Genomic DNA, 143655 nt, shown 5'->3' with positions numbered 1-143655 from the left:
AGGTGTCGGTGCCGGGCAATCCGACTTAGACGAGCTGGCTGCGGCGCCGTTGGCACGTAAGCAGCAGGAGCAGTAGCTCAACCACGGCGCGTGCCGGGGAGCCGTCAGGCACCGGATTCTACGGCCTTTATGGGACCGGGATCGACGGTGCCGACGTCGTCGGTGTCGCAGCAAGTGTCGGTGCGGGGCGATCCGACTGAGACGAGCTCTCTGGCTGCAGTGCCGTTGGCACGGAAGCAGCAGGAGCAATAGCTCAACCACGGCGCGTGCCGGGGAGCCGTCAGGCACCGGATTCTACGGCCCTTGTGGGACCGGGATCGACGGTGCCGACGTCGTCGGTGCCGCAGCAGGTGCTGGTGCCAGGCGATCCGACTAGAAGAGCTCTCTGGCTGCGGTGCCGTTGGCACGGAAGCAGCAGGAGCAGAAGCTCAACCACGGCGCGTGCCGGGGAGCCGTCAGGGACCGTATTCTACGGCCCTTGTGGGACCGGGATCGACGGTGCCGACGTCGTCGGTGCCGCAGCAGGTGTTGGTGCCAGGCGATCCGACTTAGACGAGCTCTCTGGCTGCGGTGCCGACGGCACGGAAGCAGCAGGAGCAGTAGCTCAACCACGGCGCGTGCCGGGGAGCCGTCAGGCACCGGATTCTACGGCCCTTGAGGGACCGGGATCGACGGTGCCGACGTCGTTGGTGCCTCAGCAGGTGTCGGTGCCGGGCGATCCGACTTAGACGAGCTCTCTGGCTGCGGTGCAGTCGGCACGGAAGCAGCAGGAGCAGTAAGCTCTACCACGGCGCGTGCCGGGGAGCTGTTAGGCACCGGATTCAATGGCCCTGGGGGACTGGAATCGACGGTGCCGATGTCATCGGTGCCTCTGCAGGTGTCGGTGCCGGGCCATCCGACTTAGGCGAGCTCTCTGGCTGCGATGCAGGTGGCACGGAAGCAGCAGGAGCAGGGGGCTCTACCACGGCGTGTGCCGGGGAGCCGTCAGGCACCAGCAGGAATTGTAGGCTCTCTCAACCTCGGAGGAAGGGAGCGGTGCCGAGTCGACTTCGGTGCCGGCGACGGCCGGTGCCGAAAGGCCTTGGCAGTACCGGCGGAGTCCGGTGCCGAGGAGGCGCTTCTGCCAGCCGCTTGATCATCGCTCGGCGCCCAAGGTGGAGGGGTAAGTGAAAGTCCCGCTCCTTTTTGTTCTCGGCTTAAAAGCCTTGCAAATGGGGTACTTAGCTGTCAAGTGATTCCCTGAGGCACTTCAAACAGGAGTCGTGTGGATCTCCCTTCGGCATCGGCTTCTGGCAGGCCGAGCCCATTTTAAAACCCGGTGAGCCGTGCATGGGCTCCGGCACCGGGTTCATGGAAGGGGCTACTTCCTGAACCCCGCTAACAATTATCAATCTAACTATGTTAGCAGAGAAAAAACGTATAACTATACAAATATATATATAAAGGAATTATAACTGTATAACTATATACGAGAACTACGAGTAGCTAGGGAAGTGGAGGTCAGCTAAGCCGCGCTCCACTGTTCCAACGACCGACACGGGCGGTAAGAAGGAACTGAGGAGCGGGTGGGCCGGCAGGGATATATATCAAACGCCATGATGGCGCCACTCTAGGGGGCGACCTGCCGGCCCACCGAGTTGCTAGGGTAAAAGTTTTCCGACGAATGTGCACGCGCGGCGCACACACCTAACTGGAATGGATATGAGCAATCACTCGAAGAAGAACCTTATTTACTTTACATACAACAATAATTTAGTTATATATTATAGACGTATAGAAAAAGAGACCTTCTAAAAATGTTTAAATGTATTACTGCACTGGCATGTGAAACCTTAAATCAGAGTGAATAAATTAAGACTTGGCATACCACTTCTGAAAGTATCAGAGGGGGTAGCCGTGTTAGTCTGGATCTGTAAAAACAACAAAGAGTCCTGTGGCACCTTATAGACTAACAGACGTTTTGGAGCATGAGCTTTCGTGGATGAATACCCACTTTGTCGGATGCACACTACATGCATCTGACGAAGTGGGTATTCACCCACGAAAGCTCATGCTCCAAAACGTCTGTTAGTCTATAAGGTGCCACAGGACTCTTTGTTGCTTTTACACTTCTGAAAGGTTGCTGACCCCTGCCGTAAGCCCTAATACTGCTCCAGGTAACAGAGATTCTCCCTAAGCCCAAGGGAGACTCTTTTGGAGCAGGACAACACCAGTTGTCACAATTAAGTGGCACGTGGCCCTAGCACGCAGTTGTGCAATGTCTAGATACTAGGTTATGTTATAGCAGTTGAAAAAAGCAACATGTGAGAAGTTAAACCAACCTGAGATGCCTTAGATGTCTGCCTTCTATATGAGGCGCAACTTAAAGGCCTCAGAGAGGCTTGTGAGTCTCTCCAGGCAGCAAACACATGACACACCACCTTGAAGGTGTCCCCAATGAGAGTGTTTCCTTTCCACTGCGCTGACCACACAGCCACCCACTTACTAATCTCTCAAGGTTACTTCAGGACGCTCTGAGGAACTGAGATATTCACCCAGCTGTGTAAAGACAAGTTTGCAAAAAAAACAGGCACATTAAATAACATAACCAGCTGCTACACCTGTGATTATTATGTGGCAAAACCAAAGAGCTCAGAGACCCTTTGACACTAAAAATATATCCTGCTTCCTTCTCAGACTTCCCTTTTTTAAGAGAAGCACATTACTTTCTGTGCTGTTTCCCAGACTGTCTAATTTGTCTCTCTTGACCATTCAAAAGCATCTGCTCTGGAGCCAAATGATTATTTGTCCACCTCTGGCATAAAACTAAAGACCCTGATGGCATCAGAAGAGAGACAGGTGGGTCCTTCAGGTCCTGAAGAAGAGCTCTGTGTTGCACGAAAGCTTGTCTCTCTCACCAACAGAAGTTGGTCCAATAAAAGATATTCCCTTATCTGCCTTGTCTCTCTAATATCCTGGGATCGACATGGCTACAACAACACTGCATACAATATATGAATCTTTAACACACTGTCACTTTAGAATCTAGGTGCAATATCTATGTAGAGATCATTCTGTGCCGATGGTCCACACTCTCTGCATTCCTCCATGTACATGATTTATTCCTAAGGTTGTCTCTTCCTTTAAAATGTAATCTATTGCTGCTGATTATTCCCCTCGCTCTATTTGTGACACCCCTGGATCATGCAGTTAAGAGCCTTGCCTAAGGTCACACAAGTAGTATTTAGCAGAGCATGGAAGAGAGGCTACCACTGACTCCTGGTCTTAATGCAAGAAAATCCTTTCCCGGACTGCATGTAAAACATCCATAGCAATAAAGAATGCTTGAACAGGGGAGACTGGGGAAAGGATAGCTGGCTCAGCAAATTGGTAATTGGTAGTGGGAACATTTCTGCTGCTGGATCAAATCCAGCCCAGGTCTGGAGTGACTGAAGGGTATTGCCATGTGATGGAATTTCAGTGGCCAACCCTGTAACGAAGGAGATGGAGAAGTATGTGCCCTTTGCTCACTCTTCCCACAGCAGCAGTACCCCACAGCTCCCCCACTGCACAACTGTTGCCTTCTCTCACCTCTGATTGTCCAGGCTCTCTCACTCCATTTACCAGCAAGCTCCATGCACTGGAGTATAGGAAGGATTTCCACAGGATGGACTGGAAGCAGCACCACATAAGCTGTTGTAGAAAGCTCAGTTGCCTGGTTCCACTTGGATTGTTCAGCAAGGGAGCATCACAGCAACTCTCCCCACCCCTTCTGCTGCCCCTCCTCTGCTGTCTCTGGCTAACTGGAGGGAGGTGACAGCCAGAATCTGGTATATTTGCAAACATACTACGCATAGCACCTGAAGCCCCCTCACCCCCGTGTGCCGTCCTGGGAAAATCAGGGTACTTGGCAGGTGTGTTGGCAAGGGCCACAGGATCCACAGAGTTCAGGGGAATGAAGCCTTCCTATCAGGTGGCCTGGAGCGTAGCAAAGCACCCACAAGCTCATGAACATTTATCATATAATCATAGAAATGTCCAGCTGGAAAGGACCGTGAAGTCATCTAGTCTAGCCCCCTGAGCAAAGGTAGGGCCAAGGAAACCTGATAGGGGTGTGTCCAAACTGTTCTTAAAAACCTCCACGGATGGGGATTCCATAGCCTCCCTTGGAGACCTATTCCAGAGCCTAACTGCCCTGAGAAAGTTTTTCCTAATATTTAACCGAAATCTCCCTTGCCGCAGATTAAGTCCATTGCTTCCTGGCCTACCTTCAAATGGCCTTCTCTTGGCCCTGGCTCAATTGTGGGTGGCCTTCACTCTTGATCCTCCTCTAGGGGGGCGACTGCTCTGGGCAATGTGCTGGAGCATAGTCCCCTGCCGGTTAAACAGTGGAAGAGGACAACATGTGTTCTCCCACCCCACCTGCTCCCTCTGGTTCCAGCAGCCTTGCCTGCATGAGGTGAGCTGGCAATCACAGCAGCTACTGGACAAGTGCTCCTTTCACCACAAATCTCCTGTCACATTGGATATGGATAGAACCGAGCCTCCGTGTTGGCAGCCTCAGCAGAAAAAACCTAGGACTGAATGGTCAGCGACTCCATCCCATTGCTTTGTGGTCAGTCGTAGGGCACGTGAGCAAGGCAGTGCGTGGAAAGCTTGCACTGCTGTCTCTCGTGCCATAAAGAACAAAAAATAGAGAAAGAGACCAACAGAAAATACATATCAGCAGAACTGATTCTTAAAACACATTTTTAAGTTTTGCATGCGGAGTCAGCAGCTGTGATTGCCATGTACAAATTCCCCAGAAGTTTCCGAGAAACTTCATGTTACGGAGAGGCACAGGGCATTTCCTGTAGACAAGAGCTCTCATAGAGAGAGTCACTGACACTCATTTCTATGTTCCCTGTAACAGCCTATCAACACTGACCAAATTATCCCCAACCACCTTCATGTTGCTGACTCTCCATGGATGGAAGAATGATCAGCAGCACTCCTCTCAGTTGCAAGTGCTCAGAAGTCACATTTTGGCTACACACCTTATTTTCCAGTCACACTACTTTCCTGCTCTGATGCTGGGATGCTCCCTTCAGCGGTCCTTCATCCATGCTGGGTCCCGTATGCAGGGCTGGATTAATGCAGGGGCTTTAGGGGCTGCAGTCCAGGCCCTCAAGCTAAGGGGGGCCTGCAAAAAAAAATTATGTATCTCCATAATTATGTACAATTCAGTGGTCACCAACCCGTTGATCGCGATTGACTGGTTGATCCTGGAGCCTCTGCCAGTCAGTCGCGATCTCCAGGTCACTAAGAGTCCAGCGGTGCAGCAGGGCTCATGCAGGCTGCCTGCATGCCATGGCCCACCGCTCCAGGAAGCAGCCAGTTGCTGGCACGTCTCTGTGGCCCCCAGTGTGGGGAGGTGGCTCCACGCTCTGCCCCCACCCCAGCACCATCCCTGCAGCTCCTAATGGCCAGTTCCCAGCCAATGGGAGCTGCGAGAGCAGCGCTTGCAGGCACAGGGAGCAAATAGAGACATGCTGTCCCCCTGCCCCCAGGGGCATGCAGAGATGTGCCAATAGCTGTCCGCTTCCAAGAGCGGCGCGGCGCAGGGCCACAGCATGCAGGCAGGCAGCATGTCTGAGCCCAGCTGCGCCACCGCTGTCGGCCAGGAGCCACCTGTGGTAAGCACCTCCCGGCCAGACCCTGCACCTCACACCCCCTCCTGCACCCGGTCAGAATCCCCTCCTGCACCCAAACTCCCTCTCAGAAATAAACTAATATAACAGCTGTTCTAAGGTAAGAAGTAGACTATTTGGAATTAACTAAACTATATTCTACATGCTTTAAGACTGTAATGTAACCACAGAATGGCTTTATGTTAATTAAAAGGCAAGTTTAGTACAACGTTATTAGCCTCGATGCCATAACTGTGATAATTTTGTTTTAAATTAGGAAAAAGACTCAGATTTTGTGGGGCCCCCCTGTACACAATAGCCCCAGGCCCACAGGAGAGTTAATCTGGCCCTGCCCGTACATCAGTTGTTCTTCACTCCCTGCAAGGAACTGCCTGTCAGAAAGTTGAGGATTATCAATTTGGAAGCAGTTTTCTCCAACAAAGTAACAAAGTATAGTAATAGCTTCATTGCTCTTCTGGGTTTATCATGTCTCTTTAAAACTGATGAGGGTTATAGAGAAGGACCTTGGAAAGTGAGAAGGTTTGACTCCTGTGTACAGCTAGCCAGCACAGAAAGCAGACACAGTGGACTCTCTGCTAAAATCACAACAGAGCAGTAGCTAAACTCTAGACATGGGAGAACATAAATATGGCCATACTGGCTCAGAATAAAAGTCCATCTAGATGGGAGAGAAGTCTGCTAGGAACCACAGAGAGCGCCAAGTGCCAAGCAGATGAATAAAACAGTACGAATGGACATATTGAAGATCAAACTGTGATGGTTCCCCCCGGGGTGCCACCTGAGCCCTCTGACCCACCAGCCTGGGCTCCCTCTCACAGTTCACTGCTGTGACAAGTTGCAAAGCCCTCCCAGCCTGCACCTTCACCAGCATTCACATGGGACACACCCAGCTGCAGTCACATGCAGGCTCTCTAACCACAGCCTCTCAGCCTAGGACCCCAGAGCAGTACCATCCTGCCCTGGTCAAATCTGGCCCATATATGGGTTTAACACCCAGTCTGTCTCTCCCTCAGTGTGAAGAGGGCCATGCATGCTTGTGGTAACCAAGCTGAGATTTTCCCAGACACCTTAGTCAAACGCTTACCAGTTTGGATTAAAACATAAAATACGTTTATGAACTATAAAATAATAGATTTTAAGTGATTATAAGTGATAGCAAACAGATCAAAGCAGATTACCTAGTAAATAAACAAAACCACAAACTGAGTTTAGCATACTAGATAAGATATGAATTAGCAAATTCTCATGAGTGATAAACAGGCTGGCAGATTCTTAAGGCACAAGCTGGCTTGGCTTTGCAGCTTGGCTTTCCCAGGTTTTCATACACAGGCTAGAAATCCCTTTCAGCCTGGGACCATCACTTCCCCCATTCAGTCTTTGTTCCTCAGGTGTTTTCAGGTGTGTTGTTGTAGAGAGAATGAGGTCCCCCTGTTAAGTCATTTTCCCCCTTTTAGATCTTCTTCCCACATGCTGGAAAGCTCTTTTGCTGTGACCTGGGTCAAACAGTTCCCATTGTGTAATGCTATCTCTGAGAGGTTTCTGTTGTACACAGTTCCTGGGGTAATCCTTGTGGCTTGTGTGCATTTCCTGAATAAGCCATTAACATTGTTTGGCCTTTTTATTGTTGTGCCTGAAAGGCTGCTTTTGGGTGTTTTCAACCTCACAACGTGTTTCAGTAACACACACATACCACATACAATCCAACAAGATATTAACATCTAGCAGATCAAGGCTTTTAGAATGATGCCTCACAAGGCATACTTTGTATAAAACATATCCCAATTACATGACAGTGGTGAATATTGGGGTGCCAGAATGTCACACAAAGAATCTAAAGAGGCACCAGGTAGACACTGACACCATAAGCAGTAGAGACACCTTGTTTACGTTTAGGACACAGTAGACACCCATTATTTGATCCTATTAGCTATATGTCTGTATCACAGAAGACAGTTACTTCTGCCAACATATCTGAGACCACAAATAATACAGCAGCCAGGTCATTCCTGTGCTAGTGTCCTTGGATTGAACTATCCACCATTTTGTAATCTTATGAAAAAAGAAAATCATTAACACCCACCAGAAAGCTGCTCCTGGCATTCAGGAACCAGGAGGTACCAATATTCTCAACAAATCTCTTTGTTACCCTGGAACTGCTTCAGGTGGAATGAAGTCAGCTAGCCCCTCCCATACTTAGCAAGTGTTACTTTGCATACCCTGTGCTCTCCCATCTTCACACCTGTGACATCGGAGGTCAGAAAGGGGCCAAGAAAGTGGCATTTTATTTGTAGGGGTTTTAGGGGGATAACAACTGTATAGAGGATACCGCCACTTCCAGGATCTGCACCTGCACAACGTGGAATGTTCATTTGGAGTTCCCTCCTGCCTTAGGGTAAGTTAATTTAAAAAATCGTTCTATTATTTTCCCTCCTTTTCTGAGGAAGAGGTTGGATCCTTCCCCATGCCTTTGATATGGGCTCTGCATCTGGTTTTATTCCCCTCTCTGCCCCTTTGCCTGCTGCTACCTTGGCTTATTATTTTACAATGCTCAGGAATCGAGGTAATCTCTCCCCTTTTCTTCCTACAGCAGCTGCTCTCAGATGACTTCCCATCCGCCACCTATTGAGGTGAAACACTGCTAGAGCAAGTTCATTCTCTTTGTAACTCAATTCTCCATTTACCCTTCTCTGAGCCATGCTGCTGTCAGCCAAAGGGAGCTGGAGGGTACTCAGCTACATGCAGCATCAGAGCCGTAGGGTATGTCTACACTGTGTTGAGCTGGACGGGTAAATCATAGCTCCAGTAGACAAACCCATGCTGGCACCCTTTGGCTGACAGCAGCCAGGCTCAGAGAAAGATAAATAGAACAGTTAAATAGAGCAAGGTTCCTTGGCTGCCAGAGTCAATGCTGTAGGGAGAAAAGGGGGAGAGACTGCATCAATCAGTGGGCTTTGTAAAAATAGAGCGTAGCCGCTCCCAGTATGTACCTATTGTCTTGGATGGGTATGCACTTGGCATGGCTATCCCCTCCCGCCAGTCATGCTGATGCTATTTTTAGCGTGCTAGCTGCTCTATAGAAAGTCCTGTCCACACTGAATCCCGAACCCAGCTCGCTCCAGCCTGGACTGAACACGGATGTCTAGCTCCATTCCGCCAAAATTTTGCTTCTGAACAGTTTGCTTTTTTTTGGCTGTAGCCAACACATTTGCACCACTTTGTCATGGTGGACAGGATTGTCAATTCTGTAACAACCTTACTAGCCACAATTGGGCTAGACCTGCCTGCACCAGGGCTTCCTGCACCTTCCATTTGGCCATCATCAGAGCAGGATGCTGGACTAGACAGACGGTTCAGCACGATTGTAACCATATTGTGTGTGAACCGGGGCATGTTACAACTATCCAAGGCTGCAACTGTGCAGTTTGGGTCATGATAAGTCCTAGTAGGGACAGTATCTTGTTGTAGGTTTGCTATAGGCACAACCTCAATCTTGCTCATAGCAGACCATTTCTTAACAGAGATTATCTTCCAGAAGCCTTCCCTCCCATTTGTGATCCCACTGACCACCTCCTCTCCTATTATGACTGAACAACATCCATGTGACACGTTCTGAAATTGCTCACATGGAAAAATAATACCAGGAAAGTACTTAATGGATTTTTAGCTTTTTTTAATGCTATATAGCAGCTGCAAATGAGGAGGAGGAACCAACACCATTCAATCTCCCACACACTACACACAACTGCTCCATAGACCAGAGTTTGGGACTCACTTCTCTGAACAGTTCACTCATTTTCCAGTATTTGCACAAGTTGCTAGCACTTAGGTTAGGGCAGCCTGTAGCTATACCACCTCAGGCTGTGACCTTGCCTGGTCTCACAAGCTAAACAAGACTAGGCCTGCTTGGCATTTGGATAGGAGACCTCCCAGGAAAATTCAGATGCTGCAAAAAACAGTGCTGGCACTCCAGAACTTAACCCAGTGCCCCCAGGATGGTGTGTGTGTGTGGTGTGGTGCACACAGGACACTATGGTGACACTGATGGAAATATCATTCAAGCTCTGGTCACTTGTGGTCCAGGATCCCATGGGACCTTCCACAAGAGACCAGTGCCCTAGGCAAATTCCAGCTCAGCAATTGCAGTCACATCTCCTGAAATATTGTTGCATAACTTCAGAGTGGGCTATAGAGCTTTCCCTGCTGATAGGCCTGCTCTGAGCCCTCTCCTGGGCCAGGGACTCTGTGAAAGAGTGATGTATCTTGGAGCAACATGTGCCTGCATCAGCAGTCCATTCTCAGGGATTACGTAGCCCCTTTCACATGGACATGCCCCCATGTGCATCTTGCGATGCATCAGTGTGGAATGGTAGGCCTGAAGGCAGGGGCGCAAGCCTCGGCAAGCTCAGACAGAGGTGCCTCCATGCCCACTAACCTCCTGCCTCAAGCTGTCCTCACAGTTACTTGCAGCTTGTTGTTTCAAAGAGCAGTGGTGTGAAAAAAACAGGAAGTCAGCCAGAGGAGAGAGACAGAAGAAAGATCAAGGCAACAAGCAGCAGCAGTCACAGCAGCTCCCCACTCCTTTCTCCTCCCACCCCATTACCACAGGCCCCTCTCGGTGAGACGCGCCACACCAACTCTGACGGGAAACGGGTTACGCTGCAGTGTGGCCAGAGAGCCCCAGAGAGGGGAAATCCAGCAGCCTGAAGGGAAATGCTTCTCACAAACCTAAGTAGACTCAAGGGGTTTTTGTGTTAAAATTAAAAAGGGTGAAAAACAAACAAACAGGGCTGCGGTACGGCAAGGGCTCACTGATCCTCAGTAGCGTGAGTTATTAATACAATTCCTGGCAGACCCCAGGCCAGAATTGGACTGAATGAGCGGCAAAAATTAAAAGAGGGAGCAGAGCCCCAGAGCTTGGCTTCTCTCACATCCACTCATGTGAGATCTTCATGTCTGCTCAGTCAGACCCAAGTCTTCTGACCATGCCTAGACCACGGTGGATGCTGGGAACTCCACTGGGGCAAGGAGGAGAGGAGTTCTGCTTGCCAGGCCAACAAGGTGTTGTCTGCTATGACTCCACCCTCTGCTCTCCTCAAATATAGGTGTCCAGTGACACCATCCTGCATAGGAAGAGACAGCAAGAGACTGTAAGAGGAGACTGGGGGGAGCATCTGCAAAGCTGGAGCAGAGGAGCCTCTACTTCTAGGAGTCTGATGGCAGCTCCCTCCCCCTACCTTATTCCCTTTGAATCCACTTGCTTTTCCCTCTTTAATTGGTAAGCAGGGTCTTTTCTGGGCTTCCTCTCTCTCCCCTTCTGTTACCAGCCTTCCCTAGGGCTGCCAGCCATTCCACTCCCATTATCACCTCCTCCCCCGACCTCCCCCCCACCCCGCAGCTGTTCACTGCTCCAGATGTTTTAGGGTAGATTGTAAGAAGTGACTAAGGATTTTGAGAGCCCAAAATCACCAACTGTGTTCTAAAACCTTGGTCTCCATATAGTGACAATGAGACTCGCTAGCTCCTGCCCCTGCATCAGATCAGTGCAGGGAATGAGCAGGAAGCAGCAGTTTGTTTAATGTTTGTCTGCAGTGGACTCCCAGTAACAAGTACCATCCCCGGCACAGACTGTCCCTTTCTACTGTGCAGCCCCCTGCTCTTCCCTCTGGTGCTGTTGCTCTTCACTGTCTTTGCATCTGTTATTTAGTCCTTGCCATGGCTCAGCCCTCCTCCCACAATCTAGCTGGCCATTTATGGGGTCCACGGTTGGATGAGAAACTGCCAGCTACATCCCTATAACCCAGCCCTCTCCAAGCTAGCCACAAAGAGGCAGGATCCGTTACTCAACTAGAACTTCCAAAAGTTGGATTTCCCATAGGTCACACTCCTGCGGCCATGGAGGACCTGAAATGCACTCCGCTCAGAAGCTGCTCTTCTCCCTTGTTAATACTGAGCACTTTCCTTTATCCCCAATGTACTGGATTTGTAGCTTCAAATGCCTACTGAGGATCTGCAGCAAACCACTGCACCTTCTATGAAATCAAGTGGGGTAACAGCCTTTGGCTCCTTTAGCACAGCCATTTGGTTCTCTCCTTTTCTCTCACCTAGTCGTGGGCACCCACCCACCAAACATGGAAGGCAGATCCTCTTGCTCTGTGGCCCCTCAGAATTCAGAGATCACCAGTGATTTCTGAGAGGAGGGAGAGGCCTCTATTTTGAGGAAGTCATCATTGTCCATGACCCCCTATAATTTCATCATTGTGCATGACACTGAGAGATTAAGGAGTATGGAGGAGGGAACTGAACAGCTAGGGACAAAAAGTCAGTGGGGGTAGGAAAGCCAAACAATTCACTGCACAAACCAACAGCCAACATCAACGATCCTTATTTATACAGTTGCTTAAAGGGTTGCCAACTTCTTAGCTTTCTTGCCATGACCAGCTGCTTCTATTTTTACACTGTACAATTAACTGGATAAAGTAGAAGCAACAGAAACAATATCACAAGAAGCTCAGTGATGCTGAAGGGAAACATGCTGGCCTTGTGCCTCTGGAGACCCAGGCTCCAATTCTGATAAGGTTGCAGGAAGAATGCATTCGATGATCTCAGCCTACTCTTTATTGGACAACTGGGTTCATAGCATGAAGCCCCAAACAACCTAGTACAGCTCAGAATGATTGACAGTTTCTACTCAAGATGATGATAGTTGGTAGTGTTGCAGGTCACGACTGAGATGCATTGGCAGAGATGTGGGGGGCAAGGGGCATCAGTGCAGCACAGTGGTTCCCAAATTTTAACAGCCTGTGAACCCCTTTCACTAGCTCGTCAAGTCTCACTAACCCTCTCTTAAAAATGACTATTTCCAGAGATTTTCTCCTGTACCTGAGTATAAATTATAAAAGCAGTGATCTTGGAAATATAAAATTTGTTTTTGTGACATGTTTATTACACTCTATTTATTATTTATCATTACACTGCTTGTATTACATTATGAAAACAGCAACATTCTTCCAAGATCTCACTCAAGAGTTCCCCCTACACAAGCGTTCAGGTCTTGAGCAGTCCAGGCAAACAACGCACGTTACAAAAAAGCTTAAACTGTTCTTAATAATTTAAAAAACAATACTAGCTGCCTTTTGAATTTTAAAAACAGCAAAAAATATTCACCTCCCTTTCCACTTCTTATAAGGAGTCTCGAAGTTTAAACCTCAGTGTGATAGATATGCTTGCTTTGATCTGCTTAGCTCTTGGAAGTCCAGGGACTCCGGGCTGCTGACCCCATGCTGCCCAGGATCCCTAAGGACAGCTCTGTCCACCATTAGGACATTTTTTCCCCCGAGACCCCCCTATAACATTTCACAAACCCCAGTTTGGGAACCACTGGTGTAGCACCTCGCTGCACTATGCCTGACCTCGGTGGAAAAGCTATTCAGGGTATGGCTACACTTGAAACTTCAAAGCAAGTGCGAGTGTGGTCGCAGCACCAGCGCTGGGAGAGAGCTCTCCCAGTGCTGCACGTACTCCACATCCTGAGGGCGTTTAGCTTGTAGCACTGGAAGCCGCACTCCCAGCGCTGCGGCACTGTTTACACTGGTGCTTTACAGCGCTGTATCTTGCAGCGCTCAGGGGTGTGTTTTTTTCACACTCCTGATCGAGAAAGTTGCAGCGCTGTAAAGGGCCAGTGTAGCCAAGGCCTCACTCTGCTGGGTTTTGTGGGTTGCAGTCTCTTGTACACACACACACGTAGAGTTGTGCAATGCAAAAGCAGCATGCTTGTACCAGTGCAGGTATCCCTCCCAGCCACAATTTCTCAAGTATTCATTTTGCATATTACTAAACTCAGCATGGGTGACAGACGCTGTCTGGTAAAAGAGGCAAAGAGACATGAGAAGAGAGGCTACCAAAGCTGCACTGCAGGACCAGTTTGGATCCCAGATCCACAGAGTTTTCATCAGATCTCACGAGTCATGCAAAACTGCATGTACATGTACCAGCATATGCACTTTACGAGTACAAATACCTCCATGCATGCTTTTAAAAATCCTAACACCTGTATGCATAGAATTGTTGGGCTTTGCACCTGCAAAACCCCTTTGCCCTACTGGGTGTTGTGGGTAGAAAATATGGTGACCAGACAGCAAACGTGAAAAATCAGGAAAGAGGGTGGGGGGTAATAGGAGACTATGTAAAAAGAGACCCAAAAATCAGGCTTGTCCCTACAAAATCGGGACATCTGGTCACTCTAGTAGAAAATCTCTTGTACTTGCAAGTGTAGAATTGTTCAAGGGCACACACAGGGCGAGTACACTGCAGCTGGGGTACATTTGTGAAAACACAAATGGCAACTAGGAGACAAAACTTGCCCTGACGCTCACACAGTTTAAACTCCTGCCAGGCCTGCCACCCAAATCCATGTCTTGCTCTTGCACACAGAGCACCCCCTAGTGTAGCTAAGTGGAAAAAAAGCTGCCTAGGTCATCCTGTTCCAATCCTTAGTGGGGGAAATGCAACTAACCAGTTCTGGATTTGTTTTTATAAAGTCTTCATATTGCTCACACAGAGGGCTATGGCTGAGGACAGATACAGCCTGGTTTATCTGCAGGACTGACAATAATAATGGCAATTGTTTTATTTTCTTAAAATGATACAGACCTGAAGAGACCAGCATTTAAACAGAAACGCACATGGACACAGACCTAGGAGGAGGAGTTTTACCAACAAAAGACTCACAGCTTTAACAGGAATATAAAACCCACCGAGGATGGCCCCAAATACTCCTGAACAGCTAGACCAGCTTAAGGCCAGTCTCCCAGGCTTTGACAAAGCCAGTACTACCGTGGCAGGCATGGAGAATTACAATACTTGGCAACCCTATAAAAGACCTCTGCATAATAGGATCTAATTGCTCACCGATGGGGCATGCCTCTTTCCTCACCACCTGAGAAGTGGCACCAACTGACTGCAGCATGAGAAACACCAGAGGAGACAGTGCAAAGTGGCTTTAACCTCTGCACAACGGAGTCCATAGCCCCAGCATCACGACCACTCTGCCTGAGTCACACATGCGCTGATTAGTGATACAATGGACGCCATTTCTGTTGGCTGGTCCACACACATAGCCAAGCACCCTAACTGAAATTAACCTAACCCAGCATAGCCTAATCAGTCACAAAGTTCTTGGGACCAGGTCCTGAGACAGGGTCAGCAGCAGATGATTCTCATTTACCTGTAGCTCAGTGACAACAACAACAGATATTTGTTTCCAAGTTCTTCTCTCAAAGGATGAGGGACTTCCCCCTCCTCCCAGGATTTTCAGAATAACACGCTAGATAAGATTTGCTTACAACTGGATGCATTTATGGCCTCAGCAATTGTAGGTGCTTCATCCCTCTGAGACTAAAAAAAACTATCTATTGACAAGCTATCCTAATAGCACAATACAAAGGCACCATCTAGTGGCGACAGGAGGTAAAGCACTCAGGAGCTGAAGAATGACAACTGTCTTAACTCTAGTGCCCATTCTTTTATCAACTTGCACATGTCCAGCTGCTTTTAGCATCATGAGTGGGAGTGACAAGCACATAATAAAGGAAGAACAGATTCCCATCTTCCTTACCATGTTCCCTCAGGCTTGTTACCTCTGTGTATTTTGCACAAAGATGAAAATGAGACTCAAGGACCAGATCTGAACTTGTCCTAAATTTGGATGTTTCAGGTGGGTCCATCTATAATTTTGTACTATTATTACTGTGTCTTGATGGGTTTTGGGATGTATTCATTCATTTTTAAGGTATTGCGAACTGGGACATAACTCTCAATTTGAAATTTAGACACACACTGATCAATCTGCAGTACCGCCAGAATTTCCTGTCACACACTACAGTCCCATCTCCTTGAGCCATACTAGTGTGTATAATTGTTTGTAGCTAAACTTAGTAGGTTACATTTTTCCAGATTAAAACTCATTTTATGAGTTTCTGCCAATTTTTCCAGCATCTCTGAATCACCCTGTACTTCCTTCTTTTTTCGCCTTGGAGTCTGCATCACCTCGTAGCTTGAGACCATGAATTTAATTAACATGTTATTTACTTCCATCTTCCAGATCATTTACAATCTCACATAGATGTTCGAGCATAACACAATGCTGATCCCTAAAGGGCTCCACAAGTCACCTCACCCCAATTTGATGCAGTGCCATCTAAGAACTCTCCATTATGCATCAAAGGTCCCTTCGCCCCATTCAAATACATAAAATGTGCGGGCATGTGTTTGTTCCAGCAAATTATTTTTTCTTTGCTTAGTCTCTCTCATAACAACATCTTGACACTTTGTCCCAGGTACCGGTAACTGCATCGTATTCAGTTGTCATCATCAATGTTCCGATGCCCACGCAGAGCAATACCACAAAACCCATGAGGTTATCAACACAAAGCAGAGAAGACAGACAATGGAGCAAATATTCCAGACTTTGCTACAATCTGTAGATCATACTGTACAGTCTAATTGCCTGACTAAAGACTTTCCCTCTCACCCTTAGGATTTGCCATGAGATTTCAGCTATAAAGTTTATGGCCTAATTTTCAAAGTTGGAGAGCACCTGCAGTTCCCATTGACTTCATCGGGAGCTGGATTTGTTCAGTGCCTCTAAAAACATGGGCAGTAATCACTTGCCTTTTTCTGCCTTTAAATCCCATGAGCATGCTTGCACCGTATTAAATGGCCGACCTCCCCATATCGCCTGTTTTCTTAAATGAAGGGAGCTGGATAACTTTTTACACACAGAGCAATACTTGTGACTTGAGTTTGCACGTTTCATGCTTTGATTCACTCTAGGATACTCTACTGCTGAATACCAAAGGCCAAAGTATAAGCTCAGTGGAAACAAACGCCCTTTCAGTTCCTCAGTAATGAATTGGAGACCCGTCACAACTCTAACAAAAGTCTGTTAGATGGTTTTCTTTATCCAACAGAAACTACCTTATGATACTCCAGCTACAGGCTGTTTGGTTTTAAATTCATGAAATGCAAAGGAAGCTGCATACATTGGATCAGTGGGAATAGGTACAGCAATTCCTACAGTTAGGAAAATAGAGACCCTTCCCCTCTCCACCACAGGATAGAGCCAGGATCAAGAATGAAGTTAACCTGCAGCTAAGCCTAGGAATAAGACTACATCAGCATGCTAATGAAAACCTGCTCTCCCCTCCTAGATAGAGAACGGTGAGTGAATGACTTACAGGACTGAAAATACAAATCAGAGTCACCCCAAAGTCACTGGCTTGAATGAAAACCCACGCACGTAGCAACTGAAAACTGTTACTGCTTAGGTGGCTGGTCAGTACCCTGTGTTCAAGGAGTTGATGGTTTCAGTCCAGCTACCATGTGGGCTGCATAATTAAAACCCACAGGAAAATTGAACCATTGTTCGCAGTCTTAACAGAGAAGCTAAGGGCAATGGCAATGCACACAAGTGGAGCAGCATGGAGACACTTGCACAGCTGATTCAGTGTTTGTTTTGTGCATGGGAGGGAGGCTTTTGGTCTTCGGCTCCTCTCACAAGCCAAAATTAAAAAAATTATAACATTTCCGCAACCAGAGATAAACGCCCTGTACCCTGCCCCACTTTGATGATACAGGAGGCACACTGATGGAATCTAAGGAGTCCCATCTGACCCCCTTTGGCTAGCACGTAGTAATAAAATGAGGCTTTCCATAGGGTGGGAAGTGAGCCAGAGAAAAGGTCAGGAGACCCTTGGGGGACACAACAAATACTTCCTCCTGCCCCCTTCCCTCCCCCCCAGGTGAGAGCATTACTATCTAATGCTTTCATGTGCACCGAACATCTAACTGCTGTCAGGAATAAAGCACTTTTTCACCCTCAGCTAGCAGCCTCAGCTGAAATATCCAACTGCTAGGAGTTGGTGGTATTAGGTGGCCTTCCAGACCAGCATGTCTGTGGTGACCCCATCAGTTTCTGCACAATTTTTGTTTAACATTAACAAATTGTTCTCATATTATTTGTATTGCAGTAGCACCTAGGAGGCCCAGTTATAGACCAGGACCACATTGTGCTAGGCGCTGTACAAATACAGAACAAAAGATGGTCCCTGCCCCAGAGAGTTTGCAATCTAAGACTTTCCTAGTGTGGCTGCAAAGAAAATTTTCTGAATGTGAACTAAATATGAACTGGTGTGTTTCTCTTCATGAGTCTGCAGCAGCTCAAAACAATAGCTATAGATGAAAGATATGAACTCTTTCCTTTCACCGTGCTGGTGGTGTTGGCTCTGAAGCCACAACAATATTTTTAAAGTCACCATTTTACTATGATTTATTTTAGCAGAAACATTCGTCTTCTCTGGGATTGCATTCACATTTTGGGATTACAGGAAGAGCAGAGTAGAGTATTACCACTACCTTCCCCCTGCCCTCCCCTCCCTCACGAATCATACCCATGCCAACAGTTTACAAGCTCAGACAACTGGCTTCCCATTCACACTTATAGAAACAGGCCAAATCACTGAAAAGCTAAACAAAACAATTCACCACCCTATTTAAATGGAAATTATTATTTTCAAAGTTCTTCTACCTAGTTTTGAAAGGCTAACAGGCATTCTGATGGAAGCTTGAATGTTATAGATGACAACAGCAGGAAAGCTGAATCTGTCTTGTACATTTCACCTGTGGCTGCGGACCAGTAACTGCAAGTCCTGCATGGGGTTTTCCCTCATTTGCAGACAGACATTCTGATACAAGTAAAGGCAATACACTATCTAGAGTGACCAGACAGCAAGTGTGAAAAATCAGGCAGGGGGTGGGGAGGTGGGGGTAATAGGAGCCTATATAAGAAAGACCCACAAATCGGGACCATCCTTATAAGATTGGGACATCTGGTCACCCTAACACTATCCAACAAGTCCTGACCTCTGTAATAAAGCAAAAAACCTATCAGTTGTCTCCTTTTATTATGGAGATTTTTGAAAGGTTTATTTCTCTCCCACTCAGACACAGTCATACATATTATGCATATTTGATATATGTCATATATATGCTATATAGCAGCAAATGTTGATAGAACATGAACTTCCATTATTAACTTTTTTGCTTGGTGATAACTTTCTGAAAAGATCTCCTCTGGGGCTGGACATTCCATCCCTGCCTTCCAGTCTAGGATTTTTATTGAATATAATTTTATAATTCATATGTATTTCATACACACAGAGAGAATATACATTAATCTGAGGAAAGCCTATTCAAAAGATTTTTGAGTTATGAGAGAGAAAAAAACAAAATTTCCTTTTTCAGTTTAACACACACCTCTCACAGATAACTCAAAAGTGACTGGGGAAAAAAATTCCATCTTGGCAGAGACTCCAGTAACACGTTGTATTTATCCCAGGTCTCTACAGTTTATTTTACTCCTTCCACTGCCTCTTCTGTAGTCTGTCTTTGTCTCTCATTAACTTCTAGAGGAGTCTAAAGCCGGGTCTACACTTCAAAATGGGATTGACCTACCTAAGCTGCTCAGGACTGTGAAAAATTTTGCATCCTGAGTACTGTAGTTAGGTTGACCTAGAGCCCCCCCCCCCCATGTGTAAATGCGGCTAGGTCAATTCATTCTTCTATCAACCTAGCTACCACATCTCAGAAAAGTGGATTAACTACAGTGAGGGAAAAACCTCTTCCATGGAACTTAACTGTAAAATTCCAAAACTATTTCTATGTGTAGCTTTTTTTCTGCATTTAATACCCAAAGTTCAACTATCATCAGCAGGTGGTTTGTTGAACAATATATTAGGATTCACATTAAAGCAACAGTGGAAAATTACTTATGTCAGGATATTTCTTATATACACACTTGCTTCACCAAAGTCCCATAACTAAAATCTACTAAGGTTGCTAATATTTTGTTTGTGTTGTATTATGGAAGTTATTTTGAAGAACAAAAACTACTTTCTTTCAAGATTAAATATTAGAACTCTGGTCTAGTTTGGGTTACACATTCTTTTAAATCCAGGTAGATGGGAACTCAATAGTAATAAAAACTAGTTTAAATAAAGCCATACGTTTTATAAAGTAACAAATATTTATTTAAACAAGTCTCAAAATGTAACACACCAGAAAATGCTGGAATGCACACTGATAGTATCTCAACCATTCGTTTCTATAACAAACCAATCTGTGATTTCGATTAGAAATACTATTTGTGTTTAGAATCTTTTCTGGGCAGGAAAAGAGCTGAAGCCACCCCTGAAATTTAAATGACAAAAGGACTGTTGCATTGCCATTATATTACCCTGTTCACAATAATTATACTAACAAGGAACAGTATATAAAATGTCATCTGACTTCACTTCAACCAAAATAGTTTCTCTTTAAATATAACAACATAAGGATCACAACATCTATCCCAAAAGTCTTTGGTATTTAACATCTTTTTAAAAAAATAAAGTTATTCCTTTACATAGTGCTTACAAAAAAGTTCAGAAATCAAGTTTTGAAGGACATTTGCAAAAAGTCTTTTCCAGAAAGTAAGTACATTTCACTTTTTAAAATGATGGCACATTGCTTTCAGTTCCCAAAACAATTTCTCAGACTTGACTTAAAAACGGAATATCAGCAGATCAACTTCTCTTACTTACACTTAACAGCCCAAGGTCAGGCATTTTCAGTTTCACTAGTACCAGAGAATTTAACACAGTAAAAGAAACAACGGTTATGCAGTGGAGAATTCACGTTTCTCAGGAGCCACCGGAAAGAATGAACAAGGCAAGGATACTTTAAAACACTTAAATCATCCAAAGGAATAGAGACGGGTTTTTAATTCCTAACAGATGTACCAATCAACCGTTTTCAAATCTATTGTCCTTGATGTTTCTTCAGTAACTGCATATTTTAAAGCGGCTTTCGCAAATAAACGTCTCTGAAAACGTTAGCACTATTCTAACTCAAATAAACACATTACAGCTTCTACAATAACTATGTAACAGGGAACATGTCTGAAACGCTTCATTCTTTCCTTGGAACAAGAAAGTTTTGACCCCAAATTAAACAGTTATTTCAAATACTTTGCAGACAGGGAATTTCTAAAATATTAGGGTCTAGTTTTGCAGAACAAACAACGTCCTCGAGGACCCTCTGCCCGGAGAAGAATCAGTTTGGAGAGTTTGAGCTGCAGGGTGAATCTCCGGAGCCTCTGATATTTCGAGTGAAACTCACCCCTCGCTGTATTCGTTTGAACTTCGAAGTTTTAAGATTTGGGTTTACATTGATAATGTGGTACTATCCCAGTTCCTCCCCCTTTTCGAAGCAGGGGAAGTACAGGCTCGCTTCCAAAGTCCATTCCGCTGTGGCTCCTCTTTTCAGAATCGCTGTTCCCCTTTCAAGCGAATTCGCACCCCCTTCCTCCAGCGAGGCTCCCCCGAAACCTTTCAACGATGGGAGCGCGCGTCACATCTCGCCTGCCTGCGACACCTCTTCAGTTATTGCGCTAACAAGGGAGGGGTCCCCGTTATCAAGCCAAACGCAGCCTGGGCTCCCCCCAACGCTCAGAGTAGGAGCAGGGAGGAGGGGAGCCCCACTGCCCTCTCCTGTCCGACTGCCAAGGAACCGCAGGTCTATGCCGGCGGGCAAGGCGCCGTAGGGTCTCTCCTGCTCCCCCCAGTAACGCATGAAGGGCAGCTCCGGGGGCGGCTGGTAGGCACAGCCGGGCCCCCCCGCCGCAGGGCTGAGCTGCTGATACGCCCCCCGTCCGGGCAGCAGCAGCCGCGGGTAGGGGCCGTAGCCGCTCAGCGGCACCGTGCACTGGGGGCAGCTCGGCGGGGCTTGCCCCGGGGGTGCCCAGGCGCTGCCCACCAGGTAGGCGGCCGGGGGGCTCTGGTGGGGCAGGTAGTAGGGCGGCTCCGGGCAGGCGGGGGCCGGGCCGGGCCCGCCCAGGGGGGCCCGCGGGGGTCTCTTGGCCCGCCGGCGGCGCCGGTAGTTGCCCGGCTGGAACATGTCGTGGAAGGCCGGGTCCAGGGTCCAGTAGCTGCCCTTGCGCTCGGCGCCGCGCTCCCGGGGCACCTTGAGGAAGCAGGCGTTGAGGCTGAGGTTGTGGCGGATGCTGTTCTGCCAGCCCTTCTGGCCCAGCCGGTAGTAGGGGAAGCGCCCCACGATGTACCGGTAGATGCCGCTCAGCGGCAGCCGCTGCTCCGGGCTCGCCCGGATGGCCATGGCGATCAGCGCCACGTAGGAGTAAGGGGGCTTCTGGGGGGCGGCCTCCCCCGCGCCCTGCCCGTCTCCCGGCGGGGGACCCGGCGCTCCGGCCCCTGCGCCGTCCATGGGACCGGCTCTCCGCAGCCCTCGGAGGAGGGAAGGGGGGCCCGGCTGCGCGGGTCGCTGCTGGTGCTGGTTCCGGCTCCCCCTGCCAGGCGCCCGTCTGCGCCCTGCTCCCTGCCTGCACTTGTGTCCTGCCCGGGGCTCTCCCCCAGCAGCCAGCGCTCCCCGCGGTTGTTTAGGGTCAGGGCCAGGTCAGGTCTTTGCTTTCATTAAAAAAAACCCAAATACAGCGGCAGGTCAAGAGGTTGCTGGTGGCACCTGCAAACCCCCCCTCCCCCCCGATCAGGGGGCAAGAGGGGGTGAAAGGAAAGCTAGTCCCCTCCCTCTCCTCCCACCTCACCCAAACTTACCCAACACAGGCTCAGCCATCTGCCTGCAGGAGAGAGAGGTGTGTCAGGGGCCGAAGTTTTCCTGCGCTGCAGGGAAAAGAGCCTGGGGGGGAGGTTGGGGGGGGCAAGGGAGCACCCCCTGCTCTGACACATCTCCTCTTGCAGTAGGCCCAGGCCCTGAGGTTGATGGGGCCCCAGTAGAGTGAGCTCAGGCCTTGTCCACACTAAGCACCTGAACTGTGTGTAAGGGAACTAGTTCAAGCCTCCCCCCTAGCAGGGCTGGATCACACTCAGGCTCAGCCTGTAATCACCCTAAGTCAGGGCACCTGTAAAGTCCAGGAGGTACAATCACCCCGAGGCAGTACCTCAGCTGCCAGCTGCAGAGCATGCTAGGAGATTGCACAGGCCCAGCAGTACCCTGAGGGCAGACGCTTGTAGGGCGCTGTTGCCACTAAAACAAGTGAACCAAACAGTATCTAGCCCTACTGGCAGCATAGCCCCTTCCTACAGGCATAGAGGGCCTTGAGCTAGGATAACACGGGGGGGGGGGGGGGTATTTCAATCCTGTTCCAGGACACACAGGCTGTCCCTGGGGGATTTTGTTCTAATACAGAAAGCTGTGGCCCTAGGGCCTCACTGAAGGGACCCGATGGTAAATTTAAAAGAATACACAGAGCAGAACCTACTTGCCTCTTTCTTGGCTAGGACTATAAATTCAGCCACAAAAAGAAAGTGCAGTTGATAAGTAGTTAAAAAGGAGTTAATTGATGGGAGATGCCTTAAGCACAGATAACTAAGATCAAGAAGAGAGTGCAAGATGGTTTAAGGCAGGGGCAGGTAACCTGCAGCACGTGAGCTGATTTTCAGTGGCACTCACACTGCCCGGGTCCTGGCCACCCGTCCGGGGGGCTCTGCATTTTAATTTAATTTTAAATGAAGTTTCTTAAACATTTTTAAAACCTTATTTACTTTATATACAACAATAGTTTAGTTATATATTACAGACTTATAGAAAGAGACCTTCTAAAAACGTTAAAATGTATTACTGGCACACGAAACCTTAGAGTGAATAAATGAAGACTTGGCACACCACTTCAGAAAGGCTGCCCACCTCTGGTTTAAGATCTACCACAGGAAAGTTTAAAATTAGTGCCAACAACTGTTATACTTATGAAAAGATATTAAATAATTTAAAGTAATTTAATGTTGACAGGTGAACCTCCTCCCATTGAAATCAGTGGCAAAAGTCCTAGACTTCCACCACAGCAAACCTGTAAACAATATTTGAATGACAAAGTATGGGTCACTGATACTATGTGAATATAAAGTTATTTACTAGTGGATTTAAATGTGAAAATTAAATTAGCAATTATACTAGATATGTTTTGCAGGGTGTGTGAGGTAGAGGCTAGTAAGGAAAATTGGGATGTGACTAAATTTTAAGTGTTTGGTAACTTTCTCAATATGCTGACAGTAAGTAATCTCTAAGGAATCAACACATTGGTTTTGAAACCCTCCAAAGAAAGCGATCCGAGTTGGGCCACAAGTCAAAGTAATGAACCAGGCTCCATCTAGCACTCTTTATCCACCCTACAACAGCCCCAGTTTAGTAACCCCAGCAGCCTCCCCTTATATCAGGTAGAGGACGAGGTCTGCTGGATGATCTCATAGCTGAAGGCGGCATAGTGGCAGAATAGTACAGTGCTACGGCAGCTCCTTCCCACACTATGCCTGTCTCTTATCACATTCTGTCACGTTCACAAGCACAACAGTTCACCAACCACTAAAATATAAGTGAATGAGAGAGGGATAGTGTTGATCAATCTTGATTCTGGTTACACAGCAGTTCCTGTTAGATCCTTAAAGAGCCTCGGCAGCTGCTTCTAACCACTCCCCTAACCTCACCAAAGCTGTCTTAAGTACAAGTCAAAACCTTACCTACTTTTGCCATTCAAGTTATTGGTGCTTGTTTGTCTGGGCAACAGAGGCTCTGTTCTGCAGAAACAATTTGTATAAAATGAGGAAAGAGAAACATATTTGAGTGTCGTTTGGTTGTATTTAGATCCAAAAGCAGCAGTAGCTTGATGCTAGTGGATCACACAAAGCTGTCATGTTATGTTTAATTGATTACTAAATCTCTCATCTTTCACTCCTTGGACTTAAAAATGCCCATAAAGTAATGAGAGCAGAAATAGCACAAAGATATTCAGGATGAAATATCCCCACCACCAAATGATAGCTCTCCTTTGAAACAGTTTCTGTTGAGGCTGGTTTGTAAGCAAGTATGTACGGATTATGGAGGTGAGTCTCCTCTGCAGGAATCGAGTTACATGGTGTTCAAGTACTTGCACACTGCGACGAGAATACATTACTACCACTGCTCTGAACTGTAGACCCATGAAATTCCAATAATACCTGACAGGAAGAAAAAAAAAAATCAAATGCACAGCTACAAAGAGGGGAAATAAGTATCTGGAGATTATAGCGTATCACAAATTGAACGAGAGTCAACAACATGATGCAGTTGCGAAAAAGGCAAATATTCTAGGATGTATTAACAGGAGTGTTGTTTTTAAGACATGGGAGGTGGTAGTTCTGCTCTACTTGGCACTGGTGAGGCCTCAGCTGGAGTACTTTGTCCAATTCTGGGCACCACACTTTAGGAAAGATGTGGACAAGTTGGAGAGAGTCCAGAGGAGAACAATAAAAATGATAAAAGGTTTAGAAAACCTGATTTATAAGGAACGGTTAAAAAAAACCTCTGCATGTTTAGTCTTCAGAAACAAAGACCGAGGGAGAACCTGATAACAGTCTTCAAATATGTTAAGGGCTGTTATAAAGGGGACAGGGGGATCAAGTGGTCTTGTAGGACAAGACATAATGGGCTTATTCTGCAGCAAGGGAGATTTAGTTGGATATTAGGAAAACTATCTAACTCCAATTCTCAATTCTGCCACTACCTCACTGGGTAAAAGACTCTTACCCGCTCTGTATCTCCCTTTCCATACGATTACCTAACGGATTGTGAAGCATTTTTAGATCCTTAGATTAAAGTGATATGGCAGTATTATAGGAACAATGCTCCACATACAGGGAGGATTACTAAGGACATAAATAGGTCTTTTCCGTTTAACTTTGATTGTTCTAGGATTATTATAATTCAAAACACTGAGCCTTGAGATGAGAAGGAATGAAAACTATCTAGTAGATTCCAGCATGAAATGGAAGGGAAAAAACATACCGAATAAAGAAATTGAAGAACAAATTATCTCCCACACTGGAAGAAAAAGTGTCTATAAATTAGCATCCCCTGTTCCATAACAATAGATAGATTTTTTTTCCCCAGAGAAACTGCAGAAAGAAGACACATTGGCAACCTTCAGGACACGTTAACAAAGAAAACACTAGCAATAAAAGGAGGGGGGTGATAGTCTTTAAAGTCTACATTCAAACAAGCAGCTCTGCTTAATTCACTCGATCTTTCAATATTTTAACTTCCGCTACAAAATTAAAAGCAATGAAAACATAAGTTTACCTGACAAGTATAAGCAAAACCCTGCCAAAGGAGAACATAAATCACAATGTTATTGTCATAATTGGACCATCTTGATACTGAAGAGCTTGCACATGAGTTCGGGGGGGCTCAGTCTAGTGGCCCTTATGCACTCACATGACTAATCCCGACTCATGCAAAGTTGTGCCATGGAAGTAAATAGCACTACTTGCATGTGTCGATTGCAGGATCAGGATCTAGGCATCTTCACTCTTACTGACATATACACCTTTGCCTATGAAACACTGGAAGACGTAATGGCAAATTACTGTTTGTATTACAGTATAGCCTAGAGGTCCCAGCTGAGATCAGGCCCGATGGTGCCAGGTGCTTTACCTACAAATAGTACGAGTCCCTGCCTCGGAGGAGATTAAATGACAAAGTCTACCAAAAGAGGCAACTGAATGTGGCTAACAATTAAGAACATTAAGTTAGCTATAGGAAATGGTTTTCCTTTCAGCTGGAGGAGCTCAGGCTTCTAAAGATGATCTCTCTCAATTGTCCCCCTCTCTGCTCTCTAACCTTGGCCTCTTCCTTGCCTTGAATCATGGGCCTCTCCTTATCTTGCCAGGTCCCATGACAACAAGGCTCAGGACTCCCAAGTAGTAATGCAAAGATATTGGCTCAGTCCATGTTGGAATTGTAGCAATTCCATTCTGGGTTGTCATGATGTCCCATCCTCCATGCTATTGCTTTGAAATGGAGTTAAGGGAGGGTGCTCATAAGCCGTGCATATTGTATCCCACCCAGACAGCTGAAAGTTGTCCTTCCCGAACCCCAGCCTGCACAGGGAGCAGTGGCTTGATCTTACACACAGATGCAGCTCTGGGGTATTACCATGTGATGCTGCTGCCAAGACAGGTATCACAAATAACCACATTTTTACTTACCTCCTCTAAATGAAAATCAGGCACCAAAGACATTTTAAAACGAATACATCTATGAAATCAACACATTGGATAGTAGGATTATAAAGCAGTTTCCCATCATACCAGTATTTATAACTATTTGCAATAGAGTCCAAAGGCTCCCATCAATGCTGAGACCCCACCATGCTAGGCAGGTAGGTCAGTATCTATCCCCCAGTCTCATTTTTCTATGCTTAAGTTGCATTGTATTTGGCACAGGGAAACCCAACAGGCATAGTGCATCCCAGCTAGCTAGCTGGAGTGTGAGACTAGCACTGCGTTCATAGACAAGTTACGTACCACTGGGTGGCCGGACTGATAATGGAGAATAAATAGGGGACCATACACAACTAGCAGGAACAAACTCTCGCCATTAAAAAGACATCCTGGTCCATTTCCCATGGGTAGGCAGCAGGAATCCCAAATGGTAAAGGAGAGTTTGAAAAATGCTTCGACAGACCCGCATCATCAATAAGAAAGCAGTGAAAGGGGAAGTGCCTAATTTTTCTAGCACATCTTATCTAACACATCTCCTGTGCTAATGAATGTAACTCATACGTCCTGCAGAGATGAGTCTAGACGATTAAAGGACTGATAATGGGGAACAGACCCCCTCTCTCTCTGACTAATGATGTTGTCACGGAGTCACCGGGCAATGCTCTGGAACTGCTCCCCACCAAGCCAGTCAGGACTTTGGGGAGCCTCCTCTCCCTTGGAGCAGACTTGTTCAGGGCAAGAAGCTCACACAGCTTCACCTCCTGGGTCTCTCCTTGGAGCATTCAGCATCCTCTGCCCCTCCGTGCGCTTCCCACAGCGAGTCCACCCCAGCGGGGTCCTGAGGAAGCCACCGGGTTCTGCACCCCCACTTTGCAGTCAGACGTGACTCTCAGCCAGCCAGTAAAACAGAGGTTTATTCGATGACAGGAACAGGGTCTAAAACAGAGCTTGTAGATACAGCGAACCGGACCCCTCGGCTGGGTCCATTCTGGGGGGCAGTGAGCCAGACCCCCAGGTCTGCCCTCCACCCTTGGCCCCAGCCAGCTCCAGACTAACAACCCCTCCCAGCCCCTCCTCTCTGCTCAGCCCCTTTCCCGGGCCAGGAGGTCACCTGATCCCTTTGTCTCCAACACCTTCAGCTGGCACCTTTGCAGAGGAGGGGCCCAGGCCATCAGTTGCTAGGAGACAGAGTGTCAGGCATTTAGGTGCACTGGCCCTTTGCTCTGCCAGATACTTAAGAACTGCCATGGGGACACTGAGGCACCAACACAGTATTCAGAGCAAACATTAAGAACATTCCCAGTTCGTCACATCTCTCCCCCCTTCGAGACCGAACTGAGCGAGGTCACTCCAGCCAGTGACCTGGGGAAGTTCGAACCCACCAAGGTTCCCATGGATGCCCCAGCATCTCTCCCATTCCTTGGTGTGAGTTACACCAGGACAGTCCAGTCTCACGCCCTCCCTTAGGTCGGGTGTGCTTGATGGCACTTGCAGGCCGCAGGTGGGAAGGTTTATGCAGCCCACACCCTTTGCCACCCCAATACCCCTGGGGTTCAAGCTGGGATTGGGTCTTTCCCCAGCCCTCCGGTCTGTGATTCGGGCTCTTTTGGTTAAGAGCCCCCATCTTGGCCTTTGCCAGCTCTGGGCTTGGGCAGCCGCTTCCCACTTTGTGGCCCAGACACAACACCTCTGCCGTCCCCCCTTGCACTTTCCAGCTTTTAACGTCAGTCCCACCTTCTTGAGGCAGCCCAGCCCCCTCTTCACCTGGGACACCTGTTCCTCCCAGGTCTGGCTAAAGGTGCACATGTTATCAGTGTCTGCCAAGGCCAAGTTCTCCATTGCCCTCTGCTTGTCTAGAATCTCCCCAGGCCTAGGCATGGGGTCGGCACCAGACACTGTGATGGCTTTAAGCTTTTGATAGCCCCCATAAAACCAGATCATCCTGTCTCCCTTGGGGATCAGCCCCACGGGTGAGGCCCATGGGCTGTAAAACGGCTGGATCCCATCTAAAGCCAGCAGGTCCTTGACCTCTCTCTCCAGGTTCTGGGCTGCTTTCCCAGTGACTCTGACTGGGGAACACCTGATGGGGAGATTGGCTCCCACCTCAGGGAAGAGATCCCCCTGGGGGTCTTCCCCCTTTTCCATCCAATCCTCCCTCTTCAGGTCCAGGGGTCCCCTCACTCTCTTCCCATCCAGCAGCTCGAACGGGAAGAACCCTGTGGATTCCTGGGGCACCACCAGCTGCCTCCCGATTCCCCCCAGTTCTACTTCCCCTTGGGGAGCCCATTCCAGGTACAGGAATCCCTTCTCCTGCAGGACTCTGTCCCTGCAGCCTTCCCCAAGGGGGTTTGCAGTGCTGTGGCCAGCAAGTTCCCTCAGCTTCTCCAAGGAGGGATCCCTCTGCAGCTCAGTCTGGGATTCAGCGGCTGGGGCAGGGAGTGGGACCTGCTCCCTCTCGCTGGCTGGACCTGGGGTCACAGCCCCCCTGAGCCCTGTCCCTGGTAGCTCCCTCCCTGCTGTGTAATCACTTCCCAGCAGCACGTCTGGACCAGGCAAACCTGTTTGGCAGCTGACCTGCCCTGCCTGGGTGTCCCCCCACTCAGCTGGGGTCTCAGCTCCCCCCGTGCTCAGTGCTGCCCTTGCTGTCCCAGTGGGGGCAGGCAGCGAGCTCTCTGCTCTGGTCACAGCATCAGAGCCAGCGTGAGCCCCCTCTCCAGTGTGCAGGGGGGTGGGGAGGATCTCTCCCTCCCACTCAGCCCCAGGGGGCTGGTTACAGGTAGGCAGGTATCCTGAGCCCAGCAGCCCCTCCCCCCTGCCAGCAAGGTTATTTGCATTTTCACTGACCATTTCCATCCTAGCCAATTGGTTCCCTGGATTTGAATTCAAACCCTCGGCCGTTACAGGAGCGGGGCCTGGATCCTGTCCCATGGGGAGACAGTCACCCCCCAACAGGGCCTCCCAGCCGATATCCTGGAGAACCCCAACCACCAGCCAGCCCGACGCCTCCTGGGTCTGCACAGGGTTCTGGGCCATAGGCAGGGGGAGGGGCCTCACCCCAGGGAACTTCACCCAGGTCCCACAGTCCCTCAGCATCTGGGGCTGCACCACCACAGTTCTCTCTGTCCCAGGGTCTCGCCCCTGCAGGCGTGTTTCCCCACTGACCCCTGGGCAGCCCCCTATGTCTCTCTGCTCCACCATCACCAGTCCACGCTGCTGCTGCTTCTCCTGCAGCTGTTCCTCGGGCTCTTGCTTTCTCTCACGGTCCTCTCGCTCTCTCGGGCTCTGCTCCCATCCCATCCGTCTCCAATCTCCTGATGAGGAACCCAATCGTGAAGACCCTCGTCTGATTGGGGACCAGACTCCCGGGGATGCCTGGCTGATGCTCCAGCTGCTCTCAGATCCTCTTGTAGCCCCATCTGGGCCAGGAATCTGCTCCTCAGAGCGGTCCTTCTCCTCCAACTGCACGATTAACTGTGCCTTGGTGAATTTCCCCATGCGTAACCCTCTCTTTGTGCACAGGATCACAATGTCCTTCTCAAGGAGATGGTGATAGGCCATCACTTCACCGTTCCCAAGTGGCTCTGGACTCACAGGCCTGTGTGCTCTTGGCTCCCCCATGGTTTCCAGGAAGAACCCCGGGTGTGCCAGCCCTTCTCGTGATCACCACCTCTTTGCCAGGGTCGAGCTGCAGACTCCTCTGCCCCTGGGACTGCTCCTGCAATCCCCAGGGGAACCCTGCTACTGCAAAAATCCTTCTCTCTCCCAGGGTCGAGCGGCAAGCTCCTCCGCCCCTGAGACTGCTCACTGCAGTCCTCAGGGGGACCCTGTTACTCCAACAGTCCTTCTCGCTGGTCACACACTCCCAGAGGTTAACCGCCCCCTGAAACCGTCCCTCTCTGAGCCTTCAGCACGCCTGGTCCTCATTATCCCTCCTTTGTTTTACTGCTCCCCAGTCACTTACTGCAAGCAGCGCCATTCATGGGGTGCAGTACGTCCCACCGCTGCCACCAGTTGTCACGGAGTCACCGGGCAATGCTCTGGAACTGCTCCCCACCAAGCCAGTCAGGACTTTGGGGAGCCTCCTCTCCCTTGGAGCAGACTTGTTCAGGGCAAGAAGCTCACACAGCTTCACCTCCTGGGTCTCTCCTTGGAGCATTCAGCATCCTCTGCCCCTCCGTGCGCTTCCCACAGCGAGTCCACCCCAGCGGGGTCCTGAGGAAGCCACCGGGTTCTGCACCCCCACTTTGCAGTCAGACGTGACTCTCAGCCAGCCAGTAAAACAGAGGTTTATTCGATGACAGGAACAGGGTCTAAAACAGAGCTTGTAGATACAGCGAACCGGACCCCTCGGCTGGGTCCATTCTGGGGGGCAGTGAGCCAGACCCCCAGGTCTGCCCTCCACCCTTGGCCCCAGCCAGCTCCAGACTAACAACCCCTCCCAGCCCCTCCTCTCTGCTCAGCCCCTTTCCCGGGCCAGGAGGTCACCTGATCCCTTTGTCTCCAACACCTTCAGCTGGCACCTTTGCAGAGGAGGGGCCCAGGCCATCAGTTGCTAGGAGACAGAGTGTCAGGCATTTAGGTGCACTGGCCCTTTGCTCTGCCAGATACTTAAGAACTGCCATGGGGACACTGAGGCACCAACACAGTATTCAGAGCAAACATTAAGAACATTCCCAGTTCGTCACAGATGTAATAGCAAACTAGAAATGAAAGTTACCACCAGCTAGGTGGCAGGTCAGTGGCTGACATGGTACCTGTTGGTGGGTCCCAAGTTAATTTCTAATGGATACCTGTCCACATCGCAAAATCCTGATTCACGACCGACACCCTGATTGGTAGTCTCAATGGAAGAGAAAGAATTAAATGGCCAAGATGATCGAGTTTCCCACTCACCTTAAAGGCAATTGCCTCCAGGTCAGGGTTGCATCTCATTGGTGGGCAACTGCATGGGGGCAACTTGCATTGCCGTGAGTTGTCTGCTAACTCTGTGTAGATTTGAGATCACAGCTTGATTGCAAGGTACACATGCGCATACACCTGCGGTCTCCCCCGCCCCACGTGTGTACAAACACACACACACACACACACAAAAATGAGACACATTTAAGTGAGATTTAGAATTTTAACTTTTTTTGGTTTTTTTTTCCTTTTGTTTTTTAAAGAAAAATAATCCTCTTTAAACACAGAGCATGAACTAAAAACCTCCTGGGGACAGAGTTCCCCGTAACTGGAGCACAGTGTAACTAAACTGTACAGCATAAGAGCCCAAAACAAGCATACAGATAACATACAACATTTCTTTAGTAGGAGATAAGGTTTAAGACTCCTCTTCATCATTCCCTCCTCTCCCCCCACCCCAACTACCCACTTCTACCAGCAGGTACCTCAAACCCCTCCCCACTCATCGAAGGACACAGAGGATTTGATAGTCACTTCTGGAGGCAGCTTTTATGGAAACAGCTTCCTTGCACTGACCAAATAGGTGCTTTCTGACATTCTTACAGACATCTGGGATAGAAGTTAAGACTAAGATGTTTCCAGGAAGGGTGGCTGGGAAATATAGCAGTATCCAGAGGCAGCACAGGCTCCCAGCTGCATCCCTTTAGAGACCCCCAATTAGTTCGGCAATGTTTCACAATGTTACTGTCACCCAGGAATAGAGAGTGGGATTTGGACATTCACAGGCCAAAATTTGCCACCGAGTAAGCGGGCTGAACTGCAGCGAGTTCAGCCTGCTTACGTGCCAGGAATGCTTACGTCTAGGTCTGGGCTATTATAGGATATGACAACTTGTCCTTCAAACTCTCTCCACTCCCTTAACAATATACGTCACACCCGCTGATACAGCCATGCTCTGGAAAAAGTAGCATTAGGAATCCAAGTTACTCTTAATTCAGAGCTGACAGAATCATGGGAAGACTCTCCAAGATCTTGGGACATGGATAATAAATCTGGGCACTAAGAGGAAGGATGTGGGCATCTTTAAGGGAGGATGGGGGATGAGAGGGTGATCATTCAGCAGCAAGGCTGAGGTTCCTTTTGGTAAGAGTTCATTTACGTCCCACCTCTAAGTCAACCTTGACCTTATTTAAATAAAGCTCAAATCTTGTTTAATGTACAGAAAGTTTACATCCATCCCCACCCCCACCCCTCAAAGGCTTCTACAGCAAAAACAATTAGAATAATAAAATTCCATCCCTGAACAATATTGTACGAAGACCCATGCCACCAGCAATTCATGCACAAAGATTTTTATCGAGGAACCAGATTTTTGATTCCTCCAAACCAGCATTATATAGAAACAGCAGCAGCAGCAAGATGGACACAGTGTCTGGTAGCTGGATTAAGGCTGACAATATAGTGACAAACATGGGCTCGGATCTTTCAAAATGAAGAAACTCTTCAAACATTTCTATACACATGTACACACACATGCACACACCCCAACAACAGTGAAGGCTTTGCATCAGCAATAGCACCGCTCCTGCCTTGTTCTAGCACCAGATTTAAAGGGCTTGTGATGTTCCTCTTAAGTGATAACATCCAAGAAGTCTTTTAAACAGCTTCAGACAGGGTCACCTAATGCTTGGCCAGGAGTCCAACCAGCAGCAGATTCAGAAATGGAATTAAGGAGTTTCTGAAACAAGAAATGTGCAAAAGGGAGAAAGGAGGGGCTGGGAGCGTACAGAGTCGTGGGTGCTGGGAACAAAGAAGAAATGCTAGAAAGGGGCAAATCCAGTATTGGAGTTTGGTGGGGACAAATAAAAGCCATGTGACGTGGGGCCGTGTGCTAGATGTGGCGGTGGGTAAATGCAGCACAGGCTGGGAGGTGAGAAGTGAAACGAATTTCATGGCATAAGCAAAGTCACAGTGCACATCTATCATAAGACACCCAAGGCCACCGTAGTCTACGGGATGCAATCTCTGCTTAGGAGCATGTGGGCATGCCGAAAGTCAGGACAAGGGGCCATGACCAGGATACCACGTGTTGTTGTGGGTCAGGAGTGAGTTACAGTGTCACAATGGTATGGAGAAGCTTGTGGAATGCTCACCAGCGCAGGGGCACTACCAGTTTTTTGCCTGTATGAACACTAAATACAACCCAAAGAAAGGTCAAAGGGAAACAAATCTCATCACAGTGAGGTTGTGGACTAGCCCAGCATGGGAAACCGTTAATCCAAATTACAAAGAGTTCTAATCAGCATCCTGCATGACCCACTATTTCTGATGCAGTTGCTAGTCTCAATCTAGGCCGTTGTGAAGGAGTTGCCTGGTAGACAGCCGGGTCAGAACACCAAAGGAAGGTCCAGACAAAGCTGCAGAGTCAGAGATCCTGCTTCCACAATCTCTTGATAAAAGCCTGTGGCAGCCAGTCAGTCTCCTCCATGTAATGAGAGAGAGGGCTTCGCTGATCAATAGGGGCTGGACGAGGGTTGCGAAGAGAATGCAAGAATACGTGCCAGACACACAGGGGGAGCAAGACTTGATTTTCTACAGCTCGAGTCATCAGCACTAAAGGCCACCCACCTGGATGGGCAGCACATTGATTAGAGTGTTAGGTTATCACTGTTTGTCTAGGAGAGGGCATGATGGCTCAATAAGCAACATGAAGGAAAAGCAGTTTCTTAAAGCACCTGATCCCCACGATGAGATGAGATTTTCAGATTAATGGGGAAGTCTCTTATTGCCAGCAGACTACCATGGTGGTTGGGTGTGGAGGAGGTGGAGGAATGCCTAAAGTAAACAGTAGCAGGGCATACAGTGGGGAAGAAACATGGCAAACGCAATTCAGTAGTTCCAGAACAGAAGATGGGGAGAGGTAAGAGGATTCAAGACCAGGACAACAGGAAAGTTCTGGGCAGAGTTCTGTCATGCTTCAGAGGCCTCATCCTTAGTGTTAGCTAGGTCTCCTTTGTACCACGTGGTTGGGATATAGGAATTTAGACACTAAATTTTCAGACATGCTTAGTGATTTTGGGTGCCCAACTTGACACCTTAAAGGGACCTGATTTCCAAGGATGCTAAACACTCACCCTCTGGAAAAAAATTACCTGGCTCCTTTTAAGGCATTTCAAGTTGGACACCCAAAAAACTGAGACTCTCAAAATTAGAAACTATTTTTGAAAGTCTTGGGCTACCACCATGGATTTTAAAGGACATCCTGGATGCTTAGCTGGTCTGGTGCATCTCTAGCTGAGAGAGACTTGCAGTTTAGCCAAGAAGGCAATACCTTAAATAGTGAATGATACAGGCCTCAGCCAACCACGAGGAGCCAGGCCTCTAGAGTTGGGCATGTTATCAGACTCCTCCCTGTTAGAAGCGCTCTTCACACAGTTTCCAAAACAGCAGGTTTATGTGGTTTACAGTACGAACAAGCTGTGCAGCTCCTGATGTCAGCAAACACACCAGTCAGAACTGCAGCCTGGAGCCCCTGAGGCTTGATGCAAGTGCATCAGGGCACATCTTATGACAGTAGTATCGGCACCTCCCGGAAGGCAAAAAACGTGGTCTGCTTTTCTGATGCAGACGTGCCCAGCTCTACAGCAGCTGTACTGGTTTGAGCAATGGACACGAACTGTTACCACGAGCCAGAATTGCAGGAAGGCTACTGGCTAGAGAGACCTCAGACAGCATATTGGATGGATGTACACCCCCCCACCACACACACACCCCACCCACCATGCAAGAGAATCACAGAGCAGCTTAGGTTCCCGCCATGGGTTCTGGAAACCTTAAGGAGGATATAAAACTATTCATATAGAACAAACCAGGAAGAGTGAGAGGGAGGGAGAATAGATGCCAATGAGGAAACCAGGCTGGGAAACCATTTCAATAATCAAAGCCCAGGTCCCAACTTGTCTTGTCTCCAACTTATTTGTTCAATTTCTTCTTATTCCATCACCACCGTCCATCTGAGATTGGTTAATAGGTAGGGAAGATGGGATGAGACAAAGCCAAGCAGGTCATTTACATCTTCTCCAGTTCATGCCACAGACTGATTCTTTAGAAAGAAGGTGCAAGGGACATTAGCTGACCTTGAGCTGGGTATTGCAAAGAATCCCGCTGGCCACCACCAGCATCACAACAGCCCTTCGATACGTTCTGCTCAGAAGGTGGCAGCAGCAGCTGTCTGGTTCTGTGTCACTGCAGCCTGGCAGGCAGTGGTTCATAAGCAGCATGCACCTGTGGCACGGCCATAAGACACCAAAGCTGTGGTTCTTGTGTCAGAGTCTCTTGGGAAGTAGGGGGTGCCACAGAGAGCCGGGGCAATGCAGGTCAGCGCAGGCTCTGGTAGAGGTAGGCTGATGTGAAGATCGCATTGGCTGTCAGGCTCATGGCAAGGAGACCTCGGATAACCGAGTTACCAACATGACCTTTGCAGGGGTGGGGAGGGGAGGGGAAAAAAAAAAAAAGATGCCAGAAAAAGCTGTTAGGCAACTTGATGAAATAACGAACACAGAAGTCTCCCTTCCCATGCCCAACATTTTCATTCGGCTCAGAAGTTGGTGAACCATGTTTCCAGCCACAATTCAGGCAGGAAAGACTCTGATGTACTTCTCCATTCAATTCTCTCTCATTCCTTTTGAATCTCACCCACTGTTTCCTGACCCAGGAGAACACTGTAGTGCTCAGTGTTTCTCAGGTGGTCTGAGGAATAAGGAGACCCTTGTAATGAAGGCACAGAGGAGATCTGCAGCCTTCTCCCGTCTCTGCCAATTATTTTTGTTTGATTATTGCCAACAGTTCATTCTCTCTCTCTTTCTCTCTCACACACACACACACACACACACACACCCTGCCACCCACCTCTCCAGCCTGCTAGGTCTTCTCCTTTGGTGGTCGTGTCTACCACACAGGTGGATGAATGTGATGAATTATCCTCTTTTTTGATGGAATTATTACTGCAAATACTCCCTCTTTCCATGACTGACCTCTTGTCTGTGAGAAGAGAGGAAGAGGCACCATCAGAAAGAAAACAGATGCAATGGAAATTATAAGCCTGTCACCAGAAGTGGATGGTGAAACATTGCAGAGCAACGCTGCCTAACAGGTTAGGACTGGAAGCGAAGACAAAAGCCAAATCCAGGAGCTCTTTGGCATAAATCATCAGTGTGAAACAAACAATCCTAGCACAACTGCAATGGCTGGATGAATTTCGCAAGTCAGAACATAGTTATCCAAGCTAGAATGTGATCAGGACAATTGGGCGAACACCCGTAATCATATGAAAGCAGCTATGAGGGAAGAGAGCTCAGTGGTTTGAGCACTGGCCTGCTAAACCCAGGGCTGTGAGTTCAATCCTTGAGGGGGCCACTTAGGGATCTGGGGCAAAAATCAGTACTTGGTCCTACTAGTGAAGGCAGGGGGCTGGACTCAATGACCTTCCAAGGTCTCTTCCAGTTCTAGGAGATGGGTATCTCCCCAATTAATTATTATTATGATAATCCAAATAATAAAAAAATAATGATGGGATCTTAAACAAGTGGAGAGGATCTTGGTTTCACCTCTAATCTGAAGGACAGGGCCTTGAGCAGTACAGTGGCCCCTAATGACAAAAAGGATCCAATATGGACTCTCAGCTACTAAAAACCATCAGCACCACTTGAGTTTTCCTTGATGAGCTCCCCTCCCTTTGCCAATTGTTTAGCTTGCAAGCTGACCGACTGTGACTGCACTGGACTCTGGGGAAAAAGTCAGGAACGTACCATGCATTCCCCGCTCGTTGAGGTTCTTTCTTGGGAACGGGGTCAGCTCAGCAGCGAAGACGTTGCTGTCAGGGTGAGTGGGCTCATCCAAGCTGATCGATGTGTGCAGGGCGTCACTCTGGGATGGAAAAAGCAGCAGCTTCTGTCCTTTCAGGTTCAGGCGTGCAGGACTGATGAGAGGCCGGCGGTAACGCAAGGAGCCTGAGCTGGAGGTGATGGACCCAGTCACCGAAGGTGCTGGAGATGGGATTGGGGATGGGGCGCAGCTTCCAGACAGCAGAGAGTAGTACTCTGAAATGGAGACGCGCCGGAGCAGAGAAAGAGGATTTAGATTGGGAAATGTGGTAGGTGTGTTCTCCAACTGGTCTGCGAGAGGAGGGTGTGTATGTGCCCCTATTCATTTCAAAAAGTCCTTGCCATGCTATGAGTGACAGGAGCACTTCCTATACCACCATTCTTTACTCTGAGTACACATATTTGAAGTTCAGGGCGAGGGGAATTCAAAAGTAATTCTCTGCAGTTCCCTAGGTTCAGAGCCAAAAACTATCTTTGCAAAGGAACTTGGGTTAACAAGGCATATCATAGTAGTCCTCAGTTAACTCCATTAAGGCTCTGTCTTTACACAAGTGTTGCAGCAATTTAACTAAGTCGATTTATAAAATGATGTGTTAGAGCTGTGCAACTTCTCTAGTTAGAAAAAGCACAAGACTTCGCTCCATTTAAATGGAAATGGTTTAAATTTACCATTGCCTAATAGAACAGGTTAGAAGGTCAACTCTTCTTTCACTGAACTTCTCACCTCATGCAGCCCTGGTTCAACACACTCCAATACCCCCATTCTTAATAGATCCTGAAGCAGGCTTCAACCAACCAGACCTACTGCAGGGTGGGTTACCTGCTCCACTCCAGGGAACTTTCCAGGTTTTCCTCCCCCCACTTCCAGATGCTTTGGAGAATACATACAAAAAACCATGAGATTCCTCCAGCATTGTGTCTGCCCCCACCACCGACCAGGTTAATAGGGGCAATTCAGCACAAACACTACTAGACTCTTACCCTTTCCATCCTTTAAGGTTCCCCAAGCCATAGATCAGCTACTTCTACTGCACCATCACCCCAGCATCTATCATGGAACTCAATGGAGTAGACTCAGCTGGGATTTCTGGTACTGTAACCGTGATGTCACATCATAGTTCATGCTGGTGCATCACAATGGGATAACTTTGGATGGGAGGGGAGAACAACACTTAGAACAGGGGAGAAAAGGCAAGTTTTTAATGGCCTGACACCCCCTTTGGGTCTGGTCGCGGGGCTCACATTCTGCATGCAGCTTATTTTTAAATGAGTGACTCTGGCAGGCACTTCGAGATTATTTGTTTGAAGAGCACACCAGGAAAGTGGTGGGTGGGCAAGGAATTAACCCAGACTGCAGCTGCATTTTGATAGTTAAAACATGGGCAGTACAAACTGGATGCAGAGGCAAGGGATCCAGACAGGGACAGAAGTTCTATCTGGGGTCAGAAGTTCAACAGACAGGTTACCGGTACGATGTGGCAACAAAGGAGTTTGACAATCAGTTCCTTGGACAGGAAAAAATAAATAAAAGAGAAAAAGGGCTGCAGATGGAAAGCTTGAAATTATTCAGAGTGATCTCAACTTTTAAATGTTTTCCAGTATTTTTGCAGCTAACAAAAGAAAGTGAAGCCTGGATAGCCACAGTAGCTTTTACCCTTTACTCTTCAGTTCTTCCTCCTCTTCCCATGCCTGACTCATCCCCAGTGGCCCTACAGAACATTCACCTCTCTCCAAAGCCAGTTAACCACAACTGCACACACTTGTTGTAGGGATAAAGCACTCCAGCCCACACATGCACCCTCTTCCTGTTCTCCTCTGCCTCAAGGGTGGATGATGCTACTTCTGCAGCATTCCCCGTCCCTTTTGGCCCAAGAAATGGAGAACCTTATCTCTTACATGGCAGCATGCTACATTGCCACTGAGTGACTAAGCCAATTCAAGGTCCAGTTGTGCGTGTAACATCCCAAGCAAAAGCAGAAGTCTCAGACCACACCCCAGTGGGCAACCAAAGCCATTGCAACTGGCCAGTCTCTGAAGACGCCAAGGACTGAACGGGCATGGAAAGTAAGTTTCCCTCTTAGCTTTGAGGTGTTGCCCACCACATTAGGGTTGAAGTGCAACATACTTGCACTGCTGCTGCCCAGGCAGCTGCCTGGAGCCTGCAGGGCTCTCTCTGGCACTAAATTTAGACTTTAAAAGGGGTGAGAGTGTCTGAAATACTAGATTTTCCACCTCGTTTTTTATTCCATGGGATACTTGTTACGAAGCCATTTGCAATAAGGTTTTATAAAGGGCAATGAAGAAACTGATGCATCACTACACTAGCAAACCGTGATCCCGACTTTGATGAGTGAGGGAAACGGTGAAGGACTTTAGCAGTGGAGTTGCACTGCAGAGACCTTTGGAGCTGTATGATCTTGAAAAATAATAGCGTTTGGGAGTCACTCTGACCCTCACCCACTCAATAGGCATCAAGTTAATGTCAGGTCCAAATCCAAGGAAGGCTGGTCTTGTGTTTAAAGCACTGCACTGGACACCTGAGATTTGGGTTCAGTTCTTGATTCTATTGCAGATGCTGTAGCCCACTGGGTAAGCCACATAACCGCTCCAGGCCTGATCTACAGAATGGGGAAGTAACACTTCCTAGGTCCGTCTTGTCTACTTAACTGTAAGCTTTTCCGGGCAGGGGTTGCCTTACTGTGTGGAAGTACAGTGTGATGAGGGTCTGAGTCTCAGTTCAGGCTACCAAGCGCTACTGCAATCTTACTAATGATTATTCTGACCTTTCATCGGAAAGTGGGCAGGAGGGAAGAGATGGGGAAGAAATAGGGTTAACGTTCTACCGTATGTTTTAGCAAGTCATTTCAACTCCTGGGAGCCTTGGCACTGCATGTTCTCGCCCTTACCTGATGCAGGCGAGTCCTTGGACTGAGATCCCTGGGACGCCGGGCGGCTTCCACTGAACAAGTAGCCAGAATCTAAAAAGCAAACCGAAAAAACTCACCACAGGTGCTAAATACTGTAGCAAGCACCAAGAAAAGCACCTGCATTGTCCAGCCTCACTAACACAGGTGACAAGGGGAGGCTGCAGTAGAGGGTTAACGTACCAGCTCCAGCAGCTTCCTCCCAGGACTCATGTGCTCTGCTAGAAGGGGCTCTTCATAACCCCAAGCTGTCACACTGTGGCTAAGGGGAGACAGGCCTGATGTGCACAGGGGTTTGAGCGTTCAGTCATCCAGCCCACACTCTCTTTCTACAAAGCTGGCTTCCACCCCCACCGAGGGCGACCAGAAGGCACGCTGCTGAAAACAAACTCAACTTACTTACCTGGACCCGGGTGGCCAGGTGGCATTCAGGGACCCTGTGAAAGTGACAGCTGGCACATTGCCCTTGCGGAGGACCCCAAAGGAAAGCTGCATGGACTAGGGTGAAGCCACTTCCAGTTCTAATTCCATAGTCAGCATGATCCTGGCCCCATTTGTTGCTTCCTTTCTGCGCCTCCTTTCTTCTCTTCCCTTAAATCCTTGTTAAAGCCCCTCATGACTGGTTCCAATAGCACTCTGCCCACAAGATAGGGCTCAGAACAAAAGCCCATTTAAGACTGTGACTGAGGAGGGAGTGGGGAGTATTGACCTGGGAATGTTGTGTGGGAGTTTTACTGGTACTGTCTGCATTGGTGCTGGATGGTGGCGGGATATCAGGATGTGACTTCTCTTGAGGGAGGATACCTGAGCACGTAACCTGAGCCCGGGGGGGTTGGGGCCAGGTGACACCTTCTGCCTGGGAAACTGGACAAATGCAGGAGGAGGAGCTGGGGTGTGAGGCTGGGTGAGATGGCTGGAGAGGGTCTCGCTTCAGAGCTGACTGGGAAATAGTGGGAGGCCCAGAATCGGGGTCTGGCCTTCCTGTCTCCCCCCCTCCCCCAAGATGGACCTGACTGAGGGGTCCTGTTTGGTGTAACTAAAAGCTCTGTTTTGGACTGTGTTCTGGTCGTCTAATAAAACTTCTGTTCTACTGGCTGGCTGAGAGTCACAGCGAAGCGCAGGAAGTTGAGGGTGCAAGGCCCTGTCTCCCACACACTTCGTGACAAAGACCCTATGGAGTGTCACCCCAGGTCCTGCCCACTGCCGAGTGAAGAGCCCTCCGGTTTCAGTTCAATGTTCCCCCTTCTCATTCTCTGCCCTGCTGTGCAGTGCAGTGTTGAACAACTGTCACCTTTCCCCCTAGAAGTGGCTGCATTTCATTGACTGGTAAAACTAGAGTTAAACTATTTGGGGGAGGGGGGGAGGGGAGAGAGGAAAAAAACAGACCATGTGGCATTATTACTACACCATATGTCTCAGCTTCCCAGAGAGTCTGAGCAATGGATGCATTGTGTTAGAGCGTTTCTGGTGACCAAGGCTGCTAAGTAACTATTTCGAGGTTGCATTCCCTGCCTTTTATGGTTCAGTTCTCCTGCCTGAGCTGGAAATGTTCAGTGCTGCAGAGGGAGCCAGCACCAACTGAATGCCTGAGAAGTGCAAAGGCAAATCTAAGCACACTGAGTGCACCTGTCCTCCCTGAGGGATCCCTTCTCTGCCTAGCTGCAGGGGAACAGAGGCAGCCAGCAAACTTCAAAAAAGTTCTGGGTAGGAGGCAGGTTGAGAGTCCCACAGCAGCAAGAGGGGAACTTGCGCCCCCTCTCTCCCCACACTATGTTCCCCAGACAGCCTCTGCAGGTACCAAGCTCAGCACGCTTCTTTGCTCTACAGATTTGGACAAACGTGTGACCCTTGGTGTTTCCCCAAGAGGATCTTCATCCTTGTTTGAGTTCCTCCGTATCTTAAATGAACACGAAGCTGCTGGCCTGACGAGGAGCTGGGGAGAGGGTCTGAGAAGGCAGCAAGAAGAGGGAAAAAGAAAGAAGCTGGCAAGGAGACTTGTAGCTTAACTGACATCAGAAGAAGATTCTACCACTCTTACTGGCAAATGGTGCTGTGCAGCAAACTTACAGGACTTTATTTTGGTGCTTGTTACTTTCAGGATTCCACCTCTGCTCAAAAGATCCTTCCAGTTCTCTATGATTGCAAAAGGACAAATCGAACCAGGATCTTTAGGTTCTAAGCCCTGTGCTTGGAGAGTCCCCTGATTTGGCAGAGACTTCAGCATTTCAATGGATCTGGACCCCTGCAGCACCTTAAATGCGTTGCTAGCTCCGTGCTAATTTTAGAAAATATCAATACCAGCTCCCAGCAATCGCTTGCATGTGGCTCCCTCAGCAGGGAGCCAAGGGCCATAAGGTTCATATTTCCTGCCATACGTTTGCACCATGGGGTAGCTTGTCACTATCTTAAAGGATGAAAGGTAGAGAAAAGATTCCACCCTCTCCTGCACAACTGAGCATGCAACTCTCTCTCGATTCATATTCTAGTGACAGAATCACACGCATTTCCATCTGTCTCTCTGGACGTGCAGCGAGGAACCTATGGTAAAGATCAGCTAAAGCAGCTAGAACCGGGAGAGCCAAGTGTTATACCCCAAACCTCAGTCCTTACATTGTCCTTTGGGACAAAGCTATTTAAACAAACATTGTTTGAGGTGCCAAATGGGTTTGGAGACTGAAAGCCCTGTTATGCGCACAAGAGATGCAGGGCAGACAGGGCAAGCTTCCATGCACTGCTCAGCCCCTGTGCCTCAGCCTGGTGCAAAGCCAGGCACAAGTATGGACCACACAAGGATGGTGGAGCGGGATTGGGGGGTGGGGAATATCACAGCTGCATGGCAGATTTGCACCTGCTGTCCCCGGTTGTAAAGGACTAGGAAGAAGGATGATGTGCCAAAAAGCCACGTTCTGCTGAAAGGTTTTTCACGGCTGTTCTTTCAACTGCTCCTGACGGATCTAGGAGAGCTGCTAGTAGCACGAGCCAAACTGAACAAAAGCGGCTCGGCTGCTCTTATCACTGTGGTGTTATTCTAGAACCGATCAGTGGCTTGGCCTCTGACCCTTGATAATCACTCACTGACAGGGCACAGCAGAGCTTTCCTTAGATGGAGAGTGGCGTGTCCTTGCTGGTTTCAAGAACATTTTAGGCAGAGGTTTAACGCACTGGTAGGAGAGAATCTTTCAGCAGCCTTATAAATCTTCCCTGCACTGCACAGACCCTTGTCAGAGGCCCTCCCAGCCAAGCGGTAGAAAGCCAGAAGAGTTGGAGATTGCAGGGTTGCGGCTACGGCTGTGTTTGTGCACAGTAAAACCAGATTTAAAAGATGGGCTAATCCTCTGCCCCATCAGTATGTAGTGAGAAAAAGCAACCTTACCACATGCAGATGTACGCCAGCGAGAAACAGGTAAAATCAGGGTTAGTTTACACAATGAGTTACCGCTCAGCAAGCTGGTGCACTGCCGATTCATGCCCGCCATGCCATGCAGTAACTGGTCATGTAGACGAACCCTCAGTCTTGGAGTAGGAGAAGCTCAGTGACTTTTTTGTTCACTTACTTTAAGACACAGACAGCTCTACACATCTTTCCACAACCACTATTGTAATTAGCTCACGCACCCCCGTCATTGGCCCAAGAACTGAACTCTTTCAAGCTTAGAAGATAGCACAATAGGTGAAGGTTGGATGGGCAGCGTGCAGGGGAAATTTGCATCACTGCTGCCTGGGTTGCACTTATTTTAGATGTCTTCAAGCTCCAAAGCCAGCAAGTTTGTACCTTTGACTGGCACTGAATTCATATTAAAAAATAACCAACCAAAAAACGGCACAGCTTTGCAGCCTGGTTCTCCTCCCCATGAAGAGATTTAAAATGTAATTATTATTTAAACTCAGCAGCTCTTTTCACCTGCCTCATCCAAACACATTCCTAAAAAAAAAAACCCTCCAGGAAAAGAGTGGGTGTGTTGGAAGCGTACATTTAAATCGAGACAGACCCGGATCTCAACAGTGAAATGGAGACCACAGGCTGGGGGACTTGTTAGGGTGTTTAAAAGACCTCAGAGACACTCAGAACTCCTACCAGAGTGGGTCTGGGACCGGGGTATGGAATACAAGACCCCGCTGATGGCTGTAAGTTCTCCCCAGACTCTTCTGGCTCCAGTTACAGCACACTGGTCCAGACAACAGATTTGAGCAGTGTGTTTTATGCTTCTGCTGCTAAGGAGAACGGGAATGCCCCACTCTAAGGGTCTGACTTTTATTAAGCTTCCTACCTCCTTCCCCCCGCCAAAAAATACTTCTAATGCACTGTACAACCACCTGTGGGTGAAATATTTGCCTTCCCACACTCCACCCTCCAACAAAGGCAATTTGATCTCCCATGACAGGTCAGTTGGAACAGGGCTCCCACCGAGGGCAAGGACCCACACTACATTGATTGCCATCCAGCTCCCAAAGAAAAATCTCAATGATTGATCTTTCCCTCTCTTCACAAATGTGGAGGGTAAACTTCTCTAAGCTGTCCTAAGAGACCCGGATGCCCCTTTATTAGGGACTGGAGACCAGAATCTCTGAGCAGGCTTTGAGGACAAGATCTAGCCCACCCAGACGTCTTGAGGCAGTGCTTCTATCAGAGCACTCTGTGTTAGGGGAGAGAGAAGTTAACAAGCTGGTTACTTCCTGGTTTACAGCCTTACATTTCACTGAGGTCTGAAAGGGCGAACAAGACTCAGACCTGGTCTACACTAGGAAATTGGGTTGGTATAGCTACACCCCTCAGGGGTGTGAAAAATCCACACCCCTAACCAACACAGCTAAACAGACCTAGCCCCCAATGTAGACAACAGTAGTTGGACAGGAGAATGCTCCCATTGATCTAACTACTGCCTCTTGGGGAGGTGGATTACCTAGGCCAACGGGAGAACCCATGGTGCAGCTGAGCCACTACGGAACTTTTTGTGTAGATGAGCCCTGAGTCAGGGAAAGCTGGAGCTTTAAAAAACCAGGAGATTGTTAAGCAAGAGTCACTTTTCAAAGACAGGCTCAATCTGACAGCGGGTAACAAGTTAACATTGCAACGTTACTCTGCAACCTACCTCAAACACCCTTTGGAGGGATGGTTCAATGGTCTAAGGATCAGATCTGCAACAAACAGTTCCCTGGGTCCACAGGTTCAAATCCCAGAAAGGTTGACTCTGCCATCCTGGCCTTTGCTACTGGCCTGTTACTGAGACAGACACTGACTATAAGGCAGGATCTTCTGTCCAAGGGAGGGTCGCAGCAATTGCAGAAGAGTTGGGAAGACTTTGACCTACTAGAGCCTCATAAGACTGATGGGTGACTCCTGGTATGTTTAAAATGTATTTATTGCTTTTTTGTTTTCTCAGTGATGCTTTTGCTTTAGGAATAAATGTGCTTGCTTAGAACAGCAATTTATATGACGGGTAAATCACACCTGTCATCGCCCTCGGAGAGAAAGCAAAGCATCAGCACTGGCCACTAGGCAGTCTGGCTTGCTGCGGGTATTACAGTGTAAGGCAAGGGGCTGTGGAGCCTTAAAACCCCTGGTCAGAAGGCAGCGGAAACAAGGTCCCCACCCGGAGAGAGGTGATGGCAGTTCTGAGTGCTGACTGGGCACTCCTGGAGTGGACCATGGAGAGAGGAATACGGATGCAGTTATTCCTGATACTGGGATAGCCTGCTGTGGGGCTGAGACATTCCGACCACTGCCTTTCGTTTCAGCAGTAGAGAAAGCAAGCCCTGTGCCTGCAGCTCATTGAGAGCTTTGGGTTGAAAAACTCTAAAGGAGACACTTTCGAAATACAAATCTGAGTGACTGATCCTCTCCTCACATGATTTTTATGATTACAGATACTGAGAACTAATAACTTGCAATCTAGTCCACTGCTGGGGAATGGAACTCTGGAAAACACAAAGAGAACCTCTAACTAGAAACATTAAGCTGGTCAGTCAGTGGGGGCAGTGGTCTTTATTCCTGCTTCCCACCTCCATGAACTCCACCCACAGCTACTCATCTACCAAGCTAAGAGCTTCTCTGCTCTATCTAGGCGGTGACGATACTGAAGTTAGTTGTCTAGTATTAAAATCAACTGCTTGAGCAACAGTCATGGCAGAGCATTGTAGGGTACTCTTCTGCACTGCAGGGACTGCAACCATCCAAAGATCAATGGAAAGCATTTACATGTAACCTTTACCAATAGCTGCCACACGGGCATTAAGCATTAGCTTATGTGCATGAGCACTGGCTTGCAGGCTCTCTGTTGCCTTTGAAGAATCGGTTATACCGAACCGGCAGGCTGGATGGCAGGCTGACCATCTTAGAAGCAAGTACTATGTCATAAATGCTGTGCCTATAGAATCTACAAGATACCTCACGTAAGACCTGCAAGGAGAGAGTGTGAATGCCCAATTCGTCACTGCCCACCAAAGTGCAGGTATTTATTCCGAATAACCAGCATTCACCACTGAGGCTAGGTCTATACTCTGTGTGTGTGTGTGTGTGTGTGTGTGTGTGTGTGTGTGTGTGTGTGCGCGCACACACACACACCCCTAAGATACACAAGTTCAGCTATGCGAATAGAGTAGCTGAAGTCGGCATATCTTAGGTCGATTTACCTGGCCATGAGGACGGCGGCAAGTCGACCGCTGCCCCTCTCCCATTGACTCCGCTTCTGCCTCTCACCACGGTGGAGTTCCGGAGTCGACGGCAGAGCAATCGGGGATCGATTTTATCGTATCTACACTAGATGCGATAAATCGATCCCCGATAGATCGATCACTACCTGCCAATCCGGCGGGTAGCGTAGACATACCCTCAGTTTGCACTTTTACAAGCAACATCATAAGGTGCAAGACAATGACCTCTAAGTAGACTTACTAGTCTATTAGGCAATAGGCTAGTCACATTACAGTGGGTGGGATTCCATGACTCACTCCCACTTGAGTGTGAACACAGCTATACTTTCATCTCCATCAGCTGTAGAAGTGTGGTGCACGCCTTACCTGTCCTGGCTAGGGAAGGGATGGTGCCCAGCGAGAGGGCCCTGTTCAGACGTCCAGGGAGCGAGGAAGAGGAAGCCCTGCGTGGGGATCTGAAGAACTGCTGGTTCGTCAGCTGGAGGATGCTGGGGGGCGTTGGTATAAAAACAGACGGTGAGGCAGCGGAACAAGGGAAACCAATCCCAGAGCCATTGGGGAACAGAGCAACTGAATCCCCGGAAAGAAACCTATAAATGACATGCATGACAGATATTCAGCAAGGGATAAATCCCAGTATCAACTGCTCACTGTATTCTGACAGAGGCACCCAGAGTGCAAAGCGACAAATCTCCACACACTCAGCAGTGCAGCTAAGTATGGGTTGGTATGCTTGGTGGGGATGCCAGCATTACGCAAATGCCTGGTCAGTCTACACAGGGAACACGGCACCAAATTAATCAGGAGTTGGCATCAGGTGGTGCTAATGTGAACCCCACAGACATTCTTTTTCAGCAATACTGAGAAAACCACCATGTCCACCTACCTCCAGTCAGTAGAGGGGAGGACTACAAACCAGTTAAAGGAGTTCACAACAAGCCAAGATGCTGGGCCTTGTTTACATGAGTCAGTTGCATCTGTTAAACTAAAGGGGCGCTTTTAAACTGGTTTACTTACAACCAGTGTGGACACTTACTTCAGTCTGAGTGGCTTATTTTGGTGTTGCTTGAATCAGTTCCTAATTGATTTAGGCTAAACTGAAGTGTCCACCACAGGAGTTTTGACTGGTTTTAAGTCAGGGGTTCTCAAACCGCGGATAAGGATCCCCTCAGGGGGTCATGAGGTTATTACATTGGGGGTCGTGAGCTGTCAGCCTCCACCCCAAACCCCATTTTTCCTCCAGCATTTATAATGGTGTTAAATATATAAAATGTGTTTTTAATTTGTAAGGGAGGTCGCACTCAGAGGCTTGCTGTGTGAAAGGGGTCACCAATACAAAAGTTGGAGAACCACTGTTTTAAGTAAACCAGTTTAAAAATCGCATCTTCAGATAAACAGGTGCAACTGACACATGTGGATATGGTCTTACTCTATAGCAGAGGATCTCATAGAAAAGCAACATTGTTACCCGCTTCAGCAGTGGCCCATCACCATCAGCTCTCTCCCTTGATTTCCAGCATGGATCACAGCATTCATAGCAGGTTAAATAGAGAGCTGCAGTTTGCTCCTCCTGTATTTCGAAGTATTGCATTTTGCTGCAGTTAAACACAGCAGCAACGTGACTAACTGATTTATTCAGGCCAATACAAAATACTCACAAGTCTAAGACTATAGGGGTTAACTTTTGCTGATTTTTCTTGGTTCCTGGACACTGACGAGGGTTACACATTTTTGGCGTGTCTACTGATCCATTAACACGTATCTATCAATACCCAAGTTTCTCAGCATCTAAACTGAAGATCTAAAAGAAGTTGATGTTTATACTCCAGCAGAATAATACTCAGGGGATTCCATCAATTTACATTGAGGCCTGGGGCTCAAAGCAGTTGGTGGGCCAGATTCTCCACTGGTTTAATGATCAGCTAAGAATCTGACCAGATGTTGATAACTAGAATGCCTTATGAAGTGCATAAAAATACAGTACCAATGGTGTGCACTCGGGATTGCCATGATGTTCATGGGAGCTAGGTGGTGAATGGAATAGCTTCCATCTCTAGAGTTCAGAGTTAAAACTCTCATCTCTGGTCATGCTAAGATACTGAACATTAATGTGGTGGGCTCTTGTTTGCTAGTACCTCAGTTCTCTAGCCAAGTTACTTTTATGACCCTGAACTACTGTACTACCTGAGCACCTCACAACCCTCAACACATTATCCTCACAACATCCCCCGTGAGGCAGAGAAATGCTGCTCTCCTCATTGTACAGATGGGTCAGTGAGGTACAGAGAGACTAAGAGACCTGCCTGCAGGCACACAGAGACTCTGTGGAGGAACAGGGAGTTGAACTGAGATCTCTCAAGTCCTAGGCTAATGCCTGAATCATCCTTCCTCCTCTAGGTGCTGCAGTTCATACTGATGTGCACTAGCAAAGCTATGCAGTGGGAATTGTGCTCTCCAGTGTTGCACATTGCTTGATTGGCTCACATTGCTTTATCAGTCTCTCTTACTTTCACGGACATACACACACAAAATATTGGCGTTCTCCATGTGGAAAAGTTTAGAAAATTTAAAAGTTTGCCTATAACCCAGAGCAGTGATTCTCAACCTATTTACCATTGGGGGCTGCATATGCAGCTCTGTGTGTGTTAAGAGGGCTGCATCCACACAACATATATACTCCCTGTATGGCCCTGAGGATGTCACATGGGCCACAGCTGTGTACTGATTGGGCGACAGATGGAGAACCACTGATCCAGAGCAACAGCCCTGTTTTCATGGGCGGCGAGTACCATAGGTTGGGGAAGGCTGTGCTTCCCCAAACAGCCAGGTGTGGCACTGCCCATGCTCTGCTCCCAGGCTCCCCCATCCTGCTTCTGCTCAGTGTTGCTCGGGGGGGGGGGCAGGGAGGGGTTCGGCTGCATGATGCCCACCCTTCTGTCGCTCCAGGCCTGGGGGTATGGGGGTGTTCGTCCATGTGCCACCCACCCTCCTGTCACTCTCGGGCTGCTGCTGCCCCTCCTGGTGCTCTGGGGCTGGGGCCGTGCTGCCCACTCTCCTTCCTCATGCTCTGGGCACAGAGCCTCTGGTGGTAGGGACAGGACTGAGGACTAGCGCCCCCCCTCCCCCAGCTGGTTCCCTGGACCCTTTCAGAAAGCTTCCAACCAAGTCTCAGGAGGGTAGAGGACAATGTTCCAGGCCTAAGAACATAAGAGGAGATGTAAATTTAAGACAGACATACCAAAAACGCCCGTGTCAGATATTGTAAAATAAAGCTCTCACAACCATATAATAGGGCTCTATTCCATAGCTGGGACAGCCATGCCACAGGGATGCGTTTTAGTTTTTTTAAATAGGGCAACACGACAACTTTCCCAATGTTTTCTCCACAGGATGACTCCATACAAATAAATAAGCAGTTAGCAGAACTGCATTAGATGTCACAATTCTACCACCTACCTTTACATTGATTGGTTCATAACCCTCTAATCAACCTAACCATCAAAGGTTTCTCCTATTTCCACCCTCTTCCATTCCTCCTGGCAATTTTGAAGCACCCAGGGTCATCAGAGCCCCTGGATGTGTACGCATAGCTCAGGTGATCTACACAGCATCAGACACACAGAGTCAACTATGGAGCTCGCAGAGTTCTGGTCTAATGACTCTACAAAAAGTGATGCTTACGCAGGCTCCAAGATCCGAATCATGGGGCAGGCACAAGCTTAGGGCTATTCTACACTGGCAACGCTAAAGAATTGCCGCAGCAGAGTTTTAACATGGTTTGTGTGGTCGTGGCAGAGCGCTGGGAGAGAGCTCTCTCAGTGCTCTTAAAACAACACAACAAACCACCTCCATGAAGGGCATAGCTACCAGCGCTGGTGCACTGTCTACACTGTCACTTTACAGCGCCGAAACTTGCTGCGCTCAGGGGGGTGTTTATTCACCCCCATGAGCGAGAAAGTTGCAGTGCCGTAAATTGCCAGTGTAGACAAGCCCCTAGTTTCCGGTGGCTTTTTAAAATTGTATTTTTGAAAGATGTCACAGGAAAAACCTGCTTTATTCACATTTTATAGAAGATATCCCCATGTTCTATTGCAGGATTTGTAAGACAGTTAAAAACGACAGGAGAGAAAAGCAAGGAGGGGTGAGAAGCAAACTGTCAATACAATGAGGAGTAATGGGAGAGACAGTGCAATGATGTGACATCAGAGCAATCTATCTGCACACTTCAGGCCCATTACTTAGAACGTCAGAAGTCTGGGGACTCTGAGATTTTAAGAAAGTGACTTCAGAGCAAAGTGATGTAGCCCTGTAGTTATACTGACTGAGTATCAACTTGTTAGAGAAATACGTTACATTTTTATAGTGCCTGCTTGCAAAGGACTTCAGACGCTGAAACATCTAACCCAGTGGCTCTCAAACTTTATTACTGGTGACCCCTTTCACATAGCAAATCTCTGAGTGCGACCCCCCCTTATAAATTAAGAACACTTTATAATATATTTAACACCATTATAAATGCTGGAGGCAAAGTGGGGTTTGGGGTGGAGGTTGACAGCTCGCAACCCCCCCATGTAATAACCTCAAGACCCCCAGTTTGAGAACCCCGATCTAACTAATCTAGTCTCAACATCTTTGTGGAGGTCAAGTATTACTCCCACTATAGATGGGAACACAGACACAGAAAAGTGAAGCAACTTGCCCAAGGTCATACAGGAAGCAGAACAGGGAGTAGCTACCAGAATTCCCTGACCCTGTGCTCAGATTTATGGTGATTTATGCTACACAACATTTTGAAACAAATAAAGCACATGCCGTTCTCCTTCATGGATAATGGGGTGATAGTGACACAATACAGCAACAAGACAAATTTCTCTAGAATGAGCAGGTTAATTTAAAAAGATCATTGCACTTCAAAGGATAGAGTCAACAGCTGAAATTTTCCTCTCTTTTTAAAAGCAATCTGCAAGTATGGGACAAACGCTCAACTATCCAACTAGTTTCACTGCATCAGCCGACCTTACAGTAACCTTCTCAGGCTGGACGTGTGTTTTAATAGAGGCGAGCAGCTTATCAGTTAACCAAAATCTTCCCTCTGCTTAGATTTCAGAGGGCCTAGAACAAGATGCGGTGCTTCTCAAGTCTAGCTTTACCCTTCAATGTTCCCACTCCCGCAATCCACACACCCAGATCCAAGCTCCAGCTGTGGAGCTGAAATGAATGTACACAGCTGGACAGGGATGGAAATGAAACAAGACAATGAATCAGTGGAAGTCACCCATTCCAGAGAAAATACCCACTGCACACAAAGTGGCCAGAGCAGCAAAGAACAAATCGAAGTCATCACACGTGGTTGGTCAGGGTGCTTTCTCCTACCACCACACCTTGCTAAGTTTTGGGGCAAAGCGTTTGATTTTGGACAGCTCCCCTCTGTGCCTGAACACAGTGTGCCCAGCTCCCTGGCTGTTGGAGCTTTGTCACTTGAGAAATATGAAGATTTTTACAGTCATTCGTCACTTTCACAGTCCAGGACTGGGATTTAAGCGACTTTCTCCCTTTTCTTCACTGTGCACTTCCCTCCATGCGGCTCTACAGCCTTACTGTGTCCTAACCCTCCCCCGGGCAAAGGGTCTCCAGTCTCCCAGACAGTGGAAGCAGGGAGGGAAATTATATCCCTTGCACCATACTGAAACGGGAACTCTTACTGTCAAGGACAAGAGTGGCCAGATAATCCGAGTAGACGGGGAGGAGAGTTCAGAAGAAGGACTCTTGGTTTGACTGACTGTGAACAAAGTTAGGTCCTCTGGCTGTTTTAAGTCAACAAGCACAGCGTAATATATGCAAAGTCCTGCCCCTTCTACTATACCCATCGCTGTGGCTTGTCCAGTGGTAACGTCTTCCCCACAGCTATAGCGAGGAGTGAGTTAGGCACTGCTCAGGAGCTCGAGCGGAGCAGTAGAGCGCTCACCTAAGCAGTTTATAGAGGCAAGTGGGAAGGAAGAGGAGGAAGAACAGAGTCACTGTGCAAGCAGCTGCCACATCAGCCCCTAAAAACAGCAATGCAGGAGAGAGCTGTGACCTCTTCTCTCTGCCTCCCCAGGGGGTCAAGAATGGGCTCTGAACTGTGTTGCCCCATGTTGTGCACGTACAAACACTTGAGCAGCAGTGGCGAAGTGATGAAAAAAGGCTTTGGAGTCAAACGGGTGTTGGAAATAGTCAGGGCCATGAAGCCGTTTATTTTAAAACTCAGTGTCATGAACAATAATCTAGTATCTTGAGTAGTGTTTACAGTGATTCTAAAATGACTAGACAGTCAGCCACAATTCTACTGTACAGGTACTTTTAAATATGGTTAAGTAAAACGTTGCCTGATAGGGGACAGTATGCAGGACTGGAAGAGCCGCCTCTTACCAGCAGGACCTATTCTGTGCCAAAGTCTTTCCTCAATCCAGAACAAGGCCCACAAAGGGTGGATTTGGATGTCATCTAAGGGAACTGCACAGGGACGAACTGTCAACCCCAGGGCAGAGAGGGAGATAGGATCAGTCAGTGTTAGCATGTGCCAGCAGGGCCAACATGGACCCAGTCCAGTAACTGGGCCAGGACGGAGGGGGGAAAAAAAAACAAAAACAGGCAACATGCAGTCAAGACCAGATAATCTGCTTTTTCCACATATGCCTGCTCTGCCCACTGGAAAGGGCCATATACAGTCAACTTTCGGGCTCCATCTACCCCAGCATAAGTGATCCCTACACATTTCGTGTCCCATCAAGGCCCACCTACAAGGATTCCGCTCTCCCTGAAGACATCCTCTTTTAGGGGACGAGGGGAGATGGCCAGAAAACCACCTGCCCCATACTCATTCACCACCCTTCCTGCGCACTCACATTCAGCACTGAGAGTTTTGGCTTCCCACCTGACCAGCAGCACTGAATGTTTTAAAGCGTGTGCATTATGTGTAGTGAATGGCCCCTTTGGGAAGGGCGCAGGTGATTTCTCCATCGGACACCTTCTCATTGCTGCTCTTCAGAACTGAATACTGTCCCTTTGGAGAACATCGGTTACTACTAGGAAAGCCTCAAGCATTAAGCTGCACGTTTCACCCCAGCTGTGCGCACATGGGATGCTGGTCACAAGCAGCTCTTACAAATTAAGCGCCCCACCCCCCTTTCATAGACAGTCAAACAAGCTGGAGCAATGGCACCAGCTATTATATTAATATAATGTTTTATAATAAAAGCATAAATAATTCCGCTACATTACAGCCACATATATATCTGCTGCAGCATCTAACATGATTATTAGCATCACACAATTTCAGCTTGCTTTAAAGTAAGAAGAGCACACATTAAAACAAAACACTGCAACAAAAATAAGGTTACATTTCCCTCCTTCCCTCACCCATCTGGCACACCCAGCTCATGCACACCACAGACTTGTACCAGGGAGGGGAAGGAAAGGTTAATAGCAAGGGAAAGATGAGATATAAATACACTAAAGTAAAAACTGCAAGGAGGTCAATTAACATGCAAAGACTCAAAGCAGGTTTCAGAAGGAGAGGAGCAGCAGCTGGGTGCGTCTTCCCGGCTGCAAATCCTTTGTGCTCTCTCTTTCCCTGCCAAGGTCTGCAAAGCACCTTGGAAATATAAAGCACCTTGGAAATATAAAGCACCATCCAAGTATCCTCTCAGTCCCAGCCAGCCCCCTTGATAGGTAACAGGACAGAAGCACTAGCCCAGCTGAGGCAGAGCCATTTTGTGTTATACAAGTTAGTGTATTCAGGGAACGGCATGTCACTGCCCCTTATCAGTCCACTTCTAACACTGAAGCAATTGTTCCTGCTGACAAGAAGCTGCCTCCTTCAGCCTTGGAAGGGAGGCTATAGAAGGAGCAGAGTTCACAGACAGAGTTTGTCAGAGGGTGGCCAGGTTTAGACTGATGCACAAAGCCACCCACCATTTCTCACCACCCACTACTCCGGCATGTTCATAGCATCACGCTAATAAGGCAGAGTCCTTCCTTGCCCCAGTTTGCATCCTGCACTTGGATCTGCTGGTGTGCCACCAAATGAGGCTGATAGAAGCACAGAGCACCTGGGGCAGAAGGTTTTTAATTTGGGAACAACTATACTGCTGGTTACAGGCACATGATCACATTTGTGTGCACAGGCCTGCAAGGCTTTGGGAATCTTCAGGCAACAGCCCTGCTTTGGTGGCTGATAAAACAGATCACAAGCTTCCTTGCTGACTGATCTACAGTCCAGCTGAGAGGAGACACAGCAGGAAGGTTAGGGGAGCAAAGCACCTTAATCCCTGGTCTGGCCCACTGTGGTGAACAGCCCAGATGGCATTACGACTTGGGAGTTTCAAGAATGACCCTATGAAAAGGCAGCGTTGTGATTTATTAGCTCTAGTGACGGCAGTTCCAAAGACAGTCAAAGCAAATGCAAGCAGTCAGGTTGCAACAAGAGAGGAGAGCCTTCCACCCAGATCTAACTGCACAAAAACATCCAACCACCCACCCAGTCCGACTGATAGACCCTGTATGGATCACCCTGCGTATGGAAACAAGCATCCTATGAGCTACATTGAGTTAGGCAAGATTAGCACAAGGACGACAGGACAGATTAATTTGGAGTCTTCCAGTGAGCCAGTCACTGCCAGTTTGATTTCACTGCATTGTGCAATTCCATTAAAAGAAAAAAAGACTGATTCTTTCTAGCCATATGCAGCAGCACAAACCTGCCAAGGTACTCAGAAGTGTGAAAGTGACATGACAGTGTGTTTGATGACAACCTCTAAGGCTAAAATAAAACTGCTTCCACTATCTTCCAGAAGCTTGTCTTGCCTTTGAAAGTTTTGATTGGAAACCTTTTAGGGATCCCAAAAATCTAGCTAAAAGCACTCTGGGCTCTCTATCCCTTCCGCAGTACAGCTTAGCAGGTACCCAAAATACCTCTCCATACACCAAGATGTTAAATTGTCAGGGCATGTATATTTCACACTCCCCCTGCCTTGGGGTCATTAACCCCAGTTTGAGTTCATGCTTGCCAGCTAGCTGTAACCGACTATCCAGATCAAGGGATTCCGGCCGTCCACAGTTTAAAGATCAATTATTGTCTCGGCCGCTTCCTGGTGTCTAACTTCCCCTGCACCCTCATCCACTCCCACAGCAGCATATCGGAGGAAAGAGAACAGGACTAGAGATCAAGCACACTGGATGCAGGACGACATAAGAACCTTACACCAGCTTGCTGACCGTGTTTAGAAAGGTGCCAGAGACCTAGTGGCTAGAGGCAGGACACACCTAAACAGTTAGAAACAAGGGCACCGTCAAAGGGAAGCGAGAGGGCAAGAAGCCTGCCACGTGACCGAGGCCCAAGCGAAACCTCAGCTGGAAAACCACCGCCGAACCTTTGGGCACCAGGAAGAAAATGGGACAAATGGTTCTCAAAGGATTGCTGATTGAGCTGCCATTGTGCATCTTCTTGCCAGCTGGGGAGTCTGGCAGGCTGATCCTTGGAGTGAGACCTATAGGGCTGTAGTGCTGGTCAGAACAGCCTCAGCCACTTTCCCTGCTCCCACTGGCAGCGTGGCAGGCTCCTGGACAGAGCAGGCGCTCGAAGCAGCGCCGGAGAAGACAACTCCCCTAAGGGAACAGGCACGGACAGGTGGGCAAAAGAACTTCCACCCTGCAGAGAGAGGCAGCAGCAGCACGATATGGATTGCAGCAGCACTGAAGAGGCCATTGCCCTGCAGTGGTCTGGATCAGCTGCTGTGGCTGATGGCTCAGCAATAGGTTTGACTGGCATTGCAATCCTGGGATGGGCTCAAAACAGGTAAGACTCCTCTTGTTTGAGCGAACAAGCTCCATCCGAGCAGGCACTTGGTGTATCATTAGCTATGGAGCCTTTCAGCTCACCTGGGGCCAGCATGAACTCCCACAAGGACTTCATTAGCTCTTGAACTGGATGCGCTGGCAAGGAGGTCACAGCCCTCTTTCCTGGAACGGATTTGATGCGTTCCCTTAGCACGAGGGTCCCCACATCACAGCCTTTCCCTAGCACCCATGCTTCCACCTGACCCTGGGCCAGCACCCTTTGGACAGCCACAATTCTGCCATGCACAGCATGCCCTGTGGTTACACAGGGATGCCAGAGAGGGACAAGCAACCTAGAGTCAAGAACTGGGAATGGCTGTGCAGTCACAGCCAGCGTGTCTGGCAAAACCACAAAGGGATCAATTCCATACCAAGCGTTCACTGACACCAAGGAGAAACCGAGCTGGGCCACTGTCCTGAGCACAGTGCTCTGTGCAGCAACATGCCTCTGATGAACCGGCAGAAACACACACAGGCAAATGATCTGATCCTTGACCTGCTAGCCCTCTGCAAACCCAGAAGGGGTCACCTGTTCATACTGGTGGAGGGGCCCTTGTCTACTGTGGAGGAGGACAAGAAGGAACTGGGACACAGCAAATGAGCAGGTGGGATTAGCTCTTTACCCTGCAAGCTACAGTGCGCTTTCCTCACTGACCCCCTTGTTCTGCACTCGTCTCAAAAGGTTCCGCCCCCTTGCCCTGTTCCCCTCTGCACACACACGTGATGGCTACCCACTGTACTGGCCTCTCCTGAGCTACAGACCTTACTGATAGAGGGCAGGTGTTCAGGTGCAAATGACCTGGAAGCTGCAGACAGCTAGAGACAAGAGTGCCAGAGCGACCTCCTTTAGGTGCCTGTATAACTGGAGACTGCTGTGGGCTTAAGAACAGAAGTCTGAGTTGAACGCAAGAAGCTTTAGAGGACAGATGAGTAGAAGTGCATTTGCAAAGCTGCTGGAGCCTTGCGGCAAAAGTGATGTTGCTCATGCAAAGAGCTCACAGACGGACACCTGGCAAGTCTACCAAAACCCGCTGGTGTCATCAGAGATCCAGACGTGGCCATGAGATGATAGACATTAGCAATGAAGAGGGGAGATTATTCCCTTGGTAGCTCGTTAAAGAGGAAATCTGAGAACCAGAAAGTCCTCTGGTTCAGAGCGGCCTCACAACATGAAATGAGCAAGTTTACAAGGCTAGAAGGAACCTTTCAGCAAGGCAAGGACAGAGGCTGTGGGTCTCTAGCCAGCTAAGGTGGCAACACAGCAGAGGGAAAACTTGGCTCTCGCGCTATATAGACTTTGCTGGAGACTGAAAAACTTCCAAGCAGGGAAACAGAAAAGCAAAACACTGGACACTCAGCTCAACAGGACTTGCATTTTTATGCAGCTTAGCTGTGGACGGAGTGATCCTGAGTCAGATCTGGTTCAACTGCCAGTTAATTTATTACATGGTTTTACCCAAGGCAGTTCTGATGGTCAATATAGCTATAGTTACTCATGCATTTGCAAGGATTTATTAGGCAACCAGTTGGCCTGTAAGCGACCAAGAATGGCACAAATTGAGAATGATCACTTTGTTAGATGTCCATGTCAAAGACTAGGGACTGTACCACATTCATAAAGGACATGTGAGCAGACACGTGGCTTGTTCCACTTCTTAGATCAAATTCCCTCCCGCTACAATTCCATTTTGGAAGAAGGAGCAAAGAGAAATACCCATGTCTCTGGGAATCTCCGGCTTGAGGGGGTGACACAAGATGGTGGCTGTGGACAAGCTTCTTCACTCCTTTCTTCCCCTGCCAGGAGCACCTGCGATGCCTTGCAGCATCTGCTTTTAACAAGAAGCCCTTTAAAGCAAAGTATTGTGCCCACCATCACAACTGAAGCCCTGCATGGCAATCTCAGAGAGCCTAAGAGTCAAACCACTAATAGAAAGCAAGGCCCTCACCCTGGCAGGTGCCCCATAGGTCGAGGTTGAGCAAGGCTGGCAGAGTAGGGAGAAGCTTGTCTTTGCAAATGCTGGGGCTACTGTGGATAAGTAGGTCTTGATTCTCCGGAGCAGTGCTTTTTAAGAGCACCAAAGTTGCGTGCGTGCGAGAGTGAGATAGAGAGAGGAGAGAGAGAGGGCAGAGAAGGGATTTGGATAGTAAAGTTACCTGAAGAACCCAGCAAAAATTCTCGACAAGAGAGATCTTAGGGTAAAGCTACATGGCCAGGCTCTGTGCATGGGCTTCCTGGAACAGTCGCTGAACATGTTTACAGGAGTTGCTGTGACAGCTGCCCAAGTTACAGCCGCACTGCTGTTTCTATAGGAAAGAGGATGGCTGTACATTCCAGGCTGCAGCCAGCAGACTTGGTTTGGTCTTACTGGAGATTTCATCAGACCAGCTCAGCATTACAACTCTGCTGTCTTAGTGAACATTGGTTACAAGCAGAACTGCAGTGAACAGTTAAACAGACATGAAAAATTGTTTTAAAAAACCTCTAGCTTTCAGATATTCCCTTCTATTTCACCATTTCTCTCACTCTGAGTAGCACCAGCGACTTCCTCGGTGGGAGACGCAGATTCTTTCTAGCAGGAGCTTCATTCTGATTGAGAGTACAACAGGGGAGATAGCTCAGCAAACACACACACGGTAAAGCAGATGACCATTTAATCTACTGTCAGGATGGCAGCTCCCTGTGCGGTTTCATAAATACAAGGTAAAAACTAAGTAAGTAAGTAAGTAAGTAAGTAGAATCTTAAGTAACGTTGCAGTTTCCCTTTTAGAACCCACCTTTTCCTGCAAGGCCCGCGTCCTACATAACCAAATGCAGGGGAACCCAGACCAGACCATCTAACCCATGGTGGGTGCCCAAATTGTTCCTCCTTGAAACGCTCAGCCAAGAGAAAAAACTTCCCTTCCCCAATGCCCCTCAGCATTTGGTTCTCAAGATTTCATTGTGACCCTACTGGAAAGAATGCAGCAGATGACATTTCATGGGCTCGTTTTTTTGGCATGGTTAACCCTAACCCTCCAAACTGCCACAACTCTAAAAAACCTAAGCACTTTCCTTTAGGTAACACCAGCTAATCCAGATCTGTTTTCATGCAGTCCCATCGAATTAATAACCATCCCCCTGGATTCCACCTCTCTGGCACTTCTTCCCAGCAGATGTTCTGAACTCAGATGTCTTGAATACAAAAGATGACACTGAACGGAGTAAGGCTTATGGTTATGTATGCTGGAAGACTGACTGTACCGCACAGCATCTCCTAGTTGTGATTTGTGGCCTAGCATATCCTCCTCCACTGCTAAGGCTACAGAGCAGAGGAGAACTCTTCAATGAAGAAATAAAAATTGTGCTTCCATTTAGATCTTCTTTACAACCCCCCCGCCCGCTCCCCGCAAAAAACCCAGAAATTTGGAGATACAATTTTTAAACAGCTGAAGATTTTGCATCAGTCAAGATACCCTGAGTTAAATAATTTTTAAAAGCACCTCTGTTTTCAAGTTATTAATAGTTTCAGTAAAAAAAGCACCCAAGGAGCTCTTCCTGTTCAGAGTAGAAGCCAGAGCACAGCAAAAGGACATGCGGTTAGGTGAGGCTACACAATGGAGGGTGAGTGGAAGCAGGTTATTTAACAAGCTGTCTCATCCCCCTCCCCATTAAGGATCAGCCATGCAGTGTGAGTACAGAGAGGTTAAAATGAATCCAGGAGTGCATTCCCGTCAGTGTAAACTAAAAATGATCAGCACCATTATGAGACAACGTGGCATAGCCCTTGGGAAGCTCAGGGCAGAGTATCCCTCCATGACTAGCTAGGGATGGACACGCAGTGAGCGGAGCCGGAAGGATAGAAGGAGCCAGAATCTCTTTGGCTGGAGGAGCAGAATGGGGATGAGGCTGCATTTATGGAGCAGTCTGTGAAGCAGCTGGTGGAAGATTTGGCTCTGGGGTTGCGCAGGGGTTGGTGTTTGCACCACTGGCAGAGGTTTCAGGAGGAGGGAGAATGGAGGCGGCAGAAGCGGCTTCCTTGGCTAACGGAGGCGGCAGAAACGCTATGAGCAGCTGGCTTGGTGGGAAGCAAGAGTGGAAAAAGGAGGAAAAGTCTTCACTGCGCTTCTAGGGGAAAAAATAGAAAGAAAAAAAAGAGGGGGAAATAAAGAGGAGAGAGAAGCAGCAGTCGCACAGAGTTCGCACGGCTTTTTTCCTCCTTCCCCCAGGGTCACTGCTCTGGCTCTGACCTTCGGGGCCGGTATCTCCGTTGGCCCGTTGACTTTCGTGTGGCCACTGCTGCGGTGAAGCCCACCAGGCAGCACAGGGATGTGGTGCCGAATTTGGCCGTGTCCAGCCAGCTGGGCATGTCCGCCTTCAGGTACTTTTCAGCCAAGTGCAAACCCATCACCAGGAGCCACAGGACTGAGGCGAAGGCATCGATTCTCCGCAGCCTGGAATGCCAAAAAATGAGGCTGCGCGTCAGAGCAACATGCCTACAAACCAGCCACCCAGAGCCAAGCCAGGCATGGCCCCGGAGGGAGGCACTGAGGGGGCGAAGTAGGTGGCAGCCTGGGATGAACAGACTGAAGCAGGTTATAGGCCACCTCCCAATCAATTGTCAATTGCAGGGCCCCCCACCTGCTCTGATAAACTACTGCTCCATTCATTAGACTACAGTACAATGAAGAGATTTGTCCATCCTTGGTAATTCAGGCCACGGTTATATTGGGATTATCTAAGACCTTCCCCTCTCGCCCACAATCTAGGTCTTTCAGAGGGTCCTTTGCAATCTCAATAGCACCCCACGAATCCTCTCCCACAACCCAAGCACTGAATGGGAGGCCGCCGCCACTCCTCACAAAGACATACAGAGGCCTTTTAATCAGACAGGCGGGTAGGCATCACTCTAGGCATAGAGAGGCTCACTCACTGCCCTAGTCAGAGGCAGGACTAGAACCCAGGTCTTCCAGTTCAACTGGCTTGGGGGATGGCTTGTGAGCTCTGCAAGGGGACAGGAGGCCAGTGCTGCCACTTGCTGCATTTCCAGCCCTGTGCTGAGCCAAGCATCAAGAGGGCAGAGCAAAACCAGAGCCCCCTGCTGAGAGAGTGCAGAGAATCTACACCCCTCCGCCCCACACACACACACACACACCAGGATCTCAAGAAGCCCCCAGATGGACACAGAAAGCAGACAGGAGACCAACCTGATCCGTCCGGCCAGGAGCATGGCTAACAGGCAGGTGGCCAGCCCAAGGACGACGACTGCAATCTGATGGTTCCTCCCGTAGGTCCAAGCGACACTCAAGTTCTTCACCATTTTCTCCGGCAGCAGGTGGAGCAGCTCCCACCAGCCTGCAACTCCCAGGAGAGTGCGATTCTCTGAGGCCGCTGCTGGGCTTGCTCCAGTCCCATTCCTGATGGCAGTGGGGCCAGATTCCATAGGAGCAGAGGCCGCGCCTTTGAGTGAGAAGGGATCGCCTGACCCATACGAGGCCATCAGGACAAGGAACACACAGCTGAGAAAGGTCAGGAACCGCAGAATTATCACCTGAGTCGGGGTGCTCATGGAGGAAGAGGATGAGCAAAAACTCTGCAAAGAGGAAGGAGAAATATCTCTGGTCACAAGCAAAATAAGTTGGGGGGCAGGGGAGGATCCTCAGGCTGGTGCCAACTAAATATTTCTACGTTATATCGACCTCCTGAGCAACTCGGCCTAACTGCGAGCCCCTGCACAGGACTGGAATAATAAGGGGCTGCAGAGAGGGGTATCAGCACCATAGCTGGGGGCGGGGGAAGCCCAGGACTGGAATCGCAGGGGATTGTAGGAGAAGGGCCGATCCCTCAAGTTATCATTCCCGCCCCTTGCTCAGTCCCACACTTGCTTCCCTACACTTCACAGTTGCCATGTGGCAGGGCAAGTTGATTGTTCCCACCCCTGCTCCACCCCTCCCTCCCTCCCTCCTTCCTTCCAGTTCGATGGTGTCTCACACATCATCCCAGTAAGATGCAAGTGTCGCACAGTGAGGGGTGTTGCAATCGCCCAGCCTGGCACAAACCCAATGCCAAACGTTAGAGGCCAGCTCATGAGGGCCCAAGAGGGAGAATGCTACTGAGACAGATCTGGGCAGACATCTAGGGCACCATCAGTGGGACAGACAAGCTGGCAGGGGACTGTGATCACAGAGGACTCACCACTATTCACCCCTCTTGATTTATTTACAGCTGCAACATCAAATTCAGCCCAAGACCAGAGGTTAGCCCGGTGCCCAACTTAAGCCAAATGTGATCCCATTATCCCACTCAACTTGAAAGCTGGATCCATCAGAGCTATCTGAGCAGACACATGGATTTCCAGCCCCACTCCTGGGATTGATGCCAACGTGCAGGGTTCACTGCACTGCTCTCCTTGCCACACACTCTACCACCCACAGCCACGTACCTGCATATAGGGCTTGTCGGTCTCCCGGCGTTTGAAGTGGTGGCTCAGTAGCAGTGCCCGGAGCTGCCGGTTCTGGTGCTTAATGTAATATTCCACAGCGGCCTGGCATGGGCGGCACAGCTTGTAGGTCTGCTCCAAGTGGTGCTTATATACCTCGATCTCCTCGTCGTATTTACCCTTGTGAGAGAACAGGGAAGCAGATCAGAGGCACTGAACCCCAGCGGTCAACAGAGGGCACCATTGCTCTTCCACCAATGCACAGATCCCGATCTCCGTTCTATTGAGCATCCGGGTACCAGCCCGGAATTCTAACTCAGCTGGGATCAAGCCACCCAACTAGCATGTGGGAAATGCCTCTCAGCCCCACACAGCCTGGGGAAGACAGACAGAACCAAGGCACAGCAGCCTTTGGAGGTTTATGGGATATGGAATGTCATCAGCCATGACCTTGCTGATTTTATCAGCTAAGGGCCACACCTAGGGGGAGAGGTGTCCCATACCTGTAAACAGGGGCCCCAGCTGGTACCTGCCCGCAGCGACTTCCACTCAGCCAAGGCAAGCCAGCCAGACAAGCTGCTTCCCCTTCTGGCCTAGGTTCAGCATTAGCCACCGGCGCAAACCCCCAGCTCAGATCAGTGCAATAAATCATCATCAATGGTTGTCAAAACAGCCTGTGCGAAGGGCGCATTTATCACTGTCACTGGACCGGAGACATCGCTCATCATGGCAGGTCCCAGGGCTCTTTCAACACCATCTCCACTCCCAGGCTGTTCTGGGCTCCCTGCCCCAGCCGTGGCAATGGAAGGTCAGTTTTCTCCCCAACTTGGCTCCTGTTTCACCAGAGGGGAGCGGGGATGGGCCAGCCCCTCCCCTGCCCACATGCTTTATTGAGACTTGCAGGCTGGGTTCCTATCTCAACCCTACAGCTCAGCAGCAGCTCAGGTGCGGGGCAGCATGGGAGAAATCTTACCCTGCCCCAAGAAAGAACAGGAGCCTCCATTCCCCAGGGCTGTCTACCAGCCCCATTCCTTTTACCCTGTGCAGCTCAAAATTCCTGCTTCACAGTTATGATGAAACACAGGTGGCCCTGAACACCGCAAGATCAGGGCCCCCAACGCCACAGCCCAAGAGCCTCAGAACCGCAGCTCCTGCACTCAAGGGGAGCGTCACACAGATCTTGTGCTGGCTTGGGTCTGAACTGCCAAAGGGACAGCTCCCGAGCTTTCGACAGCACCCAACATGGGCACTACTGCCCACAGGGCCCCAGGAGCAACAGTGCCTCGGAAAACAGAACAGACCCAGGCTGTTTTGACTGAACTCCAGCAGGAAAACATGTCCACCCCGGCCCAGCCCTTCCTCTCGTCACCCCCCTGATCTGTCCCCACTCCTAGCATGGACCTGCAGAGATCTCAAGGATGGAGGGGTGCGACTTTGCATGGAAACTGTTAAGCACTCCCTTTACTGGGAGGAAAAATCCAGGCACGAGAGTCACCTCTGTGTGCAGGTCTTTTTTGGGAGGGCTGGGGGACGATAGGGGTCAAAGGCAAAGCAACTTGCTTGATGTCAAACAGCAAGTCAGACCAAGGTTCTTGATGGCTCTGGGATTTGTCCAGGGGAGATGGGCACCTTTGTCCCAACAGTTGCAAGACACTGGGAAGGAAGCCACAAAGTTGTATAGGAGAGTCGGTTTTTGGGCTAGCTGCTACTCTTACTGTGTCCCACAGCAATGGAGTGTGTGTGGTGAATGTGAAGGGGACAATGCTATTATTACTTTGTATGCTGTTCGCACTTCACCACGTTCACAAGTGAGCCACAGTCCAAGGACAGGGCAGCTCTCAGCTCCAAAAATGCTTCCAAAAGTTCTGTCTCATTAACATCTTCAGCAAAGATGGGAAACATGCCAGATTCCTCCCTACCCCTATTTGACGGCTTCGTCCCCAGGCACAGCTGCCCAAGCACTTGAAAACTAGGTGCATCACGCGCCCTGCAGACTTCACTGCAAATGGCCCACAGCCAGGATGAGGCTGTGTGGAAGGTTTAATGCTCCTTGTTCACACAGCCAACAGGTTGCCAACTGCTGCTGTTTACTGCTCAGTCAGGTCAGAGCAGGTGTTTATTAATGTGCCGGACACAGGTAGCTTTATCCAGGGGGAAAGGTGCATCTCCCTGGCCGTGGAGCCCTGTGCCAAGGGCTCCCTCTGCTGGCATATAGCTAGAATTACATAAGATGAGAGCGCTCTGCAGGCACAGGAACCCAAGGGACGGGGCTCGAAATTTGGCAGCCACTTTCGGCCCCTGCCTCTCTTCCCCCAGCTGGAGAGGAACAGTGTTCTGGAAGAGTCATCGCACTGGCATGAACTGTGGGAGGTCTTGAGGATTTGAGCATCAGGCTAGAGGGCACAAGAAAGCTCTGCAGCTCACAATGTTACTACACTGACAAAGCTCTTGGGAGGGCCATGTGACCAGGCACAGAAGGCAGCACCGTCCAGAAGGGCAGCCAGAAAACCCACATTCTCTCCCTGCCTCTGCCACTAACATGCTACTCGGCCTCAGGCAAGTCACTTCACCTCTCTGTTTAAAAGACAGGCGAGAACAATACCTCCATGGGCTTTGTAAAGCAATTTGTAACGGCTGGATGAAAAACGCCATGGAACTGCCACACATTATGGCCGGGGTCACAACAGTCTGGACTGAGATGCTTTGGGCTCCCACCAAGACACACTCTGAGGAGCTGCTCAGCAGCAGCAGGCCCATCACATTACTGCACAGCCCCTCTTTGCAGGTTTGCACAGGAATAAAGACTGAGCCAGCAGTTTATATGCTGATCCCACAGGCCTAGTCAGTGTGGAACCAGCAAACTGTCAGGCAGAGGTTAATCAACCACAGAGGAAGCGAAAACTGCTGTTTCAGGAGCAAGTGGACAGAATCAGCATGAGACAGACACAAGAGAAACCCAAACACCATGAAACTGCCAGAAGGCATCCTCATTAATCACAATCCACAGGTTCAAACCTGCGCCCCGGGAGACATCCTGATTAAGCCGGTTCCAATCACATGGAATAGATTGGATAAGAAAAAGCCTATGGAGTAAAACTAACCCACTCGATCCTGTGGTTGCAACCCAGGGGGCCCAGAACTTCTCTCCTGTAATAAGGGGGCTCATTGCATGGAACAGGACGAGACCTACTGCCCTAGATACTTTGCAGGAACAGAGTTAAAATAAGAAGTTGTGGGGGAGAAGCCCACACCAGAGCTGACCATGCCCCCCCACCCCACTGGGTAGACAGCACTGATGTCAATCAGCAGCAGAGCTTCCTAGAGCTGCAAGGGCTGCAGCCTCATTGTCCCACGCAGGCACGAAGATGAACCTACTACTCCCAGGAGAAATGTCAGCTGGACTGCACTGTTCTTTTTAACCTCAGTAGCAGGATCAGAGCAGCTCAGCTGAGGCCCTGTAGAAAAGGACAGTGTGCTTGAGAACTACCATTGTGTTGTTCCGCCCACCACACCCCACAAATTTAAGCAGGGAAAGGTCCGGCCAGAATCTAGATGGGAAAACCTCCCAAGGAAACCCAGCCTATTAGTAAGAAGTTATGTTGGCTGTTCAGAAGGTGGTGCTCTTCCCTCTGTGACTGACATGGCACTGTTTGGCAGGTTGGACTAAAGGTTAAAGTCCTAACTACGCTAGCGATCCCACGGCAACCTTTGCAAGGTTAGAGGGAGGTGGCTCCAGTTTCCTGGCCATATTCTAACTCCGCTAATTCAATTCTTCCCATATACAATCCCCCTCGCCAATTCCAAATCAGAATGGAGAATCTTCTTCACTCCCGCTCCTGAACTGTTTGCACAATGTCGCTGTGCAGCCCTGGATGCAACATTCCACCCTCCAGCTGAGCAAAGGATCCCTCTCTCTCCCCATTACCAACCTCCTGGGGCCTGCTGTCATTTGTAAAGCCTTACATAAAAGGCTACTCATGCGAAGTATTAAAGGGAGGGAGTTCAAAGAGCTGCAGAAATAATTGGAAGGCTGGAAGGATTCACTCATGGAAAGATTAAAAGAAGAATACAAAACCCATTTGGCTAAGTGATAGCTAAGGGTGAGGGGAGAGACATAACCAGCCCAGTCACATGTGCTGAGAAGGGAGAGGAACTGACCTAACGAACGGGGGTATAAGGGCTAAAATTCAGACTCTGGCTGAAGACTGGGGCAAAAATAAAGAACACCACCCCACTCACCACCTGCATGAACAATTAAATCTATTAGGCCTCGGGGTTGCAAACACACTGCCAATCCCATATTGCTAATTGGGTCAGTGGGGTTCTGGTCTGGGAAAGGTTTAGAACCACTGTTCCAGGCTGTGGCACAGTTTCCATAGGGAAGTGATAGAAGTATCCTGGCTTGCCTCATTTCAAACCGAACAGGACAATACTCCACGAAATGGACACCCAACAGTCTGGACTCTGAGTAATAAGGGAGGTGAAGATATGAAGTGGGGCTGAGTTTAACATCAGGGAAATTCCTCCCCAAGACAGACTCTGGGGGTTGCACTACCCCAGGGGCTCCTTGCTCAGAGTTCATCCAGGATTCTGCCATCAGCTCGGACCACTTCGTTTTCTTAAGCCCCGGGACAAAAACCTCTTTGTGTAGGTGGGACAGAGTAATTCCCCGTCTGCATCATCATGCAGTTGCCATGGCCTCCCGGATAACTGGGGCAGGCACTTCACACATAGACACGTGAGCTGCGCTCACAGTTAGAATGAGCAGGAGATGAGCTACCTGCAGGGTGGAGAGGAGACAAGAAACAGCCCTGCTGTCTGGAAGATGCAATCCATGGAGGAATCCAGGGCAGGGACAGCAGGAGGGCAACCTGGAGGCTGCTCCAGTGGAATTGCTGAATGTCATGCTCAGGGATCAAATCAACAGATTTGCCCTCCAGCTCCAAGGCATACATCATTCTCTGGAGACACAGGAGGGGGCTGTGGGGGCAGACAGAAAGGGTCTTGGTAGTTCAATCATCTTACAATTGCCCAGAGCTTATTGAAACGGTAGATCAGGATCAAAGGCTGTTGTTCCTCCAATGCAATAGAGTGGGAACATAAGATGCCTTCATGGGTAGACCTGGGCACACCTGGATGTTATCTTTATCCTAACAGGAAAGACAGAGTCTGTCCAAGCCAGCACCTACCTCCTCCCTGGGTGCAAAGGATGCCAGCTGCTTGATCTTCATGGTCTGATGGTTGTTGCATTTCTTGCACAGCAAGATCTGGCTGCTCACCCACTGCTGTGGCTTGGTGGGGTCGCAAAAGGTCGCGGCACCTGACACGACGTGGTTTAGGTGCTCCATGTACTGGGCAGGAATGGGCTTGTTGTAGTCTCCGTTCTGCCAAGCAGCAAAGAAAGGCATGAGCTCATGAGTCCACTCCTCTGCAGGAGTTCCACTGTCAGTGCCCTGCCCCATACGACGAGGAAGAAATAAAACCAGAATAAGATCCATTGCCCTTCCCCCTGTTCTGTACGCCACTCGCAGCTGTTTTACAGGTCGTGCTGCAGGGATTCGTGCATGCTCCTGGGCCATGGATTGTCTAGTGTACACACCACTCAGTGGTGCAAAATCAGCACCGTACCCCACATTTCATTAATGCCCAGGAGCGGCAGCAGAGGACAGAAGAGCCCTATCAAAAACGTCCATAAGCAGCTAAAGATTACCAAGCACCCACGCCCACACAAAAATCGCTCTGCAAACGCCACTGCATATCCTGTGACAAACACATTAGCCCAGCACCTCTCAACCCTCCAGTCTACAGCAGCCCAGCATCTACCAACCCCCAGCTGGCAAACAACGAGGTTCAATCCAGAAGACGAGTTTCCAGGCTTGTCCACACTACGTGCCGGATTGGCGGGCAGCGATCAATCCAGCAGGGATGATTTATTGCATCTAGTATAGACGAGACAAATTGACCGCTGAGCGCTCTCCCGTCGACTCCGGTGTTCCATCAGAACGAGAAGGGCAAGCGGAGTCGATGGGAAAGTGCCAGCTGCCAACGTACTGCAGTGAAGACACTGCGATAAGTAGACCTAAGTACGTCGACTTCAGCTATGCCATTCATGTAGCTCAAGTTGCATATCTTAGATCAACCCCACGCGGTAGCGTAGACAAGCCCTCCCACGGCACAGAGCATCGGGTTATAACCCAGCATGCAGATGAGCAGGCCACAGACTAACATCTGGGCAGGGTTTCTACCAAGATTTTAGGGTCAGTCAACATATAACAAAGTGTGCACACCTCAGAAGTGGGAGAAGTTTGGAAGGAAAAGAAGATGCAGCAGAGATGGCTTCTTTTGCCGTCTGTTTGATGAGCTAATTGTAGGGGAATGGCTTTAATGGAAGGGAATACATGGAAGGGCAGGAAGGGAGTCAAAGTGCCTCAAGGTCAGACTTGAAGGAAATCCTAGCTGGAGACATAAAACCAGGGGAAAGATGGTCGTGTGGTTAGAAGCAAAGAACTGGAGATCAGGAGACTGGGGTTCTATTTCTGGCTTTGTCAAAGATCCACCATGTGACCTTGAGCAAATCCTCTGTGCCTCAGTTTCCCCACTGGAAAACTGGGCCCGACCCTACTGACAGAGTGGAGGGTAGGGTTTAATCTCTCTCTGTAAAGAGAAACTCTGAGAATCTTGACTAGAAGGCCCTGCAGTTAAGGCTACAATAAGGTCATTTTCTGTTGCTTATTATGCCAGGTATGTCTATCCAGCAGCAGGTGTAATCCCCAGTGCAGGTAGGGCATATGCACTAGCTCAGGTCAAGTGAGTGCCTAAAACACCGGCATGGCCATGGCAGAACAGGCAGTAGCTTGGGCTAGCCGGCCAAGTTCAATCTTACCCAACCCTCTGGGTACATACCTGAGAAGCAGCTGTTAGCATGTATGTGTCTACCAGCACTGGGACTTACACCTCCCTGCTCCTGGGTAGACATACCCTCCTGCAAACTCTCACCATTCAGGCTGACGTTTCCCAAGCAAGGTGCCTACCCCCGGCTGAATTTACTTAATTTTTAACAAAACGAGAGCCAATGCTAGAAAGGTTCAGCCATTTCAGAGAACAAGGTTAGCAAAAAAAAATTCATCATTTTATCCATGTCAACAAATTCCTACAGCCATTTTGTTGAGAAAAATCTAGTGTCTCCATGCTTTGGAGCAAGGGCTTGAAATTTAACAGGTTCTCCCTTTTGCTGTGCCCGTGAAATTCACTCAGACTTGACCAAACTATAAACTGTTGAAAAATCTCCGTTTACATGTGCTCAGTAGAGACTTGTTAGTGTATGGCAGCTAAATTCTCTATAGATTTCATCTGCACTGAGCATGCTTTGTCATAAGGGACTAAGCAGGGATTTCCCTGCAATTGCTGCTCCCACAGGGCACAGCCCCTCCCAGCAGCTTTCTGGCCAGGCAGCCCCTACAGTACCTCTTGGAAGCCATTGTATTGTTCACAGTAGGGACAGTCCCAGCAGTTGCGATTCCCATATGGCACCACCGTGTCCTGGTTACAGAACCAGCAGTTCACAGTCATGTGTGTGGGCTTCTTCCTGTTAGAAACAGAAACAAAAAACGGTGTCAAACTGAGCTGGGCCATCGAGCTAGAAGGAAAGAAACAGAGCAGCAACCTATTTGTTCAAATGGGAAAGTACAGCTGTGTTTTACGTATGAGTCTGAGACTAGTAACCAACTTTCCCCACCCCATGCAGCATCAAAGTAACATCAGGATTTGAATGATCCTTCTTAGGAGGGGGCAGAAGATTTGACAGATGAGTAAAGGCAATTCCAGCACCATCCTGGCTAGCATCACTGGTGTTTGCTCAAGGAAAGTACCAACAGTGGCTTTGCTTGGAATCCCGCTCTGCTAGTTCTGCACCCCCAGAATTGCTTCTCATGCGCCATCCCCAGTGTGGCTAGCATCAGTGCAACTGGAGGGTGCACGACGGCACCTGCCTCAACAACAGAGTCCTGGCAAATGTTTGCATCTGTGCTCCAGTTTCCACGGGAAAGGGAAGTTTGGGTGATATTGGAAGCTGCTGTGACCACCACATTCTATCAGGTCATGTGTGGGGACATCAGAAATATGAGAGGCTAGCTGATAACAGCTGTGTGCCCAAACTGCTCGGCGCACCTCACATTAAAGGGACACGGGTAGATCAGATTTGGCCCAAAGTTCAGACATTGTAAACAGAAGCTTTTTACACAGCACTAGGCAAATGGATGGGCAAGGAGGACTGAAGGATTAATAAGTCTTTTCTAATTCCTAAGCAGTGTTCCCATGATCTTAAAACAGAAGTCAGAGAAGGCAATTTTTGCTCAAAAGCCAACTACTTACGAGACCTCTGTATTGACAATCCAAACGCAATACACTGGGCTAGTGCATGAGAATCAGACACACTAAGCAGAACGAGTGGTCTACTGTCATTGTGCAAGCAGAGAGCTACAGCAAGGAATTCATTGTCATAAACAGGGAACAGCTAATTAGACTGTCAGGCAAGGTGCTAGACTGGCAGGCCTGGAGACAAAATTATCCATCCACAAGACAGATCTAAAGCACTGGGCAGGAGGCCTTCCTTTGTCAACATCTCCTTTTGAGGCAAGAGGGGAGTTAAATCTCTGTGCCCTATTCAACTTGTGGTCTCTCTTCCAACAAAAATGCAGTAGTCAGATTTTGGAGATATGGATTCCTGCCCACTGGGAACTAGACTGTCACATAAGCCACTGATTGTCAGAAGGAAACAACTTCCAATCCCCATCTTTCTGTGCCTGGGTTTGAACCATCAGCCTCGAGAGGACAGGTTCTGCAACTCCAATCCCTTGAGCCTTCCAGTCCCCCTATTTTAGAACAATCTTGATAAAATAGCAATCTCAATAAGTTTAGCCTCCTTCATGATGCGGCCTGACTGGAGAAGACCACAAAAAAGGCTTTGCTTAAAGTCTCCATATTTGGATCTCTAGGATCTCTCGGGTAAAACTCGCTGATTTGGTCTTCAACCAGGAACAGAGCCAAGAAACAAGTTTAACTCTGTGCTTTGAACTACAGTGAATCTGTTTGGGTTTATTAAAGTCAACCAACCAGGTCTGGGAGCACAGGGACAGCTGTTCAAGCCAACAGCCAATCAATGACTGTGTACAACAGCTGTCTAGAGTGACAGGGCCAGCTGCTACCCAATCAAAAATAGCAGTCTCTAGTTATGCCACGCAATGGCAGTGTCACCAATGGACAGAGCCTTGGGAAAAGCTCCCCATGGCGCACTGCAGTAAACACTTGTGTTTGGAGTCTTATTTTATCCCACAGGGTCAATCTGTACCCAGGGAGGCAGAGGGGTGGAGTTCTCCTTTGATGCTTGTCCAATACGTCTGCAGAAGCAGGGCACGCAAAAAAATACACAGGAGCTCCAGCTGCTAAGAGAAACTTCCAGTCCTTCTGCTGTGTGGAATCTGCTCTCAGTCTCCAATCTCTTTCTTTTTCGGTATTTTACCAATAAGACTTCTGTCCTGGTGCCCAGCGGCAGGGCTGCCGGGGGCGGGGAGGGGAAAGATGTGTGAGGCAATTTGCCCCAGACCCCAGGTGGCCCCCACGATAATATAGTATTCTATAGTATTGCAACTTTTTTTTTTTTTTTTTTAAGGAAAGGGGCCCGCAACATTGCTTTGCCCCAGGCCCCGTGAATCCTCTGGACGGCCCTGTCCAGTGGGTATTCAAATCTGCATTGAGTTATAGGCAGAGCCAGGCATCTGTGTAACTATCATCTGGGTGCTTATATCTCACTCAACACCACTGTATCTGTGCAGCTACAGCTAGACAAGCATGCAGGACAGCTTGAATGATTAAACTCAAGAAACATTCACTGGCCATTGGGACTACAAAACAAGGTGAAGTACTTATCTGGCCTGCCCTTCTTCTGGGCAGTGGGCAAGATGGTTGGGCCAGATACTCAACTCGAAGAAAGGGGTAGGGGCTTGGTCTGCTGATAAATGCCTATCTGACAACCCCAGCAGGGGGTGATTGCCCACCTCAGACGGTTACTCTATAAACAAATACAGAAATCTGCCATTAAAATAAATCAGTCCAATGGCTGAGTGACAGCAACAGACTAGGGGATGGAAGAGTCAGAAACACAGCTTCAAGGAACAGCCAATGGACAGAGGATGCAGGAGGACCCAAGATTAACTGACCTGTGTAGAAAAGCCTTATAGAGCATTCAGGGCAGCCAATGGATTTGCTTAAGGAGGCTACTCTTGAGCCAAGAAGGCCCTGCCCCTAGCCCAGGTACAACAGACCTTGAGACAGAGAGTAAACCCCAACTAACCCCATTTAGGGGAAGCATGTTCTGTAGCCCCCTCCGATCCTTTCGAGTGAAATCCACTGAACAAACAGGGGGACCCTCAGTGACAACAGCTTTTCTGCAGCCCTGTGGATCACTAAGTCTCAAGGAGTTGGTGGGAGGAGGGTGGTATACAGGGTTCTTCTACCCACCAATGTTTACATACCCTGCACTCACTGTGAATGAAAGCTGCCTGGCCACCCAGTGCCAGGGCAAACTGAAGCAGGAACTACTTCAGTTCTCTTGGGCAGTAGAAATGCCATGGGAAGCAAGTAGAGGGAAAAGGCTTCTTGCTGCTCTGCACATACCCAACACCATTCTCTGCAACACAACCTCATTGCAAGACACAGACGCCTTAGGGCCCCCAGGAAAAGTTGCCTTAAAGATGAAGCTGAAAATCTGCCCAAGTTCTTCTCGCAGCCACTGTCCACAGCCAATCAGCTGGCCACAAAGGCTCATTTGAACTACAGCAGTTGGTGGAACAGGAGCAGAAATGCCCATCTGCAGGCATCTCATTCTCACAAGCCCTCAGGACAGAGGCAGAAGCCAACTCACCCAGAGCATTGGCACTCGTTCATTAGTGGACTGTGGCCAGCTCTGCTGGGACCCACAGAACAGCTCCCTTTGAGTCCTGGATTAGCCAACCAGGGCTGCTCTAGCAATTTTGCCACCCCAAGCACAGCGGCACGCTGCGGGGGGCGCTCTGCCGCTCGCCGGGCCTGCGGCTCCAGTGGACCTGCCGCAGGCTTCCCTGCGGGGGGTCCGGTGTTCCCACGGTTCCGGTGAACCTCCCGCAGGCATGCCTGTGGATGCTCCACCGGAGCCGCGGGACCAGCAGAACCTCCGCAGGCACGCCTGCGGGAGGTCCACCGGAGTTGCCTGCCGCCCTCTCGGCAACCGGCAGAGCGCCCCCTGCGGCATGCCGCCCCAAGCACGTGCTTGGCGCGCTGTGGCCTGGAGCCGGCCCTGTACCCAGCAGCCCTTGATGAGGGATCATACCGACAACTGCAAACTCAAAAGCCAGCACATAACATGCTTATAAACCCTCCCAGTGCCTTAGCATGGGGTCTATGCCAAGAGATCAGAGCCGAGAAAGATTCTCTGAGGATACCAACTAGGTACAGATGGTAAGGCTAGGCGCTTTCTTTCCCTTGCCCCTTTTCCCACCTTCGCGCCCCTTTCAGCCTCCAGTCCCATGACTCCTGCCATCTTTTCCCCCCACTTCTCCCTTGGTGCCTCCAAGACTGCTTTCCCTACTCCTGCCTAAGAGACATGGCCAGAGATCAGTCACAGCAAGGAGCTCTCTGCTGGCCATCCTGGCCTCGAGTCAAAGGGAGCACTGCTGGCATTGTTACAGAATTAGTTCTGTTAAAGATTTTCTATACATTCTCTGCTGATGGGGAACTGTTCCCTCCACAATCCACAAAGGACCCTGCTGCAAGGCGAGCTACTGACTGAAGGAGTTGGGTGAATCTCAGAGAGCCAGTGAGAAGCAGCAGCCACCGCTACCACCAGTGATGAGATTATAAATGTCAGGATACGAAATGCTAGCTAGATGGCAGGAGTTAAAAGGAGTGTGGTAAGGATATGAGTACACCCCTTAATGCAAGACACTCCTATTTGAGACAGGAGACTTGGCAGGACCATATAAAAAAGGGTCAGATTCAGCTCTTGAGTTTTTCCCACCCAGCCCAACAGTGCTGCTTCTTTCTACCAGTGAAGTTCAAGGTGGTGTGGGAAGTCATACAGCTGGGATAAAAATGCTGCCCTACACCAGAATACCCATCCCCATAGTGGGCTCTATGGCCATCAATAGAGTAGGCTGGGGAGGAGAAGAAAGAAAGGAGAGAGAAACAAACACATATTGAAACCAACAATCTACTGGTTAGCAGGTGTGAATGGGAGAGTCCTGGAGATTTTGGGCCAGAGAAAGATGGTCTTCTTCACTGGTGAGCATTCTGGATCAGAGACACAGCAATGTTAACCCCAAGCATTCCAAAAATCACGGGTACTCTTTGTCTTCCAGTTTCTGAGTCTGTAAGGTACACTCTGGTCACATTTTCAAACTTTTCTTTGCAATCATGAGGGCTGGCTTTTTTAAAGATGAAAATGGATTCTCATGTAATCACAAACTGGAACATTAAGAAATACACCAAATATCTCAACCTATGTGTAATGTGCCTCAGGTGGCACACGATCAGGATTCATCACTGAATTTGGTCCACTGGTTGGATCATTAGCTTCCCCAGCCCAGGCTGGGTACTGACAGGGCGTGAGACAAGAACGCCCAGGCCCCCCACACCAAATACCATGAAACTCGTACTAAAATTGCAAGAGTTGGCTACCCTGGAGATAATAAACAGTCTTATTTGCTGCCTAAGTTATAACTAAGTGGTCTCAGTACCCAGGTGTATACCTCTCAAAAACACCAGCACAACTGGCACCAACTGGTTCCCTTCACGGCAATCTCAACAGAGCACGCAACAAGTAAGTGGGCATGAGACTTCAATCCCTAGCTCATGTTTCCTTACAACATTAAAACATTCGTGAGCAAGCCTGCCTAGTGGCTGTTGTGCTGTACCTGCTTTATGGTTAAGATGAGGTCGTTGGTCCCCAGGGCTGAGAACGGAGCATGAATCTCACACACACACAAACACGGTGATTTTTCATTAGGGGAAAAAAAGGCATATTCTGAACCCCAGTGGAAATTCTAGAGAAGACAAGGCAGTCTGTAGTCTTCTTATGAATTAGCAGGTCCAATTAAAGACTATGAGGGAGCCTACGGTTTACCTGGACCTGCTAACTTCTGTGAAAAGCACACACGGTCTTGGCTTCCCTAGGATTTTAGCTCATGTTGGTTAATGCTACTTAAGAGTGTATCTTCTCCCCTGCAGTGAAGACAAGGCCACACAGAGAAAATCTTCAGAGGTTAACAGACCCATAGGTCCATTTCCACCCCCACCCCCCCCGAGATTTATTTTTATGTTGTAAATATTTTAATGCCCAACGTGCTCAAGTCAAGACAAGCATTGAAAGAACACTGTTAAAATGGCTGGGGGGCGGTGGGGTGAGGGGAGAAGATGCCCTTCCTTTAGATTAGGTGGCCAATCCAAGTAAGCCACTGTCTACTGGCATTCACCTTTCAGCAGCCAAGCAGACCACCATACGGGCGTTTGAGGTCCATGTGAGGCATACTTCAGTCCAGATCTGGCTCCTCCAGACAGGTGTGCTAGAGAACATGCTCCTCAGCCCTTTAAGGATGATATAGTACTGGATGACACAGGTACAAAACGGGGGTGGGGTCTATTGGCCTTTCTCTGAGAAACTAGGAGAAAAGGCGTGCTTTCGTCCCATCCAAAGGTTTGCTGGTACCAGAGCTACACAGCAGAACTAGATTAATTCGTACAAGAGCACTTTCTACTGTGGAAAGAGCATGGAAGTTCCGTTCCCACAAACATGCTTCTGTTTCTCACCTCCAGATTCTGCATCCTTATCAGGGCAGGGGAACGGCCACAAAGGGTTAAATATGAACCCTTCCTTCACACAAAGGATCAAGATTTCTCCAGCTCCTCCTGCTTATTCGGGATAAGAAGCAATAATCCCCCTTATGTGTCCCTGTAATGTGTTGCCATGGAAATGGGTTCAAAAATCTGAAGATCCCAACCTCACAAAGGGGACGATGGTTTGTGGTGAGAGCGCATGGGTGGGATATTACCCATCTAATTGCAGGGGAGGAGTGAGGGACGAAAGCATGGGTACCGAGAGATTTCCCCAGGCTGGACTCCAAGGAAACTGTTCCAAGGTTCTAGAATGACCCAAGGTTGGATCAAATTTTAAAATGTATTATTTAACCAATTTACCCTTTTTTTGGTGTTAAATCTTTCCTGGAGGCAGCTGCACCCCTCTGATCAGAGAGTTAATGCTACATCTTAAATCAGTGTTCTCAATCCCCAAGACTACACCAGTCTCCCTTAGTACCCCCTCCACACCAACCTCTCCTGCTTCCAGCGAGGATTGAAATTGCTTGAAAAACTGTCCCTCAATGGAAATATGCTCCCAAGTACAGTAATTTGACTGGAAACTGACATCTACACTGCAGCTAGGAACCTGTTTCCTGCTGCAGGCAGAGCAAGGGTAGACATGCCCAGTGACCTGAGTGTAACCTAGGTCTGCAGATATTATGCAACAACGATAGATGCTAACTACCCCATTCACCTCACTAGGATGGGGTCACTCAGGGCTTGTCTACATCAGAAAGTTGCAGCGCTGGTGAGGGAGTTACAGCGCTGCAACTTAGGAGGTGTACACATCTGCAGGGCACCACCAGCGCTGCAACTCCCTGTTTGCAGCGCTGGCCGTACTCCCGTTTTGTCTCGGGTGTAGAGGATCCAGCGCTGGTGATCCAGCGCTGGTAATCAAGTATAGACACTTACCAGCGCTTTTCTTGACCTCCGTGGAATAAGCAGGTATCCCAGCATACCTGAGGAAGCCTCTGGTAATCAAGCTGGTCTCCTTCCCCGGCTTGCTCTCGCGTTCCCCGAACCCCGAGCAAGCAGGTCTCCTTCCCTGCGGTTTGCAGGGTGGTTCGGGAACGCGAGAGCAAACCGGGAAAGGAGACCAGCTTCGCCGCAGTTTGCTCTCGCGTTCCCCGAACAAGCAGGTCTCCTTCCCTGCGGTTTGCAGGGTGGTTCGGGGAACGCGAGAGCAAACCGCGGTGAAGCTGGTCTCCTTTCCCGGTTTGCTCTCTCGTTCCCCGAACCCCCGAGCAAGCAGGTCTCCTTCCCTGCGGTTTGCTGGGTGGTTCCGGGAACGCGAGAGCAAACCGCGGCGAAGCTGGTCTCCTTTCCCGGTTTGCTCTCGCGTTCCCCGAACCCCGAGCAAGCAGGTCTCCTTCCCTGCGGTTTGCAGGGTGGTTCGGGAACGCGAGAGCAAACCGGGAAAGGAGACCAGCTTCGCCGCGGTTTGCTCTCGCGTTCCCCGAACCACCCTGCAAACCGCAGGGAAGGAGACCTGCTGGCTCGGGGTTCGGGGAACGAGAGAGCAAACCGGGAAAGGAGACCAGCTTCCCCGCGGTTTGCTCTCGCGTTCCCCGAACCTCCCTTGAAGCCGCCCAACAGCGCTGCAGTGTGGCCACATCTAACACCACTTGCAGCGCTGGTTGCTGTAAGTGTGGCCACTCTGCAGCGCTGGCCCTATACAGCTGTACTAATACAGCTGTAACAACCAGCGCTGCAAAATTTTAGATGTAGACATGGCCTCAGAAACCCAGGCTGCCCTGGGGGTGGCCCATTAGCAGCAGGGGTTTCAGAGTTAACAATCCATTAATTTGAATTGGACAATTCACACTTCTTCTAGATACTGTTCCAGACCCCCAGCCCAGTAGAGAATTCTGCAGAGACGTTGCTGCCACCCCATCGGCCCTTTCATGCTCTGCTAACAGCACCTCCGAGAGACGGGGAAGCACTGGTGGAATAGTTTTTGGGATACTTCGTCCCAGCAGTGCTCAGCACAGCTATGTTACCCCCAAACAGTTCTGAAGACCAGTCCCTGAGAAGGTTTCAGAACATGGATAATTTCCCTCTATAGAAGGGGCTCAAAAAAAGCTACGATTCTCTGGATTCCACAAACACATTCCACTCGAGCCACTTAAGAAAAGCAAAGTCATTCCACTGCCTCAAGGGGTACTTTGGCTAAATCAGCACCAACCATGGTCATGGAAGCAGGCTTATTTCATGGACAATAGCTGCAGGCCATCCGTTTCTTATCTAACCTTAATATCAAATGGAAATGTCAGGTCCTGTACATGGGGGAAAACACTGATTGTTGTCCTATTTATTCATTTATATAAAGCCTACACGTTTTAGAATAAACCTGAACTATTCTGCTGTAGGTGCCTTATCTCCATTTGAAACTTCAAACTGTAAATGATCCTTACACTAGTCATGGGGACTGTCTCCTACTCCAATGAAGCACTTTATGGGTGACAGGATGCCCAAGCTTGCTCTGTTACACGTCTTGTCAAAAAGCACATATCCCCAAACACTGGTTTCAAGTTATGTTAGTTCTAAACTTTTCAAATTCAACTCAGCTCAGCTCCCCGTGTGCGTTACAAATCCTGACTCTTCCCCAGATACACGAGGCTATAAAAAACAATGTTTGCAAGGAATGAGCCTGAAAAAGGGGAAAAGATAACAAATACAAGCTTATACAAGGTTTTAAAGCTTCCTTCGGCCAGCACAACTCCATTCGAAACAGCAGGAATCACCAAAAATAACCAAAGCCTAACAAAGCAAAACTAAAATTCATTTGCAAATTTACCACCATTAATTTGGGCTTGAATAGGGATTGGGAGTGGCTGGCTCACTACAAAAGCAGCTTTGCTTCTCCTGGAATTGATACCTCCTCATCTATTATTGGGAGTGGACTGCATCCACCCTGATTGAATCGGCCCTGTCAACACTGGTTCTTCACTTGTGAGGTAACTCCCTTCTCTTCATGTGTCATTGTATAATGCCTGCATCTTTAACTTTCACTCCATGCATCTGAAGAAGTGAGGTTTTTTTACTCACGAAAGCTTATACCCAAATAAATCTATTAGTCTTTAAGGCATCACTAGACACCTTGTTGTTTTTTTCAAAGCCTAAATAGCAGCATTAACCCCTGCGTAACTTTCTAAATTGTTATATTGCACCACTGTACGGCATGAGTGTACTATCTTGGCATTGCTCTCCCTAGTGGGATACTGTTACATTGCACTTATACACCCCCCTGACCCCCCACAAGTCAACCAAACAAAAAAGTCTGCAAAACAAGCATCTCTCGCCTCCCCCATTTGCCCTTTTTTTTTAAATTAATATTGGAGCCGGAAAGAAAATCTCAAAGCCTGAGGCCAAGTCTACACTATGAACTTACTTCGGTATAAATAGGTCGCTCGGGGGTGTGAAAAATCCACATCCCTGAGCAACACACTGACCTAACACCCAGCGCAGATAGTGCTATGACATAGGAGAGTTTCTCCAATTGACACAGCTACCGCCTCTTGCAGAGGTGGATTAACTATGCCAGCGGGAGCTCTCCCCTCAGCATGTCTTCACTAAGGACAGGTCTACACTCACTTTGGTATAATTTATACTCCTGGGGGAATTCTGAGCCAATGCATAATGCAGAATTAATGTTCTGTGAAGAATTTTATTTTATCCTGCAGGATAGATGCTGCAGAGCTGCTAATTCCTCCCAGCGTACACACTCCTCCAGCATGCCCCAAATACCCTCTACAGCACTCCCCAGCTGTACGCCCCCTTTCCAATTGCCCCCCGCCGCCACTGTCCTCTACTTAGGAACTTGAAATATGGTAACCCCATGGGGGCCGGGTGAAAAAGTGAGAATCAGCTAAGAGATAAGAGGGATAGGGGTTTTTCCCCAAGATGTGCCCAGCTGGCATGTGCGACACACCCAGACTGAGGCACTTAACCAGAGGTTTCTGTAATTCTCTACTCATGGGGAAATCTTCTTGTTGTTGTCTGTATTGTTACAGACATACTTGCTGACAGGTAGTTTGAAATAAATCATCAAAACAATTGAAACTGGAGTGATTATATTGTGTTCTTTTGACAAATAAAAGATGGAGCACGTTAAAATATTGTGTGCAGAATTTTTAATTTTTTTGGCACAGAATTCCACCAGGAATAAACTTATATTGCTCAGGGGTGCAAATAAGCCACCTTCTGGAGCAAAATAAGTTACACCCACCTAAGCACCCGTGTGAACAGTACTATGTCAGCAGGAGAGCTTCTCTGGCTGACATATTAAATCCACCTCCATGAGAGGTGGTAGCTATGACAACGGGAGAACACTCTCCCATCAGCACAGAGCATCTTCACCAGACACGGCAGCAGAGCAGCTGCATCGGTGCAAGTGCACAGACGTAGCACTTCTAGTACAGATTAGCCCTTAAGCACTGTGCAGCTGCAGCTTTTAAGTGCAGAGCTGCCATGAGACTTGGGTAAATAACATACTGTAATATAGTTAACAAAAAATGCCAGCCAACAAGCTACCTATTGGAGAAAGGGAAGACACTTTACATTTTATGAATTTACATATCTCCTATAATAGCCAAGTGCTTGGTGTTTAGTTATGGAACAGAACAACAGAAAATACATTTTTCCACATTCCCAAAACTATCTGGCTATCCCCTACAAATAACCGCTTCCATACTGCTCAAATTTTTGCCCATTTTGGAATTGTGTTTCCTAGACAGATACTGAAATTATGGAAGAAATTAACACAGACAGAAATGTCAGTTACACTCTCACCCATTCTACATACTTGACCATACACAATTTTACCATAACACCCCAAAGTTCCAAGAGCAACTGAGGCACCATTGTGCTTGGCACTGAACGATCACGTAAAGACAGCGTTCGCCACAAAAAGCTTATAACTAGGCTTGACAGAATTTGATTTTTTTAAAAATAATTTTGACAAATACGAATTTTTAAGCATTTTTTCAACTTTTATCAATTTAAATTTTTACAGTTGTGGAAAATGAACGGGGGGGGGGTTCAGACACTAATTAATGGCAGGAGACAACTACTTTTGGAATTTCAAAGCTTTATAACTGTTAAAACACATGTTGTCAACATCGTGTCAAAATATACAAAGCAAGTAGCCTTAAATCAAACTAAGAAGTGCTGAGGCAGCATTTTTCTGAGCAGCAAACGTTGATAATCCAGAGAAATATCTTTTTTCCGCGGTTTACGGGTGAAAGTGACCTTTAGAGCCATTTGCTGATAAGCCTCCTTCGAGCTTAGATACCTAGGGGATCAGGCAGAGCCATGGCACCCGAACAGGACAGCTCCCACGGTTCATGGACTGCCTGCTCTAGGTCCCGCCTATTTCTCGTGAACTTGAGAAATTATCCGCCCTTCCTACTCCGGCCGTGCTCTGTCCCAAAGCTCTCCGAGGCCGGGGTCTTTTCTTCACGGTGCCTAATCCCTCTTTTGCTGCCTCTGCTTCAGTGACAAGCTCGGGGGAGAGGTACGTCTCCTCCCTTGTTTCGCAGAGGGCTCCGGGCTTCCTACCCCTTTATTTCCCCCCTGCGGCTTACCCGCGCTCCACCTCCCTACGGAGTCACCCACATGGCAAACACGGTCCCCTCCACGTGTCCTCCCCGCTCCTGCAGCCCGCTCAGCCGGCAGCGCCAATGCCACACCGAGCGCCCCGCGAGCGCCATCCGCGGCGGCGGCAGCGCCCGGGACCCAAGTCCCCACGTCCCCCCGCTAGGGGATTCCCCTTCGGCCGCAGCCAGCGTGCGTCCCCGAGGCAGGGCTCCCCGCCTCCCGCGGCAGCAGCAGGACCCGGACACCCATCGCCGCCTCCGTACAAAGGCAGCCCCGCGTGGGGGGAGTGAGGCCGCCGGGAAAGCCGCGAGCCCCGGCGGAGCGCGCCTACTGGAGGAGCCCGGCGGCAGCGGTTCCGGTTCCCGCGCCCAGGCGGCAGGAGAAGAGGCCGCCCCTTACCTCCGCGCGATCTTGTAGAGCAGCAGCCCGGCGGCAGCGCAGACGGTGACCCCCAGCCCCCCGGCCACCGGGCAGCCGGCCAGCAGCGCGCTGACGGCCTCCATTGCCGGAGCGGGGCTCGGCCGCGGCCCGTGGAACGCGGAGTAGCCGCGCGTGGAACGCGCCGGGCCCTCCACGCGCTCCCTCGCCAGCCAATCCTCCGCCCGTGACCTTCGCCGCCGCGCTTTGTAAGCGCCGCCGGCCGCCCCTCCACCCCGCAGCGCACCCGCCGCTCGGCCAATCAGCGGCGGGCAGAGGGGGCGGGGGGGGATCTCGCAGGCTTGGCGGAGGGGAAAGCGTGAAAGTGACTCATGCTCCGGAGGAGGCCCCCCGGCTCCTGCGTCTGCAGCGGCTGGCCGGGCTGGAACGCGGAGGTGGGCGTAGGAGTGCGAGGCTGCAGCGTGAAAGGCCAATGTCGTGCCAGGAGGGGCTGTGAATCGGTGGGGGAGAAGGCGGCGTCTGTGTGATTCAAGCGCGCAGCGGCTGGCATGGCAGGAGGAAGAGGAGGGCAGTGGTCCGAGAGCAGCACGGATTGGTCATTCCACGCACGGGGAGGGCACAGCGGGAGAGGCTGGTTGTGAAATGTGAAGATCGTGCGGAGCAAAGGAGGCGGTGAAGAATGGCGTGTTACTTGCAGGGGCGGCCAGCGTGACTATCCCTCTCAAAGTCAAACCAGTTTCCCTACCTGGGTTGCAGATTTTAGGGGAGTGAAAGTCAGAGAATGCCGAAGAGCCAAACTGCGGCTGACACGGGCTAATTCTATGCATTGCCCTCAGCTTGGACTGAAGAGGGGCCCGGTTTCCTTTCCATGGGAAATTTTACATCGTGTCTACTAGCCTGGGACTTGTCAACAGTGGAAAGGTCCAGAGGTGCAGCTCCAGCCGTTTTCAGACTGGCGAGGTAAATCCTGGTTTTTCAGTAAGTTTCTGGTCTTGGAGAGAAAAATGACATGAAAGCATACGGGTTTTGCTTTACAAATGCAGGTTAGTTATAGGTCACCTCTCCAGCACCGACTTTCAGAGCCGATGGCTAGGGCCAGTAATTTGATTGAAGAGTAACTGGGGCAGGGCCTCTTCCCCTCTGTTCAGCTCCACATATACCTCAGAGACCTTGTTTCTGGTCAAACACCAGGTGCAGTGTATTTACAATATTAGTTGACACTACCCCTATACTCTATACTATCAGGGCCAGCGCTTCACTTTAGGCAACCTAGGTGGTTGCCTAGGGCACCAGGATTTGGGAGAGTGGAAGACTGCTCTGGTAGAGCTCCCGCAGGTGTGCTTGCAGAGGGTCTTTTGGTCCCACGGCTCTGGTGGAGCATCCACAGGCACACCTGCAGCAGGTCCACCGGAGCCACGGGACCAGCAGACCATCCGCAGGAACGCTTGCGGGAGGTCCACTGGAGCTACAGGACTGGCGAGCCGGCCTGCGCCTAGGGCGCCAAAAACCCTGGCACTGCTCCTGTATACTATGCCACTCCAGTGGTCTTGGAGAACCCTCAGCTCCGGGGGCAAGCAGGGAAAAGCGCTCTTTCTTTCTGCCTCCCCGCACTTCCCTCCTGTGCCTTTTGTGCTATCTGCCTAATTAGCCTCTCAGTTCTCCTCAGCCCATCACTTTGGCACAGGTCTTCTTAATGAGGTCTGCTCTGGTGCAGTGAATTAGAGCTGCTGTGCCCAGCAGTCTGTCACACACCTCCCCCCCTCATTCTCCATCCCTTACCGGAGGTGCCTCCCTGTGGAGTCTCTCTATCCCTAGGGTGATCATCTGGGTCACTCTTACCAGCTGGTCAGTCTCCACCCACAGAAATCCCACTTAGAGGGAGGAGGATACCCCCACAGCTCAGGCTCAGCCCACAAGTCTTCACACCACAGGCACTTGGAGGAATTGTTCACAAGATTCTCTCTCTTTGTATCTGGAAGTGGATCAAGGTTACTCCCTTTTCCTCCCTGTTCACTCCGGGCCCCCAGTTCTCCCAACCCTCAACATTATGCCTGGGTTTTTTCTCCTTGGGGCTGAATGGCAGGCGACTTCTTAGGTCCCCCGGCCTCTACTAAGACGTTGGGGCTATTTCCCCTGTACCTCCTTCTTCCATTCCTGTCCTCGCACCCTCAGTTTCCAGAAGGACTCTCCTTTCCTTCTGACTTAGGCTTTGTTGTCTGGAGACTTCTACTGCTTCTCCTTTCAACTCATTCTCTTTTCTCTCCCCTGTAGCTTCCTTTTCCCCACCCTGGGATTCCTTATACTCCCTAGTGGGAGAGGGTTCCAGTCAGTGCCCAATACAATAGGATAGGGCAGCCCGTCTACTACCTTGACCTGTTTCCAACACAACCTCCCACAGAACTCAAGGGGCACCCAGGCCATAGGGCAGCACTTCTTATCCGCATGGACTCACTATGTTCATAGTTGCTCCTAGAACAGGAGTTCTCAAACTGGGTGATGGGACTGCTCATGGGGTTGTGAGGTTATTACATGGGGGGTCCTGAGCTGTCAGCCTCCACCCCAAACCATGCTTTGCCTGCACCATTTATAATCGTGTTAAATAGATAAAGTGTTTTCAATTGATAAGGGAGGGGTCACCTTCACATATCAAGCCTCTGAAAGAGGTCACCCTTGCAAAAGTTTTAGAACCACTGTCCTAGAATCATCTAGTGAGACTTCACCGGGTCCCTCCAGACCAAAGGGCAAGCTGAGGCTGTATCCACAAGGCCCCTCCTGAGTTTCCTCCCCACCATAACTGAAGTGTAGACAGTTTGTCCATTGCTCCTCTCTAGTTCTGGCCCAACTACGAAACTCCCCAAACCACAGTCCATGTACAGGCAATCCCTTTGTGTGTGTCCCTGTCACATGTCTCTCTTCCCTTCCTGCTGAGGGTCTCTGGTCTGCCTCCCATGCTCCAGACCCCTATAGGGTTGTCCTCCTTTCCTGGGAAAGTCCACCTCTTTGCATTCCTCAGTTAATATCATGGCCGAATCCATCAAACTCGGTAGATGCTTCCTGACCCACACTTGTATGTTCTCTGGAAGGCCCTGAAGGAACTGTTCTAGCACTGGAGCTCCCATTATTTCCCTCCCAGTTTGGGTGTATGGTCTCAGCCACAAGATGACCCAGTCCATCTGCCTTTGGGTGAATGCCCAGGACCATAAACCCCCAGCCCACCTTGCAGATCAGAACTTTCGGTGGCACTTCAGTGGACAGCCCCACCTGCTCCAAGATGGCTGCCCTCACTGCCTTGTAATTCCTGGCTTAAGTCTCATTCAGAGCCTTATAGGCCACTTGGGCTTCCCCCTACAGATAGGGAGCCAGACTCAGGGCCCAAGTTCCCCTATTCCAACCTGCACCCATAGCTACCCTCTCAAAAGTGCCCAGAATGCATCAGGATCATCAGCAGGGCCCATCTTACATAGGCCCTAGGCCCTGTGTCTGGTTACCATTCCCCCATCATGGGACTCACCATTCTGTAGGAGCTGCTACATATTGGCTTGTTCTCTCATGAAATCCTGCAAGCTTTGCTGCTGCGAGGCCTGCCTCTCCATGTGATAGGGTTGTTGGAAACTTTGCAGGGACTTCTCAGTTTTTCTTCTGGCTGTTTTATCAGCCACTGCAGGGTCTCCTCCATCGTCCAGGCCGCCAAACCTTTGCACTGGCTAAGATCCCAGACAAACCCCATGTGTGGCAGAACCCTCTCTCTCCCACCTCTGCTCAAGTACACAGAGTTCAGAAACCTTTTTTGGGTAAAACACCCCCAGTGCAGTTTATTTACACTGTTATTCTGCACCACCCCTACCTATGTTCTCCATCCAACAGTCCTGTGGAGCCCTCAGCTCCGAAGGCAAGCAGGGAAGAACAGACTCTCCTATCCCACCTTCTTCCTGTGCCTTTTGTACCAGCTGCCTAATGGCCTGATTAGTCTCTCAGTCCTCCTCAGCCCCTCTTAATGAGGTCTGTTTTGGAGTCAGTGATTAGAGCAGCAGTGACCAGAGTGCTGGCTCAGCTGCTATTTCCCAGCACCCCTCTGGCTCCCTGCTTTTGACCGTGTGACCCTGTTTCATCATTCCTTGTCCCCTGCCTTTACTTGAACCCTGGATTTAGTGCTTCCTCCTCTCAGGCCGGGGGAGGGGCCTTCTGATACAGGCTGGCTTGTTTCCTTCCCCCTACCCCCCCCCAAACTCCACAGGTGCTATTGCCCAGCACTCTTACCACAGTACCTCAGCCCAGTTTACGGCTGTGAAAGGCAAGTGGCACCTGGGCTGCTGCTTCTGGCTGGCTGCAAGAGGGTCAGTTCAATAGAGAGGTGCAGCCTAGGATAGACAAGAGGGGCTGCTTTTAAGAAACCAGCACTAGTTTTATGTTTCTCAATTTCTGGACACCCATATTGGGCCTAATTTTCCAGAGGTGCTAAGTACCCACAGTTCCCACAGACATCAAATGAAATTCCATGTGTGAGCAATTTTGATAACCAAAGACCAAGCTGTTTCAAAAACTGAACACCCAGAACCAATGGACAATCAGAAAATTTGGCTGAGACACCCATATTCTAATCCTAGCTCTGACACACTCCCTCCTTCTGGCATTGGTCAAGTCGCTTATAATTTCTGCCTCCTTTTCCTTCAGCTGTACAAGAAATACATTCCTGCTTCATAATTATGAAGCAAGGCTGCTTCCACTTGAGTACTTACTACAAATGAAGCAGGACCACAAAGACAGATGGGGATAAGGTAGAACATAAAAGAAAAGGGGAATGGAGTGAATAAAGACTAAAAATCTTCAAAGTCGGAGGAAAAAGAAATGACAAGTGAAGACTGACCACTTCCTCTAGGCACTACCGTAGTATCTAACCACTCATGCCAACAGCCTTATGAGGGGCCATGAGCCATCCTCTCACCTGTAGCTGGACCCCTCAAACCCCAAACAGTCCCTATCAGTTCCATCAGAGCTACCACAAAAATTAAACTTACAGAAACTGGCATCCTGAAACCCTGTACAGCTTGTTTTAACCATTCTACAGTGGGTGAAATCCTGGCCTCACTGTTGTCAGTGGGAGTTTTGTCACTGACTTCAGTGGGGCCATGATATTACCCAGTATTTGCAACATGGTGCTAGGAAGCAAGAACCTGGAAGTGAAACACAAGGGACATTGACTAGTATATTTTCATTGCCCAAACAGTGAGAGACTACTCACAAAGCCTGACAGTAAATGTCTAAATCTTTACAGGATTAGGGCCTTAGACTTTTATTGAACTTTTTGGATTTTAGTGTAAAGGGGAGGGAATAATTTAAACTTGAATTCATTTTCCAACAGCTGTCAATATAATATGTTCAGTCCCCATCAAATTATTTACCAGGGTCATTAGTAAAAAACCCAAAACACTTGATTGAACAGGCTTAGATATTTAAAAAAACCCTTTTTATAATCTCAAGTTTTGTGGCTTTCAAGCAAAGCACTAATTTCCCTTTTTCTAAAAGGGAGACACAGGCAGCCCAGACACTTGACTAATGCTGTAAAAGTGAGCCCATGTACATGAGAAACAGGAACAGTTGAAGAAAGCAGGTCTCACGTTCAAGTTTTGAAGGAATAAGCAGCAAAAATCTTTTGGTTTCAGAACTGACAGTTTTGATTCCCACAAAGGTTTTAAAGAGAGACAAGAAGCAAAACTATTTCAAGAGTCCTTTCACAATTTCTAGTTTATTCAACTTTCAATTTTTTTTATTTTAAATTCAAACAAATGTTACATTCTCTCCTTTCCAATGAGCCTCTGCAGGATTGAATAAACTCTTCTATAGTCACATTGGGCCTCATCTGTAGGGTACGTATGCTTCACTTTCCTCCTACCTCTGCAATTGTCCTCATTGGGGGCTTAACTGTTAGCATCCAGATGGCATTTTGTTAGATACAGAGTGGGTCAGTAATCACATTTCTAACCATCACGCTTATTCTCATTGGCTTTTTACAAGCAGACAGGATTCTAGAGCCCTAGCCTCACTCATGGGCTTTTTCCTAACAATTTCTAACACCCTCTCAAGTCCGAGTTTGCTTCTTGGTGAAGTTAGAAAAGTAAACACTGGATATGCCCAAGAATTCAACACCTGCTGAAGTCACGAGCAGCTCAGTTCAGTTCAGCTGTAGAAAAAGACAGATGATCTCTCTTGCACTGCAGCATTTGTGTCAGCTGTCAAAGCAAATTACACTAATGGGTACAAGAACACAGTGACCAGTCAAAAAGGCAAAACCAAAAGTCTCCCCAAAATTATCCAGAAACACCCAGCAATTAGACCTGGAGAGTGATATCTAGGCCACTGGGTGCTATCATATAAATGACTGCTTAAGTATAAGCACATTTCAATAGCCCCATGAAAGGATTAGAGCTATGCAGGATGTGTAATTTAAAATTGAGAGGCAGGAGGTATGTCACTGACTAGTGGTGAAAGATGACCAAAGTGGTGGGGGAGGAACCATTCGATCTGGTCTCTTTGGAGCACAGGAGATTACTGAACCTACAAGAAGTGGGGTGAGAGCAGTCCAGTAGGTTGTACTGGAGTAGGAGATCTGTCCGTCTCCATGATTTAACTTCATAAATGGTTTCCTTAAGTCTTGTTATATAGCTTTATATGGTGTTTACTTAGCCCAGTGAGGTAGGAAGGGTTATGAGGAGGTAAGATGTGCATGACTGCATTCCAATCACCAAGTTATTGTTCCTCAGGGGCAAGTCAGATTAAGAATTATTGGTGGCCAATTAAACCGGTTTAGCTCCTAGATATTGCACCAGAAAGTGGAGCTCTAGAGTTGGCTTCACACCTGGAAGAATTTGTTCTGACTCCCCCATGCCATTCAGAAAAGAAGTCGCCACTGGAGATGAGGACAGTAATAGATTAGAGAAGATTTAAATGATGCAAACATTACATTAGGTGCCCTCTCCAGTATAGTTTAAGTTTCTCTCAAGGAAGCTATTTTGCTTAACCTTTATAGGAATGTCTTCCAATATAGTGGCTCATCTCGGAGAGTCCGGCATGAACGTTTTATACTGGTCAATTTGCTTGTTACAAAGCTGCCTCGCTGTGCTCAGGACCCCATTCTGAAAGCTCACCTGGGTGATGAATATTACACCCAGGAAGCACACTGAAAGGTCTCAGGACTCCTGGAAAATGATATTGTGACACCAGTAGTAGGAGGTCTCAGTTTCAGACTCCAAACCAGTTCCTCTCCCACTTCAATACAGTTTTAATGACTATCAATCCAAGGGGTATCTCAAATAGCACAGATACATATATGCCACATATACCTGTGCTTAAAGAAAAGGACAACCAAAAACATACATAAATTAAATAGCATGATTTAATTTAGTAGCAGTTTAATTCTGAATCATCTCTCCTTAAGTTAAAAAGTTATAATTAACTATTAACGTTAATGAGTTGAAACCTTCCAGAAAGCATGAATCCAAAAGGAAAAAAAGTGTCCAGCAGGTGACCAGAGACTCATAGCTCTTCTCCATCTTCATCACCTGTATCAGTCTCTTAATGGCTATTTGCTCAATGTCAGTTTTTATTTTCCAGAGGATGCGCCCTGGCTCTGCTACTTAGTGCGGTCTTCCAACAGGTACACAATTAGCTCATAGGTGGACAACACAATGGCTGTGTTTGGTATCTGCCTGATGAGCTGCGCAAAGAGTCCTCTATAGAAAGCCATGTAGCCTTCCTCACGTGCTACCAAACGAGCCGTCTGAAAGAAAGTCTTGTATTTTGTGCCTTCCTCTCGCAGTCTTGTCCGTATGACCTCTGGGGAGGGGGGGAACAAACAGATCACTAGGTTAGTGTCTCCAGTCAAATCCTCCAGCCCAGAAATGCAGGTTAGGAAAGAGTCTGCATAGCTCAGGGCAATCAGAACCTTACCCTGGACAAGGGAGATGCCTGTTGGCTAATTCGCTCACCTACACTTACAAACCCTGGAATCCAGCAAGCACTGCTTGCCAGGCAAGGCAGAAAGTAAAAAATGGTTTTCCACTTCCATGTAAACACCAAACTGCACAATAAACGGATGGCTTGCTTATGACGGCTGTTACTCAGCTGACCATTTCCCCTGTTTCTGCACACATTCCTTCACACTGTGCTTTGGAAAGAGGGTACACAGTTAAGTAGGTCTGTGTTCCCCTCAAACTGGCGTATGGGGTGAGCTGTGGCTTGGTGGCATTTACCATGAAATGGAGGGAAGCCACTTTTGATTTGGCACAGCTACGGTGTTGTTCAAGGCCATAGCTGTGATCAACAGATGCACTTGGGCTGGATTCCAACTGATTGAACAAGAGAGGTGGCTTGCAGTACAGTGCTTTCCGTGAGGGGCCCAGAACTCTGAAACAAACTTCCTCCTCTGCTCCAAAATAGCTGGGGTCCATTGAACTTCAGAACACCTTGCAAGGTGCATCAATTTGCATGGGCTGCTGTGGCAGGCAGCTCTGGAGAGGAATCAGATGGAGCGGGGGAGAGATCTGCATGGCGTGTGGGTTCTTTAGCTTTATGGCAGCAGCACCTACAGCCTTAGATAGGAGCCTTCTCTTGGCCAAGGCTCTCTTTGGCCAAGTCACCCTAGATTTTTTTCATTTGCACATAAATTTATGTACTGTTCAGGTGTGATGGAAGTCAGAAACGGTCTCTGTACAGTTGCAATGAAAATCTGGCCTCATATAATCTGCCTGGAGAGTTATGGTAGAGAAGGGCTTCTTATAGATTCAGAGCATTGATGGCAATATGAAATCTGTATGTACCTGCATCCATTAAAAAAGGTACTGAGGACAATTTAAAAAGGAAGAGGAAGGCCTGGAATAGAATTAGTCAAGGGTTTGGTGAATCAGATTTCATGATCTTTTCTCCCCCCACTCTTTTCCATTTGTGATGTGATCTGTTAACTAAAAGTTAGTGCCGAAAATGAGGTAAAAGCCCAGAGTGGCATTTTCATGGTAGCATCTAAGAGTATCAGACTGAGAATTACAGCCATGTTAACAGCCAGTATTTAGGGCTTTGATTTTAAAAGGAAGGAGAGAAGTTGGCAGAGAGCTGTGCAGGGAATCAGACTGATTTTTCCATAAAGCACAGCATACAGTGGAGTAAAGAAATACTGCTGGATAAGGAAAACAGAATCATTGGCATTTTAGAGCCAGCCTCACTGCCCTATTTCCATCTCTCACTTCAGCAGCTCTCTCTATGCTACCCCTTCTGTGTGGAATGCCCAGCAATTTTCATTGTCTGAGAGGAGGGTGATGGCTTGGCCAAATCCCTGCTAAACCCCTCTGCTGAGCTGCCTCCAAGAGGTGGGATGGGCACCTATTTAACCATGACAACATGCATAATCCAAAATGCCACAACCTTGTCATTCCCCAGCCCTTTCTCCCTCATTGCATCTCTTCAGGACAGAAACAATAGCCTGCTTGTTCTGGAAAACACAGCTCACTTTTGAGTGCTGTATAAATGACTGGAGGTAATAAAAATGAAACACACTCATGCTCCAAAGACCTGTGAGGAGCTGGAAGAAGCTACTAGTGAGAAGCGCGAAGGGAGGGAGAAGAGAGTTAGCTTTCTATAGCAAACCTCCTTCAGGAAGTCACAGCAATTAGCTGTTTAGCTAGCAAGGGGTAATGGGAACAATGTTGAAGATCTGGGTGGATAGACAGTCACTGCAGTAACATGGCATCTGTAGACATCCAGATTAACAACAATATTACAGCACTGTCAGCCATAGATTGATACAGACTAAAATCAATAGCTGTTCTACTGTGCTGGTAAATGGAGAGTTTAACATACCGTGCGGATAAGCAATACAGGAGGCACAGCCCTTAGAAACAGCAGCAGCAAACATCAGTCCAAAAAAGTTTGTGGAGTTCCGCTTGGTCCCATTAGTAGGGGAAGGGGGCAGCTGGACATCTTTCAGGTGCTTCTTTAAACTTTCATAAATAGCAAAGCAGATAATGGTCTCCGAAATCCCAGCATAGGAGGCCGTCAGGCCTCTGTAAAAACCACGGACCCCTTCTGTCTGGTAAACGTATCTAGCACACTGCAAAGCATTCATCGGTTTTGAACCCCTGACTCTAAAGGGAGCAAATTAAAACATGGTTAGAACAAGCGAAAAAACTCAGAGGTTCAAAAAAACTGCACAGACATTACAAATGAAAAGTGACCCAGGAGAAACAAGAATGGTTCTCTGCTAAGTGTAGCTGCAGGAATTTTCTAGGAATGCCGTGCAGAGACTTGTAATATTCCTTTCATTGCTTTGGGCATTGTAGTCACATTTCAAATGCCACTAGCTGGACTGTAATGCTAAGTGTGCACATGTGGCTTTTCCAATTAGCTAATACATGCTTGTGCTAATCTTTCCAGCTCCAGTCCTGGCTCCGCTGTCATAGTTTAGTGCTTTAATAACAAGACGATGGAAGGAGTATTGCTTTTTATTGAACAAGCAATTTCCTTCCTGTCTAGTTGTGGCAGAGCCAGAGACAAAGATCTGTACCTTGGAATGATTCTTCAGGTAACAAGCAGCATTTAGTTCAAAGGTGCCACCAAGTGACTTACTTGAGTTTGGCTTTTTAAATAATTTATAAGCTGCGTAAACCAACATATTTTCAAGTACTTCTTGGTGAGTAATCTTGGTATTTTAAGGATCTTTCTGATCATCCAACATATACCCAGGAAAAAAAAATGGCCATTTTAAAGAGTCACATTATTAATGTAACCTTAACTAGAGCAGAGCTCTCGCTGTGGTATAATCCCTCATAGCTTTACACTAGTGACTGAAGCTATTACTATTAAGTTTTTACATACGACTATCCTTCTCTCTAGGACATATGGTTGAGAGTAATACAATATTGAAGGGGAGCCAAAGGACTTTAAACCCCTGAAGGGGACCCTTTTATTGTCATTATAGTGTTCTATGAAATTAAACAGCCTCAATTATAGGAGTTTAAAAAACTTTACATTGTTCAGAACATAGCTAATGGACAGTTACGGAGGGTCCTGCATTATTGAACTAGCCGAAGAGAATATAAAACCCACTTCTGTATGATTTAGAGCCCATGTTAGTGCCTTGTATTATCATATAGGGGACACAGATTGGATCCTCAGTCCTGACCTTTTCGTCATTGAGCCCTGCCTGAGTCTCTCACTTCGGTACTTGTGTGACCTCCATTATCAAAGTATCCATGTGTCTCACGATCTTTCATGTATTTAGGTTCAACACCATCACTGTGTGTGAAGTGGGGAAAATGGGGAACTGAGGCAGAGAGAAAGACTAAGTGACTTGTCCAAGGCCACACAGGAAGTCTGGGATGGAGCTGGGAACTGAATGTGGGTCTTGAGTCCCAAGCTAGCACCAACTGGACCATCCTTCCGCTCCTCAGTAGTGACCCCTCTTGTCCAATTAAGGTACAACACTGATAGGCTTACGCTGTACCCTGGTCATCTAACCAGATGGTGACTTGAACGGTATGGGGGTTGAATGGGACAGGGAACAGAAAAAGCGCTCTGTCAGGGATGCCAGAGCCACAGATGGCGGGACAAGAGTGTGTGTTTTGGAGCCTCTCTTAAGTCAGATGGCACCAGTTTCTCTCAGTCACTTACTTCCGTTCCAGCTGCATTCTGGTTTTCACCATCCATATAGGGTTCATCAGGGAATTTGTGACAAAAGCTGGAAGAGAGAAACACACACAAAAAACAGCGTAATTCAGAGGGATTGGTTGCTGCAATAACCATGACAATTGTTAAGCTTTAATGCTCTGTAGTCCCATAGGCGAGTTTCTATTTAGATTTCACAACAGGAAGTGTAGGGAGGGAGGTAGTCAGTTTGGAACCAACACATTGCTACAGAATCAAAGCAAGTTCCCCTTCGGAGGTATTTATTCTCTCTACCATAGGACTTTGTGAAGCACTAAGGAAGGGTATGATTATGTAGCCCATGTTACTATAAACAGCCTTCTATGAGATTTAATATTTACTGATGGATTTTAGAATAATTTATTAACTTGTCCTTAGAGATGCAGAGAAATCCATGAACAAATCATCCATATCAGATAGTCCAAGACTCTAGGTGGTGCTGCTGAGCCATCGCCTTAACTGAACCCATCCATGCTTGAGATTTTTTAATGGGCAGTTCGGTACACAGGTCTGAGTAAGCTGGTGCAGTCATCCTGCAGTAAGTTTTCCCAGAATAGCAAAGTATATTTCCAACACGGTCAAAAAGAGACTAAAAACAATAAGTGGTCTGAAAACCATTATGTTTGGGAATTGGCTAATTTCCATTACATTGCACATTTCCTTATTTTTCACAGGAGCATCATTAAAACATCCTCCTCCTTCTGGTCTGCAAATGGCCAACTTATTTTCAGAAGAAAGCTAGGCAAAGTTCTCCATAGTAAAAAGGCTCCTACATAAGCAAGATGAAATATAACTTCAGCACTAGCACACTCACTTGATACTGTAACTTCACTTCTTCCCACCCCTGAAGTCTCAATTTGAAAGGCACTTATAATTATAACACGCAAATGGTTTCTTCCCCAGTGGAAGGGACGATGACACATTGATGGTCATTGCTCAAGAACTGCAGTGCTTGGTCTATAACACAGGGTAAAATTTCTTTAGGACTAGGATTGTCTAAGGAGCCTAAGGCGCTGTCTATACACTAGCTGTACTGCTTCAACTATTCCGGTATAGTCTAGCACTACAAGCCCCCTAGTGGGATGCATTTATACCAGTACAAAAGTGTTTATACTGATAAATCTTATTCCCGTATGGGATGGAGAATAAACTAGTCCAGAATAAGACATTTTTATATTGGCATAATTTTGCCTACACTAGGCACTATACTAGTGTAAGTATTTCAGTAAATACAACTCCCCCGCCCCCCAAGATTGTGTTACTTGCGTAACTATGTTGACAGAGCAGGCCTAAGGGAAAGCCCCATAGGCTTATTTGAAAATCCCAGCTTAAATACCTTGTTCCACTGGGTAACCCATCCAGCACGCTTCAGAATTTGAGATATATTGGACCCTCTGCGGTATGCCAGTTGTTAGGCATCTCTTTATGTGGGGTGACTACAGCATGTAAAAATCTTGTGGGTATTCGCCTGGCAGGCTCCTCTAGAGTTTTAGTTCCTTCCCCCACCCCGCCCCCCAAATGCTTTACGGTGACTTGGAAAGTGTCCTTGTCAAAGCTTCCCACAACTATGTTATACAACCGGTAAAAACAACCCGTGTTTGGAATTAATTCCTCCCTAGCTGAAACTGATACTCAGTTGTGTAAGTGGAGAGCTGCAGAAATAAGGTTTTCACTAAGCCTCTGCATGAACATTAACTTCTTTGCCGAACTAGAGGGGTTCCTTAAGAATCCTTAGAGGAGCTTGCCAAGTTGCCTCCCTGTTTTGAAGAGAACTTGACATTTCTGGTCCGGCAGAGTTGATTTTCAACAATCCCTGAACTTTGATTCCTTAGGAGGTGCCTTCCCAACATCATGGTTTCATGAACTCAGCCACCTCTCCTGATCTCAATCTTTTATGGATATCGTTCGCTGGATAAAGGTTTCTTAGGAAGAATGCCCGTCTCCATGGCGACACCCAGCAACACAGCAGGTGCACAAACCCAGGGAGACTGAATGAACATTTTCAGAAAGATCCGGGCACTTTTGCACTATAATATGCAGCTTCTGTCTTATGGTAGCATACAGGGCTATCAGTCAGATCAGGCGCCACTGGGCAGGGTACTAATACAAACATCATTCCCTGTTTTATGCTTTACTACCAACATTTTCCTCTGCTTTAGCTGGGAAATATGCTTGAGGCAGCCCTAGATGGCACCTACACCATACAGAGTAGCATGTTTAAAGAATTAAGGATCTGATAGATAAAACTTCTTCATTGCCCTCTATAAAGAGAGAGGTTCTTGGGAGTGGAGTGGAGTGGAAGTGGCGTGTGACAGATTCTAAAGTAGGATCAACACAGATAACCTGTTTCTGGAAGCAGAATGGCTGGGCAGCTTTGTACTATGGCAAGACAGCCTGGGAGACAAAGGGACACCCTCCATGTGATAACATACCTGCAGAGCCTGCTGAGCAAATGTGCACAACGTTGCTGTTGGGCACAAAAATGCCATTAAATCGCTCCTTGGCTTTGGAGTAGCATGCAAAGTAGACCGCCCTGTGCCAGGAAGAAGAGAAGAACTCGCTACAGAGGATAATCTACAGACATGCAATTCAAACCAGTCACTGCTTTCCTCCCATAGTCCGGACCAATGAGGTAGATCTCAGAAGGGCCACAACATTATTGTTTCTGTCTGCAAAGACTCAGCCTGCCAACCTACACCGGGACACCTGCCTGTACAACCACTAGGGCATCATGCAATTCACAGCTTCTGTGGGCCAAGCTCATTGTGCACATCAGGAACTCCTTGCATTCCTCCATTCCATCCACACTATTTCAGGAACTCCCTGCAACGTTCCCACTGCTCCCTTAAGTGTAGGGCTCTAACTCCCATGTCCTTCATTCACCTCAATGCCAGTGGCCCTGCCTGTCCCTCATTCCTCCCTCTCAATCTCCCCCTGCAACCAGGGCCTCTGAGGGTCCCCCTCATTCCTCCCTTGGCAGAGGATCTGCCCCCCATTCCTCCTACTCCCTCCTCCCCACCACCAGGGGTTAAGAGTGTTGGCAGGGGGTCTGTGTACAACCCTATCCCCCAAAACTAGGAACCCCCAATTTCCCCTCCACTAGATGTGGTGTGCTCCCCATTTCCCCTATGCCAGGGTCCCCATTCTTTCCCCCCATGCCAGGGCTCTGTGCGTGCAGATTCTCTCCCCCCTTTCTTGTTGGTCTTTCTATCTGGGAGATAAATCATTAAGGGTACCAACACAGATGAAATACAGGTATTGCTATGCTAGAAAGCGTTAATGGAGGCCATTGATCAGTTTTATCTGTAGAGCCGTGCAGAGGTGCTTGAAACTGTGGCTAGTTTGAACAGTCGGAGGAAAACGAGGGACGTGGGGAGCCCTTTTTGGTTTTCCAATTTCCCCCCAAATAGAAGTTTTGCAATTGATCAGATGCAGTGTCGAACAGTTACTGCATTACACACACAGACAAAGAAAATGCCATCAGGTTGAGCCTACGGCCTCATGAGGTTGACCAATTAAATCCTGAATGGGAAGTAGTGTAGTCTTGCACACAAAGCACAGGACTGAGGAATCAGGGGGTACGTCTACACTGCATCTGGGAATGTCTCCTGCTACCCAGGCTTGAGAGGCGTGCTCCCAGCTGCTAGGATGGCTAGCTTCGAACCCCAGCTCTGCCACAAGCACACTGAGTAAATCTAGGTAAGTTGCTTAACCAATCTGCACCCTTCTCTCTAGATGCCATCTTCTTGGGGGTGCCGTGAAATTTACTCCATATTTAAACAGTATTTTCAGATACTCCCAGGGCAGTGCTAAATAATGTGTTAATGCGAGTCTGCAGATTTTTTTGCACCCCCATATTTCTATTTTCCCAGTTTATGCCCAGCAAGTCACCTATTCCTGATATTCATTTAAATAGCTGGTTCAGTGTACATAGTACAAGACCGTTTTTTTTAAGTAACAGAACAAAGCAATACTCCACCCATCTCCCTCTCTCCAGATCAGTTATGTGAAAGCAGTGTGTGAAACTGATAACGAAAAGCAAAGATCATAAGGAGCAGCCTGGATACACACAGAGAAAAATGTACAGAAACAAATAAAAATGCCAGAAAGCCAGATTTTTAGGCACTGTACACAGAGGCACTTGCTTTCGGTCTGCTGGTATACCTTTTCCCAGGGAGAAGGAGAGGGAAACAGACAAGGAATTAAAAGGTGCTAGGTAAGTATTAAATACGAATAATTCACACTCAGCTTTGATTTGCACACCTCAAAAACAATGGCTTGAATTTAATCTATTTGTGTCACACTTGCATGGCACTTTTCTCATCCATAGATCTGCAACTCCTGTACAAAAAGGAAAGAACTTCAGTAGCCCCATTTCACAGATGGGTATACAGAAGTTAAGCAACTTGTCCCAAATCATTGAGTACATCTGTGACAGAGCTGGAATTAGAACTCAGGTCTCCTGTCTACTAGACTATGTGCTCTTATCACTTGCCAGCAGTGAGTTCATTAATGAACCATCTGGGCATTTTTGAAACTAGTTTAATAAAAACAGAGCACTTATAATACGCATAGGACAATCTTTGTACCACAGCCTTAAAATGGACTTTATTAATATGAACTGAACCCTTTAAGATCTTTACCTTGATGGCGCCACTCCAACCAAGTTTGGACCCAATCCTCGGAAGAGTGACTTCGGTCCTTCTTTCTCCAAAATTGACCTAAAAAAACCAAAACGCAAGATCGCTGACTACCTCTCCTGGCAGACAATAACCATCAGTCAGATCAGAAGAGCTGTGGTAAAAGCTAACACAGTATTAAAAAAGCAACCTATCAGTGATCAGGCCATGCTCTTTGGCAGAAAGCTGGCTGATTTAGCTATTGGCTTGAGAAAGTAAGCTAATGCAATAGAACTTAGGGGTATTACAGACAAATCTGCTTTTGTGTCATATGAGAGCAGCTTAATAGCTCAATTGCTTGAAAGCTATTGGAAACTGGGTTATTAAAGTTAATGGAGATCACAAGATAAGTCAGTTCTGAAAGAAAAAAAAGTGTTCATTCTCTCACAGCTATTCCTTCGGGGGAAGACTTCATTGAGAAGCAAAGGTGTGTGGGGTTGAGAGGCCTTGCTACACGGCGCACCCCTTCATATGGGTCACCAGTGGGGGCTAACGAGCATAGGAGGCTGTGTGGGAGTGAGACTGAGCTTGGGACCCTTTCCTAGTCTGGAGTCACTGATGCAGGGGTAGCCCGGTCCCTGTGAGAATCAGCGAACCATGCAGTTTTCCCCAAATGGGAGGAATGGGAAGATACAGACTACAGTGAAACTGCCCCCCACACTCTTTTTGGACAATCATGAGAGTATTTTGGGGGGACAAAAGGGGATAGGAGAAGAACACATTGTCCGAGCATGGGGGGAGGGTAAGGACTAGTTTCCAGAAGGAGGAAGCTACATATTCCTCCTTCCAAGGAGGAGCACATAACCCCCGTTACGCAGCTGGGAGTCTAGTCTGACCAGACATTACACATTCTGGTCTAGGCCTCCTAAGTGGAAGCATAGAACACTGCAGTTACAGTAATTGTCAATTCCGAGCACTGAAAAAATCATGCGTTTGATATTGCAGAGCCTAAGTTTGCCTTAAAACTCAAGAGATTTAAAAAAAAAAAATGTTTGGATTCATTTTCTTTGCCTTCTGGGTTTTGAACCTTTAGGTTACACCTGAAACACGTTTTCAAGCTTTTCTTTGCAATTATGATGGCTAGAAATGTATTTTTCTAAAATGAAAGCTGAGATTGTCACAATCACTAGACTCTAAGAGCTGGAGCTTTAAGACAGACATCAAATATAGTGAGAGTTGGCAAAACTGCTGAAGGGTCAAAAATTTGGACTGATCCAAGTGTCATTTTTCCTCTCCCATGGTTTAAACCCAAATGGGTGAGATGAGCTGGCACCAATATAAAAAAGGGTAAATGATTTGGATGGCCCCCTGAGGACCCTGTAAGTTTTGTACACGTTTGGCTCAACAGCATTCCTAGTGGAGAGTTCGATTGCAAGCAAGAAGCCTTAGAACAAAGGGACATTTACAAGGAAGAAAATAATGGCTGAGCCCTAACAGGTATCCATGGATCATATTTCACCCATAGCAAAAGCCACCTATATTGCCATGGAGTGGCTTTGGATTTCAGTATGGCAGCCTGCAAGGCGGTAGCAGCCCATTAAAAAAAATCTTCATGTGAAAAACGTGGGGAAATTCTAACAGTTCCTGCTTCCAAAGGTCCTTCACACATGCCCGTTCTTTTGGTTTGAATCTCCCATTTGGCAAAGTTTACTTGCCAGGTCATTAACGCTGCTGGCAACGTTTGCCGCAGAGCCCAAAAACAAGCTCAAAGTGGAGCCGAATATTCTGTGTAAACTCAGAGGCTAAGTGTCTCCTAGGAAACAGATCCAGTGACTGCTTGTTCTTTGTCACTTTAATAGTCACGACTGTGGCTTCCAGCTGAGGTGACTCACCAAAATCTGGTTTGCACACAAGCAGCTTGCCCTTCTGGGAACATTTTCGATTCTGAAAGGTTCCACAGGCAAGTTTAACCTGGTCTGTCCAGGACATTTATTTTCTTTCTAGCCTGAACAGTCAAGTGTTTTCATAGCCAATATACAACTCCCTGGGAGCAATTTGACAGAGAGGCCTCTGGAGGCTTTTTCCCTTTCAGTTGAATTATTGATACCCCTCAAACCACCTAGTTCACCCACCCCCAGCTCAGTAGTTTCAGGAGAGAAGGGCATAAGGAATTAATGCAAAAGACCCAATTTTGCTCTTCATCCTGCTTTAAGGTTTCAAGTTCACAGCAGCAGGAGGGATCACCACCAGCAGCACTATTTATTATCTGTATTGTAGTGGCATTTAGGAGCTCCAGTCATGGGCCAGGGTATGGGCCCCACTGAGGTGGTTCTGTGTTTGCACAGCACCTACAACAATAAAAATAAGACAGTCTATGCCCCAAACCCCTAGTATTCCGCAGCCTGGAGCGCACTGAGACATCAGTAAGAGGAGCCCAAAAATGTCATAACCTCCTCTAGAAGGCTTGCTTGAGGCGAAAGCTATTAATACAGTGTCTTTGCTGAAGTATCAATCATGAATAAGGCTAAGATTTTGTCATGGTTATTTTTAGTAAAAGTCACAGACAACAAACAGTTTCACAGAAGCCGTGACCTGTCTGACTTTTGCTGCTGTGGCTCCATGGTTTCCCCCGCCACTGTGGTGGCTGGGAGTTGTGGGGTACCCCCTCAGCCTGTGGCAGCTGGAAGCTGCAAGGGGGCCCCGTCACCCACAGTGGTTGGGAGCTGCAGGATGACCATATTTCCCAAAGAGAAAATGACACCCCCAGCTGCTTGCCCAAGGCGGCCCCCTCCCCTTTGCACCCTTCCATGTGAGGCTGTCACCTGTTGCAGGAACCTTGCAGGGGGCCCCCTGTCACCTGTTGCTGGAACCCTGCCCTGGCTGCTGGCTTCAGTCCCGAGGCCCCTGGGGCTGAAGCAGAGAATGTCATGGAGGTCTCTGGAAGTCACGGATTCCATGACTTCTGTGACCTCAACGTAGCCTTAATCATGAAGAATCAGGTTCTGAACAGTGTGACTCCAACGATATAACTAAGAAAAATGTTGAACAAGTCCATGCTCCCGCTAGACTCCTCATCCAATATAACTGTAGAGAAGGCAATTAATCTTGGAAGGAAAGTGCACTTTATCTACAAGAAACACACTTCAAATGTGGTCTCTGAAAACCTTCTTTGGCGGAGGAGGCAGCATGCAAGGCATTTACACATTCCTTGGAGAACGTGCCCATTTACACAAAGTCATGGTTAATTGCAGCATCAAGGGGGTCTGATTTCATCAAACTGGGAATTGGGAGCCAGCGGCAAGGGTACACGATCGCTTTAGGGGGGTGCACTGAGGTCCTGCATGAAATCAATCTTTATAGACACCAAAGAATTTGTCCATGAAAGACAAAAACAGTATGATTGAGTTGCAAGATTGCTTCACAGACATCTGGAAAAGGAGTCAGGCAAGTAACCGAGTTTGAGCAGTTGCTGAAATAAAACGAGATCAAATGAATCAAGACCACAAACACTGACTTTAATGAGTCGATAAGGATGGTAAAAGACTGTCCCAGTTTTATCCAACTTCCTATCTCCCCACAAAGAACAACTCTGAAAATGAGAGTGGGTGAACCCTATCACGAGAGCTGGCTACCTTGAAATGGTTTTACTGGACTCCTTTTTAATCAGGATTGCTTTGTGTCACAAGAGGGAGGGGAGTTAGATGCATCCAAAATGCACTGATTTGCTCCGATTACCTTGGTTTTGCATCGTGTACTGCTCTAGACTCAGCAATCTGACAAAAAATGTTATAAAGGGAGTGCTTGGCCTTTGGAGGATGTAGGGGGGGAGAAGAATTGCTTATCTAGAATACGGGATTCAAGTTGGGATGCGACGCAAGCTACACAGTTCTGCAGAGGACTTGATTGCCACTGTATTGTTATGTAATTCATGCTGCTTCACTAGGCAATGTGCCCGATTTATCAGTATTACATAAATTAACCCATGTGTTTTACTGGCCTTTTTTGGTTTTGTTTGTGTTTTTTTTGGGGCAGGTGGGGATTGCACCAAAATTCCTGAAAAAAAAAAAAAAAAATCGTGGCACTAAAATAAAGTGCAAACATTTATTTCCAACGATGCACAAACTTGGTGCAGATTAGACTTTGACTTTGCTTTCTTCAGAAATGCAGCAGCAGACACCTAGGCCTGGGTCTCAGGGTTCTTGTTTAGGCTATACAAAACCTTTAGCTCGGGCGCATTGCCTTGCCTTAGATCCAGTCTTCTTTTGTTGAATGTATGTTACGGAAAGATTAGGCTGAACAAACGGCTGAACAAACTACAGAGGCATCTGACAAACATTGGCAATTTTCCAACAGGGACATGCAGGGGGAGTTCAAACTCCCAGCTGAGGATTTATATGGGAATGACCACGTAACATGCACTGGCTGAAACCACACATTAGTAGCAAACAGACGACTGCTCATTCAGTCAGAAATAGCACGAGAGGAGGAAAGAATAGGGCTGTCTGAGGACTGTTGGTGCAATGTTTTCTAGCTGGACTGCTTTTGTGAAAGACACTGTCTCCTTCCTTTTCCTTCTCCTTCTCCTCCCCCATGAGTTCCAGGGTGGAATGTTACAATCAGCACCTTCCATAACAGTGCAGAGAAGCCCTCATTTACACGCATTCACCAGCATCCTACCTGTACCAGAAAGACCTCCACACTCAAAAGATCACCCTAGACCTTCCAACCTCCAGGTACTGAGCTAAGATTACATCATTTGGATCCTGTTTGCATCAGTTCAGGTTCTTGGACAGAAACCAAGTCTCATCTAATCTGAAGCACATAGCTGGGAATGCAAGAAGGGATGTGCATGAATGATGTGGCAAACATGAAAGATAGGAAGCTTGTTCTGAATGTAGAAAATGGATTGTTAGTTTTATCAGTCTATTGTTTCAAAGAGGCTGGGAACAGGATACCTGGCAGCTGGGGAGCCACTGGAAAAGCTCAGTCTTGAAGCTGCCAATTCTGCAATTTTTGGCAGGATCTGAGCCTTAAAAGAAAGGCAGGGATAGATTGCTTTGAAAAGCAATCCCAAACGTACACCACTGCACTACTGCCCTGCAAACCCAGAGCAGCGGCGTGTTACACACCCCTTCACCCTCCAGCATAGAGGGGGTCAGAGGTTAGTTTGGACCACAGCAATATTATTAAACAAAGGCACCACATGCTATGGCCTTTACACTCGTCCCTTCTTCACCACTTGATGGGCTCTTGGGTTTTTTTTTTGTTTTGTTGTGTTTTAAAGTGAGTTTTAGGCCAAGGCCCCAGCCTATTTGATGACCCATGTTGATGGATTCTGCCCATCAAAGCAACTGAACACCCACCCACACAGGCAGGAGGAAGTCCTACAAAACCTTAGAAAGGTGGATACAGCCCATCAAAAGGGACCAGGCTCCCTGAAACAGGGGAGGGGCAGACCCCAGTGAGAGTGATAGTCTTGGAGCCCACGGTCCCCAGAACAGGTACACGGCACAGACAGCTGCAATGAAAGGTTTTTCTCCCATGCTGCTCTGACTCTAAACTAGGAGGACTGACACTGGCTCCAGAGATGGAGGAGTTCTGTCTCCGTGGCTTACTCAGTCTTTCAGTCACAGTGCCAAGACAGGGGCCTAGCCAGCAGGACTTGTCCATCACACTGCTCAGGTGCGAAAGACTAAGAAACACGAGAAATCCAAAGAATGAACAGGGTGAGAATCCACATGTTCTGAGCTACAGGGAATGCTATGGAGGAAAGGCATATTTTTAGTACTGCTCCTGCAAGCTGGCGTACATATCACCTGGCAAGAGAATATTACCGACTCTTGATCCTTCAGGCTTAATACTTACCAGAAAGCTTAGAGCCAATAAGTCTATTTAAAAACCAAACCAATACTCTTTGGAAAACTTCTCAGTGCAATTTTAAATAAAGTTCCTTTGAAAATTCAAAAGGTAAAAATACATCTTGTGGAAGCAAAGGGTAATTCAACTTTTCAGTTGCTGCTGAATACATAAGGCCCAATTCCCATCTCACACCAGTGTGAATCCAGAATGACACCATTCAAGTGTAAAACCAGTGCCAACGAAACCAGAGTCAAGTCCTTTGGTTGCACAGGATGCTACGAATGCCAAGAGCTGTACTTACTTTAGAACCTGGAGAAGTCCGGGTGATACAGATGTCGGCCTGACCATTCCTTCGCCACTGATCGTCCCCAACTGGACTTGAGGATAGTAGACAGTCTGGAACGCTAGCCTTGAAGACTGGAGCCTGGTCTTTATTACTTCTAAAGGACATGTAACAATGGCACCAACTGTACCCCCGCACCTGTAAGGCACAATGCAAACAGAGTACAGGGTCAGCAAAAGAACGTCACATCAAACCACCACCACATGTAACAAGCGAAGTCCTTTCCCTCCCTTCTCCCACTGCAAGGAAGAGTTACAATTGTGTTTATGTCAATATCAGGAGAGGGGAACTTTTGGCATGGGGCAAAAGAGGATGGTTCAGAAAGAGATTCAGGAGCACTAACTTCTTCCTTGTCCGAAAAAAATTTAGTGAATCATTTTCTACTCAATGCTTGCATAAGTTACCAGTGGCACGAGGGTTCTGAAGGTCAGTGAAACACCCAAATCAAGAGCAACTGATCAGCTGTTCGTCCAGTGTTCTCTGTTCCTGTTTGTCCATGTCACCTGATCTTACTGTGCAAGAGAATTTGGTTTTCTTGAATGGAGTGGGGGTAATTCCAGTTTTTAATGCCTCACTGGCCCTATTATAAACAAGACTCTAGATTTAGATCCTTGGGGAATTCTTACATGAAGAAAGCCTAGTTAGAGATAGTAAAAAATAGCAACTGTAGTGGACTGGGAGGCCTTGTGCGGAAAGTGATGTGACAAGGCCTTCTCTCCTTCAGTCAGTCAAGTTTTAAAAAGCTGTTTATACGCTCTCTTTTGAGAAGTGGTAGGTGGAGGAATCTCAGACCTCCAAGTTAATCAGTTGCCCTGAAGAACTAGCTAATATTTGAGAACAAGACCAGGGTCAAAAGGACAAGCTATGTGGTCAAATCAAATGGGTCCTTGACCCTGATCTGGTAAGCTCATATGTAATCTATATATTAACAAAACTATAACACGTTTACTAACAAAAAACAAAACAAAACACAATGGATTCCAAGCCTGTGCATTAGCTCCTATTCACAAGGGTCAAGAAAATCTTGTCCTTGACAAAAACTGTTGCCACCTGATATAAAGAATCAAAACAAAAAAGTGTAATAAAAACATTTAGTTTTATTTCAGTCTCTCTATTGTTTTCTCAACTGTAACATCATGTGCTATGGTTGCTGCTCTTGTTGTTCAACCCTTCTTTTCCCACTGTTATCTGCATGCTGACAAAACCCAATTCCTGCTTTACTACTGTTCTTCCTTTTTTGACTAACAGTTTCTTCCTGTTAGCAAATGGTATAGAGGGGACTTGTTTACTTGGGGACAAAGGAAAATTCATCTGAATTAACTAATAATGTGAATTTAAAGTGGATTTGTTAAACTGCATTAAATCCCTGAGTGGACACACTCATTCAGAATTAAAGTGACCTCTCAATTTAGATTAATTCACTAGTGAACAAAACCAAATTAAGGCCACTTGAATTCTGAATGGGTGTCCACCCAGGGATTAATGTGCTGTAACTAATGCACTCTTAATTCCAAATCAATTAAAGGTGTGACATTCTTTCTTGATTGTTCCTGAGCAGACAAGCCCTTAAAAAGTGTGTCTACATTCCATCATAAATCCAGATCAGTGGGATCCAGGTTGGTGGATCAGTGTTTCCAAGCATGTGCTGAGCATCCTCACTGTATTGTACACCTGGGTTTACAATTGCTGGACCAGGGTATCACAGCCATGCTAACATGCATCCGTCCTGCATTACACAGACATTCTGACTTATTTCTACAGCTTGAGCTGCATCCACAATGCAAAATGATAGGGGGCTGGGTTAGAGCCCGAAGCCCTAGCAGGCTCCTAGGTCCTGAGTGCTTGCTGACAGGAGTTGGACTGATTTGTGTGCGTGGACAAAAGGAGAGGCTCAACCTGAATCAGAGCCTGGGCTTAGCGGCGATGTAGGAATACCCTAAATCAGGGGTTCTCAACCTGAGCCCCCCAACATGCTATAAAAATTCCACGGCCCACTTATGCCACAACAACTGGTTTTCTGCATATAAAAGCCAGGACCAACATTAGTGGGTAGCAAGCAGGGCAACTGCCCGGGGCCCCATATCACAGAGGGCCTTGTGAAGTTAAGTTGCTCAGGCTTCAACTTCAGCCCTGGGTGGCAGGGTTCAGGGCCCTGGGCTGCAGCCCCATGCGGCGTGAAAGTCTAATGTCGTCCCTGCTTGGCAGACCCCCTGAAACCTGCTCATGTCCCCCCGGCCCCAGGGGGCCCCATACCCCATGCTGAGAACCACTGCCCTAAGGGACTAGCATCATGAACAACGCCAACTCACACTACCGATTGGGAAACCCTCTGAAAATTAATGCACTTGAAAACAAACATACGTGACTGAAAAACAAGGATCATTGATAGCAAGATGTAGCTGGTTCATTTATTTTGACAACTGTTGTTTACAATGATTTATCCTAACAGTTCACTGCATGCTAGCAACTGTTTCTGCCCCCCCCCCCATAGTACATATTGTGTAAAGCTCCAGAAACATGTGTAACCTTTCCGGTAAGCTCCCACCACCACTCTGCTATAACATCTTTACTGAGAAGTGTGGCAATGCTGCTGGTTAGGACAATATGCAAGTCTGTGGCTCAGAGAGGTTCTCCTCCTATGTGACTGACTTGGGGTACGAGGGGGAGGAGAGAGATGGAGATTCAGGAAGCTATACATCTTGCAGAGAGACCAATTCCACTGGCTGTATGAAGCAGTTCCCAAGTTGCCACAAGGGACTAGTGTGTTGCACCTCACCTTACATACATACTGCTTCTTGCAATCATGCTAGATGGAGCTCTTTGCTCTATAATTAACCCTTACCAGTAAAGCAGCGATCAACAGAGGCAGTGTGACCAAGTGGACAGAGCGCTGAACTAAGACTCAAAAGAGCTGGGTTCTATTCTCATCTCTTCCACTGGCTGAGAGCCCTCGGTCAAGACTCATCACCCCTCTGTGCCTCAGTTTCCCCATCTGTAAAATGGGGACAATACTTACCTTGTAAAGTGCTTTGAGATCTACTGAAGAAGAGTGCTACAAGATATTATTATAGGAGCTAGCTAGGATGTAGAAGGGCCACATTGAAAACTTCAGCTTTCTCTAACTTAAATAGGAGAGATCTTCCACAGCTAAACTCAATGGAAGGAAGCTTGTTTACACAAGCATCTTAGCATTTCTTGAAGTGATAACATTTGTGAGATTCTCTTTGGAGACCACCATTTAATTCAGTGGATCTTATGGTGAAATTGCAATTGAGGTGTTTTCCATTAGAAGGAAGCAAAAAACTGCCCCCCATCTTACATGCAGGCAAAGCAGTGCCTGCTAGAGTTACAAGGAACTTGCTGGCAAAACTCAGAAGCACCAGAATAAAGTCTAATGCCAGGTCTACACTAGAGATAAAGAGTCCTGAGGCACCTTATAGATTAACAGACGTATTGGAGCATAAGCTTTTGTGGGTACGTCTGTTAGTCTATAAGGTGCCACAGGACTGTCGCTTTTTACGAGATCCAGACTAACACAGCTACCCCTCTGACACAGGTCTACACTAGGAACTTTTGCTGCTATAGCCAGGCTGGTTAGGGGTGATTTTCTCTGACATTTCTGTCCAGGCAAATGCCCTAGTATTAGTGGCGTGCACAAGAATAAAAATGTGGTCACTTTTGGAGGGGCACTTTCTGTGCTCTCCAAGGCTGGAGACGCTGGCTCCCCTCCTTCTCCCCCCCCCCCCCCCCGCCCGATCAGTGGAGCTAGCTCTTCTCCCCCAGTCCTGCCCCAGGGCCAGTGGAGCTCACTCTCCCCACCCCGGCGCCAGAGGAGTTCTGTGCCCCTGCTGACTGGGGGCAGGGTGGATCTGTGCCCCTGCTGATTGGAGGCGAGGGGGAGAATTTGTGCCGCTGCTTGCCCCCTATTGCGCACGCCCCTACCTAGCAGGGATTCACTGAACCATTTTTTTTGGTGGCCTCAGAGTGCGGCCACCAACCCCTGCTGGTGGCTGCCCTGACAATTTTTCCAACCCGAAGCCCCACTGCCCCGGGCTGAAGCCCGAAGTACACTGAATACACACACACACACACACACACACTGGCCCCACGTCTGCAGAGGCACTGCCCAGAGCTCCCAGGAGGCTGCGTGGTGCAGGGCTGCTGATACCCTGCTGGCGGTGCCAGCAAATGGCAGGGCAGCCAGGAGCAACAGCTGGGTGCTGCAGGGAGGGGCTACTTCTTTGCCTCCCCCTCCCCACCCCATCTCCATCCAGGAGGCTGTTGTGGCTGCAGAAAAATCCCCTGGTACCAGCATTTGAGAAAAGCTGCCCATAAATGTGCTTTTGGTGGTAGAGCTAATTTTGCTTGCTGAACTGATATAAACTATAAGGGCAAAAGCACTTCTTTTTGCCTGTATAAGCTGCATCTATCTACGCTACAGGGGTTTTTACAGCAAAACTTTTAAGGGTAGACTAGGCCTTACTGTAAAGATGATCACAACATCTAGGACTATTTGGAAGGGAAGAGGATACTTTAATTCCAGTTTCCCCATTATTGTTGGCATTTGCTGGATATGCTGCAAGATTCCTCCTCCCTTTACCATTAATAATTCTCCCCCATGCAAACAACCCCCCCCCCCATGAAAATTTTAGAGCCTTTAACTATGAGTAATAGCTTCAATCAAGTGTTTTTTCCTTCAGCTTCTTGATTCTTGCTCCTTCCTACCACAAACAGAAAGAGTTTATCCTAAATCAGTGGCAATCCATGCATTTTACAGTAACAGGCATTCTGAGACACAACTTGGCCTCCAGCCATTTTAATCCACTTGATTTGGACCTTGGCTGTAGAATAAAGCACTGAAGCCGCTTAGGAAGCTCGGCGCACACACAGCAGTTGAAATTCTGTTGCCTGGATGGAGGTTGATCAGGCCATGGCTACACTCACACTTTACAGCGCTGCAACTTTCGCGATCAGGGGTGTGAAAAAACACCCCCCTGAGCGCTGCAAGATACAGCGCTGTAAAGCGTCAGTGTAATCAGGGCGACAGCGCTGGGAGCGGGGCTCCCAGCGCTGCAAGCTACACCCGTAAGGGATGTGGTTTACGTGCAGCGCTGGGAGAGCTCTCTCCCAGCACTGCCGCTCTGACTACACTCACACTTCGCAGCGCTGCCAGGGCAGCGCTTTGAAATTCCAAATGTAGCCATACATTTACAGAAGAGCTGAAACAAAAGACTGACTTTGAACAAGCAGCCTGGCTGTTATCAGCACTTTGTGTACAGAACCTGGGCCTGACATTAGCTATCTGCTCTGCAAATACAACTTTGGAGTGCAAGGCTTTAGCACATCTTCCTCAATGCAGCAGGCACAGCTCGTGCTGTCCATGTGCTCACCTGAACACAAAGAGGACGGAGGGGGAAGGGACTAGGGCCCTGGGCAGGGAAAACCCTTCACAACAAAACCTTTGCCCACTCCCAGAGTACAGACTTTAAAATAGTTTGGGGTTGGAACTGCATTCTGAGCATGGATCTGACAGTTACCTCAAGTCCTTCCCTCTGCTCCTGAATGCCTGGATCCAACACCGGCACAACCAACCAGATTCTACCTTCACTTATGGTAGTGCAAATCACAAGTGACTCTGCTGAAATCAATGATGTAAGTGAGAAGAGAACTTGACTCAGCCTGTATATATCCCCATCTTAAAGGATTTATCATCTGACAGCAGGAACCAAGGTGATTAATGAATTCCCTTTGAAATGAAAGATTATATAAAGACAGTAGTAGGTTTCTGCTTTCACCAAAGAAAGTCGTCATTCCCTATTTACATAAATAATGGGACAGATGCTTGAGTCATACAATCGTCTTTCCTGGCTCTCTTTTTATAGAGTGTCTTAACTGCTAGGTGCTATTATGGGGGGGGGAGGGGGGGGGAGGGGGCGGGGGGGAATTGGAGCTACACAAAATTATATGTAAAGCCACTCAAAAAAGACAGAGCTTCATAACCACCATCTTTGCGATGTGTCACCCACATCAGTCTCACCAGCATCCGGTTATATAAATATTTAAAAAAAAAACCCAAACCAGAGTTTATATGCTCAGCAACACCCTGAGGATTCTGGCAGGCTGCAATGGGAGCAGAGGAAGCCCTCTCACTGTTCCTGGCAAGTCATCCGCCATCAGAGAATTTCAGACCTTACAACAGGGTGCCAGGCGAAAGGCAATCTTGGCTACTGGGGTCCCTATTCATTCAGGGCCTTAGGACTGCAGCCAAAACTCTGAATTGCATCTTGAAGCAAATGGATGGCAGTGCAAAGAGCATGAGCACTTGCTGCCTAATCTGTGCTTTCGTGCTGTTAAATGTAAAAACGCAAGGTTATGCTTTAATTATTTATATTACAGTAGCACGTACACTGGGATCAGGGCCCCATCATACAGGGACTGTAAGAAACTTTCCCTGCCCAAATAAACTTACAAATCTAAATGTACAAGACAGATAATGGGTGAGAGAAAGGCAGCATCATCTCTGTTTTATAGATGGGGAAACTGAAGCACCGAGCCATTAAGTGACTTGCCCAAATTCACACAGGAAGTCTGCCTTAGAACCAGGAATAGCCCACAGTGCACCATGCCAAACATCTAGCTACATCTTGTTTATTTCATACGCATGATAAAAACGATGTTAACTACTTACAGCCAACAGATTACACAATATGAAAAGGTTATCTGATTCTAGGATTATTTTTAGAAGCAAGCTGTACAAAATAAAGGCCTAGGGTTTTACGTGAGTATGTGTACTACCACAGCCCTCAGGACTGTGACGTGAGAACAGTAAGATTCCTATACTGAGTGACATCTCGTGTTATGCAATCTCCTAACCTTCTCAGACACGGGGCCATTCTCCTCCAGCCAGCAGCTATCTCCTCCTTGCCATCCTGCCCTGTTTCCACGCATGAATTGCCCTTCCATCCTACCATTAATTCAGTAACCTCAGACACATATGCAGCCTCTACTATCTAAGTGTAAGTACTTCCTGGAATAAAGTGTTTAACCTTTTGATACACAGCATGAATTAGTACCTGCATTATCAGCTTTAACCGCTCAGGGCAAATGTTACCAGCATGATTTTAAACATAACACTATCTAGCAGAACAAATCTCTGGACTTCGATAGGTTGAGCAAATTCTGTTCATAATATAAATACTCTGCAGGTCAGCTCCAGTAAGTACTTCAGTGCATTAACATCTTGTTCTGATCAGCTGATTTTCTTCCCCGTGAGGTTTCCTTGCATCATCTTTCCCCGTGATGTTCTGTTTCCTGGGAAGACAGCTGAAAATACCCTGCTGTGCATAAAGGAAATACTTTCTAGTATTTCCAGAGTGTCTCATACTCCTACATCTGGGAAAAGGAAAAAAAGGCAACAACCTTAAACAGCTATGCAAACAAAGCCAAAACCTTGCAGTACTGGATTATGAATATGCAGCCAGACCAGAGTTTTAAACGTAAAGGTTACAGCTATCGTGTCCACCAAGACACTGTACTGGTTAAAATTACTTTCATGTATCAGTTGCAAAACTTTAGTTCTCAGGACAAGATACGCAGCTTTTATTGCTTCAGCCGCTTGTAAAATTAAAATAAAAGGTGTTCTCAATCCATTTGTTCTTCATTAGGAAAGAGAAAGCAGTCCAGAATCAGGAAGGTCTCATAGCTAAAAGTATTGTCTACTCTCTCCACCCTCACCTATGCATTACAGGCAGCAGAAACACGTGATCACAACAGAACTGGATCTTTCCCATGATGTGAAGAATTCTCATCAGTGCCAGAAGGGCCACAAAGCAGCTAGTAAGCAGTTATGACAAAACTGATGGGAACCCCTATGTAACTACATGCAGGCGGGGCTGGAACAATTTGTATAGTGAGGGTGCTGAGAGACATTGAACTGAACCATTAACGCTGTACATAATGGAATCAACTTGAAGCTGGGGAGTGCAATAGCACCCACCACACTTCTAGTTCCAACACCTATGACTACATAAGCATATGTGTTTATTTATTGTAGCTGCAAATGCTTTCTTTAAAAATGTCTGGGTTGCTAGGCTCAACATACGATTGTGCTTCTCTCTTTTTACCTCCCACTTTCTATATTTGCAAAGACCTTGACATTCATACTTATTGTCTGCCCCAGTACACAGTGACTTTATTCTAAAGAAGCTGTCAGCAGCCCAACAATCTAGTTTATATGCACGACTCCCGAAACTTAAAACCAAAACTCAACCATAAAGAGAAACCTGAACTCAGCTTTCCTAGACCAAACATAATTGTTGGGGAAAATTAAGAACGATCAATGGTGTAACTCCAGAAAACACAGAATGGGACAAAAACTGCTACAAGACAGCCAAAGTTACAATGAAGGATAATTTGTGAGATGACCAGATTGGAAGCCCCTTGTTCACACTGTTGAGCATTTGCTAACACTTTTCTCTTACATAGCGTTTCTCATCAGTTCATCTCAAAGCACTTTACAAAGGAGGCCAGTATCATTTACCCCCATTTTAAATACTGAGAAACTGAGGCACAGAGAAAGGAGGTGACTTGCCCAGGGTTACCCAGCATTCAATAAAGTTCCAGCTAATCATTTTGTTACCAGGTACATGATTTTTTGGAAAGCATTTTCCTGTTCTTCAGATCAGTGCTGTGTTTAAACACTACTCAGGAAATAGAAAGACCTTTTTCTTATCAGAAAGTACACAGACTGGTGGACAAGCATAGGACTGGGAGCCAAGAACTCTTGAGTTCTAATCCAGATTTTGCCCAGGACTTACTACGTGGCCCTGCAAGTCACGTTAACCTGTATCTCCCCGTTTCCCCCATCTGTAAGGTAGGTGAATTAGTATTGTCCTCCTCCCAGAGGGTGTTGTAAGGATTAGTGTTTGCGCCGCACTATACAAGTATTAACCTCTGCTGGAGCAATTTGTTAGAAGGTCTCCTCTGCCCTAGTCCTTATTGATTTAAGAAAACCCCACAAGTCTACCTGCTACTGCAAGTGCTCAACATGGAGCAATATTGTAAATCCTGAAGCTAGTGCAGAGAGCGGCAGCTTGTTTGTTAAATAGAGTCCTTCACCATAAACACACGACACCAATGTTTTGTGACCTGCACTGGCTACCCAGTGGCTCCCAGGTGAAGTTTAAAGGTGTTGGTTTTGATCAATAGAGCCTTAAATGGCCTGGGGCTCACCTGCTTACAACACCTCTTGCAGATGCTGAGATCAAACTAGAGCAACTTTGGATGCAACTGAGAGTAGCCAGGAAGGTTCTCTGTGATAACTCCTTGTATCTTCTTCATCTTTGGAATCTGCCCACACACCTTTGGTCTGAAATAGCTTGAGCTGGTTGACCTCCGAGGGCATACTGCAAACCCAGTCTTTTCCAGCAGGCTTTTCAAGAGGGCTTCTTCGCCAGCTGTTTCGTTTTGCAATCTGCGAAGCAGGGGAACTTTTGAATTGGGCCCCAATCCTGGAAACACTTAGGTGCACACAATTTAAAAATTTTATGAAAGCTAATGTTAAAAAAATTATATAATACATAGGTTGGGAAAAGAGTATCTGTACATCTAGGTATAGTGCTTAGATTATCCACATATACAAATTTCAGAGTGGTAGCCATGTTAGTCTACTTGTTCTTTTCACATATACAAAGTTAGTTTTTTTTAAAAGTCATATGATTCAGAGAGTACATAATCAACAAGAACCCAAATTTAGATGAATAGATTTAACAATACAGTTCAGATATTAGAATCCAAATACTTGGGTACATCACTCATGAAAAGTTGTACAGAGATTTGGTTACGGAAAGCACATATATAAATGAGTGGAGATTAAGAATTAGGTGGGTTGTCCATTTAGAAGATACAATCCATGAGGAAAATATTTGTTATTTTTCTGACTGCACTTCTCATCTGCATCCCTCCTAGTACTGCCAATGTCCGGTGATGTGTTCTATATAGATGTCCCTCGACCACCTGATGGCAGCCAACACCATGAGTTGCCGCATCAGCTGAGCGCAGCATTGACCGATCCCGCATTCTCTCAGCACTTGCTCTTATTGGGGTCCCATGTGCCTCAGGCTCCAACCATCAGTGCGTGTGTCTGGACCTGGTAACCCTTAACTCTCAAGGTTTTGGCCAGAGGGGCATATTTCTCTACCTTTTGAGCTCGGGCATCGTGGAAGGCCAGGGTCCTGTTATCTAATGGCACTGTCAAGTCCACCATGATGATCATCTTCTGGTCCTCGTTGGTGACGACGATGTCCAGTCGCAGTTGGCTGTTGGTTCCAGGGATGGCTGAGTTTATGGCAATCTTCCCCAGGGGTGGCGGAATGGCTCTGGCCAGGCCATCTTTGATGGTACTGTATTGCAGCTGGCAAGCTCTCTCATGGGGCTTGCAGCTACACAGGACGTGGGGTAGCATCTCATTGTCATAGCCACACTTCCTGCATCGCTTGTTCCAATTCCCGTGGCGGATGGCTCCATTCAGTGGGACGCAGCTGAGCCAGGCCCTGTGGATGAACCTCCAGTCAGCAAATCGGACGAAGCTGCCCCTGGGGAGGAAGTGGTTGCTGGCGTCCTACTTGCATGTCACCTCGAACGCCTTGCCCTGGTCCAGCTTCCATTTCAGGTTTTCCACATATTGGCAGCAGATGGCATCCTTCAGGGTCCTCTCCAGCATGGTTCTAGCTCACGGAGTGATGATAGTGTGATATGTATTATTCACCAGTGGCACCCGGATTTCCAGCTCTTGGCGTTCCTCACACCACGTCCAGTGGCAGCCAATACACTTCTCCAGTTGTTGTGTAGCGTTGTGGGCACAAGTCCAGAGTGAAGCAAAGTCTCTCCATCTCTTCCAAATTTGCCTTCCAACAAGCCGCTCAGGCAGGTGGCGATATATTGGTTGGATAGGGTCCTGGCGATTCGCTTCTTGATGGCATCCTGCAGAGCGCTTTCTGCAATGTTCCTCACTGTGGAGTCTGGGCGCGTCAGAAGGCGTGAGTGATCACAGCAACGTCACACAGATCACCCACTTGAGGGACTTTGGCGCAGCCTTGCCTGTGTGAGATGTACACCAGTTCAATGGTGGCCCTTTGGGGAAGAAACATCCACTTCTTTACCAGATGCCGGATGGTGCTGTCTGCCTTGTTCAGATATACCTTCTCCATGGCAGATTCCCTCAGGACGAATGAGATATGGGGCATCAGGAAGTTGTTCAAGGCATTGATCTTCTGCCATGGTGCCAGCAGGGAGGAGTTGATCCTGGTCACATCTCATAGGATCTCCGTGATGGTATCCTCAGGTGTCTGCTGACGTGGAAACCTGTCAGTGTGCTGAAATGTTGGTACACTTGCCCGCCCTCGAGGAAGATCATGGGTTCACCCTGGATCTGAAAAGACATTGTCTGGACCCAATCCCTTCTACTGCCACCAATATGCAGGGATGCACACTTCCTGGCATTGAAGAAGAGTCCCATCCTGTTGGCCACCTGGCTGGTGACTTACTCACACAACTGGTCTCATTGGTTTGAATCGAGACTATTCACCTGGGTAAAGCTACACAAGTGGGATGTGTTTGTGGGATCAGGGTGTTCGTTCTTGATGCCTTTTTGCTGCATGGTGGTTGTACAGACCCCCTGCCAGTTCTGGAGGGGGGGGGGGAAGGGGAGCATTACAGCCTCCATTTCAAAAGGAATGGATTCCAGGGAAACTCCACCAATACATACTATTCACTATGCTGTAGGGCCATATCCTCTGCCCACTGGACTTCAATAGTGCAGAAACAGGGCCAGAACGAGTCCAGGCTCTCAGATGGGCACAGTTCTGTTTTTCAATTCATCTCTCATCCTTCTTTGTTGCTGATTAAATCCTTCTTGCCTCAGACTCATCCTTCCAAGCACAGGAGGATTTGCTTTGCTGTCCTTAGTGTGATCCTTAAAAGCAACACTCCATCTAACAAAACAAGAAGAAATCAGCAAGAACCACTGTGACTGCCTAAGTGTATGCAGGACTGGGGCCTTGGATTAGGAGCTCTTCCAAACACTTTGTTTGGACAATGCCTAGTAGATAGCCCAGTAGCACCCATAATTATCTACACGTCTTAGGTTTTCATATGGACTTTATCACCATAGTAACATAGCACCTAACAATCTTTAATTGTAAATATCCTCAAGCAACAAATAATGGGTGGGACAAAGATACGCTGTGTGCTGTATCAGCTATCCCCAACAGGCCCCCTACTGAGCCCTCCTTACAGCTGGCTAATTTTTCGGATGTCTTGGTAGAAACAGGTCTAGAGGAAGAATTTAAGTTCAGTGATTAAGGCCACGTCCAGACTAGGGTATTAAAATCGATTTTAGATACGCAACTTCAGCTACGTGAATAACGTAGCTGAAGTTGAATTTCTAAAATCGAGGTACTCACCCGTCCAGACGGCGCGGCATCGATGTCCGCGGCTCTCCGTGTCGATTCCAGAACTCCGTTCGGGTTGATAGAGTTCCGGAATCGATGTAAGCGCGCTCGGGGATCGATACATCGCGTCCAGACTAGACGTGATATATCGATCCCCGAGCAATCGATTTTAACCCGCCGATGCCGCGGGTTAGTCTGGACGTGGGCTAAGAGTTCACATGGAAGAAAGCAGGAAGACAAATGAACCAGGGCAGAGGGAGCCTCTGGCAGAGATGAAGAGGAGTGGTTGGTCACATGGTTACGAGCTGTAAGTGTTAAATAGGATAACCATGCTGTGACCACCTAGGAACTTCACTGTCACCACTATGCCGCATAAAACAGCTTTATGAATTTCACACAGGTCCTCTGGCCTCAAGAGTGGCGGCTGTGAGCTTAAGGAAAGACTCCACGACTACTTTATTTTCATTTTTATAGACGTTTCTGTGGTGCTCGTCACAATCATATATTCGCAGTACAGGGACTGAGCACGCAGTTGAGCAATTCCAGCCCAATCCAATACAGGGTAGTAGTGCACATTTGCACTAGCTTGGTTTGTTACAGTACCATTACTGCTGTTGAGTGTGAACAGTTAGTCACATGGATGATTGACAGCAAGGATAGACCTTCTGCACAGGGATCCTTTTCTGTACAGGGCCTATCCTACCTGAAATCCACCTCCTGTGCCTTACTGCCAAAGCTGTGGTCACAAGGGTGCTTGAGCTAGATCCCCTCATTAGAAAAGAGGGGACAGTTGGCAGGGTGTTTCCTGTGACAGCCCAAGTTTGGTGACTTTCTAGGTACGCTGAAAAAGACACCTGTTCAATAGGATCTCTGGAGAAGCTGAGGTTAGGTGGTGAAGGGGATGGCTCAGGCCCTGTGGAACTGATTTTAATGCGGCTGAGGATCAATTTATTATATTTATTGTACAATTACGTTGGGGCACCTGGAACCTTGGATAGGCATCTTTATTATCTACATAAATGAACAGACACGGCCCCCATCTCAATGGCGGGATCCAGATACTACTGTACTTAAGGCAACATGTATTACTCCAAGCCAGAAGGCAAAAGGTAGTGCCTTCAGAAAACAGCTTTGTGGTTTTTAATTTACTGGCTGAATCAGTATTGCTAGCTTGAAAAACAAAGAGTATAAAAAGTTGCAATGGTTCCTGGCATTTCCAGGTAAATAACCTTCCCAGAGTGTTCTGGGCTCCACCTTTTAAGGAGTCGTAAACTTCTGCCCTATTTTTAAACTTATTTTTATGTCAAAGTTCAGTATACTACAGGCAGGATCCTGGATGTTCTGAAAGTGAGTACAAGATGGAAAGGCTACAAAAAGCTCTCCTTTCTCCTCCCGGATAACTTTCTGTAGTAATGTTAAAAAATACTGTGTGTGTCTCTCTCTCCCATTTTATGGTTGAAATTCTTAAGAGAAAAATCCTGCAATTCTGGCACTAAGTAATTACATGAAGCTGGGCTTATAATGGAAATTGACCAATCTTTTTGCATAGTTCATCTGTCTGCACTGCAGAACCCTCTTTCAAACTACTTGCCCCCTGAGAGTACTTCAGTGGACTAAATGAAATTGATTGCTGATCTTAATCTAGTTAACAGTGGAGCCTTGGTTACATCTCAGAACATTGGTCTGTTGCTAAATAAAGGACTTCAGTCTCCAGTATCTCCTGGCATCTTTTGGAACATTAGGTTATGCGCTTTCACAGCCTTGCTTTTTAATCGCAGCCTATGCAAGAAGTTCTAAATATGCTCTGAATTGGGGGAGAATGTTTGCAGTTAAGTGATGGTCTGTCAAGTTGCCTAAAGACCACAGGCTAAGCTCTGCCTTTGGATGGCATCCTGCAGCTCCCATTGACTTCAACAGGAGACACAGATAAGGGCAGCATTTAGTCTCAAGTCATTCGTTTAACAAATTCAGCAAAAACGTCAGTTATATATGATTTTTTAATTATATATGCTTGGATATCATAGCAAACAACTGACCTCTCAATCTGGTCCCAAGACCCACCAAGTTAGATATGTCTTCACTAGCAACATTGCGGCACCAGCGCTGTAAAAAAACCCACCTCTGCAAGGAGAGTAGCACTGTCTACACTGCCACTTCACAGCACTGAAATTTGCAGCGCTCGGCCAGGGGGTGGGGTGTTTTTTCACACCCCTGAGTGAGAAAGTTGTCTACACTGGCACGTTACAGTGCTGCAAGGCCTTAGACTCCTACCTTTACTGCCTAAGAGCAGCCTTGCAAACCTGTCATAATTTGCCAACCCTGGCACAGAATCCATTGGCTTTTATTATGAAGACAATGAGAAGATACAGTTTTATAATTCTGATCAATACATACAAAAAGGCTTTAGTGTTAATAGCAGGTCAGTACAGAAACACACAACTGGGTAGATGCTTTTTAGGTCTCATGTTTCAAGCAAAAGCCTCTGAACTGTTCTCTTATGTAATCAAGATACAAAACACAAAGCCTTAAAGCTATTGAAATTAGCTTTTGACAAGACTGAGTTCTAGCATTTGGTCGACCACAACTATCAACTGCCATTACCCTTCCCAAGTCATCCTCATAAAACATTCACTGCTAATCTCCACTGCTAAGATCAAGAAAAACAAAATCCACCCCATCCTTACATCCCTGCACCTGCATCTGAAAGAAACCTAAGGATTCCAGGCATTCAATCACTGCATTTAAAGAAAATATTCTGGCCCTGCCACACTTTTTCATGACATGGTCTTTTCTATAGTGCAGACATGGACCTAGTGACCCCATCACCAACTGCTCTTTTCCCTTTGCCTGCTTCATCCTTCACCGGCTTTACAGCATGAATGCATAATACATGTCCTCAGAATGTTCCTTTCCCCTACCAGAAATAGTCAATGCCAAAGAATAGATTATTACACTGACCATTCCAGGAAGGTAGTGACATTTATACAGAGTCCAAACTTCACTCTTATGGGGACTTTCTCAAGGAAGAGACACACTTGGTCACTGAGGTGTAGGAGGGGGAAGAAGCACTAAACCATTCAGCCTCTGGAGGAATGAACACAGATTGCTATGTTGCTACTCCATGGCTCTTTCTGGCTTCATAGATTAATGGCAATTATTGCTCAGGGTATCCCTGGATGTGGCACTCCAGTGCAGCCGTGTTTCCAGCCAAGAGACCCCCGTATCAAATGCCCACAAAGTCCATACCAAGGGCTCTAAGCACCTCCCCTACTATCTTCTCCGTTGCCAACACCATCAGTTGCCGACGCCATCAATACTGTACCAAAAATACCTCCATTCCCTTAACAATCATAAGGCTTTAGACTTGCTTGCCCCTAATGATGCAACACTTGGAAAAGATGTTTTATTTTGCTAGGATGCAATACAGTTCCACTGCAAGGAGGTAGCAGCAGCTTACACAGGCTTATTGCAATGGCACAAACAACAAGAATGCAGGGGAAGGAGATGGATGAGACAAGTGAAGATTTAAAAGACTGAATGAAAACAAACTAGCAGATCAATAGCAACCCAACAGCTGATTGCAGGTGACATGGAGACAGAGAAAGCAACAATACTGTAACATCAAGTGTTTGCACTATCAAAATATATGTATAAAAGGATGGGCAATTGCAGCCCAAAACAAAAGTTGCTAGAGAGGTTATGAGCAACTGAAAACAGGTTATAATGAAAAACTCGGTGCAAACCAGAACTGCAATGGTAGCAGCATGCATGCACTATGATCCAGGGCACCTCCAGATACCACCGCCACTTTGGCCTGTATTGTCAGCAGGTATATCCTCTGTGCCTGCACTAGAGCATGAACTTTTTGGGTCATGGATTGTGCCTTCCATGTCCACACAGCACAGAGTACACTGCCAGGCAGGAGAATGAGCCAGTCTGTCCTAACCCCCAGCCTTGGCTGGGGATGAAACGCATATTCTACCATGTGTGTGGAGGTGTGTGTGTGCAGCTGACACATGTGAACCTCATTAACCCCATCCCTGCCCATACTTTCCCCACTACCACCCCTAGTCTTAGCCTTCTCTGAATTGACACACATTTGGGTGGGCGAGTACGTGTGTGTGGGGGGGTGGTACTTCCCCTTCCTCCCCATCCCACGTGAGAGACTATTCAAGTCTCACTCTTCTTATACAAGACCTCTTTAACTGGAGCCTTTTAGGAGCCTGTCTTGAGCAGGCACCAGCAACCTTTCTGAAGTGCTGTGCTGAGTCTTCATTCATTCACTCTAATTTAAGATTTGCGTGCCAGTCATACATATTAACGTTTTTAGAAGGTCTCTTTCTATAAGTCTATAATATATAACTAAACTATTGTTGTATGCAAAGTAAATAAGGTTTAAAAACTGTTTAAGAAGCTTCATTTAAAATTAAATTAAAATGCAGAGTCCCCTAGACAGGACCTAAGCAGTGTGAGTGCCACTGAAAATCAGCTTGCATGCCGCCTTCGGCACACATGCCATAGGTTGCCTATCCCTGATCTAGAGAGATCAGCAGGACGGGGAGGGAAGATGAGGCAGGAAAAATGAAGGGGGGGGAGGAGGACAAGTGAGGGAGCCAGGACACCCAAGGGGGAAGCAAAGAAGGAATGGGAGAAAGGGGGAGCTGAGCCAAGACATCGAAGGGGGAAAGGAGAGGGGGTACGGGAAGGGGGGGCTGAGCCAGGACACACGGGGGGGGAAGAGGGAAGCAGGGGGCTGAGCCAGGACACCCGAGGGGGAAGCAAGGAAGAAATGGAGAAAAGGAGGAGAGTGGGGAAGGGGGGGGGGGCTGAGCCAAGACACCCGAGGGGGGAAGGAGGAGGGGGGGGGAAACAGGAAGGGGGGGGCTGAGCCAGGACACCCGAGGGGAAGCAAGGAAGGAAAGGGGCAAAGGAGGCGAGGGGGGGAAGCGGGTGGGCTGAGCCAGGACACCCGGGGGGGTAAGGGGAAGCGGGGGGGCTGAGCCAGGACACCCTGGAGGGTAAGGGGAAGCGGGGGGGCTGAGCCAGGACACCCTGGAGGGTAAGGGGAAGCGGGGGGGCTGAGCCAGGACACCCTGGAGGGTAAGGGGAAGGAATGGGGGAAAGGAGAAGGGGAAGCGGGGGGGGGCTGAGCCAGGACACCCGGAGGGGTAAGGGGAAGCGGGGGGGGCCTGAGCCAGGACACCCGGAGGGGTAAGGGGAAGCGGGGGGGGCCTGAGCCAGGACACCCGGAGGGGTAAGGGGAAGCGGGGGGGGCCTGAGCCAGGACACCCGGAGGGGTAAGGGGAAGCGGGGGGGGGCTGAGCCAGGACACCCGGAGGGGTAAGGGGAAGCGGGGGGGGGCTGAGCCAGGACACCCGGAGGGGTAAGGGGAAGCGGGGGGGGGCTGAGCCAGGACACCCGGAGGGGTAAGGGGAAGCGGGGGGGGGGGCTGAGCCAGGACACCCGGGGGGAAGCAAGAGGGGAAAGGAGGCGAGGGGGGAAGCGGGGGGCTGAGCCAGGACACCCGGGGGGAAGCAAGGAAGGAAAGGGGGAAAGGAGGAGAAGGGGAAGCGGGGGGCGAGCCAGGACACCCGGGGGGGTGAGGGGAAGCGGGGGGGCTGAGCCAGGACACCCGGGGGGAGGCGAGGGGGGAAGCGGGGGGCTGAGCCAGGACACCCGGGGGAAGGCGGCGGGGCGGGGAGGCGGACGAGCCCCAGCCCCCGGGAGGGCCGGGCCCGCGCACTCACCCGCCGGCGAAGAGGTGGAGCAGCGTGTTCTCCTGCGGGGCGGCCGCCATGGCTCCGCCGCCGGCTCCTACAACCGGCACCGCGGCTGCCTCCTCACTGCGGCTGCGCCGGCCGGGCCCAGGACCAGGGCCAGGCGGGGGAGGAGCCTCTAGAGTCACGTGAAGCCGGCGGGATGTGAACCCACCAACCAGGGGCTGAGACAGGAGGGACCTTCGGGGGGCGGGGCGAGGGCGCTGGCACTGACGTCATAGGGAAAAACGAAAGCTCTAACGCTGCTATAGGCGGTTGGGGAGACGAGGCTGGGGCATTGTGGGATGGGGGAACAAAGGGATGGGGGTGCAGGGAGATTGTGGGGTGCAATGGTATGGGAATGCAATGGGATGGGGTGCAGGGAGATTGTGGGGTGCAAAGGGATGGGAATGCAATGGGATGGGGTGAAGGGAGATTGTGGGGTGCAGGGAGATTGTGGGGGGCAGTGGGATGGGGGAACAAAGGGATGGGGGTGCAGGGAGATTGTGGGGTGTAATGGGGAGATTGTGGGGGGCAGTGGGATGGGGTGCAGGGAGATTGTGGGGTGCAATGGGATGGGAATGCAATGTTATGGGGTGAAGGGAGATTGTGAGGTGTAATGGGGAGATTGAGGGGTGCAATGGGATGGGGTGCAGGGAGATTGTGGGGGCAGTGTGATGGGGTGCAATGAGATGGGGTGCAGGGAGATTGTGGGGTGCAAAGGGATGGGAATGCAAAGGGATGGGGTGCAATGGGATGGGGTGCAGGGAGATTGAGGGGTGCAGTGTGATGGGGAGCAGCCCAGGGACTGCAGTGGAGGTGCATGGGATGGGAGTGAAGACTTGGGGCTGGTGCAATGAGATTGGAAGGGGTATGCAAGGGTGTGAGTTTAGGGCTGGCAAATTGGGGCTGGGAAGCACAGCAGGAGTAGGGATGCAGGGGCAAGCAGGTAGGGCTACACTGAGATTAGATATGCAGGAAGAAGACTGTGCAGTGGGAATGGGGTTTCAGCAAGCAGGTTGCCAATGCACAGCGGCTGTGTGTACACCAAGGCAGCAGCTTTTGCAGTGGGGCTTGATTACATTAAGGAAGCAGTCAAATCAGTTTGTAGTGAGGTTCAGTGGGCCAGGACTTTTCCAATGGGGCAGGTTGTTGGGACAAGCTGGAACCTAGGGTGCAATAGAGCAACTGTTTGCAACTATACAGACTGTTGTTTGCAGTCTTTCACACAGATTGATGCTACAATGTGGTGACTAGGTTGCAGATATTTAGGCCTTGAGATGGGTGGAGGTTTGAGATCAGAGGGATGATGATAGTATCTGATAGGAGAGTTCGAGGCTATAAACTCAAAGCCTTCCTGAGATAAGAGAATCTTATCTAATCCTCATTCCCTTATGATTGCCTTGCTGGGTGGAGTTGCTAGCTACCATACCTGGGTGAAGTCTGAGGATTGCGAGGGATGAAAGTGGTGGCACGATTTGTCCCAAAAGTATTTTGCTATTGACGTATTTCAGACTAAATAAACTAAATGCTGCATCTTGTCCCTGAGTGTAATGTCAGCCTCTTTTGCACACCTAATATCTCCCTCGCCTCTCCTTCAAATCACTCAACAAAACTGTCAGCTAACATCCCATCCCCATCATGCTCCTCTATCCAGGTGTTTTCTATAGTCATTCACCTGCCTGCCTGGCAGGATTGAAACTCATGGACTTTAAGGTCAGAAGGGACCATTATGATCATCTAGTTTGACCTCCTGCACAATGCAGGCCACAGAATCTCACCCAGAAACCCTCTAATTGGTATTGGCAGCTCAAATTTCACCATTAAAAAATCATGAATTTGGCTTAAAGATAACACATTTCATGTTCTTTCTATTTCCAGTCTGGTTTTTGAATCTTTAAAGGGCCCAGGGGTCCTATTTGCCAGCTTTTCTCCACAGGCATTAGGGCTAGAGGCTCTTGACTTAAAAAAAAAGTACACTGACTTTCTCACAATCTCTTGACTCCTGGAGTTCGGCTTTAAGAAAAATACCAAACAAAATCCCAAGAGTTGGCCACACTGTCACCTCCCAAAAACATGGCTATTCAAATTTTTGTAACTCACACTGTGGGCATGCAAAACAAAAAATTCACTTGGTTCAAGCTAGGTGTGTGCTTAAGTACCGTGGGCATATGTGAACAGTAATTAATAATCAGATCATCCTCTGTATCTTGCCAGATACAGTTGGGAAAGCAGAGACTTGCCAAAACACAGGCCCTTCTAGACAGATGTCAAACACAGGGCACCTGGCTCAGATATCAGCTCATATCAACAGCTAACAACTCTGTCTGTCACACATTTACTACTTTAAAGAGTCAGCATGCTTTCTAATATTGTCATTGAATACAGAACTATTTCACAAATATACCGGAAGACTGTGGATTATTATTATAACAGGAATTTTAAAGTGCTTATCACTGTAGCATCTGGACTGAAGACGCTCGGAGGGGGGTACAAACCAGCAGAGCTATTAACGTTCTGCACCCACATCTTCCTTTAAGCAGATACAGATTAAGACGGCTGCTCCTCTGAAACCCATCTACATTGTGTCTCTTTATAACCTGACCCTTAAAGCTGGAGCCAGGAACTTGTGTCTGAATCACTTTAATGATCATTTATGTTGCACTTTTCTTCCATGGACTTCGAAGCAGCTTAGCAAGGTCTAGTTTGTTCTATAGAAGTTCTTATACCATGCTTATCACCGTAGTGTCTGAGCTCTTTTCATTAGCGCATGAAGCAACGTGACTACACATCTGTCATGGGTTATTTGTTCTCACGTCCTGTCCTCAGGGGGAGAAGCACATGCAGTGAAGTGTCCTGTTTTGGTAGGTTTTTAGTGTTCTTATTTTTAAACATGCCTGTTGCTGTGTGTTTATGTTGGCTAAGGCAGGTCCCAGAAATGTGCCTTGCACTTGGAGTGGAAGGCAATGAGGTTTTTGATAGTCCTTGGTTCTTGTGGGGGAGTTAATTCCACAGTCTCGGACAGCCCCTGAGAAAATTCTGTCTCCTGCACAGACAAGCTTTACCCTTATTGTAGAGAGGAGTTGAGTTGTGAACTATGGTCTTCATTCCAGAGCGTTAGGTGATCTTTTAGATATCTTAGGCCCAGGCCATGAAGCGCTTTGAAGAGGACGGAGAAGACTTTGAAACTGATTCGAAATTGTATGGGGAAGCAGCGTAGAGAGCAGAGGACAGGTCTGAGGTGCTCACAGCAGACTGTGTTGCTAAGGAGAAACACTGCAGCATTCTGTACTAGCTGGAGCTTCCCAAGTGCTGAAGGTTTCATGCCCTGAAGATTTATCGCATTGCTGTAGTCCAGCTGAGAAGTGATGAAGCCATGAATAACTGAGGCCAAATCATTGTCCTCCAGGATCGGACGGAGTCTCTTAGCCAGATGGATATGATAGAAAGCATTACTCGCAGATTCTGTTATGTGAGATCTTAGCATCCGCAAGGAATCCAAGAGTACTCCTAGATTATGGACCAAATTGACCACTTGTGAATGTCTACCATCAACCAAAGGAAACTGCACCCTAACTACAAACTTTTCAAAATGCTGGGTACATCCCTACAGTATTATCCCTAATTTGCAGATGTGAAAACTGCGACACTGAGAGGCAGCAATTTGCCCAAGTCTGCATGCTGATTCAGTGGAAGGGTCAGGAATAAAATCCAGTTCTCTTGTAGCCCAATTATCTGATCTATCCACCAGACAATTCTGCCTCTAGCTCATTTTACCCTTTCACTGCCAAAAATATTTCAAACCACTCACCCACAGGAATGTTGTGGTTTAGAGACTAAGGTATTTCTCATATGAGTAATTGCATGTTTTCTCTGGAATGCCCATATGATATTGATTTTCTTATTAGGGTAATAATTAGGGTCTTTGATTACAAAGGATCACACACGCTACATACACTCATTGGAATGCAGCCACTTCTGGGACAGAGGCAGGTAGATAAGTTGAACACAGGAATAAATTTTGGCTATGGACAAAACCCAAGTATTACAAAAAGTGCCATCAGATTTTACCAGTAGATTTATATTTGCATTTTGGTTCAGTTCATATCATTTTAAGATATAAGAATCCATACATTGTAAGCCATTATAAACCTAATCTTTGCAGCAGAATAAGCCTATGTACCAATAAAACTGTTCTCAAGTGTTATGAAGAAGACTACGTATATGTTATTCAGGGAGTGGCTGACTGTAAATGTTTTTTGCAGAATGGAAAGGTGAAGGTGGGGAAGTTTAAAATCCATCTTTGAAATGCTCATACTATACGTCTGTGTTATAAAAAGTCCCATTCCAGTTCCAACCTGTGACACATTTTGCTGGCATTCTAATACCATTCAGCAGCAGGGATCTCAGTTTCATGTGTTTGAAGCCACCAACTGCAATCCCAGAAAATCATGTTCTCTCTCACATGGTTCCCAACAGGCAGCTGTCAGTCATGGGACAAGCCTTGCACAGGGATAATTTTGGAAGTAGTTTAGTTTAAATGAGGTGTCACGGAGTCACCGGGCGATGCTCTCTAACTGCTCCCCACCAAGCCAGTCAGGACTTTGGGGAGCCTCCTCTCCCTTGGAGCAGACTTGTTCAGGGCAAGAAGCTCACACGTCTTCACCTCCTGGGTCTCTCCTTGGAGCATTCAGCATCCTCTGCCCCTCCGTGCGCTTCCCACAGCGAGCCCGCCTCAGTGGGGTCCTGGGGAAGCCACAGGGTCCTGCACCCTCACTTTGCAGTCAGACGTGACTCAGCCAGCCAGTAAAACAGAGGTTTATTAGCTGACAGGAACAGGGTCTAAAACAGAGCTTGTAGGTACAGAGAACCGGACCCCTCGGCTGGGTCCATTCTGAGGGGCAGTGAGCCAGACCCCCCAGGTCTGCCCTCCACCCTTGACCCCAGCCAGCTCCAGACTAACAGCCCCTCCCAAGCCCCTGCTCTCTGCTCAGCCCCTTTCCCGGGCCAGGAGGTTACCTGATCCCTTTGTCTCCAACACTTTTAGCTGGCACCTTTGCAGAGGAGGGGCCCAGGCCATCAGTTGCTAGGAGACAGAGGGTCAGGCATTTAGGTGCACTGTCCCTTTGCTCTGCCAGATACTTAAGAACTGCCATGGGGACACTGAGGCACCAACACAGTATTCAGAGCAAACATTAAGAACATTCCTAGTTCGTCACATGAGGGTCCAAGATGGAGAGGCTAGAAGAGGCAATACAGATACAACACGGCTGCCACTGAAACCTGTCTCCAGGAGAAATGTTTCACCAGGATGTTATGTTATATATAGGCAAAGACACTGCAGCTAGTAGAAACTTGTGTTTGCGATAGATAGACTGATAACAAGGAAAGATGACTTAGGTTCCAATTCCCAAAATGAAGGAGGGCACCACAGAAGCCCTGTTGAGAATGATGCTATCTAGCAGCTTAATATCAATGGTAATGTGACATCCTTTCCTCTCCCGTTCAATTTCATTATCTAACCTTGGCTCAGATGATCCAGCCCTGCTCTACTGTTCTTGCACTTTCTGGTCTGATTTTTGGGCAGCATTCTCCAGTCTGCAATTTACATGGGCTGCTTTTTCTGGGTCCAAAAGTCTCTGTCCTGCTCTCCCCACTTGCTCTGTATCTGCAGCCAACCCAAACTTTTTAAAAACGCTTTAGCCTGAGACCTAGGGCATGTCAATGCAAGCGCTTACTGTGCCCCCGCTAAGCCGAAGCGTCCATCTACAGCACTCCAGCATGCCACAAAGAGTGTCTAGGTGGACCCTGCTGGTGTGCACTATAGTTTCCCTAGTGCAGATTGATACAGGTCCACATAGCCACGTAGTGTGTGGCACACTGGCGCCCTGTAGATTTACACCCCAGCGTGCCACACAGTAAGTGCTCACGCAGACATGCCCCATGACTGAGGCTCTCTCTGTACTCGTGGTTGCATTGCAGGACCTGGTTACAACAGTAGTCACCCAACATGGTTAAAGCATGGCTCTGTTTTCACTATAGAATCATAGGGGTAGATTCCTGAATGGTGCTAAAGCTTTTGACTTTCCCAGGCTTTGAGTGGGGAGGGTCCCAAGCCTGAGCCCTTAACATCTACACCACAACTAAACTGCCCCTTATTCTGACCCCTGTGAGCCTGAGTGAGCTGACACGGGCCAGCCCAGGTGTTTAATTGCAGTGTAGACATACCCTTAGTTTAATTCCTGCAGGGGAAGCAGGGTTGCCATCTTGATGAGTTTGTCCAACAGAACGAATTCAGCTACTCTTATCTCCTGGGGCAAACCTAATGAACTGTGACAGCACTGCATCCAAACCACCAGTAAAGTGCAGTACAAACCACTTCATCACAGTGACATATTTTGGGATCCATGCAGGGCTAATACAAATGCTGCTGGAAGTATGGCCTTGTGTTCACTAACACCAAAGTTGCACTGTCCTGTAGATGTAGAGCTATATCAGTGGTAGCAGTGATGGGATTGCCTAATGCAGGCAGGCCCTAGGCTCTGGACAGGGGGGTTAGACAACACAGTGGTAAAAATTCCAGTGCCCTGTCTACACTAGAATCCCTATCATCGCTCCCGTGTGTGGAAAGGCACAGGTGGCAGTGCAGCAGGCGTAGATCTCTCCAAAAAGTCTAGCATTGACACAGCCAATGTAGGTGTGCCCCAATACAATCAGGAAAATCCGGAGCGAATGACAGCTCTACTTGGGAGGTGTTTCCTAGTCTGCTTGGCCCTTATAGTTCATTATCAGACAAAGAATCACTAGCAATAAGCACGAGCACATTATTGTAAATTTCCAGCACTGGCCTAAATCTTATATAAAACCCATAACAATCTCCAATGCTTTTTTCTTCTTGACAAAACTGTAGCTGCCACTTGTCCTGGGGTGCAACTGAACTCCATTAAGTGGGTCCATTATGAACCCTTCCAGGTCCCCAAAGGACTTCAGAAACATCAGAGTCTCATGTTGCAAAGATAACTTATTGCTTCTATGTACATTTTAAGAACAAGGGGAAGCATCTCAGCTATTTGAATAATTCAATGAAGAGTCAACAGTTCTGCTTACCTATTCAAACCAAGCAGCTGTATTCCCATCCTTTGGCATGCCTGGGGAAAGCTCAGACAGCTGCACTCTGGCCACGTGATTTAGCTGGATGTTTCTAAGAGGAATATCAACAGTGATTAACAGTGTTTATATTTCAGGGGCACATGATATCAAGCTCCAAAGTTTACAGCCTATTGAAGTTAAGGGAGGAACTTTGTCCTTATGTTAGTGCAATGGTTTACACCCAGCTCTCTGCAGACAGACACAATATGCCATCAGTTTATATGCTGCGGGTTTACTTCACAACCAGAAGGGCTACTGCAGTGTTGCCAACTCTCATGATTTTGTCATGAGTCACATGATAATTATTGTTTTCTGTAAAGCCCCAGTTCCTGGAATCAAGTCAATATGTGATGCTTTCAGCCTTCATTCTTAAAGAAAAAGTAAGTTTCTAGCCCTCCTGGCTGTGGAGAAAGTTTCAAAATTTGACTCCAGTGCACCCGAAAGGCTCAAAAAGAAGAAGGCAAATAAAGAGAACACCAAATCTATTGGTTTTACATAATCTCATGATTTTTGAACATTTGGGGTTGGTGATACTGAGCTAGGAATGTCTGGCTTTATACATTGATGTTCTAATCCTGGGGAAAACATTAAAGTCCACAGAAAGACCCTCGCTCTGCACATTTTCCATAAATATGGTTTTCTATTATTCCTGACAATGGCTCTGAAATAATGCCCCTGCAGCCTGAATCCAGAGTTGAACTTCATGTCTCCCTCATGGAACAAACCAAACCCCTGGGTCTGAATGCTCACAAACTTGGGTGTTTGTGATCTGGATCTGAACTTCCTCAAATTTCAGGAGTCAGCCCACTGTACAAAAAGGTTCAAGTAGTGAACTCAGACCCATTATCTGGATCGAGAGCGTGGATTAATCCAGTATGATGGGGTCCCAAATTTGTAGTTCTGTCCCGGCTCCCCAAACTCCAAAGAGCAGTCATGTTAGGCCATTTTGCATATTTCCGCACTGACAGTGCTGATGATGCTCACAAAAGTCAGAAGTTATTTTGGAAAAATGCTTTAGATTTGAACTACCTTGTTTGGTGGCCTGTGGGAAATGACTTTAACACCTTCATGGATTTTAAGCCTAGAAGGGACCATTGTAACCATCTAGTTTGCCCTCCATAACACAAGCCATAAGATTTCCATGAATTAATGCCTGCTTCAAGTCCAATAGCTGGGCTTGAACTACAGCCTCTCTTTTAGAAAAACAGCTAATCTTGATTTTAAAATTTCCAGCAATGGAGAATCCACCACACTCCCTGATAAATGGGTCCAAGGTTTAATTATCCTCTTAATTAAAAATTTGCACCTTATTTCTAATCTGAATTTGTCTAGCTTCAACTTCCAGCCTTTGGTTCTTGTTACACCTTTGTCTGCTAGGTTGAAGAGCTCGCTGGTACTAAATTTCTGTTTCCCATGTAGGTAGGGGGTAATAGGAGCCTATATAAGAAAAAGTCCCAAATATCGGGACCGTGCCTATAAAATCAGGACCTCTGGTCACCCTATCTGTTCCCCATGCAGGTAGATCAAGTCGCCCCTTTACCTTCTCTTTGATAGGCTAAATAGACTGAGTTCCTTACTCTTTCACTATACAGCATATTTTCCTAGTCTTTAATCATTCTTGTGCCTCTTCTCTGAACACTCTCTAACTTATCAACATCCTTTTGAACTGTGGCCATAAGAATTGTGCATGTTATTCCAGTAGTCGTGGCACTAGTGCCAAACACGGAGGTAATATAACCTCTTTACTCCTATTCACTATTCCCCTGTTTATACATTCAAGGATCACAGTACCCCTTTTGACCACAGCATCCCACTGAGAACTCATGTTCAGCTGATTAGCCATCCTGATCCCCCAAGTCTTTTTCAGAGTCCCAGCATCCTGTAAATATGGCCTATGTTATTTGTTCCTAGAGGTACAATTTTACATTTGTCCATACTGGAAGGAATACTGTTTGCTGGCACCCAACTTACTAAGCACTCCAGATCACTCTGTATCACTGACCTGTTCTCTACATTATTTACCACTCGCCCAATATTGTGTCAAACTTTATCAGTACTGCTTGTTTGGGGTTTTTCTCCCAAATCACTGCTAAAAATGTTAAGCAGAGTAAGTCCAAGAGCTGATTCCCTACAAGATCCCACTAGCAACACAGTGGCTTGATAACAATCCCCTGTTTATAATTACATTTTAAGACCTGTCATTTCACCAGTTTTTAGTCCAGTTACTGTGCGTCATGTTGTTTTTGTATCATTCTAGTTTTTTAATCAAGCTGTTTGGTGGGTGTCAGGTTAGTTCTCCATGGACAAGTGTGAGCGCATCCCTTGTTTATGGCTAAGCCTGTGAGTCTGTCACAGAGGTCACGGCTTCCATGACTTTCTGTGACCTCCAACTTCTGCAGCAGCCCGTGCTGGCTCAGGTGCTGCCTGGCTTGGGCAGCCCCTGGGCCAGCAGCAGCAGTTTTGGTGTCTGGGAGGGAGCTCAGGGCTAGAGGTGTGGGGTTGGGGACTGGGGCGGGGCGGGGGATTTACCTTGGGGTGGGAAAGCTCCCCGGCTCCCACTGGCATGGCTCCCCTGCAGCTCCTATAGGCAGCGAGGGGCAGGATTGTGTTCTCTGCGTTGCCTGCGCCTGCAGGCCCTGCCTGCACAGGTCCCATGGGCTGCAGCAGCCAGTGCTTGTGGTGGGAGCAGCAGAGTCTCTGCCATGGCCCCTGCCTCTGCTGCTTAGGAGCTGCAGGGATGCAGAGCTGGGTAGGAAGCCTCTGCCAGCCCTGCCAAGTGCCAATGCCCCCCCCCCACAGCAGCAGGGATCTCAGGCTGCATGCCGCAGCCAAGCCCCCCATCTCCCAGCACCAGAGGGGGTCCCGAGCCACTTGCCCCCAAGCACCTACAGCACTCCCAGACCACCCCCCACAAGTTTTAGTCAGGGCAGGTCATGGGCCTGTGAATTTTTGTTTACGGCCTGTGACCTGTCCATGACTTTTACTAAAAATATCCGTGACTAAAACATAGCCTTATTTATGGCCTCTGCTGAGACTAAGGTTATGTCTACACTAGGTGTCCACTGTAAGATCGCTCAAGTAGCCGCTCTGTGCCAACGGGAGAGAACTCTCCCATCGACATAATAAAACCAGTTCAACGAGCAATGGTAGCTCTGGCGCAGGAGAAGCTCTCCTGCTGACAGCACTGTCCACACTACCACTTATGCCAGTGAAACTTATGTCACTCTGGGGAGTGTTTTCTTCACTGCCCTGAGAGACATAAGTTTTGCTGACATAAGTGGTAGTGTAGACATGGCCTGTGGCTATGTTTACACTTAAACCACTACAGTGGTTCAGCTCCAGCACTACAGCTGTGATGCTGTAGCGTGTCAGAGTCGACACTCACTACAGAGACGGGAGGGGTTCTCCCATTGCTGCGGTTAACGCATCTCTGCAAGAAGCAGTAGCTCCACCGACCTAGCACTGAGTACACCAGAGGCTTAGGTCAGCTTAACTACTTCTCCTAGGGGTATGGATTTTTCACACCCCTGAGAGACGCAGCTACTCCAGTGTAACTTTTCAGTGTAGACCAGTCCTATGGGTTTGCTTTGACTATAATAGGTGTGACTGCAGTGCAGGGCCACATACCCGACCAAGCTTTGGTGCAGGCTGTACAAAGCTGCACAGCATTCCTAGGGCTAACCCATGCTGCCATGGCTTCACTAGATTAGATTAAAGCTAGCTCAGATATATCAGCTCGAGCAGCAATCATACCCAGTGACTACAGTCTAGACGTACCCTAAGGATTGAACAGGGCACTGGGTGAAGGTTTGTATTGTTTTATATCTTCTCGGTGGCTACAGGACTCATGGCTGTCACTTGGGTACTTTGAAGCACAGCGAGGCATGCGTAAATGCCTGTTTGAGATTGCAGATAAGTGAGCACAAGCAGAGGCAACGTCTGAAGATCCACCCTGACTGCCTGGTCTCCCTGCAACTCAGGATTCTGCTTATTCTGTCTGCTCCAGCCAGACTCCAAGCAGTCCCTGCATCTTCTGTGTAGCTATCTTGGGTGTGTCCATGCAGCTCTGTAGATGTGCCAGTCCCAAATATATCTAAGGACCAGTGCTGGGAATGCTGAACTATGTGAATGAAATCAGCTAGAATAATGGAGTGCTTTCCCTTATGAGTGACCCTGATGGGCCATGGGAGTGTATGGGGGGATAGGAAAGTCTGGGAAAGAGGCAGCGTATTCAGCTTCAGAACTGACCTGGTGACCTTTGCAGGTTTATCAGAATGTAGGTGAACAAGTGAGCCTGATTAGTGTGTTTGCTGACAGTATTGATCCAACCATCATGTGATCTTTGAAGATCTTCCTAGGGTCAACAGCCTCTGATCAACTAATAAACCTTGGAACTTTGTCAAGACTTTTCCTAACCTGGCAGTTAACTATCAATACATTGAGAGCACATGACTATGCCACTTAGGGTGACCAGACAGCAAGTGTGAAAAATCAGGACGGGGGTGGGGTGGGGTAATAGGAGCCTATATAAAACAAAGTCCCAGATATCACGACTGTCCCTATAAAATCAGGACATCTGGTCACCCTAATGCCACTTGGTAACAGCCATCTAATTACAGGCACCGTGCTCTCCTCTGCTAAAGACTCCAGTCTACACTTGGCAATTATTTCCATCTCGTGGCTCCTGGGAATGTGTGAGTCCAGAGACAAGAGATTGGCTCCTAAGTGGGTGGAGACTGTGATTATGCAGCCAGAAGAGAATGACTCCCAAGGGCCAGGGGTCTCTGCTTCCCAGAAAGAAGGATACAACTTCCAGGATCTGGGTATGAGGAAGAGTGCCCATTGTCCAGTCAAGAAGGGAGACCTAGGTGCTCATCTGGCTGCCCATCAAGTCAACACGCAATCTATCAAGAGGAAAACACTGAAATAAAGGTGGAGGGTGCATTGTACACAGCTTGCATGAAAAGCTGCAATAAAGCTGCTTCCATACGAGAGACTCTCTGCCGTGTTCTGCGTGAATCGCAGAATTTTTTATTGTGTTGGCAATGCCGAAAAAGTACAGGAGAAAACAGTTTCGGATTGAACTGAAAATTAAATTTTTCATTGAACTGAAAAGTAAAACCAAATAAATAGTTGAAATGAAAAGTTTTGTTTTGATTTTGAGCTTTTTTGTTTTTACTTAAAAGTAAAATTAAAGGATATTTTGAAACAAAAAGTCATTTTGAATTTAAAAAAATCAAAAGATTTTATTTAGAAAATGTAAAAAAACCCCAACATCTTAGGGATTTTTTTTCCAAAGTAAACAATTTGGTGCAATCAACACAAATTTGCAAAACGTACACAAATTTTTTTTTGCAAAAAAAGTCAAGCAGTTCTAATCCTCTGGGCTCTGAAAGAGCCAGTAGGGACCAGTTTAATGGTGTGCCAACCCTCTCTTTCTGCGGGGATGACTTTTTGGGCTCTGGGCCAAGCTTAGAAAAACATCATCTCCAATGAGTAAAACAGCAACATCCAGGAGAATTAGATGGACATTTTCACTATCCACTGCTTTCCTGGCATTTAATAACAGCTCAGCTCAAGCCACTGCCACAGAACAAAGGATACAGGGTGAAAAAGCTAAAGGCACCAAGTTCACTGATGTGCACAGCTCTCAAATGAGCACAAATACATACAAACACACACTGATGCAAACAACTGTGGAATAAGCTGTCTTCTACATAACTCTCCTCCACACCTCCGCCCAGTACACACAAATGTGCAAAGCTGGCATAGCTGGGACAGCTATGTGCCTATATATACTTACTTGGCAGGGGAGATACCATGATCCCGAAGGTGGTTTTCCCAGGGTGAGGCTCATCCATTGCACTGCGGGTGTGCTGACCCCTGCGATTTCCCCAAATGCGGGAAACTCGACTGCATCATTTGTGGTAGTGGGGGACTGTGTTCGCGCTCTCCCCTGGAGATTGGTTGAAAAAACAGAAAAATAAAAGCCTCAGGGAGTGCTGGTCAGTGGGCTGGCTATGCTTGGTCCAGCGTGCAGCTGTGTCGTTGATTTTGACCAAAGTTGTTTTTTTTTTGTTTTTTTTTGTTTTTTTACACACAACGGCAGATGTGTACGCACATATCAGGGCTAGCCCTTCTACCTATACTACCACGTAAAAAAAAATAAATCACCTTTTAAGCCCCAATTTCAGGAACAAATGCCATCCCCTCCACCCTCAAGCACCCCCCACAAAGGTGGGAAGGTCCCCCCTCCTACACACACAGAAATGCAGACACACCAGTTTTTGCCAAAAGCAGTGCCAAGAGATTAGCTATAACCCAAAAGCTAGCTCAGGAGAGCAGCTCCTGGATGGAACTGGTTGGCTCAGCCTGAGGAGGTGCCAAGTAACCTTTTCACAAGCTGGAAACAGGAAATTGGATCTTGTAGCTTGAGCTGTGAGAGAGAGGAGAATCTGCTTTGGCCGGGTGACTGAGACGGGAGGGAGAAGCCAGTATGCCCAGGTGATGGAGGGTGTGGGGCAGAGGAGCCGCACCAGGCAGCTGGCTAGAGAGTGGGGAGACAGAGGGAGGAATGGAGATGCCCAGGTGATGGGGTGGGGATAGGGGAGAGGAACCAGCCTTGGCAGGTCAGGGATTGGGGAGAAATGGCTGCTCCCCTGGCAGGGGGCAGGGAGAAGAAGATGGAGAAGGAGGGAGATGTTTATGCCAGATGGAGGAGGAGGAGTATGAAGTTGCTCATGTCTGGGGATGTGGGGTGAAGTGAGGTGGGGTAGCAGAAGCTGCAGCTGCAGGGGGGACGGGAGAAGCATGCCCAGCTTAGGAGTCCCAACAGGGTGCGCGGATGAGATGGGCTGTGCCTCGGTCTGCGGGGTCTTTCCCCCAGTTTAGTTTATTCAGAAGCCACCCCATTGCTGTATTTCTGTCCCAGCGCTGTACGTCTGAGGGGGAGTCCGCTGTGGCCATCACTCAGTTCACTGGGCAGCCAGCAACAGCGACGGACAGGAATGAGAACACCAGCTGCCCAGGTCTTGGGCCACAGCCCATGCAGCAGGGTGTGACAGAGGCGTAGTCTCAAGACAGCCACTCAGCAAGCAGCTCTAGGAAAAGCCCCCTGGGCAGGGGTCCTAGCAGGTTGCAAGTGACCCTGGACCTTGGAGTCAGAGGCCCCATCTGCACTGAGAGCTGAACTGTTCTTGGACACAACTGTCATGCATGGTTTGCCTGACCAGCCTGGACAGGCTAGGAATGCATCAGGGAGGTCAGGTTACAACACCCTCAATAAAAGGTGTAGGCTTGATTCTCAGTTTCCCCATTCCTGCACTGGGAAGAAATGCAGTGGGGCAGATAAAGGTAAGTCACCTTTGTGCTGTTTGTATTCTGGAGTCATCCAAGACACACCCATCTCCAAGCATAAGTTAGAATAGCCTCAGGGTTGCTCTAATATATGCTTTGTGTCCTATAGGCCCTGGGAAGCGGAGGTGGGCAATGGCAGAGAATAGCCAAAGTGCAGTCCAGTTATGCTCCCCAACATACCCCGATCTGCCTCCTAAACGGGGGCTGAGAGTAAAGGGCGTGTAGAACCATTACATCAGCTCTGCACTGGTCAGGGAAGCCCTTTTGTGCAGAAGGGCATTCTCAGGAGGCCACTTCCACTAATTTTTTAGGCCTCTTAGTGTAGCTGGGAATCAGCCCTGGAGTGTAGACAGAACCTGTCTGTGTTCCAGACCCAGGTTAAAGCCCTAGGGTAGTCAAGGTTTCTACCCATTGTGAAGCTGTACTTAGTCCCAGCTATGCTACAATTTCACAGTGTTGTATCCAAACCCCTATCCCTGTGACACCTGCAGCATAGGTAGGGCCTGGGGCACACAGCTTTTTGTACTTTGGTTCATCTTTCCCCAGGTTCCTTTGGAGGCGGGATTTCCCTTACTGCCCCAGAATTCACAGGGAGCCTTTCACCAGGTGGCCAGTTCAAGCCAGCCTAGGTAGTTAGTGACCAAAAGCCATGATACTTGAAGGCTGCTTGGTGGTCTGCATGAAATGAGTTGGTAGATCTCTGCCCGGCTATCCTGTGAACAGTGTCCACATCACAAATCCCTTGGGACAGCTGTTGGTAGACAGACCTCTGTAGTCGGAGGGCAGTTCAGTCCAATGGCCCATGCGATTGTTGGCCTTTCCACTGAGACCAGCACCGGTGCTTTTTGGTTAGGTAGCTGCTGAGTGAAATCACTGCCTACCACGCTGACCATTATTGTCTCATTGTTTCCCCGCTCTGTCTGTCTATAGCCACCTGTCGTCTCTTGTTTTATACTTCGATTGTCAGCTCTTTGAGGCAGGGACCATGTTTTTGTTCTGTTTATATAGCATCGAGCGATCCTGCTCCATGACTGGGGATCGTAAATACGACCCCAATACAAACAAATAGTAAGAGGTGATTTAGACACCCAGCCCCACAGAACTGGGCTAACATCTCCAACTCATTTCATATATATGCCACATCCATTTTCAGATACCACCAGCCTGCCTGGATTTGAACTCATGGCCTAGAGGGTCCAGCTATTATTAGCAAGTCTCTGAACCATCCAGTCCTTTTAAAGTCAACCTTTTATTCTCAACGTTAACAAAGAACAAAAGCAAAACCAGAACCAACCAACCAACCAACCAAACAAACAAAAAAACCCCAGCCCAGTTGATTCTGGAGGATTTTTGCTTTTCACTCCATGGTTTGAAGTTTTATTTCTGGAGTTAAGTCCCTCGTAGGAATTTTTAGCACCAAGTCATAAACCACCAAAAAAACAGAGGTTATAATGACAGTGGAGTAACTACCTGGAGGGCTAGATATGGACTGTACATCCATAGAGGACACTAAGTAGAGGGGAGGAATATATTGAACAACGGAATATAATGGGATCTTGACTGGAACATATATTTTGAGCACTTTAGTTTGTTTCACTTGAATTGCTCTTTGTTACCAGCACAGGGAGGTAGTAGGGCGCTCAGGTAAGAATCACTGCCAGCTCTCTAAAGCCATACCGGATATCAGATCTCATTAAGGAGCCTATTTACATATGGTTCCAGTGAAGTGTTTTGTAACGTGGCTTGGCTGGTCAGTGTGAATGCAGCCAGATCACACTGGAAGCATGTTTTGTCTGAGATCACCACCATTCTGACTTAAAAGCTAGCAGAGATTGGCAATTATATTCAGAATTACTCCAGATGTTCTGTATTTCATCCTTACCTTGGCTAGAATGTGTTTCTCAAACACAGTTCAGCCCAGTCCATGCTGCAGAATGACTTAGCTGGAGCAATGTCTAAGCCAAATTTAAACACTGCTCCTTTGCTCATTTTCCAACCCAGTGTGCCTGCAGATGAAGAATGCCTGCCATCCTGCTGACTTCTAGCTCACAGTCCCCACCAGAGAGCGCTCTAAGACCAGAGTCCAGAGCACAGACAAATCAGAGCGGTGTAGAAGTTAGAGCCAGATGCAGCAGGATCTTTACCAGATCTTGTAAATTAGCTCTGCCTGTACCTCTATGGGTCTGTTTTGTCTGCATGTTTTCAGGTCTCACCAGCCTCTGTGGATTCAGAGCCCTCCTTGTGCATGCTCCCTAATATGGCCACTGCTCCTGTCAAGATACATGTCAGAGAGATCAGCATAAAAATCCAGGTGATAACAGCAGTCGATCTGAAACTCAGGAGCGCAGAGCCCCCATCACCCCTCAAGCTTCTCACTCAGACTCATTAGAGATCAGGATCCCATTACAGCCTTCCTCTGTGCCCCTTTCAGATCAGTATCCTGGCCCCCCACTTCCTCTTCCAAAACACGGTGAGAACAAGTTACTGCATTTGCCTGTATTTATTGGCTTTCTGACACTGTTCATGTCACATCCCATAGATGCAAATATGGCTTTACTACTGGCTCTGCTTTCTTTTTCCCTCTTCCTCTTTCACGATTGCTCTGAAATTGAAGGCTCTGTAAAAACTGTAGGGTCTCTTTGCAATCATAGGCATGGCATGCCCCCACTCCTGCACTGCCCATGGTGTCCAAGTCTTTCTGTTGGGCCAGCCAGACACTCTGAATGGGTTTGGACTACTGTCAAGTTCCATGCTCAGGAGCATCTGGTATTCTGGCATGCAGAGTGCCACGCCCAGGACTTGAAACAGGGAACACTGGGGCCCACAGGCAGCAGCCCAAGGAGTTGCAATCAAAGGTAAAGAGACAGGGAGCTAAGAGAGCTGTTGGAGAAATCAAAGCAGTGTCAAAGCAGCAGCAGCGTGAGTCAGAACCAGCATCCAGGGAAAAACATTGTATTTTTATGGCAGGGTTTGGGGTGGTTTTAGTGAAGTTAATGCACAGTAAAGATGCCCTGCAGAGACCTTAAAGCTTGTTTATCTAAAGAACAGGTACAGAATGTGCCTGAAACCTGATCAGGAGAAACCAGGGGGAGTTCAGGCTCTCCAAGCCTATTCAGACACTGATCCTTGTGCTGGAAAAGGGCAGCAGTTTTGTAAAGTGGATTGGTAGGAACTACACTTCACATCAGCTCCCAGGTGGCAGCTTTTCAATCACTACCAGCCTGGGTTAGATTCAACCCAGCCACAAACAGCTGAAAGGCAGAGTGACCCCATTAAAATCCCCCCATTCCACTTACTGTTTTAGGGCTAGAATCAATTCCCATTTAAGATAACTGCAGTCTTTCAATGGGAGCTGGATCTGACCTTTCCACAGCAGTCCTGTCTCAAGACCTTAGTTAGCGGAAATACTGGGATTATTGTAACAAAACACTCACCCAGCAGAACAGATCAATGGCTGTGGCTCAGCTATTTGCTGGCATACAAAGTGGAGCCAGGATAGAGCAAGCAGAATTATGATGCTTCCCTGAAGACACATGTCTGAGCTAGGAGTAGCCAGAGCACCTGGTGAAAGGAATCTGGACAGTGATGTGTATCATGGAGGCTGATGTGTATCTGAAGCTCTCTTTCCTTTTCCAAACTGCATCCTTGCCAGAAGCAGCAGCAGGGAAACATCCATGGTGTGAAGAAGGAACTGATAAAGCTCAACTGTCCCAGGAATGGCTGGCTGAGGTCATTCCTTGTCAGTTTTGGGGCGGCGTCCACTTTTGGGGAGAGCTGCCTGTCTGGAGTCTGGGAAGGTGGAAGCAGTGTGAACAGCGAGGAGCATTATGGGAGAGGAGGGGGCTGTGTGTCATCTAGAGATTCCATCAGTTTTTTTTTTAAGGAACGTTAAATGGTTTAATAAAAATCACTCAAGACTTTTATTTAATACAAACCATTTTAACTCCTATAGCTGCCTTTCTTCCTGGGATCTCATAGCACTTTGCAAGCTTGAATAAATCAAACTGCACAAGCCTTCTACGCAGAATGATTATAAACTATTCCCATTTTACACATGGGAAAGCTGAGGCAGAGAGCCAATAGGCACAAAATGAGCTAGAACAGATGAGGCTGGGGCTGGAATGACTGATCCAAAGGCCATACAAGCCTTGCTTATGCTAGCATGTTCTGCACCCATTATCAGCTGCCTTGTTGCTGAGGATCATTTAAATGCCAGCGCCTCTATCTATACTTGGATGCTGTGCACTCAGTTTCCTACCATTGCTAAGATAGGTTCAGCTTCACCAATGGACGAAGTTCTAGTATACACAGTGGTCCAGGCAACTGCAGATGTTTTATGCACTGTATCATCTAACCCTGCCTAGGGGCAGCTGATGTGACTTTGGGAGCAGCAGGCTGTCCGCAAGAGGGCATTCAATGACATTAAAAGGTGGCAAAATTCAAAACCGATCAAAGGAAAGTCTTTTTCCATGAAATGTGCATTTAAGCAGTGGAACTCACTGCTGCAGGAAGTTATTAAGGCTAAGAATTTGTAAGATTAAAACACAGACTAAAGTTTTATATGGATAACTACATTAGTGTAGTACAGAGCCCAAGTGGCTTGGCTTATGAGGAAAGTTTCAAAGGGCTAATGCATATACCTCAGCTCGGCTATGACTAATTGGTTCGGGACATGGTGGCGGGGGGGAGTTGGTCAACGTGTTGCAAGGGGATGCAACTTTGAGCAATGGGCTGAAACTGAGCCTAGGAAAAGGAAAATGTAGGGCAACTAGGAGGGATAACTGCTTAAAAGAGAGAGGGATTCGGCTGTGTAATAATTTCCCAAGGGAGTGCTGGAAATCCTATTGTTTGGGACTTGTGAAACTAGACTGGGCAATGCCTTTTAGAATGTGCTGCAGGGAACAATCCTACTCTGACTGGCAGCAGAGGGGCACAAGAGGATTTGGCCTGCATTACTTAACAGGTATTTTCCAACACTAGCTTCCACGAACAAAGGGCACCACTGTATTCAGCATATGCTCCCTGCACCTGCTCTGGGCTTCATCAACCCAGTTGCCCTTGGGCAACGTTCTTTTACAGGTAAAGGGAATGCTCCTGCGGGTCTGTGAGAAGCACCTGGAGCCTAGCTACTATACTGACTCAAACCCCACTAAACCCATCA

The 143655-nt window shown here is 47.9% G+C and overlaps 3 protein-coding genes and 1 non-coding gene across 8 annotated transcripts; 1 reads left to right on the top strand and 3 right to left on the bottom strand.

The window, feature by feature from the left end:
- Nucleotides 1–19730: 19730 nt before the first annotated feature.
- LOC127038675 (forkhead box protein L2-like) lies at nt 19731–21983 on the bottom strand. The gene has a single exon (XM_050931439.1). The coding sequence runs from the start codon at nt 21981–21983 to the stop codon at nt 21114–21116; it is 870 nt and encodes a 289-aa protein (XP_050787396.1). The 3' UTR covers nt 19731–21113.
- A 9476-nt stretch (nt 21984–31459) lies between these two features.
- Nucleotides 31460–83400, bottom strand: TMEM201 (transmembrane protein 201). 5 transcript variants are annotated; one of them, XR_007770761.1, is made up of 12 exons: nt 83297–83400; nt 70880–71000; nt 68605–68799; nt 63419–63595; nt 62184–62569; nt 61227–61430; nt 47490–47713; nt 40455–40526; nt 37474–37764; nt 36575–36706; nt 34998–36141; nt 31676–31752 (listed from the first exon to the last, which is right to left on the bottom strand). XR_007770761.1 is itself a non-coding variant. In XM_050931419.1 (11 exons), exons 1-11 carry the CDS (start codon nt 83398–83400, stop codon nt 31547–31549), a joined length of 2112 nt encoding a protein of 703 aa, XP_050787376.1. In that variant the 3' UTR covers nt 31460–31546. The 5 variants fall into 5 exon arrangements, 4 of the variants coding, with proteins under 4 accessions (XP_050787376.1, XP_050787377.1, XP_050787379.1 ...); XM_050931419.1 differs by lacking the exon at nt 34998–36141 and having other exon boundaries at nt 31460–31752; XM_050931420.1 differs by lacking the exons at nt 34998–36141; nt 83297–83400 and adding an exon at nt 82885–83089 and having other exon boundaries at nt 31460–31752; nt 68605–68868.
- A 7247-nt stretch (nt 83401–90647) lies between these two features.
- SLC25A33 (solute carrier family 25 member 33) lies at nt 90648–124062 on the bottom strand. The gene is made up of 7 exons (XM_050931435.1): nt 123981–124062; nt 105743–105922; nt 99607–99684; nt 97396–97496; nt 94931–94997; nt 93122–93405; nt 90648–91105 (listed from the first exon to the last, which is right to left on the bottom strand). The coding sequence occupies exons 1-7, from the start codon at nt 124028–124030 to the stop codon at nt 90903–90905; spliced, it is 963 nt and encodes a 320-aa protein (XP_050787392.1). The 5' UTR covers nt 124031–124062; the 3' UTR covers nt 90648–90902.
- A 12871-nt stretch (nt 124063–136933) lies between these two features.
- Nucleotides 136934–137097, top strand: LOC127038901 (U1 spliceosomal RNA). The gene has a single exon (XR_007770833.1). It is a non-coding gene; the product is annotated as a U1 spliceosomal RNA (small nuclear RNA).
- The last annotated feature ends 6558 nt before the right edge of the window (nt 137098–143655 follow it).

This window comes from Gopherus flavomarginatus, chromosome 21 (assembly GCF_025201925.1).
Source record: "Gopherus flavomarginatus isolate rGopFla2 chromosome 21, rGopFla2.mat.asm, whole genome shotgun sequence".
In the NCBI taxonomy this organism is placed as follows: Eukaryota; Metazoa; Chordata; order Testudines; family Testudinidae; genus Gopherus; species Gopherus flavomarginatus.
The sequence above is the reverse complement of the archived record's forward strand: the minus strand, read 5'-3'. Positions and strand labels throughout refer to the sequence as shown.

Bases quoted from the DNA above. Each gene is read 5' to 3' on its own strand.
- TMEM201 (XM_050931419.1), bottom strand. From the start codon at position 83,400: ATGGAGGCCGTCAGCGCGCTGCTGGCCGGCTGCCCGGTGGCCGGGGGG. The intron at 68,800-70,879 runs GTACTGTAGGGG...GCTGCTTGGCAG, and splicing joins AATACAATGGCTTCCAAGAG to AACGGAGACTACAACAAGCC. The intron at 37,765-40,454 runs GTAAGGGCGAGA...TCTCCATTTCAG, and splicing joins CAAGGACTCGCCTGCATCAG to AGTACTACTCTCTGCTGTCT.
- SLC25A33 (XM_050931435.1), bottom strand. From the start codon at position 124,030: ATGGCGGCCGCCCCGCAGGAGAACACGCTGCTCCACCTCTTCGCCGGC. The intron at 94,998-97,395 runs GTATGTTATCAC...TCTCTCTTCCAG, and splicing joins TTGCTCAGCAGGCTCTGCAG to CTTTTGTCACAAATTCCCTG. The intron at 93,406-94,930 runs GTAAGTGACTGA...TGCTCCCTTTAG, and splicing joins AGAATGCAGCTGGAACGGAA to AGTCAGGGGTTCAAAACCGA.
- LOC127038675 (XM_050931439.1), bottom strand. From the start codon at position 21,983: ATGGACGGCGCAGGGGCCGGAGCGCCGGGTCCCCCGCCGGGAGACGGG.